This window comes from Rhinoraja longicauda, chromosome 14 (genome assembly GCF_053455715.1).
Source record: "Rhinoraja longicauda isolate Sanriku21f chromosome 14, sRhiLon1.1, whole genome shotgun sequence".
Classification (NCBI taxonomy): Eukaryota; Metazoa; Chordata; class Chondrichthyes; order Rajiformes; family Arhynchobatidae; genus Rhinoraja; species Rhinoraja longicauda.
Genome location: NC_135966.1, coordinates 528,519 through 672,697, shown reverse-complemented (window position 1 = coordinate 672,697; position 144,179 = coordinate 528,519). Strand labels below are relative to the sequence as shown.

The 144,179-nt window shown below is 48.7% G+C and overlaps 3 protein-coding genes and 1 non-coding gene across 5 annotated transcripts in view; 2 read left to right on the top strand and 2 right to left on the bottom strand.

Annotated features, from left to right (window-relative positions):
* Positions 1-46,555, top strand: part of LOC144599991 (glycine receptor subunit alphaZ1) — a 78,874-nt gene extending 32,319 nt beyond the window's left edge. For both annotated transcript variants that reach the window (XM_078411285.1, XM_078411287.1), the window contains exons 3-9: positions 1,319-1,386; positions 17,275-17,498; positions 22,429-22,511; positions 23,209-23,346; positions 30,737-30,951; positions 37,746-37,892; positions 45,133-46,555. In XM_078411285.1, coding sequence (XP_078267411.1) covers positions 1,319-1,386; positions 17,275-17,498; positions 22,429-22,511; positions 23,209-23,346; positions 30,737-30,951; positions 37,746-37,892; positions 45,133-45,417 — 1,160 coding nt within the window. In that variant the 3' untranslated portion in view covers positions 45,418-46,555. The remainder of the gene's footprint in view (positions 1-1,318; positions 1,387-17,274; positions 17,499-22,428; positions 22,512-23,208; positions 23,347-30,736; positions 30,952-37,745; positions 37,893-45,132) is intronic.
* A 15,938-nt stretch (positions 46,556-62,493) lies between these two features.
* Positions 62,494-89,606, top strand: cdc23 (CDC23 (cell division cycle 23, yeast, homolog)). The gene is made up of 16 exons (XM_078411283.1): positions 62,494-62,592; positions 66,202-66,274; positions 67,757-67,894; positions 69,495-69,537; positions 71,212-71,317; positions 72,547-72,679; positions 76,492-76,669; positions 78,764-78,861; positions 80,359-80,440; positions 80,724-80,877; positions 83,512-83,631; positions 84,316-84,391; positions 84,950-85,011; positions 85,210-85,288; positions 88,057-88,176; positions 88,867-89,606. Exons 1-16 carry the CDS (start codon positions 62,504-62,506, stop codon positions 89,029-89,031), a joined length of 1,716 nt encoding a protein of 571 aa, XP_078267409.1. The 5' UTR covers positions 62,494-62,503; the 3' UTR covers positions 89,032-89,606.
* Positions 89,607-90,422: 816 nt separating this feature from the next.
* On the bottom strand, positions 90,423-129,345 carry kif20a (kinesin family member 20A). The gene is made up of 18 exons (XM_078411282.1): positions 129,311-129,345; positions 126,481-126,739; positions 125,433-125,552; positions 119,884-120,022; positions 118,724-118,908; positions 115,355-115,466; positions 114,625-114,822; positions 113,963-114,074; positions 112,929-112,997; positions 111,572-111,715; positions 111,014-111,179; positions 110,308-110,475; positions 105,754-105,893; positions 104,760-104,913; positions 94,882-95,080; positions 92,059-92,150; positions 91,452-91,589; positions 90,423-90,809 (listed from the first exon to the last, which is right to left on the bottom strand). The coding sequence occupies exons 1-18, from the start codon at positions 129,343-129,345 to the stop codon at positions 90,489-90,491; spliced, it is 2,751 nt and encodes a 916-aa protein (XP_078267408.1). The 3' UTR covers positions 90,423-90,488.
* Positions 129,346-137,240: 7,895 nt separating this feature from the next.
* Positions 137,241-137,313, bottom strand: trnaa-agc (transfer RNA alanine (anticodon AGC)). Its single transcript has one exon. It is a non-coding gene; the product is annotated as a tRNA-Ala (tRNA).
* Between the last annotated feature and the right edge of the window lie 6,866 nt (positions 137,314-144,179).

Sequence of the window (144,179 nt, the reverse complement as noted above, 5' to 3'; positions counted from 1 at the left end):
AGATCACCCCTCAGTGACCTGAGCTCCAAGGAATAAAGTCCTAGCCTCCCCAACCTCTCCCTGTAGCTCACACCCTTTAGTCCTGCCCACCTCTCCCTGTAGCCCACACCCTCTAGTCCCAGCAACCTCTCCCTGTAGCTCACACCCTCTAGTCCCAGCAACCTCGCCCTGTAGCTCACACCCTCGAGCCCTGGCAACATCCTCATAAATCTTCTCTTCACTATGACCAGCTTAAATGCTAGATAATTTGATTATATGTTAGAAAAGAAATGTAATATGCTTCAGAAGATGTTTTGCTTAATCGGTGGGTCTTTATGTGTACGTAGAAGATACAGAGTCTGAAGAAGGGTCTCGACACAAAACGTCACCCATTCCTTCTCTCCAGAGATGCTGCCTGACCCGCTGAGTTACTCCAGCACTCTGTGAAACGTCACCTATCCATGTTCTCCACAGATGCTGCCTGACCCGCTGAGTTACTCCAGCACTCTGTGAAACGTCACCTATCCATGTTCTCCACAGATGCTGCCTGACCCACTGAGTTACTCCAGCACTCTGTGTCTATCTGGATAGCTCCAGTTGCAGTCCCTTCAGGCAAATCATATGATGTGGGTTGTCACCAAAAGTCTGAGATGGTTTAAAGAGGCTGGAAGTCACCTGCAAACCTGGTTGGATGGTAATCAATGACTGTGAACGGGCATCGAAGTGAATACTAACGGCTCACTAAATCACAACAGTTTGATCTGCAGCTGAGGCAGCTTTATGACAAATCGTTTGCCTCGAACATCACAAAGCTGTATTCAATAAGCTTGTAGTGTGGGTAGTGTCGCCAACTGTCCCGTATTAGCCGGGACATCCCGTATTTTGGCCTAGTTTAGTTTGTCTCATACGGGACCGCCCTTGTCCCGTATTAGTAGGGTTGCCAACTTCCTCACTCCCAAATACGGGACAAAGGGTGACGTCACCGCCCCGCGCCCCACGTGACCTCACCCAGCCAGTGCCCACGTGCTCCCGGCCCGGGCGGCCGCCATTGGTTGGATTGGTCTTTGTCAGGGACCTCCCCCTCGACCTTACCCCCATGGGTGACCCTACCAGGAGCACAGCTCCAGACGGCATCGCTCTCAGGATCTCAGGACCACACGAGCTTCTCCACCGCGACAAGGCTACAATCCACAGAGAAGAGTTAGGATGCATTGTGCTATGGTATATTACCTCTCTGTGTATATGTCTTAAGAATATCCGTGGGCCCCATTTACATCAGAGACTGAAATCTGGAGATGATGCGTTGATATTAACACATTGTCCTTCTCTTTGTTTGCAGGCCCGCCAGTTAATGTCACCTGCAACATATTTATCAACAGTTTTGGCTCAATAGCAGAGACCACAATGGTAAGTCATCTCTAAATCTTCACAGTAACTAACGATTAGTCTGTGACAACCCACGGTTTCTACAACATTGGTGCTAACTTTAGCTTTCAAGTACAGTGGTGTTTTGCAAAGCACAAGTTCATAAGCGATAGGAGCAGAATTAGTCCATTCGGTCCATCAAATCTACTCCGCCATTCAATCTTTCCATCTCAACCCCATTCTCCTGCCTTCTCCCCACAACCACTGACACCCGCACTAATCAAGAATCTATCTATCTCTGCCTTAAAAATACCCACTGACTTGTGGCCTCCACAGCCGTCTGTGGCAAAGAATCCCACAGATTCACCACCCTCTGACTAAAGAAATTCCTCCTCAAAGGAACGACCTTTAATTCTGAGGCTGTGCCCTCTGGTCCTAGACTCTCCCACTAGTGGAAACATCCTCTCCACACCCACTCTATCCAGGCCAATATTGTTATCGTTATTGGTATGAGAGGTAGGGTTTATTCATAAGACAAATGAAAAGATGCAGCTGATATGGGTTTATCTGCTGAGAAAATGAACTTTGGTCTTTCTTTGTTGCCCAGTTTTGTAATACAAATGCCAAATCAAGTCGGACGCAAAACTTGGGCGAAGGTACAGTACATTAAATCAACACTAATCTACACCTGAAATCATGCACAATGTCAGAGCAGTTTCCAGCAGCACCTCACCCATCGTAGCTCCACCACAGGGCCGCATGCCTGTAGCTCCACCACAGGGCCGCTCGTCTGTAGTTCCACCACAGGGCCGCATGTCTGTAGCTCCACCACAGGGCCGCACGTCTGTAGCTCCACCACAGGACCGCATGTCTGTAGCTCCACCACAGGGCCGCATGTCTGTAGCTCCACCACAGGGCCGCATGTCTGTAGCTCCACCACAGGGCTGCATGTCCGTAGCTCCACCACAGAGCTACATGTCTGTAACTCCACCACAGGGCTACACGCATGTAGCTCCACCACAGGGCTGCATGCCTGTAGCTCCACCACAGGGCTGCATGCCTGTAGCTCCACCACAGGGCTGCACGCCTGTAGCTCCACCATAGGGCTGCATGCCTGTAGCTCCACCACAGGGACGCATGTCTGTAGCTCCACCACACGGCTACACGCCTGTAGCTCCACCACAGGGACGCATGTCTGTAGCTCCACCACACGGCTACACGCCTGTAGCTCCACCACAGGGACGCATGTCTGTAGCTCCACCACAGGGACGCATGTCTGTAGCTCCACCACAGGGACGCATGTCTGTAGCTCCACCACAGGGCTGCACATCTGTAGCCCAAGATCAAGATTCAAGATTCAAGATTCAAGATCAATTTATTGTCACATGTACCAATTAAAGTCCAATGAAATTTGACTCAAATTTCACTGTACTTAATTGGTACATGTGACAATAAAATGATCTTGATCTTGAATCTTGATCCACTGAGTTACTCCAGCACTCTGTGAAACGTCACCTATCCATGTTCTCCACAGATGCTGCCTGACCCGCTGAGTTACTCCACCACTTTGTGCATCTTTTTGTAAACCAGCATCTTCAACTTTTTGTGTCTAAAATTTTAAAGTTCTGATCTTTCCGCTCGAAATGGTCATAAATTGAGTGTAATTAATGTACATCAGCTGTTGGTCAGTGGGTGTTTCTCATCTGGAACAGGAGTTTAAGTGAATTGTTAACTGAGTTGTGAGCATTTACAGCTATGAAGAATGAGCATGGTGAATGCCATGGCTCTTGTGTAATGATGCAGGATAAAAGATGGGTTGATAACAAGAGTTGATGTGAACCTCGATACCATACTTCACCCCACGATGCCTCACACCTGAAAGCTTGTTGCTAATTAATACGAGCGTCTGCCTCCTCTCTAACCACTCTGCTACAGTCCGTGAGGCTGCACGCATGTTTGGCAGAACTGGGCCTGTTCCATGGTTGGTGCAGGGGTGGGAAACGGTTTGTTCATTCAGAGGATGATCAAAGCAATTCAGCTTTCCATCCTGCAAATATTCCCTGCTGATCCCTGATGTGATGACCCTTGAAACCATGCTCCAGTGTTTCTGCTCTGCCCTTGGATGTAGAACCTGTAACGTCGGCTCTCAGGAGACATTCATGAACTTCCCAAAGGTTCAGTTTCGGGTTATGGTCAGATGTACCGAGGTGCAGTGAAAAGCTGTCACTGTGGAAGGCAGTGGAAGGCAGTGCTGTCACAGCTCCCCGCTCCCCCCTCTCCTCACAGCAAGAGGTCGCAGGGAAGGTGCAGTGGTAGAAGCCTCGCCTTCTGCTGCTTGGTGAGGCTGCAGCTAAGCTATGGGTGTGCAGAGTGGACATGAATGCAGATGGATGGGGGAGGGGGATCTCCTTGCCCTTCGCCCATCCTTGCTACCCCTCGGTCAACAACGGGATGTCAGATAATTGCCGTTGCTGGAGCTTAGTTCCATGGATTAGAGCTGGAGAACACTGAGGACCAGAGAGAAATAAGCAGCAGACTGACACAACGTGCTGGAGTAACTCAGCATCTCTGGAGGAACGGATTAACAGATGTTTTGGGTCTGAGCCCTTCATCAGACTGACATTTTGGGTCGGAACCTTTCTTCAGACTGTGCAGTTTGGTTTGAAGATTGTCCCGGAGATTTGTAGCAGGTATTGGCTTCTGCTGCTCCACCCCAACAACGACTGATCCAATGGTCAATGGTGTTTTGTTGTCGTCACATGTGATAGTCTTTTCCTCCATGCGTCTAGTCGAGTATTGCCCGAGCCAAGCACATCCCCCTTTAGCAAAGTGTACAGAAATAGTCCACTTAGAGTTGCCAACTGTCCCGTATTAGCCGGGACATCCCGTATTTTGGGCTAAATTAGTTTGTCCCGTACGGGACCGCCCTTGTCCCGTATTAGTAGGGTTGCCAACTTCCTCACTCCCAAATACGGGACAAAGGGTGACGTCACCGCCCCGCGCCCCACGTGACCTCACCCAGCCAGCGGCCACGTGCTCCCGCTCCACCAATGGCGGCCGCCCGGGCCGGGAGGCGGGTTGCGTAGCACGTGGCCGCTGGCTGGGTGAGGTCACGTGGGGCGCGGGGCGGTGACATCACCTTGTCCTGTGTTTGGGAGTGAGGAGGTTGGCAACCCTAAGTCCACTGGTCCCGCATACAAGAGGCACCATGCTGTGGATCCATTTTCCAAGTCCAGTCTGTGCTCTGGTTGTTGTGAGCGGTGCCCAATCCAGGCGAGCCCCAGGCTGCTGCTGGGCCTCCAGCCATCGCCTTCCTTGGTCGTGTGGATCGACCAGCGAGCCCACGACCCTCTCCTCTCCTCTCCTCTCCTCTCCTCTCCTCTCCTCTCCTCTCCTCTCCTCTCCTCTCCTCTCCTCTCCTCTCCTCTCCTCTCCTCTCCTCTCCTCTCCTCTCCCCTCCCCTCCCCTCCCCTCCCCTCCCCTCCCCTCCCCTTGCTGAGGGTGGATGGTGGGGTGTAGGAAGGAACTGCAGGTGCTGGTTTACACTGAGAGAAGGAATGGGTGATGTTTTGGGTGGAGACCCTTCTTCAGATGCTGTACGAACTGGGACAGCCGATCTCCATGTGTATGTGCTGTTCCCCGGATTTCACTGGCTCGAGTCTGCCGTTTCTGGGTCAGATGCTGCTGCAGAATGCTTTGCGTTTCATCTGGTTAATCCCGCTGTGTGATTAGATGATTATGCACAGCTTTTGATCTCTGTGTGTAACAGGAGATTGTGGGCATGAGGGCAATGTTGGCAGCTGGATAAAGAGCGATATCTCTGCTCAAAGTCCTTGTTGCTAAAGCTGCCTGGAGCACAGCGCACTGCGGGGAGCCTGGTGACAGGTCCTCTGGGCTTTGTCCGTCCTCCATCACCAAAACAATCTTCAAGGTTTCCAGCTCATTAATTAAGTTGTTTCTGCATCGTTTGGATGATGGCATTTAGCCAACAAATTTGGGATGAAAGTCAATAACCTTGCGTCAATTCTATTAACAGTTTGGCTTCAGATTGCCTGACTAATCCTGAAATGTGCAAGGAGCAAAAGACCCAGAGTGCTGGAGTAACTCAGCGGGTCAGGCAGCATCTGTGGAGAACATGGATAGGTGACGTTTTAGGTCAGAACACTTCCTCAGTGGATGTGATGGTGCTGGAGGGCCACAGATGGGTGATGGGAGGTTTGGGGTTGCAGGGAGGTCTCAGGTATAATGGGTGCAAGTTATGGAGCAGAGTGGGCAGTTAATGCTGCTCTAACCAGCAACGCCTACTTGCTGTGAATGAATTTTAAGTCTCCCAATCCAAAAATGTCACAGCTTCAGCATATTTTCTTTACATCTTTACATTATCCTGAACCTTCTGAACATTCATAATACTTCATGGCCACAAGACCCTTGCGTTTTGGGGTTATAAATTTGTTTTATACACATTTAATGTTTTCTAGTTAAACTGTGTGAGGCAGCCGATATAAGGTTTTATTAAAGCTCTCTGAAGCTTTAAATTCACATTTAACAAGCCTTCAGAGTCCCAACCAGATGAAAAATGGTTTTATCAGTATATAAATATTTTTTACAATTTCCATCTGACAAAGTGGCACATACAGCCAGTTGAAGGATCGTAATCTTGAAGTACGTTCAGGTTTATTGTGAAATGAATAAGTACTGGAGATACAGGTACAATGAGATGTTTTTCTTAGACTTTCAGAAAGCCTTTGCTAAGGTCCCACATAGGAGATTAGAGGGCAAAATTAGAGCACATGGTATTGGGGGTAGGGTACTGACATGGATAGAAAATTGGTTGGCAGACAGGAAACAAAGAGTGGGGATTAACGGGTCCCTTTCAGAATGGCAGGCAGTGACTAGTGGGGTGCCGCAAGGCTCGGTGCTGGGACCGCAGTGACTAGTGGGGTGCCGCAAGGCTCGGTACTGGGACCGCAGTGACTAGTGGGGTGCCGCAAGGCTCGGTACTGGGACCGCAGTGACTAGTGGGGTGCCGCAAGGCTCGGTACTGGGACCGCAGTGACTAGTGGGGTGCCGCAAGGCTCGGTACTGGGACCGCAGTGACTAGTGGGGTACCGCAAGGCTCGGTGCTGGGACCGCAGTGACTAGTGGGGTGCCGCAAGGCTCGGTGCTGGGACCGCAGTGACTAGTGGGGTGCCGCAAGGCTCGGTACTGGGACCGCAGTGACTAGTGGGGTGCCGCAAGGCTCGGTACTGGGACCGCAGCTATTTACAATATACATTAATGACTTGGATGAAGGGATTAAAAGTAACATTAGCAAATTTGCAGATGACACAAAGCTGGGTGGCAGTGTGAGCTGTGAGGAAGATGCTATGAGGATGCAGGGTGACTTGGACAGGTTGTGTGAGTGGACGAATGCATGGTAGATGCAGTTTAATGTGGATAAATGTGAGGTTACCCACTTTGGTGGCAAGAACAGGAAGGCAGATTATCTGAATGGTGTCAAGTTAGGAAAAGGGGAAGTACAAAGAGATCTGGGTGTCCTTGTTCATCAGTCACGGAAAGGAAGCATGCAGGTACAGCAGGCAGTGACGAAAGCCAATGGAATGTTGGCCTTCATAACAAGGGGAGTTGAGTATAGGAGCAAAGAGGTCCTTCTGCAGTTGTACCGGGCCCTAGTGAGACCGCACCTGGAGTACTGTGTGCAGTTTTGGTCTCCAAATTTGAGGAAGGATATTCTTGCTATTGAGGGCGTGCAGCGTAGGTTTACTAGGTTAATTCCCGGAATGGTGGGACTGTCATATGTTGAAAGACTGGAGCGACTAGGCTTGTATACACTGGAATTTAGGATGAGAGGGGATCATATTGAAACATATAAGATTATTAAGGGATTGGACACGCTAGAGGCAGGAAACATGTTCCCGATGTTGGGGGAGTCCAGAACCAAGGGCCACAGTTTAAGAATAAGGGGTAGGCCAATTTGAACTGAGATGAGGAAGACCTTTTTCACCCAAAGAGTTGTGAATCTGTGGAATTCTCTGCCTCAGAAGACAGTGGAGGCCAATTCTCTGGATGCTTTCAAGAGAGAGTTAGATAGAGCTCTTAAGGATAGCGGAGTCAAGGGGTATGGGGAGAAGGCAGGAACGGGGTACTGATTGAGAATGATCAGCCATGATCACATTGAATGGCGGTGCTGGCTCGAAGGGCTGAATGGCCTCCTCCTGCACCTATTGTCTATTGTTGTGCTGGCAAGTGCACCACAGGCACATGGGCTCACACAACACACAACACACACACACACAACACACAACACACAACACACAACACACAACACACAACACACAACACACAACACACAACACACAACACACAACACACAACACACAACACACACACACACACAACACACAACACACAACACACAACACACAACACACAACACACAACACACAACACACAACACACAACACACAAACTATACGTAACATTCACATAACATCACCACTTCTTCCACTGGTGGAAGGTTCAACAACGAGGGGACATAGATACAGGGTAAGGGGAGGGAGGTTTCGGGGGGATGTGAGAAAGAACTTTTTCACCCAGAGGGTGGTTGGAGTCTGGAACTCATTGCCTGGGGTGGTGGTGGAGGCGGGAACACTCACAACGTTTAAGAGGCATTTGGATGGGCACTTGAAATGCTACAACATTCAGGGCTACGGTCCAAATGTGGGAAAATGGGATTAAAATTAGACTGTGTTTGGTAACGGGCGGCGCGGACACGATGGGCCGAAGGGCCTCTTTCTGTGCTGTAGGACTCTGTGAAATGAATGACAGAATTCTAAAAAGAATGAAAACTGTACAAACAAAATAACAGAAAAAAGAAAGGACAGAGACTGTTGGCGAGGCAGCCACCCTGAGACAGAGAGCATGGTTACATTTGCCCATACTGACCAAGGTGCCCCATCTACACTCGTCCCACCTGCCCGCCCGTGTTTGGCCCATATCCTCTAACCCTTTCCTTTCCATGTACCCTGTCTAAATGTTTTTTAAACGTCGATGCTATCTATCTTCTTGAGGCATGGCTGGTGTCGATGCTTTTGAAGAATATAAGATGATGCAGACATCTGTACAATGCCTGCTCACATCTCCCCATCAGTGTGACCTCTGGCGTACTGTGGTTTGGATGGGTCACAATCTTCCCTCCACTAATTGAAGCTTGTTTTTGGATGCAGCTTTCAAAGGGAAATAATGAGACTGCAAGTTGTATGTGCCAGTAAAGATGAATATTAAAGAGGTAAAGCCGGTAACATCGAATGTGGATTGTTAGACGATGAATCATTCAATAAAAATCAGTCTGAAGAGGAGCCTCACCCATTCCTTCTCTCCTAGATGCTGCCTGACCCGCTGAGTTACTCCAGCATTTTGTGATACAATAACAATACCTTGCTGCGTGCAGTCAACACTGGTTATTACTGCGTGAACTAGTTACTCACGAGCAGCCAAAGCTGCATGAACCTTTTATATCTCACATTCCCCGCGTGTAATATGTTCATCATTTGTACTTTGTAATCTTGTACAGAGTTGGGTCGACAACAGTGTTTCCAGAAATGATTGATCAGCTGTGTAGGAAGGAAGTGCAGCTGGTGATTTACACTGAACGTAGACCAGCGATCCCCACACACAAACATTATCCTGCACACACAATTAGGAACAATTTACAATTAGGGACAATTTACAATTTTACCAAAGCCACTTAACCTACAAATCTGTACGTCTTTAGAGTGCAGGAGGAAACCGGAGCACCCAGAGAAAACCCACTCAGGTCACGGGTATAAACTCCCTTATGGACAGCACCCGTAGTCAGGATCGAACCCGGGTCTCTGGTGTTGTAACTCTACCGCTGTGCCACCATGTCACCCAGGTTGTAGTGCAGAGGGATCTAATTTAGGAGAGCAGGTACACAGTGTGTTGAAAGTGGTAACACATGCTATGAGGTTGCAGGGTGACTTGGACAGGTTGTATGAGTGGGCGGTTGCATGGCAGATACAGTTTAATGTGGATAAGTGTGAGGTTATCCACTTTGGTGGTAAGAATAGGAAGGCAGATTATTATCTGAATGGTGTCAAGTTAGGAAAAGGGGACGTACAACCCCTTGTATACACTGGAATTTAGGATGAGAGGGGATCTTATCGAAACGTATAAGATTATTAAGGGGTTGGACACGTTAGAGGCAGGAAACATGTTCCCAATGTTGGGGGAGTCCAGAACAAGGGGCCACAGTTTAAGAATAAGGGGTAGGCCATTTAGAACTGAGATGAGGAAAAACCTTTTCAGTCAGAGTTGTGAATCTGTGGGATTCTCTGCCTCAGAAGGCAGTGGAGGCCAATTCTCTGAATGCATTCAAGAGAGAGCTAGATAGAGCTCTTAAGGATAGCGTAGTCAGGGGGTATGGGGGGAAGGCAGGAACGGGGTACTGATTGAGAATGATCAGCCATGATCACATTGAAAGGCAGTGCTGGCTCGAAGGGCCGAAAGGCCTCCTCCTGCACCTATTATCTCTTATCTATTGTCTAGACACAAAATACTGGAGTAACTCAGCGGGTCAGGCAGCATCTCTGGAGAGAAGGAATGGGTGATGTTTCAGGTCAAGACCCTTCTTCAGACTGATTCAGACATATTCACAATTATTGATTAGCTGTCTGTTACCATCTGCTTGATCAGATAAGGATATTGACTGGTAACGGATATATGAAGATATTTTCATACATTGCTACACGATGCTTTATACTGATGTGTAACCACTGATGCAATCTAGGAATGTCATTAGTCAACTCTACACAGAACCCCCACCCCCCTTCAGCCATTTGATAACGGCCAGATGTAGTATAGCAAATACCTCTAATGAGAAACTGGAAGCCATTTGGCCCATCAGGTCTGTGCCAGCTCCCAGTGGAGCAATCCCCCCTCTCCCTACCCCCCTGTAACTGATACTCCCCCATTAATGCAACTGCCCTTCAATTGTTTCCACCGTTAACCTACACTGAGGGGCAATGGGGGATTCACTGAGGGGCAAAGGGGGGGATTCACTGAGGGGCAAAGGGGGGTTCACTGAGGGGCAAAGGGGGGTTCACTGAGAGGCAAAGGGGGGTTCACTGAGGGGCAAAGGGGGGGATTCACTGAGGGGCAAAGGGGGGTTCACTGAGGGGCAACGGGGGGTTCACTGAGGGGCAAAGGGGGATTCACTGAGGGGCAAAGGGGGTTCACTGAGGGGCAAAGGGGGGTTCACTGAGGGGCAAAGGGGGATTCACTGAGGGGCAAAGGGGGGTTCACTGAGGGGCAAAGGGGGGTTCACTGAGGGGCAAAGGGGGATTCACTGAGGGGCAAAGGGGGGTTCACTGAGGGGCAAAGGGGGATTCACTGAGGGGCAAAGGGGGTTCACTGAGGGGCAAAGGGGGGTTCACTGAGGGGCAAAGGGGGATTCACTGAGGGGCAAAGGGGGGTTCACTGAGGGGCAAAGGGGGGTTCACTGAGGGGCAAAGGGGGATTCACTGAGGGGCAAAGGGGGGTTCACTGAGGGGCAACGGGGGGTTCACTGAGGGGCAAAGGGGGATTCACTGAGGGGCAAAGGGGGGGATTCACTGAGGCGCAAAGGGGGGTTCACTGAGGGGCAAAGGGGATTCACTGAGGGGCAAAGGGGGGTTCACTGAGGGGCAAAGGGGGATTCACTGAGGGGCAAAGGGGGGTTCACTGAGGGGCAAAGGGGGGTTCACTGAGGGGCAAAGGGGGATTCACTGAGGGGCAAAGGGGGGGATTCACTGAGGCGCAAAGGGGGGGATTCACTGAGGGGCAAAGGGGGGTTCACTGAGGGGCAAAGGGGGGGATTCACTGAGGGGCAACGGGGATTCACTGAGGGGCAAAGGGGGGGATTCACTGAGGGGCAAAGGGGGATTCACTGAGGGGCAAAGGGGGGGGATTCACTGAGGGGCAAAGGGGGGGATTCACTGAGGGGCAACGGGGGGGAGTCACTGAGGGGCAAAGGGGGGGATTCACTGAGGGGCAAAGGGGGGTTCACTGAGGGGCAAAGGGGGATTCACTGAGGGGCAAAGGGGGGGGATTCACTGAGGGGCAAAGGGGGGGATTCACTGAGGGGCAAAGGGGGGTTCACTGAGGGGCAAAGGGGGATTCACTGAGGGGCAAAGGGGGGGATTCACTGAGGGGAAAAGGGGGGGATTCACTGAGGGGCAAAGGGGGATTCACTGAGGGGCAAAGGGGGGGATTCACTGAGGGGCAATGGGGGAGTCACTGAGGGGTGGAGGAAGATCTCTGGTCACTCACTGCCTGAGTGTAAACACTGCACACATCCCTGGTGAGGGTCAGACCCAGTGCCCTGGAGCTGGGAGACAGCAACACCAACTCCATGCCAACCTGCTCATTGCTGCTTCTCCACTCCATCTGACGTTACAGTTGGACACAGAGGAGTTGAAGATGCAAAAGGCTTGCACATCAGTGTGGACAGCGAGGGAAGGTGGCTGGGAAGCTTCAGCCTGCTGGACGATGCTCTGGGGGAAATGCAAGGGGGATTCAGCAGGTGAATAGCATGGCTCCATTGGAAACAGAGTGGGTTTAATCTGCTTGTTGAGTGAATAAGGAATGTGGTTTTCTGAGCGGTGAGATTGATGTTCAGAATAAGTGTGGGAGTGACACTATTCACTTCAATTCAGATACTTATTGTCACGTGTAGAACATAGAACATAAACACCAGGTGCAGGAGTAGGCCATTCGGCCCTTCGAGCCCAGCACCACCATTCAATATGATCATGGCTAATCATCCTAAATACAGGAAACTGAGGTAGAGTGAAAAGCTTGTTGAAGTAACCGTGAGAACTCACCAGTGCAAAGCTTCCTGAATGCCAAGGGGCAATGGTCCCACTGGAAACAGGTCAAAGCTTCCTGAATGCCAAGGGGCGATGGTCCCACTGGAAACAGGTCAAAGCTTCCTGAATGCCAAGGGGCGATGGTCCCGCTGGAAACAGGTCAAAGCTTCCTGAATGCCAAGGGGCGATGGTCCCACTGGAAACAGGTCAAAGCTTCCTGAATGCCAAGGGGCGATGGTCCCGCTGGAAACAGGTCAAAGCTTCCTGAATGCCAAGGGGCGATGGTCCCGCTGGAAACAGGTCCCGTTTTGCTTCAGGAAGGAACTTCCTTTTGCTCGACACAAAAGGAACTGCAGATCCCGGAATCTTGAGCAAAACACAAAGTGCTGGAGGAACTCAAGGAGTGAGGCAGCACCTGTGGAGGGGATTGAGCAACTAGATCTCCTCAACTTGCTCAAAAAGGCCCACTTCAAAACTTCATCACTACTCCACTCACTCCGACCTGCGCGAGATAAACACTTGTGAGGTGTTTGCGCAGTAAATCGACCAGGACCAGGACCAGGACCAGGACCAGGACCAGGACTCAGACTCAGAACCATGACCAGAACCTGGACCAGGACCAGGACCAGGACCAGACCCACAACCAGGACCAGGACCAGGACCAGGACCAGAACCTGGACCAGGACCAGGACCAGGACCAGACCCAGACCCACAACCAGGACCAGGGCCAGACCCAGGACCAGACCCAGGACCAGGACCAGGACCAGACCCAGACCCACAACCAGGACCAGGACCAGACCCAGGACCAGACCCAGGACCAGGACCAGGACTCAGACTCAGAACCATGACCAGGACCAGACCCAGAACCAGAAGCAGACCTAGACCCAGACCCAGGACCAGACCCAGACCCACAACCAGGACCAGGACCAGGACCAGGACCAGGACCAGACCCAGGACCAGACTCAGACTCAGAACCACGACCAGGACCAGACCCAGAACCAGACCTAGACCCAGACCCAGACCCAGGACCAGGACCAGAACCAGAACCAGACCCAGAGAGAATGGACAGATGACGTCTCAGGTCAAGAACCTTCTTCAGACTTTGGATTAAGTTGCTCCAGTACTTTGTGTTTTTAAACCAGCATCTGTAGTTCCTTGTTTCTCCGTCACCAAGGGCTGACAGTTTCAGTTGTTTGACTCATTCCTACGGCATTTAGGAAAGGTCCCAGCTCCATGATTGTATTTATTCTTGAGTATTTATTTCTAACTGAGAGTGATGAAACATTTTGACAGCAAACTGCCCCATACCACATAGACACAAAGACCAGACTTCAATAATAAGTCATCAATTAAAATTGCTCAGAACTGATCGTGTAATTAAAAATCAGAATTTGAATGAAATTTTAACTAACACATTCTGTACCGATGGGAAATAGGAAGTTAAAAGCTGTTGCATTTAATGCAGAAACATGTGAGGCATTGTGCTTAGAGAGGTCAGACTGGGGCAGGACCTACACAGTCAATGCCCACTCCCAGGGGAGTGCTGTAGAATACAGAGACACAGAGACAGGGACACAGGGACACAGGGACACAGAGACACAGGGACACAGGGACACAGGGACACAGGGACACAGAGACACAGAGACACAGGGACACAGGGACACAGGGACACAGGGACACAGGGACACAGAGACACAGAGACAGGGACACAGGGACACAGGGACACAGAGACACAGGGACACAGGGACACAGGGACACAGGGACACAGGGACACAGGGACACAGAGACACAGGGACACAGGGACACAGGGACACAGGGACACAGAGACACAGGGACACAGGGACACAGAGACACAGGGACACAGGGACACAGAGACACAGAGACACAGGGACACAGGGACACAGGGACACAGAGACACAGGGACACAGGGACACAGGGACACAGGGACACAGGGACACAGGGACACAGGGACACAGGGACACAGAGACACAGGGACACAGGGACACAGGGACACAGAGACACAGGGACACAGAGACACAGGGACACAGGGACACAGGGACACAGGGACACAGGGACACAGGGACACAGGGACACAGGGACACAGAGACACAGGGACACAGGGACACAGGGACACAGAGACACAGGGACACAGGGACACAGAGACACAGAGACACAGGGACACAGAGACACAGGGACACAGGGACACAGGGACACAGGGACACAGGGACACAGAGACACAGGGACACAGGGACACAGGGACACAGGGACACAGAGACACAGAGTGATAGAGTCACAGAGACACAGGGACACAGGGACACAGGGACACAGGGACACAGAGACACAGGGACACAGAGACACAGGGACACAGGGACACAGTGACACAGGGACACAGGGACACAGGGACACAGGGACACAGGGACACAGAGTGATAGAGTCACAGAGACACAGAGACACAGGGACACAGAGACACAGAGTGATAGAGTCACAGAGACACAGGGACACAGGGACACAGAGACACAGAGACACAGAGACACAGAGTGATAGAGTCACAGAGACACAGAGACACAGGGACACAGGGACACAGAGACACAGGGACACAGAGACACAGAGACACAGGGACACAGAGACACAGGGACACAGGGATACAGGGACACAGGGACACAGAGTGATAGAGTCACAGAGACACAGGGACACAGGGACACAGAGTGATAGAGTCACAGAGACACAGGGACACAGGGACACAGGGACACAGGGACACAGGGACACAGGGACACAGAGTGATAGAGACACAGAGACACAGGGACACAGAGTGATAGAGACACAGGGACACAGGGACACAGGGACACAGGGACACAGGGACACAGAGTGATAGAGTCACAGAGACACAGGGACACAGGGACACAGAGTGATAGAGTCACAGAGACACAGACACAGGGACGCAGGGACACAGGGACACAGGGACACAGGGACACAGGGACACAGGGACACAGGGACACAGGGACACAGGGACACAGGGACACAGGGACACAGAGACACAGGGACACTGAGACACAGAGATGCTCCCTGAAAGTGGTGATATTACAGCTGGTCAAGACGTTGGTAAGACCACATTTGGTTACTGATTACAGTTCTGGTTGCTCTGCTATTGGAAGGATGTCATGAAACTGGGAATGGTTCCAAACAGATTTACAAGGATGTGTACTAGGTCTGGGTGGTTTAAGTTAGGAGAGACTGGGTCCTTTTTTCCAGAACATACAAGGCTGATGAGAGACCTTCAAGAAGTTTGTAAAATCACGAGGGGAGTAGCCAGAGTAGGAGAGTCAAAAACTAAAGGGCATACGTTTAAGGTGAGAGGGGAAAGTTTTAAAAGGCAACCTTTCCACACAGAGGGTGAGGAGCATATTGAACAAGCTGTTAGAGAAGTGGTAGAGGTGGTACAATTATGGTATTAAAATAATTTAGACAGGTTCATGGATAGGAAAGATTTATACTTAGGACCGAATGCAGACAAATGAGCCTAGCTCAGTTAGGCAACCTGGTCAGCATGGACAGATTGGGCTGAATGGCCTGTTTCCGTGCTCTATGACTCTGTGACTATTTTGCATTAGATGATCTTGCGATGTGGTGAAGTTGTCTTAAACTCTTACATTGAGGATAGAATGGCGCTAATGTCTCCTGAGTAGAAATCTGTCTCTGGACTGTTCAAAGTTTACATCCGAGTCACCATGGTTGTTACTGCTGCCTTTCCTTCACCTTCTGCCAGTTAATTTAATTGAACTACATTTGGAGATCGAAATTCCACGCACGTAGTAATGATCAGGCATTGAGCTCCACCTGATACTTTCATTTAGGCCAGACTGTCATCCATGGAGGATGGTTCTTTACCCCAAGCCGGTTCCAACAGTAGAACTAGTGGAATACCCAAACCAGCAGTGTTCTTCCAGGTCAACTTTAAAACTACGGGCCATCAGTGCAGAAGAACAAGAGTTATTGAAATATCCAAACGGGAAATGGTTGGAATAAGGAATGAGAGAGAGTCACATGGCAGCACGGTGGTGCAGTGGGTAGAGCTGCTGCCTCACGGCGCCAGAGGCCCGGGTAAGATCCTGACTACGGGCGCTGTCTGTACGGAGTTTGTACGTTCTCCCCGTGACCTGCGTGGGTTTTCTCCAAGATCTCCGGTTTTCTCCCACACTCCAAAGAAGTACAGGTTTGTAAGGCAATTGGCTTCTATAAATTGTAAATTGTCCATAGCGTGTGTCTGGATAGTGTTAGTGTGCGGGGATCGCTGGCAGGTGTGGGCAGGTGTGGGCCAAAGGGCCTGTTTCCACGTTGTATCTCTAAAACTCAACTAAAGTAAGAAAAGGCTGTGCTGCACAGCAACAGCCCCTTCGGCCCTTCTTGCCCATGTTGACCGTTGGCATACTGGGCCAATCCCAGTTACTTGCATTTGGCCCATGTCCATCTAAACCCTTCCTGCCCATCGATCTCACCAAACATCTTTCAAATTCTGAACTCTGGGAAGGGATCACGGCTCATAATTCAGATGATTTTAAAAGGAAAGTGGATGAAAATGTGAGAGAAAATCGTAGGAAAAGATTGAAAAGCTCATTCTGCCACCAAAAGGCAATTTCTTTGGCAATTCCAAAACGCACATCCTTCCAAGAATAAACCTCCATTTCCACGCATATATTCACACATCATTAGTGTGTGAACTGAATGGGATTACCTATGGTCACGATGCCTTCCATTCATCACCATTCCACACATCTACATGGACCCAACAAGCAGTGGATATATATTGTATGTTGTCATGTTCATGTCACCGCCGAGATTGCTGTGCATCAGTTGTCTGTGTCATTTGTCAAGTGCCCTTTGTCTTGTACCTGCACACTGTGGACGGCTCGATTGTAATCATGTATGGTCTTTCCGCTGACTGGATGGTACGCAACAAAGGCTTCTATTGGACCAAGGTACACGTGACAATGATAAACTAAAGCTGGATGGTAGATTCTCACATCGCCGTGGGACCACTTTAAACAGATTCTCTTTCTCCCTGCAGGATTACCGGTTAAACATCTTCCTGCGACAGCAATGGAACGACCCGCGATTGGCCTACGGCGAGTTTCCCGATAACTCCTTGGATCTCGATCCATCCATGTTGGATTCGATTTGGAAACCAGACTTGTTCTTTGCCAATGAGAAAGGTGCTCATTTTCACGAAATCACGACAGACAACAAGTTGCTGCGGATTTTTAAAACTGGTAACGTCCTCTACAGTATCAGGTAAGCAGCAGTCACATGGAACTGGGTGAGGAAATCACTCGGGCTGGTAACTGAGTGGTGACCATAACTGAGTGGCGGTCAGAACATGGAACTCAGTGTGGGTAGAGTATTATCCAAATGTATAAGATTATTAAGGAGTTGGACACGTTAGAGGCAGGAAACATGTTCCCAATGTTGGGGGAGTCCAGAACCAGGGGCCACAGTTTAAGAATAAGGGGTAGGCAATTTAGAACGGAGATGAGGAAGAACTTTTTCAGTCAGAGAGTGATGAAGGTGTGGAATTCTCTGCCTCAGAAGGCAGTGGAGGCCAGTTCGTTGGATGCTTTCAAGAGAGAGCTGGATAGAGCTCTTAAGGATAGCGGAGTCAGGGGGTATGGGGAGAAGGCAGGAACGGGGTACTGATTGAGAATGATCAGCCATGATCACATTGAATGGCGGTGCTGGCTCGAAGGGCCGAATGGCCTCCTCCTGCACCTATTGTCTATTGTCTGTTGTCTATTGTAAGCAGGCAAGTATCGCTAAGCAAAGCATTGGAAATAGTAGCAGAGATGATCAAAAATACTCAGCTGGTCAGGCAGCATCTAGAAGAGAAACCGTGTCCATGTTTCAGGCTTTTAAGGGTCAAGAGATTTTAATGGTCATGTATTTCAGGACCGGTCAATGAAGTCCTTACTTGCTGCAACCTTTCAGGTACATATCAAATAAGTAGACAATGAACAATGATACAATAACCTATCAGTTGTGCCAGGTAACCTGATATCAGGTAAGCAGGTAACATAAATAACCAGGTAACACATATCAAATAAAGATACTATAAACAACAATGCAATAGACTGCCAGGTAACCGGGGCTTAACAGTGCAAACCAAAGTAGTGGTGCAGACTTATACAGAGTCTACAGCAGTTTGGTGTTGAGCTGGGATGTGGTTAGTGCTGTACAGGGTGGGTCAGGGTGGGTCAGAGCGCTGTACAGGGTGGGTCAGAGCGCTGTACAGGGTGGGTCAGAGAGTTGTACATGGTGGGTCAGAGAGTTGTACATGGTGGGTCAGAGCGCTGTACAGGGTGGGTCAGAGAGTTGTACACGGTGGGTCAGAGAGTTGTACACGGTGGGTCAGGGTGGGTCAGAGCGCTGTACAGGGTGGGTCAGAGCGCTGTACAGGGTGGGTCAGAGAGTTGTACATGGTGGGTCAGAGAGTTGTACACGGTGGGTCAGGGTGGGTCAGAGCGCTGTACAGGGTGGGTCAGGGTGGGTCAGAGCGCTGTACAGGGTGGGTCAGAGAGTTGTACATGGTGGGTCAGAGCGCTGTACAGGGTGGGTCAGAGAGTTGTACACGGTGGGTCAGAGAGTTGTACACGGTGGGTCAAGGTGGGTCAGAGCGCTGTACAGGGTGGGTCAAAGCGCTGTACAGGGTGGGTCAGAGAGTTGTACACGGTGGGTCAGAGAGTTGTACACGGTGGGTCAAGGTGGGTCAGAGCACTGTACATGGTGGGTCAGAGCGCTGTACAGGGTGGGTCAGAGAGTTGTACACGGTGGGTCAGGGAGTTGTACAGGGTGGGTCAGAGTGCTGTACAGGGTGGGTCAGAGCACTGTACACGGTGGGTCAGAGAGTTGTACACGGTGGGTCAGGGAGTTGTACAGGGTGGGTCAGAGAGTTGTACACGGTGGGTCAAGGTGGGTCAGAGCGCTGTACAGGGTGGGTCAGAGCGCTGTACAGGGTGGGTCAGAGCGCTGTACAGGGTGGGTCAGAGCACTGTACACGGTGGGTCAGAGAGTTGTACACGGTGGGTCAGGGAGTTGTACAGGGTGGGTCAGAGAGTTGTACACGGTGGGTCAAGGTGGGTCAGAGCGCTGTACAGGGTGGGTCAGAGCGCTGTACAGGGTGGGTCAGAGCGCTGTACAGGGTGGGTCAGAGCGCTGTACAGGGTGGGTCAGAGCGCTGTACAGGGTGGGTCAGAGCGCTGTACAGGGTGGGTCAGAGTGCTGTACAGGGTGGGTCAGAGCACTGTACATGGTGGGTCAGAGAGTTGTACAGGGTGGGTCAGAGAGTTGTACACGGTGGGTCAATAGACAATAGACAATAGACAATAGGTGCAGGAGTAGGCCATTCAGCCCTTCGAGCCAGCACCGCCATTCAATGCGATCATGGCTGATCACTCAATCAGTACCCCGTTCCTGCCTTCTCCCCATACCCCCTCACTCCGCTATCCTCAAGAGCTCTATCCAGCTCTCTCTTGAAAGCATCCAACGAACTGGCCTCCACTGCCTTCTGAGGCAGAGAATTCCACACCTTCACCACCCTCTGACTGAAAAAGTTCTTCCTCATCTCCATTCTAAATGGCCTACCCCTTATTCTCAAACTGTGGCCCCTTGTTCTGGACTCCCCTAACATTGGGAACATGTTATCTGCCTCTAATGTGTCCAATCCCCTAATTATCTTATATGTTTCAATAAGATCCCCCCTCATCCTTCTAAATTCCAGTGTATACAAGCCCAATCGCTCCAGCCTTTCAACATACAAGGTGGGTCAGAGCACTGTACATGGTGGGTCAGAGCACTGTACACGGTGGGTCAAGGTGGTTGTTGGGGAGAAGCTGTTCTTGAACCTGGAGGTCACGGTTCTCAGGCTCCTGATATCCATCGGCCTGGAACCGCACACACAACTGTGATTGGGAAGGTGCTACAGGACGACTAGGAACCATGGAGTGGCCAACTGTAGTTATTGGTTCAGGGTTACAGCCAGCTTCCCAATATACATCTGGCTTGTGTTTTAACCACCATGGGAATTCTTTGTTCCTTTGGCTTTGAGAGTGCTGCATTATAAGGATCAGTCTCTGACACAGTCAATGGCCAGTGCCAGGTCCAGATTACTCTGGAGGATGCACTTTGTCCCATTATTCCACAGCTGCTAATAGGAGTTAATCTCTTCCCTTGCATTAGCCCCAAGCGTGTTTCATTCACAACCTGCTGCCTGGGTGCATGTAAACCTGTTTACTATGGGTCCATTTACAATGTCCATTGTGAAGTCTGTGTTGACTGGTATCCCCTGCAGACGTTTAAGATGAAGATATAAATTCAGCGTGGCAAGCTATGAGCTGTAAATAAGTAAACCTTTTAGCCCTTCAATATTGAAACCAACCTGATAAGAGCACAGTGGCGCAGTAGTAGAGTTGCTGCCTCACAGCGCCAGACCCGGGTTCAATCCTGACTATGGGCACTGTCTGTGCGGAGTTTGCACGTTCTCCCCGTGACCCGCGTGGATTTTCTCCGAGATCTTCGGTTTCCTCCCACACTCCAAAGACGTACAGGATTGCAGGATAATTAGCTTGGTATAAATGTAAAATTGTCCCTAGTGTGTGTAGGATAGTGTTGATGTGCGGGGATCGCTGGTCGGCACGGACTCAATGGGCCGAAGGGCCTGTTTCCGTACTGTATCTCTAAACTAAACTAAGCACCTTGCATCTCAGACAAAGATACTGATCTGTGAGTGAGGTGGAGATACTTCCTTGGTGGGAGTGGTGACAGAGAGCGTTAGCTGATGTAATTTGCTGCAGAATTATTGTGAGGACCTGCCCTCTCCACACCTAGCTTTAGATTATAACATGAATTACCTGCAGAACATTGACCATAACTTTGTTGAATGAGAAGATCATCTATGACATTAATTACCAAATAACTGGAATTGATGGAAGATGTTGGGCTGGCAAATACACAAGTGGCAGAAACTGTGGAGACCAATTAATGAAACGGTGACTGGTTTTATTGGACGATATTTTTGCTCAGACGCCCCTGACCTGAGTTGTCAGGGAGGGTGAACAGCTGACTTTATACGACAGGAGGTCTGTTTATACATGATTGTTCTTGCAGGTCCCCATGTGACAGAATAAGTGGACAGGATTCACGTTCCTGATGGTCACCCACCCCACCACCTCATCTGATTGGCTTTCAGCCAATTAGCCTCAACGGGTTGGCCAAACCCATAGACTATCAAAGACAGTCACAGAGTGCTGGAGTAACTCAGCGGGTCAGGCTACATCCTTAGAGAATGTGGATGGGTGACGTTTTGAGTCAGGACCCTTCTTCAAACACGTTGAGTTACTTCAGCTGTTTGTGTCTATCTTTGGTATAAACCAGCATCTCCAGTTCCTTCCGATTACATCTTAGATCACCATGTTTGCTGAAGGAATCCTCAGTCACTGTTTAAATCACGAGTCATGTGGCATTCCCAGAGCTGGCATCACGTTTATAAATGATCACAGCTGAGGTGTGATTGCGTTCAGCGTGTGGAACCTGTGTCTGTACCAGGGGGTGGGGGAGCTGCAGCTTCAGTGACTGGTCATCCCAGGGAACGGCCACTGCGTGTCCACCCACAGAGCTATGCCCAGCCACTGGTCATCTGCAAAATATTGGTCAAAGGTTTTTAGCTTTCCTTCTATTCCACCCCCCTCCCCCTCCAAATGATGCAATGGGAAATTATTATGGTTGATTGCAGAAATGAACTCATCAATCTGTGAAGGGGTTGGTGGGAAGTGTGACAGGGCAGTGCCCCTAACAGCTGGCCCAAGTCAATCAGAGAGAGGGTTATATGGACAGTCCATGCAAGGTCATACCCCAAACTATCGCCAGCCAACCTGCCAAGTGATGATTTAATTAGATGAGATGAGTAATTTCCATCTCCCTGAGGTTCTGCTGTTCAACGTTATGGCTCAATGTTCTACTGTGTCAGCAGTATCACCAACCAGCCACCTTGTGTGAAGTGGTCTGTCTGCTGGCACTAAACACTTAAACTAGACGAGCTGATTCACTGTTGCCCTGTTTGGTTCCCTGAACCCGATGGGGAAGATTTTGTTTCAGATTTTATCGTTCCAGTCAAAGAGCGTTTAGCATTTGGACTTTGTGCAAAATGCTACAATATATTTCTGCTTCTTCTCAGGTTGACTCTGAGCCTTGCCTGCCCGATGGACTTGAAGAACTTTCCAATGGACGTTCAAACTTGCATCATGCAACTTGAAAGCTGTGAGTGTTCTCGATTTATCTTGTCGTTCTGCTGCCAACACAGCACAATGCTTGCTGATGTTAATCAAACCCCGACACTCCCAATATCAGAACACAATGTGCATGTATAATTCTGGTGGTCTTGCATGTGATCACATCCAGTGGACTCGAGCGTGTTGGAAGTGACTGCAGATTCTTATATGGGCCGATATGCACTGGAATTTACAAGGATGAGAGGGGATCTTACAGAAACATAAAATTCTTAAGAGATTGGACAGGCTCGATGCAGGAAAAATGTTCCCAATGTTGGGGGAGTCCAGAACCAGAATAAGAGGTCGGCCATTTAGGACTGAGATGAGGAAAAACATTTTTATCCAGAGTGTTGTGAATCTGTGGAATTCTCTGCCACAGAAGGCAGTGGAGGCCAATTCACTGGATGTATTCAAGAGAGAGTTAGATTTAGCTCTTCTGGCTAACGGAATCAAGGGACATGGGGAGAAAGCAGGAATGGGGTATTGATTGTGAATAATCAGCCATGATCACATTGAATGGCAGTGCTGGCACGAAGGGCCGAATGGCCTACTCCTGCACCTATTTTCCATGTTTCTATGCTGGTTTAGACCAAAGATAGACACAAGAAACTGGAGTAACTCAGCGGGTCAGACAGCATCTCTGAAGAAAAGGACTAGTGGGGTTACTCTGTGACTTTGTTTTTCAGTTGGCTACACGATGAACGATCTGATATTCGAGTGGGACATGTCTGCTGCTGTCCAGGTGGCCGATGGACTAACCTTGCCACAGTTTCTTCTTAAAGAGGAAAAGGATCTGCGGTACTGCACTAAGCACTACAACACAGGTCAGGCATGGACCCAGTGATGGTCATTATATGCACTAAGCACTACAACACAGGTCAGGCATGGACCCAGTAATGGTCATTATATGCACTAAGCACTACAACACAGGTCAGGCATGGACCCAGTAATGGTCATTATATGCACTAAGCACTACAACACAGGTCAGGCATGGACCCAGTGATGGTCATTATATGCACTAAGCACTACAACACAGGTCAGGCATGGACCCAGTAATGGTCATTATATGCACTAAGCACAACAACACAGGTCAGGCATGGACCCAGTAATGGTCATTATATGCACCAAGCACTACAACACAGGTCAGGCATGGACCCAGTGATGGTCATTATATGCACCAAGCACTACAACACAGGTCAGGCATGGACCCAGTGATGGTCATTATATGCACCAAGCACTACAACACAGGTCAGGCATGGACCCAGTAATGGTCATTATATGCACTAAGCACTACAACACAGGTCAGGCATGGACCCAGTAATGGTCATTATATGCACCAAGCACTACAACACAGGTCAGGCATGGACCCAGTAATGGTCATTATATGCACCAAGCACTACAACACAGGTCAGGCATGGACCCAGTGATGGTCATTATATGCACTAAGCACTACAACACAGGTCAGGCATGGACCCAGTAATGGTCATTATATGCACCAAGCACTACAACACAGGTCAGGCATGGACCCAGTAATGGTCATTATATGCACTAAGCACTACAACACAGGTCAGGCATGGACCCAGTGATGGTCATTATGTGCAAACCACTTCTCACGCACCATTGTTTCCAAGAGTTCCACTGTCACTGTGTTCCTCAGAGAAGGCTCTGTGTTGTGCTTCAGAATCGTGTCACCTTCACAGCAGGAGAGGGCAAACACTCAACCAATAACTCTACCCATTCACACTAACGTGTTGATGTTATTCTCTATAAAACTAGAGAATATTTATTTTTATACCACACTGAGTTACACCATTGTAACTTGCCCTTGGAGCGTGTCATAGAATGAACATCAACTACCTGCCTGTGTCTGTTACTCTATGTTGAGTGAAACATTCTCAACACATCATGTCATTCTCTATTTTGATATTTGTGTTGATGGAGAGATCATTTTATCTTTAAGTGATGTTTACACTTCTACAATTCCCACAGGCTCTGTAGTTTACAAATCAAGTTTCAAAGTCCCTCAGAAGGGACCTTTTAGTCAAAAATGATGTTAATTATGGGGTTTGAGAGAAAAGATAGATCAGCAGACACGATGGGCCGAATGGCCTCAGCTGCTCCTATGTCTTAAGATTATTTGGCATTCAGTGATAACACAGAACATAGAATAAGGAAGAGGTCAGCACAGGCCCTTCGGCCCATCAGGTCAGTGTCAATCGTGATGCCAAATTACATTAATCTCCTCTGCCAGCAAGTGATCCAATAGACAATAGGTGCAGGAGGAGGCCATTCGGCCCTTCGAGCCACATCCCACCATTCCCTGCATATCCATGTGCCGATCTAAGAGCCTTTTAAATGTTGTTGTGGTCCCTGCCTCCACCTCGATGTATGGCAGTGCATTCAACGCACCCACCACCATCTATGTAAAACATCACTTCCCCACAAATCTCCTTGAAATGTTTGCCCCTCTCATCTGAGAACTATGCCCTCTAGTCTTTGGCATTCTCACTTTGGGGAAAAGATTCTGACTGTCTATCCTGTCTATCTGATCTATACACTAAAACTCTTGTTTGTTTATGTGTTTGTTCCTGAACTACAGCCAAAGCGGTGCACGATAGCGCAACAATTCTAGACCCACCTTACTCACCGTCATCCCTTTGGTGCTAATGGAAGAAGTTTCATTGAAATTAGTGTTATATTTTTAGAGTTATTCACATTTTAAAGTTTAAATCTATCTCCTAGGGAGGGAGGGAGAGGGGGGAGGGGGGATAAGGGGGGTTGAGGGGGATGGAGTGGGGGGGAGAGGAAGGGGGAGGGGAGGGGGAGAGGAGGGGGAGAGGAGGGGAGGGAGGAGAGGGTGCTGCACCAATGCAGGAGAGGTTTGGGCCCAACGGGTCCACTTGGTCTGGTAGTTTTATAAACCTATCAGGTCTCCCCTCAGCCTCCAGGGTTCCAGAGAAATCAATCCAAGTCTGTCCACCCTCTCCCAGTAGTATTCTGGTAAACCTCCTCTGTACCTTATCCAAAGCTTCCACATCCTTCCTGTAATGGGCAACCAGAAACATAGAAACATAGAAACATAGAAACATAGACAACAGGTGCAGGAGGAGGCCATTCGAACCAGCACCACATTCATTGTGATCATGGCTGATCGTCCACAATCAATAACCCGTGCCTGCCTTCTCCCCATACACCTTGATTCCACTAGCCCCTAGAGCTCTATCCAATTCTCTCTTAAATCCATCCAGTGAATTGGCCTCCACTTCCCTCTGTGGCAGAGAATCCCACAAATTCACAACTCTCTGGGTGAAAAAGTTTCTTCTCGCCTCAGTTTTAAATGGCCTCCCCTTAGCTGTTTCGTTCCGTTTGCTGTTTGAACTCCCTGTGTGTATCTAACTCTCTCTTGAAAACATCACTACATTCGGAACTGCACACAATAATCCAAACGTATCAGGAGCATGTGTTGTATGCGTTAAAGTGATTTATTTGGAAATGATATAAGGATAACGTGTAATATTTGCTCTGTATGTGTGCATTTAAAGCTCATCCTTGTCATCTTGCATACATATGTTTTGAAACCTTCACCTTTAAGGGAATTGGAATTCTGTTAATTGCACATGAAAGGAGTCAGGAGTTATGGGGAGAAGGCAGGAGAATGGGGTTAGGAGGGAGAGGTAGATTGAATGGCAGAGTAGACTTGATGGGCCGAATGGCCTAATTCTGCTGCTATCACTTATGAACTGATGGAGACTGGTGTCACTGGTGAAAACACGTGAACAATCCAGGAGAGTATAACAGGCGGCAGGGTGGTGCAGCGGTAGAGTTGCTGCCTTACAGCGTTTATAAGGCCAGAGACCCGGGTTTGATCCTGACTACGGGCGCCGTCTGTACGGAGTTTGTACGTTCTCCCCGTGACCGCGCGGGTTTTCACAGAGATCTTCAGTTTCCTCCCACACTCCAAAGACATACAGGTTTATAGGTTAATTGGCTTGGTATCAATTTAAATTGTCCCTGGTGTGTGTAGGATAATGATAGTGTGCGGGGATCGCTGGTCGGTACGGACTCGGTGGGCCGAAGGGCCTGTTTCCGCGCTGTATCTCTGAACTAAACCATAGCTGCAACTCCAAAGACACACGAGCATCAGAAACCAAGAGTTACTACGTCAGGCGTCACTCTCTGTGTCAGTCAGAGTCTGAGTGTAGGGGCAATGTCGGCCATAGTTATCGCGTGATTCTTTAAACAACTGATGTTCCTTTGTTCTCTTGTTTCCATCTAGTGGTTCATAGAATGCAGAGTGTATCATTTAAAGATGAATAATCCATCTTATCACACCATCATGAGTATGTATACTAACTATCAAAGCTTCTCTTCATTTGGTGAAAGATCTGTTTTATATTCATGGTCAACGTTTTCTGTCAAATGATCTCGACACTGACGGCATTCTGATGCACAGAGGGTCAGGCATCACTAAACTAAACCCAGCAGCTGGAAGCAACAAGGGGAGAACACACACATTAGCCTGCATGAAATAAGGAACCCAGATATCAACCTCGCCCCAGGGCCCACACACAGGGGTACGGGCCCCAGTAGTCCACGCGCAGGGATACGGGCCCCAGTAGTCCACGCGCAGGGTCACGGGCCCCAGGGCCCACTCGCAGGGTTACAGGCCCCAGTGGTCCACTCACAGGGGTACGGGCCCCAGTAGTCCACACACAGGGGTACGGGCCCCAGTAGTCCACACACAGGGGTACGGGCCCCAGTAGTCCACACACAGGGGTACGGGCCCCAGTAGTCCACACACAGGGGTACGGGCCCCAGTAGTCCACTCACAGGGGTACGGGCCCCAGGGCCCACACACAGGGGTACGGGCCCCAGTGGTCCACTCACAGGGGTACGGGCCCCAGGGCCCACACACAGGGGTACGGGCCCCAGTAGTCCACTCACAGGGGTACGGGCCCCAGTGGTCCACGCGCAGGGTATAGGCCCCAGTAGTCCACGCGCAGGGTACGGGCCCCAGTGGTCCACACACAGGGATACGGGCCCCAGGGCCCACTCACAGGGGTACGGGCCCCAGTAGTCCACGCGCAGGGTCACGGGCCCCAGTAGTCCACGCGCAGGGGTACGGGCCCCAGGGCCCACTCGCAGGGGTAAGGGCCCCAGGGCCCACTCACAGGGGTACGGGCCCCAGGGCCCACACACAGGGGTAAGGGCCCCAGTAGTCCACGCGCAGGGTCACGGGCCCCAGGGCCCACACACAGGGGTACGGGCCCCAGTAGTCCACGCGCAGGGTTACGTTCACACCTGGACAGAGCTGCTCAGGAGCAACGAGTAGTCCGGCAACTGCCCAGCGAAAGATGCCCGAGCTGCTCCTCAAAACATCTGCCTTGTGGCCCCACGGCCCATCCCCATGACCCTGTCCCTGCCCCATGACCCTGTCCCTGCCCCATGACCCTGTCCCTGCCCCATGGCCCTGTCCCTGCCCCATGACCCTGTCCCTGCCCCTTGTTCCTGTCCCTGCCCCATGACCCTGTCCCTGTCCCTGCCCCTTGTCCCTGTCCCTGCCCCATGACCCTGTCCCTGCCCCATGACCCTGTCCCTGTCCCTGTCCCATGTCCCTGTCCCTGCCCCATGGCCCTGTCCCTGCCCCATGTCCCTGTCCCTTCGTCCCATGACCCTGTCCCTGCCCCATGGCCCTGTCCCTGCCCCATGGCCCTGTTCCTGTCCCTGCCCCATGGCCCTGTCCCTGCCCCATGGCCCTGTCCCTGCCCCATGGCCCTGTCCCTGCCCCATGGCCCTGTCCCTGCCCCATGGCCCTGTCCCTGCCCCATGACCCTGTCCCTGCCCCATGACCCTGTCCCTGCCCCATGGCCCTGTCCCTGCCCCATGGCCCTGTCCCTGCCCCATGGCCCTGTCCCTGCCCCATGACCCTGTCCCTGCCCCATGACCCTGTCCCTGTCCCTGCCCCTTGTCCCTGTCCCTGCCCCATGACCCTGTCCCTGCCCCATGACCCTGTCCCTGTCCCTGCCCCATGACCCTGTCCCTGCCCCATGACCCTGTCCCTGCCCCATGGCCCTGTCCCTGTCCCTGCCCCATGTCCCTGTCCCTTCGTCCCATGACCCTGTCCCTGCCCCATGGCCCTGTCCCTGCCCCATGGCCCTGTTCCTGTCCCTGCCCCATGGCCCTGTCCCTGCCCCATGGCCCTGTCCCTGCCCCATGGCCCTGTCCCTGCCCCATGGCCCTGTTCCTGTCCCTGCCCCATGGCCCTGTCCCTTCGTCCCATGACCCTGTCCCTGCCCCATGGCCCTGTTCCTGTCCCTGCCCCATGGCCCTGTCCCTGCCCCATGTCCCTGTCCCTGCCCCATGGCCCTGTCCCTGCCCCATGACCCTGTCCCTGCCCCATGGCCCTGTCCCTGCCCCATGGCCCTGTCCCTGCCCCATGGCCCTGTTCCTGTCCCTGCCCCATGACCCTGTCCCTGCCCCATGGCCCTGTTCCTGTCCCTGCCCCATGGCCCTGTCCCTGCCCCATGGCCCTGTTCCTGTCCCTGCCCCATGGCCCTGCCCCATGGCCCTGTCCCTTCGTCCCATGACCCTGTCCCTGCCCCATGGCCCTGTTCCTGTCCCTGCCCCATGTCCCTGTCCCTGCCCCATGGCCCTGTCCCTGCCCCATGTCCCTGCCCCATGTCCCTGCCCCATGACCCTGTCCCTGCCCCATGGCCCTGTCCCTGCCCCATGGCCCTGTCCCTGTCCCTGCCCCATGTCCCTGTCCCTGCCCCATGTCCCTGTCCCTGCCCCATGGCCCTGTCCCTGCCCCATGGCCCTGTCCCTGCCCCATGGCCCTGTCCCTGCCCCATGGCCCTGTCCCTGCCCCATGACCCTGTCCCTGCCCCATGTTCCTGTCCCTGCCCCATGGCCCTGTCCCTGCCCCATGGCCCTGTCCCTGTCCCTGCCCCATGTCCCTGTCCCTGCCCCATGGCCCTGTCCCTGCCCCATGTCCCTGTCCCTGCCCCATGTCCCTGTCCCTGCCCCATGTCCCTGTCCCTGTCCCTGCCCCATGGCCCTGTCCCTGCCCCATGGCCCTGTCCCTGCCCCATGTCCCTGTTCCTGCCCCATGTCCCTGTCCCTGCCCCATGTCCCTGTCCCTGTCCCTGCCCCATGGCCCTGTCCCTGCCCCATGGCCCTGTCCCTGCCCCATGGCCCTGTCCCTGCCCCATGGCCCTGTCCCTGCCCCATGGCCCTGTCCCTGCCCCATGGCCCTGTCCCTGCCCCATGGCCCTGTCCCTGCCCCATGCCCCTGTCCCTGCCCCATGGCCCTGTCCCTGCCCCATGTCCCTGTCCCTGCCCCATGTCCCTGTCCCTGTCCCTGCCCCATGGCCCTGTCCCTGCCCCATGGCCCTGTCCCTGCCCCATGGCCCTGTCCCTGCCCCATGGCCCTGTCCCTGCCCCATGGCCCTGTCCCGTCCCCATGTTCCTGTCCCTGCCCCATGGCCCTGTCCCTGCCCCATGACCCTGTCCCTGCCCCATGACCCTGTCCCTGTCCCTGCCCCATGTCCCTGTCCCTGCCCCATGCCCCTGTCCCTGCCCCATGCCCCTGTCCCTGCCCCATGGCCCTGTCCCTGCCCCATGACCCTGTCCCTGCCCCATGACCCTGTCCCTGTCCCTGCCCCATGTCCCTGTCCCTGCCCCATGTCCCTGTCCCTGCCCCATGTCCCTGTCCCTGCCCCATGGCCCTGTCCCTGCCCCATGCCCCTGTCCCTGCCCCATGTCCCTGTCCCTGTCCCTGCCCCATGACCCTGTCCCTGCCCCATGTCCCTGTCCCTGTCCCTGCCCCATGGCCCTGTCCCTGCCCCATGTCCCTGTCCCTGTCCCTGCCCCATGTCCCTGTCCCTGCCCCATGCCCCTGCCCCATGACCCTGCCCCTGTCCCTGCCCCATGTCCCTGTCCCTGCCCCACTGCACAGCTAGCCTGAGTTCTACTTTCTGCACCATCCCTTCCTGAACCTGCATCCTTGCCCTTCAGACGTTGACATCACACAACACCCTGCAACACACATACACCTCCTGACTCTCCCTTCTCATCCAATTGCTAATGATCTTGCCTCTCCAGTTCCCTGCCTGTGGAGAACAAGGGGAGTGTGTTTTGAAGGTGTTATGGACACAACTGACACTGCAGTAGCTGAGTGAGTCTCACTAACTCCACCATCTTCTGCCCCTCCAGGAATGTTCACCTGTATAGAGGCTCGTTTCCACCTGGAGAGACAGATGGGTTACTACCTAATCCAGATGTACATCCCGAGCCTGCTCATTGTGATCCTCTCCTGGGTCTCCTTCTGGATTAACATGGACGCAGCGCCGGCACGTGTTGGTCTGGGGATTACGACAGTGCTCACCATGACTACACAGAGCTCAGGGTCACGAGCGTCACTACCAAAGGTAACACCGCAGCTGAGGGGGGATAATGTCGAGCGCACCACTAAAAGCAGCAGCCAAAACCAAGCTATGTTACAATCTGTCTCAGTTACAACATTGCTGGTGCTGTACATGACAGCCGACTGGGTCATTAACCATCTTTCCAGAAATTAACCTGAGTTTCAGAAGGAATCGAACCGACTTTGTAAGTGAGGAAAGACACAAAATGTCGGAGTAACTCAGCGGGTCAGGCAGCATCTCTGGAGAGAAGGAATGGGTGACGTTTCTGGTCGAGACCCTTCTTCAGACTGATGAAGTCTGATGTTACAAAGGTTAAGGAAACTGAAGTGAGCAGTTCCCAGATATGGGCATGGGGAACGTGAGGCGTGCTTCATGTGGACACAGGGACGTGGGGCGTGCTTCATGTGGACACTCAATGCAAGGCAGCCAGAGTGGGGCGTGCTTCACGAGGCACGGGGAACGTGGGCCGGGCTTCATGTGGGCACAGGGAACATGGGGCGTGCTTCACATGGGCACTCATTGCAAGGCAGCCAGAGTGGGGCGTGCTTCATGTAGACCACTCATTGCAAGGCAGTCAGAGTGGGGCGTGCTTCACATGGGCACTCATTGCAAGGCAGCCAGAGTGGGGCGTGCTTCATGTAGACCACTCATTGCAAGGCAGTCAGAGTGGGGCGTGCTTCATGTAGACCACTCATTGCAAGGCAGCCACAGCTGTTACCTGCTCATTTCATCGACTTTGGTGCCAACAATGACTACAGCAGAGATTAGTAGACAAGCCCAGGTGAACGTGGAACTACCTGACCCTCTGACAGGGAATCTGACCCAGGGCACAATGAAGCATTTCACGGTGTTGGAGATGGAGTGGGCTCCAAGGATGTCTGATGCTTCTTATGATCTTGATGGAGGACCTGTGTGGCCATCTCCATTCTCACCTCAAACACCAACCTACCTCCATGAAGGAGCTGCACCATTGGGACTGGTGGACAGAGCTCGACTGTATCCTTGTACAGTTCCTGCTACTGGAAGTCTCACAGCCACATCTCACCTTCACACACTGCCACATGTTCAGCCATGCCAGCCTGGTGCCTGTAATCATGACCCACCTCTCTACACCTCAGCCTCTCTCTGGCAATGGGCACATTGGGCAGTGGTGACAAACTACAGCGGCTGGTCCCAACCCCTCCCCACGAGGGCACATCTCTCCTGCAGCTCTCAGCTGGTGGAAGTAGTGTTGCACTGGACGTATCTCCAACACAGATACATCTCACTCTACTCCTTCCTCTGTCCCTACCATCCACCCGTGTAACCCACACATTACACTGCATTACTAGTATAACCTGCCCGTTACACAGCATTACTAGCATAACCTGCCCGTTACACAGCATTACTAGCATAACCTGCCCGTTACACAGCATTACAATAGACAATAGGTGCAGGAGGAGGCCATTCGGCCCTTCGAGCCAACACCGCCATTCAATGTGATCATGGCTGATCATTCTCAATCAGTACCCCGTTCCCGCCTTCTCCCCATACCCCCTGACTCCGTTATCCTTAAGAGCTCTATCCAGCTCTCTCTTGAATGCATTCAGGGAATTGGCCTCCACTGGCTTCTGAGGCAGAGAATTCCACAGATTCACAACTCTCTGACTGAAAAAGTTTTTCCTCATCTCAGTTCCAAATGGCCTACCCCTTATTCTTAAGTATATGCTAGTAATGCTGTGTTACACAGCATTACTAGCATAACCTGCCCATTACACAGCATTACTAGTATAACCTGCCTGTTCCACAGCATTTCTAGTTAGTGGTTACTAGCATCTCGGGAGAGAAGGAATGGGTGACGTTTCGGGTCGAGACCCTTCTTCAGAACCTTGAGAGTCAACCTAGTTCCGTGTGGTCGGAGTGTTCTGTACCGGACACCTGTAGAACTTGATGGAGTCCTGAACTCATTGGACTCCTGGCTTCTCCCCATGCCCTCTGACCGGTGGATTCATGCTGAATTTCCTCAAGCTTCTGAGGTGTGGAGGCATTGATGGGCTTTCCGTGCGATTGTATGGAAGTGTGGGGTTGAGGACAGATGTTCGGCGATGTGTACGCCAGGAGTTTGAAGCCATCGACTCTCTCCACCACCGTCCATCATTGGAGAGGTTCGTGGGTCCCCAGCTGTCCCGTCTGGAGTCAACACTCAGAGTGAGATTGTTGCTCTGATAAGCACAAGATGCTAGTGTCACTCACCGGGACAAGCAGCATCTCTGGACAGAAGCAATGGGATCTGGGACCGTTCAATACGATTATTGATCTCCTTCTGTACTCTGCCTCTCAATTGGCCATTCTCCATGCAACAGCACCTTCATCACGCTGGGTCACACGGTGAGGGGACGGACATCACACTGGGTCATACGGTGAGGGGAGGGTCATCACACTGGGTCACACGGTGAGGGGAGGGTCATCACACTGGGTCACACGGTGAGGGGAGGGTCATCACACTGGGTCACACGGTGAGGGGAGGGTCATCACACTGGGTCTCACGGTGAGGGGACGGATATCACACTGGGTCACACGGTGAGGGCACGGAGGGACATCAAACTGGGTCACACGGTGAGGGGACGGACAACACATTGGGTCACACGGTGAGGGGACGGACATCACACTGGGTCACACGGTGAGGGGATGGACAACACACTGGGTCACACGGTGAGGGGACGGAGGGACAACACACTGGGTCACACGGTGAGGGGAGGGACAACACACTGGGTCACACGGTGAGGGGACGGAGTGACATCACACTGGGTCACACGGTGAGGGGAGGGACAACACACTGGTCCAGTAGCCCATCGTCCAGCCATCGCGTTGCACTGCTGGGGTCTGGAGATGGGCAGAGCAAGATATCTGGTGAGGTGGTAGGTTCCTCAGAGCCAGACACCACAGTCCGTCCACAATGTTTATTGCTGCCCTTACCAACACCCAACACCATGAGTCACACGGTGAGGTGCACCATGGTCCTCAGATGCTGGTCTGCAGCAGATACTTGGCCTTCCCCTCGTAATGGTGTCTCCACCAAAGCAATCGCATCTACACATCTACTCTCCCAATCTCATGGCATCGTTTCGGTACATCAATCATGTAGTTGGTCAGCGATGGCAAATTGGATGAAAGCTGCACACATACTCTCCTTGTTTGCCATATCTACATCTCCCTCTTACCCTCCCTCCCTCCTCCCTCCCTCTCTCTCACTCCCCCTCCCTCCCTCCCTCCCCTCCCTCCCTCCCCTCCCTCCCTCCCCCCTCCCCCCCTCTCTCCCCTCTCTCCCCCCTCTCCCTCTCCCTCTCCCTCTCCCTCTCCCTCTCCCTCTCCCTCTCCCTCTCCCTCTCCCTCTCCCTCTCCCTCTCCCCTCTCCCCCCCTCCCCCCCTCTCCCCCCTCTCCCCCCTCTCCCCTCTCTCCCCTCTCTCCCCTCTCTCCCCTCCCCCTCCCCCTCCCCCCCCCCCTCTCCCCCTCCCCCTCCCCCTCCCCCTCCCCCCCTCTCTCTCCCCCTACCCCCTGGATGAATGCAGTATACTTATGTTTTCTTTGTTGGCCATATGTTTGTCTGAAAGCCCGTGGTCCTCTGTGGTGGTCGAGTGGCAAATGGTAGAGCAGTGTCAGACACTTCTTCTTGTGTTTGAGGCAGCAGATGTTATTGAAGCTGCTTCTGCTTCTGCCGTCTCTGTTTGTTGTGGTTGGCCTGACTGAGGTCAGTGCACAGGGCTCACCACAAGGAGGTCGACAATGTGACCCAGGTCCAGTGGCTGCTGCCACACACAGGCACTGAGCAGAGTATGGTTCCACACAGTAGGTGGATGTTGAGGGGTGTCCTGGTAAACGTTAGAGATAGATAAAGCCCAGCAAATGATGTGCCACTGAGAACTGTGGAGAGACTACTCGGCAGAAGCTCGTGTTCTCAGCCAAAAGCAGACACCACTGCAAATACTCAGCAAGTTAGAGTGCACGTCATTGTTTCAGACTGAGACCCTTCTTCAGAACTGAGATGGAGATAAATGTGGTTAATGGTCATGTAACAGGGAACAAAACAATGACCTTTCTCGCTTTACAGGCTCAGTAATGCAAGAACACACAGATACATTTACAACGGGTGATACCGGGTAACCAGACTATGACAGTGCAACTAAAGACCCAGTGCACCCTGTACAAAGGCCATGGTACATCATGCCTGGGGTTAGTGTGTCGTGTCCCAGAGCCTGATGTTGATGGGCAGGAGTTGTTCTTGAAGCTGGAGCTCAGGGTTCTCAGGCTGCTGATGGCACCCATCGCTGAGATGTAAAGGTTGATATACCTGTAGTAGCCGGACTGAACCGTGCTTGTAGCAGAGTTCCAGGGTGATGATGAAACATCTCCCTGGGATGGAGACACCAAGTCGATGATCTGCTCAACGTGACCTCCACCAGTTGTAAACCAGAAATCCCCGTGCACCAAGGAACCTGTCTGTGTCCGAGTCTGTAACAAGCTGGCCATTCACAGGAATTAACCCAATAAAAGCATCACTCTGGTGCTTAATCAAACACCAGGTGTGGAAACACTGTAGCATGAAGCCAGCAGTGGATTACAGCTGAGTTAACACTGCACCCAGCCTAACACCCCTGCCCACACCCAGCCTAACACCCCTGCCCACACCCAGCCTAACACCCCTGCCCACACCCAGCCTAACACCCCTGCCCACACCCAGCCTAACACCCCTGCCCACACCCAGCCTAACACCCCTGCCCACACCCAGCCTAACACCCCTGCCCACACCCAGCCTAACACCCCTGCCCACACCCAGGGAATCCCACCCAAGGCCAAGCGAGACCAACCACTCCATGATATTTTAAACAAAATCACCGCGTAGAACAAAATCAAAATTATTGGGTCTCGGAGATCATATATAAGACAGGCATTGTTGAGGGTCCATAGCCAGGTGGGATGTCCACACACAGGGGGCCTGTCTCACGGAGGGTCCATAGCCAGGTGGGATGTCCACACATGGGGGGCTGACCCCACCTCAGGGAATGGACCCTACCACACCAGTGGTCGGTACAACTACAGACATGCCGTGGGCTTCTGGTTACCAGGGACAAGTAACTCAATGAGCTGGTGAATGGAAGCTGCCACAGAGCACTCCGTGATGTGGGTAACGCAGACGGAACATGCGTTCATGTAAAACGGAAGCCATTACATTGCCTGTGGAAGAAAGTAGATTTGTGATGACAATGAAAGGAACCAAATGGAGATTGAAAGGAGATGTGAGGGGGTGGTACTATAGTCAATAGACAATAGACGCAGGAGGAGGCCATTCGGCCCTTCGAGCCTGTACGCACCGCCATTCAATGTGATCATGGCTGATCATTCTCAATCAGTACCCCGTTCCTGCCTTCTCCCCATACCTCCTGACTCCGCTATCCTTAAGAGCTCTATGCAGCTGTACTGTTATACAGAAGGTGGTGCAGGCAGACACAGAGTGGTGGTCTTAAACATCTCTATGTCTCTACCTCCACCTCCACAAGCAGGTGCTGCCAGGCAGATACATAGAGGTGTTTAAGAGACGTTCAGATGGGCATATGGAAGTGCCGGGAGAGGAGGGATATGGATCACATGCAGACAGAGACCAGTTTAACGGTGTCAGGTTGGGCACGGACATTGTGGGCCGAAGGGCCTGTTCCTGTGCTGTACTGTTCTATGTTCTATAACAAAACGGTGCGGTGGATTTGCACACTGGATACTAATCTACTCTGAAGGGTAAATCAGTACATTAGCTGGAGGCCACAGAGATTTGTTCAGCCCCAGAACCACTCTGGTGGATGGAGAAAAGCTCCAGGGAGAAAGATAACACAACTCATGGGTTTAGTTTAAATCACGGGTAATTGAATTTATGCTCTGGGAAAGCTGGACTGAAGGACTCGAGTAAATCATGTGGGTGGAGAAAGTCAACAATTCTTGCCTGACAAGGAGTAGCAACACAAACAACGGGACAAACATAATAATGTCCTGATTAGAAACTCCAAGATCCTTTATCCTACGGGTAATATATGTGTAGAGTGGACCGCCACAGTTAATTGAAACATCAAAAAGAGTTTGATTCTGATCTGTGGAGACAGGAATTAGAAATGTTTAGATGTAAGAGTTGTTGGTTCAAGGGGCAGGGAAGTGGTTGCAGGGAATGGGAGCAGAGCCCACAATGCTGGAGGAACTCAGCAGGTCAGGCACGCACCGTCTGTGAGGGGAATGGACCGATGGTGTTTGGCACTGACTGTGTGTGGAGTGACGGGATAAACATTAGACCTGGCCACGGTTTACACATAGAAACCGTCTCTGGCCCAACCTCCTGTTTTAATGCTCAGTCCCTGTGAGACCCTCATCAACAACCAGTATTTGCTGTTATCACAAAATGCTGGTGTAACTCAGCAGGTCAGGCAGTATCTCTTCTCCTGTTGCACTCCCAGTATTTGCTGCATCTTTTGGTCTTTATTGTCCCCTTTGCTACTTTCCCATCACTTCAATATTTCCTAATTGAATCAAACCAATTGCCTTTTCATTTCTGTAGGAAAATAACTGCAGATGCTGGTACAAATCGAAGGTATTTATTCACAAAATGCTGGAGTAACTCAGCAGGTCAGGCAGCATCTCAGGAGAAAAGGAATGGCCTTTTCATTTCTGCTCCTTCCATCTCTAGTTCTTGGGAGACGGAGGTGCCCCGACCACATGTGTAATGAATGTGTAGTTACGATGCTGCGGAGGTGTGAATAATAACTGTCTTTCCCTACCTCAGGTGTCCTATGTAAAAGCCATTGACATCTGGATGGCTGTCTGCTTACTCTTTGTCTTCTCTGCACTCTTGGAATACGCAGCTGTTAACTTTGTATCTCGTCAACATAAAGAGCTGCTGAAATTCCGCCGCCGAAGGCGTCTACACAAGGTAGGGTCTAGAGAGAGAAGGTCAAAGACCCATCCCCCTGCACATGTGACCCCCCTCTGGGCAACTAGCCCGGCATAGACACACAGGGTCTCTGGTCTGAAACAAGGCACACTGGAGATCAGAAACAAATATATATATTCATGAGGTGTGGCATCTTTAAGGTGCCACTGATCATTTTAATGCAACGCCTTGCCAAGGAGGAGATAACAACTTAGGTGATCAGAAGCTCGATCCAGGATATGGGGGTTAACAAGCCTCGGTGTGCATGAAGGAAGGGCAGTGAAGGCTAGCATCAGTGGGCTGAAGGGAATGGGACACAAACACACAATAACACAAAGAAGGCAGCCTGGTTAATCTGTTAAATGTTAGAGAAGGTCATGGAGACAGAAAACCAGACTTGGAAACAGCCCAACAACTGTTACAAGAAAAGTGCTACTCTCCACAGACTGGCCACTGTCCCAGAGACATGCCCTAACACCACTGTCCCAGAGACATGCCCTAACACCACTGTCCCAGAGACATGCCCTAACCCCACTGTCACAGAGACATGCCCTAACCCCACTGTCCCAGAGACATGCCCTAACTCCACTGTCCCAGAGACATGCCCTAACTCCACTGTCCCAGAGACATGCCCTAACCCCACTGTCCCAGAGACATGCCCTAACCCCACTGTCCCAGAGACATGCCCTACCCCACTGTCCCAGAGACATGCCCTAACCCCACTGTCCCAGAGACATGCCCTAACTCCACTGTCCCAGAGACATGCCCTAACCCCACTGTCCCAGAGACATGCCCTAACCCCACTGTCCCAGAGACATGCCCTACGCCACTGTCCCAGAGACATGCCCTAACCCCACTGTCCCAGAGACATGCCCTAACCCCACTGTCCCAGAGACATGCCCTAATCCCACTGTCCCAGAGACATGCCCTAACCCCACTGTCCCAGAGACATGCCCTAACCCCACTGTCCCAGAGACATGCCCTAACCCCACTGTCACAGAGACATGCCCTAACCCCACTGTCCCAGAGACATGCCCTAACTCCACTGTCCCAGAGACATGCCCTAACTCCACTGTCCCAGAGACATGCCCTAACCCCACTGTCCCAGAGACATGCCCTAACCCCACTATCCCAGAGACATGCCCTACCCCACTGTCCCAGAGACATGCCCTAACCCCACTGTCCCAGAGACATGCCCTAACCCCACTGTCCCAGAGACATGCCCTAACCCCACTGCCCCAGAGACATGCCCTAACTCCACTGTCCCAGAGACATGCCCTAACCCCACTGTCCCAGAGACATGCCCTACCCCACTGTCCCAGAGACATGCCCTAACCCCACTGTCCCAGAGACATGCCCTAACCCCACTGTCCCAGAGACATGCCCTACCCCACTGTTACAGAGACATGCCCAACATCACTGTCCCAGAGACATGCCCTAACATTATCAACTTTAGTGGCAGGTTATCTCCGGTACTGGACATCTTGAGGTAATTTAGCCCCCATTTCCAGACATTATGGAAAACAAAGCAAGTCCAGTTGCCCCTGGGGTCCTGGAGTCATAATCCTGAGTCATAGATTCCTGAGTCATAGAGTGATACAGTGTGGAAACAGGCCCTTCGGCCCAACTTGCCCACACCGGCCAACATGTCCCAGCTACACTAGTCCCACCTGCCCACACCGGCCAACATGCCCCATCTACACTAGTCCCACCTGCCCACACCGGCCAACATGTCCCAGCTACACTAGTCCCACCTGCCCACACCGACCAACATGTCCCAGCTACACTAGTCCCACCTGCCCACACCGGCCAACATGCCCCAGCTACACTAGTCCCACCTGCCTGCAAGGTTCAATGGAAGTTGTGTTTCTTGGAGTTTCTTGGAGTCAGTGTTCATATCATCCCAACAATAGTCCCAAATATCCCAGTGGACCCCATGGTAGAGACCAATGATGTGCCCTTCACCAGGTCCGTGTACGCCACACTGTCCCACAGAGACGAGAGGTTTAGTTCACAGGTCCATGTACACAGGTCTGCATACACAGGTCCAGGTACACAGGCCACGTACACCACACAGCCACACAGGGGAGTCACTATGTGAGGTGCACGATTTGTCCACTGTGGAGAATGGGTTGATTGTAGACAAAGAGCAGCAAATAGGAAACTCAACAAATGTTGAACAGACTGGTGCCCCTCAATGGCATAGGAGCATTACAACGAGCTCCACTTGGGTCAGCTGCATGGTTCATTCGTCCATCCCTGTGACGTTGCCTGAGGTTTTCTCTGTCAGTCTGGAAGAGGGAGAGGCCAGTAAATCAGGTGTAGTTCATTCTGTTTCTCATGTACGCTGATATCCCTCGGTGGCCAGCTGGTTACAAACAATCTTTGATATCCCTCGGTGGCCAGCTGGTTACAAACAATCTTTGATATCCCTCGGTGGCCAGCTGGTTACAAACAATCTTTGATATCCCTCGGTGGCCAGCTGGTTACAAACAATCTTTGATATCCCTCGGTGGCCAGCTGGTTACAAACAATCTTTGTAACAGACGGAATTATCTGCACGATTTGTGGGATGATCATCACACATCATGTGTCAGCGAGGCCAGCAACAGGTCCATCGTGGCAGCACAATGCGCACATACATGACGGGACAGTGTGCACATACGTGACAATGTGCACATACGTGACGGGACAATGTGCACATACGTGACAGGACAATGTGCACATACATGATGTACAATGTACACATACGTGACAGGACAGTGTACACATACGTGATGTGCAATGTACACATACGTGACAGGACAATGTACACATATGTGACGTACAATGTACACATACATGATGGGACAATGTACACATATGTGACAGGGCAATGCACACACACATGATGTATAATGTACACATACACGACATATAATGTACACATACACGACATATAATGTACACATACGTGATGGGACAATGTACACATACGTGAAGGGACAATGTACACATACATGACATATAATGTACACATATGTGACTGGACAGGGCACACACACATGGTGAGACAATGTACAGATACATGGTGAGATAGTGTACATTGTGACAGGACACAGTACACATATGTGACAGGACAGTGCACAGGTATGTTTGTGCTTTCCCTACCACAGGCAGAGGCACGCGTGTTCATTGTACAATCATGCCCCCTTGGTGCCTGGTGCTTTGCATGTCGTGTACGCATGAAATGTCTTTGCCACGGCTGGCTGTCACCGACCCACATGCAGTGATACGTCACGGTGAACACAAACACGTCTAGCCCGGGTGTACGTGTTTGTGTAACGTGTTTCCTTGCCTGTAGCAAGTCATCATGCCAGGGGCACGGGGCATTTCCACAGTTTGTACACACACGGACTCCACTCCTTGGCCACATCGTCAACGGGTAGATCCATGTCTTGTTCTTAATGTTTCCTCACGGGTCAGGCAGCATCTCTGGAGAACATGGATAGTGACATTTCAGGACAAGACCCTTCTTCAGACTGAAACGTCACCTATCCATGTTCTCCACAGATGCTGCCTGACCCGCTGAGTTACTCCAGCACTCTGTGTCTGGATTTGTAAAGCAGCATCTGCAGTTCCTTGTGTGTACTTCCCCTTTGCACAGAGAGCTGACACTTGGTGTACAATAGTCCAGCACACAATGCGTGGGCTTCTTTAGTTTGATGCTTATTCTGCTCCATCGCCTGTACCCATTATTGATGTCCTGTACACTCTGTATAATCACTGCTTCTAGACATTATTTACAGCACAGCCAGGGTAGTTTACTTGTCACCTCTGTTCAGCATTGTTGTTCCAATATTTATTCAACATCACTGCTGTCTCTGCTCAGTTGTCTCGACAATCGGTGAAAGAGCCGGTACATATTTGTGCTGTGATTGAGGTGTAAATCGATGGTGAAATATTACCTGGTACACACCTTGTAGATGATACCTGCCTTCGCGATTGGCTGAGCACAAATAACACTGTACAGGTAGCAGCAATGGAGAGGGGGAACAGAACCAGGTGTGACCAGGTGTTCTTAAGAGGGACCTCCCTCACCTGTGACCAGGTGCTCCACAAAGGGACCTCCCACACCTGTGACCAAGTATTCTTCAGAGGGACCTCCCTCACCTGTGACCAGGTGCTCCACAAACGGAGCTCCCTCACCTGAGACCAGGTGTTCTTCAGAGGGACCTCTCTCACCTGTGACCAGGTGGTCCTGACAGACATCGCTCACCTGTGACCAGGTGTTCCATGTAGTATCCAATGACCCTGTGAGACAGTTAACGTGAGCACACGCCACATAGCCGCTGTGAGGCCAGCGTGTGCATGGAACCTGCTCCACCTTGTCCAGAGGGTGGGCTGTAGCAGGTGCTCATTGAGGACTTGTTTAATGCACAAACTGTACAGTGCAGAGTTGAACCACACTCCCAGCTCTCCCACTGCGTGTGGACTGTGCTTCTGACAACTTTGCTTGGCCTACCTGTGCACAGTTAGTGGTGTTTGATTGGCAGCAGCATTCCAGCGTGCATTCAATCCCACGGTTTGTACAGGGTGATTATGTATGTCGCTGCACTCTGTAATTCCATCTTGTTGCCGATATCTCTGCTGCCTGTTACAATTCATAAACCGCTCCTCCGGCACCTCAACAATCTGTGCAAACCGTTGGTGCAGATTGTTCTCAATATTTCTCTGTGAACAAGTTACTGTGAAATATTTCTGCTGCTTTTGCCCGCTGTTGTTCCTGCTTCTGCTCAGTGCGTTTGTGACCGGCACTCCATACTCCAATGCTTGTTGCCACAGCTTGTCCAATCAATACCTCCTCTACCCACCAACAGTATTGATCAGGTCCACCCGTTGGTGCCCGCTGCCTCTGCACACGGCTGTGTTTGCTGCAAACTATTCGGTATTTACACCACCGGCCTCAGTGTACCATCAGTTAGTGCGCTGTAATGATGTCGCTGGGGCTGATGCTGATCCGCTGTTTATGTTGCCTGTGTTTACACACTGTGACTGTGTACTGTGTGTTTACACAGTGACTGTGTACTGTGTGTTTACACAGTGACTGTGTACTCTGTGTACTGTGTGTACTGTGTGTTTACACACTGTGACTGTGTACTGTGTGTACTGTGTGTACTGTGTGTACTGTGTACTGTGTGTTTACACACTGTGACTCTGTACTGTGTGTTTACACACTGTGACTGTGTACTGTGTGTACTGTGTGTACTGTGTGTACTGTGTGCTGTGTGTTTACACACTGTGACTCTGTACTGTGTGTTTACACAGTGACTGTGTACTCTGTGTACTCTGTGTACTGTGTGTTTACACACTGTGACTGTGTACTGTGTGCTGTGTGTTTACACAGTGTGGGACTGAGCCTCTCATGATTATCCAGTGTTTACACACTGAGACCGCTCTGCCCATCTATCTGTAGCTCTCCAGGTGTGGGGATGGTTTGGGGGATGAGCATATATTAATATGACCCGTTGCCATGGGTTTGCGGCGTTAATCTCACGGGCTGGCTTGGTTTCTCCACCTGTTGTGTCCGGCCGGTCCTGGTGCTCGGTGCCTATCCACGGCCCAGCACATTACAGCTGCCCCGTGTGTGGCTGGTGTAGGTGATGGCAGAGCCTGCCCCCCACCCCCACCCCCCTGGTGGACTCAGTGTGTTTACTGTTGTCCCTCCCCTTCTCCATGTACCCCCTCCCCCTCCCCCTCCCCGCACACTCCCTCCCACACTCTCCCCCCCCGCACACTCCCCCCCCCCGCACACTCCCCCCCCCCCACACTCCCCCCCCACTCTCCCCCCCCCACTCTCCCCCCCCCCACTCTCCCCCCCCCCACTCTCCCCCCCCCCACTCTCCCCCCCCCCACTCTCCCCCCCCCACACTCTCCCCCCCCACACTCTCACCCCCCCCACACTCTCACCCCCCCCACACTCTCCCCCCCCCACACTCTCCCCCCCCACACTCCCCCCCACACTCCCCCCCCCCCACACTCTCAATAGACAATAGACAATAGGTGCAGGAGTAGGCCATTCAGCCCTTCGAGCCAGCACCACTGCGATCATGGCTGATCACTCTCAATCAGTACCCCGTTCCTGCCTTCTCCCCATACCCCCAACCTCTCCCCCCCCACACTCTCCCCCCCACACTCTCCCCCCCCACACTCTCCCCCCCCACACTCTCCCCCCCACACTCTCCCCCCCACACTCTCCCCCCCACACTCTCCCCCCTGACCCTTCACTCCCTCCCACACTCTCCCCCCCACACTCTTCCCCCCCACACTCTCCCCCCCACATTCTCCCCCCCCACACTCTCCCCCCTGACCCTTCACTCCCTCCCACACTCTCCCCCCCACACTCTTCCCCCCCACACTCCCCCCCTCGCACTCTCCCCCCCACACTCCCCCCCCCGCACTCTCCCCCCCACACTCTCCCCCCCCCACACTCTCCCCCCCCCACACTCTTCCCCCCCACACTCTCCCCCCCACACTCCCCCCTCGCACTCTCCCCCCCACACTCCCCCCCCCCCCCCCCCGCACTCTCCCCCCCACACTCTCCCCCCGTGCCCCCTCTACACTAGTTCCCCGTGGCCACCTTTGGCCCGTGTCCCTGTAACCCTCCCTGCTCATGGACCGTCCCAATGTCTTCTAAATGTTGTTATAGTTTCTGTCTCAACCACCTCGTCTGGTATTGGGGGTCACACGGTCACATGACCCTTGGTGTGGGGGTCACACGGTCACATGACCCTTGGTGTGGGTGTCACACGGTCACATGACCCCTGGTGTGGGGGTCACATGGTCACTGTCACTGTGGTGTGTGTTCCCCCCCCCCCCCAGGTTGGCGTTAACCTCTTGTGGTGTGTGTTGCCCCCCCTGTCCCTGGGTTGGCGTTAACCCCTTGTGGTGTGTGTCGTCCCCCCCCCCCAGGTTGGCGTTAACCTCTTGTGGTGTGTGTTGCCCCCCCCCCCCCAGGTTGGCGTTAACCCCTTGTGGTGTGTGTTGGCCCCCCTGTCCCTGGGTTGGCATTAACCGCTTGTGGTGTGTGTTCCCCCCCCTGTCCCTGGGTTGGTGTTAACCCTTGTGGTGTGTGTTGCCCCCCCCCGGTTGCCGTTAACCCCTTGTGGTGTGTGTTGCCCCCCCCCCCCAGGTTGGCGTTAACCCCTTGTGGTGTGTGTTGCCCCCTTCGTTGCCGTTAACCCTGTGGTGTGTGTTGCAGGAGAATGAGGTGGTGGAGGGCCATTTCAGCTTCACTGCCTACAGCATGGGCCCTGCCTGCCTGCAGGCCAAGGATGGAGTGGCCATCAAGGGGAATAACAACACGTCAAAGTCCAACTCTCCACCGGCCAAATCCTCAGACGAGATGAGGAAACTTTTCATCCACCGAGCAAAAAGGATTGACACGGTCTCACGAGTGGCTTTCCCACTGGTCTTCCTGATTTTTAATATTTTCTACTGGGTGATCTACAAGATCGTGAGGAGTGAAGACATCCACAACGACTAGTGCTGGGAGAGCAGGCACTCCATTGCCAGCACAGGCACCCAGGGGCAATGCAGGGATGGATGGGAATGTGGCAATATGTACAGGAAAGAAATCCATGGCCGGTCAGACTGAAGGGAGGGGTCCCATAGAACCCCAGGGCAGGTGCATTACACAGGACAAGATCGTCAGAAATCTTTCATATCAAATATATTATATATAAAAGGTTCATCACACCCCTCCATGTGATCTGTATAAAATCTGAACAAACGGAATGTCTATAAAATATAATAAACCTATGTGCTTGGTCTAAAATATTCCTCTTAAAGTCACACCATCTTTTATAATTCTGTCTTGTTCCCAGCGTAACATTCCCTATAATAGTCCACATCCTTCAGGCGTTTGGTGTCCGGTTTCAATCCCATTACTGCAGAACTCTCTCGATCTGAAGAGTTTCATTTTAAACTTTGTGATTACTCAGTGGCGCCACCCTAGTACTTCTACGCCACTGCAGAGTGGCACGAGAGTAACGCCTCCAGTGTTGACTCGCACAGGAAAGTTTAAACGTCTACAATTTTAGATTCGTGAATAAACGAAGGCAAGTGCTTACATTTCGGTGGCACCATTCATGCCCTCTGGGATATACCCACCCCCTGAATTCCAGTTGCTGCCCGCTCATCACTGTTGCGAGGGTTCCAGTCCAAAGCGAATGGGCATCGTTGAACCGAGCTGAACCTGCCTCGTTAGTGATGCAGCAGGTTGGCATTTAATTAGTTTGGCAATAAAACACAAACTGATTTCAATAATTGATGAATTGGGAAGGTGGAGATTATTATCCCAAAGGCGACTGACTGAACAATGTTTCATTTGTTTCCAAGACATCGTTGGTCAAACCCTAGGAATTTATTTGCTAGTCAATTATTGTTGATGTAATATAAGTAATGGTCATTCCTTATTTAACTAACGTAATAGATTGATCTGATTTCAAGACATCAGTATTATTTGCACATCAATTCTAATCAACAATAAGCATGTTTCTGTCATCACCGGTTCTGGGACATTTTATTGATCTAACATCAACCCATTAAGATTAACTTTAGTTCTTGATAATGTCTGATCAAGAGTTTAGATAACTAAATGAGACTCTAGGTTCAAAAGAAAACTGGCATTTTGCCAAAAAAAATGGCCATGCAGTAATCTATTGCATTAAATTCATGGTCAGAGTTTCCAGGCTTGGAATTTGGAATTAAGATTTCTGGTAGCTCTTGGATTCATTTCATTGTGATTGATGGACAACCGTGATATTAAAAATCAATCATAGGACAACACGGAAACCTATTAACTTCAAGTCAGGGTTACAAATGTTGGTGGAACTTGAGCAGGCATCTGTGCAAAGTTTGACAAAGTTTATTGCAGGCCTTCCACTCCAGAGGTGTAAGGTTCATGGACTGGGAGCAGTGACACGACCAACAGGAGATAGAAAAGCACAAAGCTCCTTCAGTGGGACAGGGCAGACAGGCACATGGTCAGAATGGGACAGGCAGGTGAGTGGATGCCAATAATTAGTTGTGCCAAATGTATAGAATGCAAACCAAGGGAACTGTTGAAAGGAATAATGAAGAACTGGTGTAACCTTAATTAATCATTTCACATTTTCTTAGCTGAAAGCCACCAGCATGGACTGGAGTGATTTGCATCTGGCAGATCTGTTTCACTTATATACAGTAATAAGTCCTGGACATTATTACACTGATGTAATTTTTGCATGAATATTTGACAAACAGAATATGAGATATTTTTGGCTTGTATAATTGAAATAGTAATCTGCCCATTGCTAATTTGTTGTTTTTGAAGAGAATGTATAATTTAGGCAATCTCTGTATATAAAGATATATTTATGAACTCTGAACCTATCCAAATTAAACATTTTCAGAACTATTGCTGTTTTGGAGTGAGTGTTCACCATTGGGATGCTGTTGATTGCATGTTTCATTCAAGATTGTTGACGAAACTCAGCACCATAAAGTTACCGAACCAGCCTTGTTTTTAAGACATGTTAATTGGACAGCAGAGTGTTGTTAATTAATCAATCTCCTTGCCTCACACGGATGCCAAGTTCAAGCAGAGATTTCCAAGTTTTTGTTTTCCTGTGTCCCACTTCAAGTAATCCTTAACTCTGCTCTCCTTTCCCATTCTTTGCACAAACCATAAGCATCAAGTTAAAGCTAATTATGTTTACAACTGCGTTGTCCTTCCTCGCAGCTTGTCAACAACCCCTTCCAGCCCACAGCCTCAGCCGGGCCCTGTGCTGCAGAGTCGCTGTCAAGGGAGTGGACAATCGCCGTAGCTTCAGATCTACACTCTGGGACCACAATCAATACTTTCAGCCAAAAGTGGTCAGGTCCAGCTCTGCATTAAAAAGTGTGAATCTCCAGAAGGCTGGGGCGCTTGGCACCATCAAACTGTCAGCATGGGAAAGTTGGGCCGAATGGCCTGTTTCCATGCTGTATGGCAGATGCAGTATAATGCAGATAAATGTGAGGTTATCCACTTTGGCGGCAAAAACAAGGAGGCGGATTATTATCTCAATGGTGTCAGGTTAGGTAAGGGGGAAGTGCAATGAGACCTGGGTGTCCTTGTACACCAGTCACTGAAAGTTGGCGTGCAGGTACAGCAGGCAGTGAAGAAAGCCAATGGCATGTTGGCCTTCATAACGAGAGGATTTGAGTACAGGAGTAAAGATGTTCTGCAGTTGTATATCGCCCTGGTGAGACCACATCTGGAGTATTGTGTACAGTTTTGGTCTCCTAATTTGAGGAAGGACATCCTTGTAATTGAGGCAGTGCAGCGTAGGTTCACGAGATTGATCCCTGGGATGGCGGGACTGTCATATGAGGAAAGATTGAAAAGACTAGGCTTGTATTCACTGGAGTTTCGAAGGATGAGAGGGGATCTTATAGAGACGTATAAAATTATAAAAGGACTGGACAAGCTAGATGCAGGAAAAATGTTCCCAATGTTGGGGGAGTCCAGAACCAGGGGCCACACAGTCTTAGAATAAAGGGGAGGGCATTTTAAACTGAGGTGAGAAGGAACTTTTTCACCCAGAGAGTTGTGAATTTGTGGAATTCTCTGCCACAGAGGGCAGTGGAGGCCAAATCACTGGATGAATTTAAGAGAGATTTTTAGATTTTTTTTAGATTTAGAGATACAGCGCGGAAACAGGCCCTTCGGCCCACCGAGTCCGCACCGACCAGCGATCCCCGCACATTAACACTATCCTACCCACACTAAGGACAATTTTTACATTTACCCAGTCAATTAACCTACATACCTGTACGTCTTTGGAGTGTAGGAGGAAACCGAAGATCTCGAAGAAAACCCACGGGGTGAACGTACAAACTCCATACAGACGGCGCCCGTAGTCAGGATCGAACCTGAGTCTCCGGCGCTGCATTCGCTGTAAGGCAGCAACTACCGCTGCGCCACCGTGCCACCCAGGGGCAGGAGAGTTAGATAGAGCTCTCGGGGCTAGCGGAATCAAGGGATATGGGGAGAAGGCAGGCACGGGTTACTGATTGTGGATGATTAGCCATGATCACAATGAATGCGGTGCTGGCTCGAAGGGCAAATGGCCTCCTCCTGCCCCTTAATTTCTATATTTCTATTTTTCTATGACACCATGACTCTATCTGAGTGCAGTATGGGTTAACAGCTGTGAGTCTGCAGGAGGGAAGGATGGCTAGATGGGAAGAATGGGCAGATGCTGCCTGACCCGCTGAGTTACTCCAGCACTCTGTGAAACGTCACCTATCCATGTTCTCCACAGATGCTGCCTGACCTGCTGAGTTACTCCAGCACTCTGTGAAACGTCACCTATCCATGTTCTCCACAGATGCTGCCTGACCCGCTGAGTTACTCCAGCACTCTGTGTTTATTTCCCCTTTGTTACTTTGGGATGGTGATAATTGTTGATTTAGTTAGCGGGATGCACGTTGGGCTGAAGGGCCTGTTTCCCACTGCATCACTCTATGGCTCTATGACAAGGACACTGATAATGGTGATGAACTGTCGGTTGTTTCTCTGCTGGAGACCTGGACTATCGTACCGTGACCCAAATACCCTGTGACAGCTTCAAACCAGGTACAAAGCACCCACAACATCGCTGCCTGACTGGAGAACATTGACCTCCAACAGCAGAGAGAGCACACATGTCATGAACCAGCCTTCTTCACAGGGAAGCCCAGACAAAGAGGTGATTGGAGATGTTGATCTGGGGGGCCCTGAGATTCATGGCCACCATGGGCTTGCAGTGGATGAAATGGCCTGTGGTCTGGCCAGCAGTCTCACTCACCAACACCTCCTGCCCCATTCCTCACCCAGACACCTCCACAGATACGTCAGATACTACAGAGGTGGGGCAACAAGATACAATTACTATGTTTAAGAGATAATTAAACAGACACAGTAAACTGATGACAATTTATCCGTGTCTTTACTTTTATTTATAATGAATGATCTCTTGCGCTCCACTTTGCTGCTGTGACATTGTAAATTTCCCCGGTGTGGGACGAATAAAGGAATATATTATTATTATTAGACACACAGGGCAAAGAAGGACATGGTAATAATGCAGCTCGCCCTTAACACTTACCCCTCTCTCTCTCTCTCTCTCTCTCTCTTTTTTTTTCCTTCTTTTTTTTCTTTCTTTTTTTCTTTTTTTTTCTTTTCAAAGACTTTATTCAGCACAAACACATGATACATCACATCAAAACCACATTCATTGGTTACAAAACATCAAGTAATCATTATAATACAACGTTGCCTTCATTATTTACAATGCTCTCAACCCCCCGCGGTGACCAGCGTTCACGGAAGACCTCCAGCGTCCCCGTGGTCACCGCGTGTTCCCTCTTTAGGGACACACGCGCACGGACGTAGGCCCGGAAAAGGGGAAGGCAGCCGATTCTGGCAAGACCATCGACCGCCCGTTGCCTGGACCCACGAATGGCCATCTTGGCCAGGCCCAGGAGCGGCCATCTTGGCCAGGCCCAAGAGCAAACCAACAGGGAGGTCCCACCCCCCCGAACGACCCTCCCCACTCCCTACCTTGTGTCCAAACACTAGAATCGTAGGACTAAAGTGTAACCAAAAGTTGAGGAACAACCCCTTCAGATATTGGTACAGGGGCAGTAACCTCTCACACTCCATATACACGTGGAACACGGTCTCTTCCTCACCGCAGAAAATACAGGCGGCCGACGAGCCCGTGAACCGACTCAACAGTTTATTACACACCACCGCTCTGTGCAACACTCTCCACCCCAGGTCCCCGATGTAAAGGGGAACGACTCCCTTGTAGAGAGACCCCCACTGAGGACCGTCCCCGCCTTCAGGTGGTAACGCAGACCGCCAAGATGTGTCAGGACGGTAGACAAAGACAAGGAGGTGTAGAATGTGCAGGAGCATTCTGTACAGTGTGCGTCTCTTCGCATCACGAAACAGCACGCTGGGCATCTGGGAAAGGCGGCTCAAGTTGTGCGGAGCCGGCGCCCGAGAAAACTTCCGGAGCGTAGGCCCGATGAGCAAATCTGACGGAGCAGGGGTAAGCTCAGTCAGAACCACTCTAGGCACACGCCTCTCCTCGACACCCGCCATGACAGGGTGAGGACCAGCCACTCCCGCAGCCACAACGTCCCCCTCCCTTTGTGGAGCAACACGTCGGCTGAAAACAACCAAATTCCTCACTCTAAGCACGTCACGATAGAAACTAGGCAGACCCCGTAAGGCGGGTCGACTGATACCCGCCACCGGGAGCCGTGAAACCCCCCGTAGGCAACAACCCCGACGGAAAAAATACGTGGCCAGAGCGTGCCACCTGGGGGGGTTCTCCGTATACATATACCTCCGCAGAGTCCTGAGACGGAGAGCCGCCACCTGGGTACACACGCATACCAAGGACTGGCCGCCCTCCTCTAACGGGAGACTCAGGACCGCTGCGGAAACCCAATGCTTCCTATTTCCCCAGAAGAAGTCCACCAGTTTCTGTAAAGTAGTTGCAAAGATGGAGGGCGGGACAAGAGTAGCCAGCCGGTACCACAACATGGGTAAATGTAAAAATTGTTCCTAGTGTGTGTAGGATAGTGTTAATAGTGTTAGTGTGCGGGGATCGCTGGGCGGCGCGGACTTGGTGGGCCGAAAAGGCCTGTTTCCGCGCTGTATATATATGATATGATATGATATGATATGGAGGCCACCAGCTGGTTTATGACCAGCACCCTCCCCTGAAAGGAAAGGACTCCAAGCAGGCCTGACCAGCGCCCCAGCCGGGCCACGACTTTCATCTCCAGCTCCTGCCAGTTCGCCGGCCAAGCATCCTCAGTGGGACTCAGGTACACCCCCAGATGGAGGAGGTGCATGGTGCTCCACGCATACAACGCCATCTCCTCCGGCAGGGAGTCTACCTGCCACTGACCCACTAATAGTCCAGAACATTTACTCCAGTTAATCCTGGCAGATGATGCAGCCGAGAAAATCTTCTGGCAGTCACGCATCCTCCGCAGGTCACCAGGGTCAGTGAATGTAAGGAGCACATCATCGGCATAAGCTGAAAGAACCACTTCCACCCCCGGACCTGGTAGAGCCAGGCCTGTCAACCTCCTCCTCCGAAGACACAGGAATGGCTCTACACAGACCGAGTACAACTGACCAGACATGGGGCACCCCTGACGAACCCCCCTCCCAAAATGAATGGGAGCCAACAACACACCATTAACCTTCACAAGGCACTCCACTGCAGCGTACAAGAGCCGGACCCTGGCTACAAAATGCGGTCCAAATCCGAACGCTTGCAGCGTCCCGAAGAGGTAGTCGTGATCTACCCTGTCAAAAGCCTTCTCCTGATCAAGAGACAGAAAGGCAGCTGACTGACCAGTGCCCTGAGATAGATGAATCAGGTACCTAACCAGGTGGATGTTATCCTGAATGGACCGACCAGGGACTGTATAGGACTGGTCAGGGTGAATCAGTTGAGACAGCACAGAGCCCAGGCGATTTGCCATCGCCCGTGCAAAGACTTTGTACTCTGTACAGAGGAGAGAGACTGGGCGCCAGTTCTTCCACAGGCGGAGTTCGCCCTTCTTGGGTAGCAGGACAACGACTGCCCTGCGCCACGAGAGGGGCATCTCCCCGGTCGCCAGGCTCTCCCCCAGAACCTTCATGTAGTCACCCCCCAGGACATCCCAGAAGGCTCTAACAAATTCTACCGTCAACCCATCCAGCCCAGGGGACTTGCCCCTCCTGAGCTGGTACAGGGCACGTGTCAACTCCTCCAATGATAAGGAGTCATCCAGAAGATCGGACACTTCCCTATCTACAGTCGGTAGACCCTCCCACAGGACCCGCTGAGCCTCCCCGCTGCAACCATCTGCGGAGAACAGGGTCCCATAAAAGGACCGGACTAAAGCACTGATCCCCTCTGGATCTGTGACAGAAGAGCCATCATCCGCGAGCAGCTCTACGAGCTGTTTGCGGGCTCCTCGCCCTTTCTCCAGAGAGAGAAAGAAAGGTGACGCTCGGTCCAAATCGTGCAGCATTTGGACCCGCGACCTCACGTAAGCACCTCGGGACCGCTCAAGCAGCAGGTTCCTCAAGGCTTCCTTCATCCCCTGAAACTCTCCCCATTCACAGGAGTCCTCACCAATCCGACCCAGGCCAGACTCCGCCTCTGATAGCTCCCTCTCGAGCCTCTCAACCGCTGAGTCCCGCCTTCCGGTCGACCCCCACGTATATTCCTTGCAAAAGAGACGGATGTGAGCTTTCCCCACATCCCACCACTGCCTAAGGGAAGAAAAGCTCCCCTGCCTCTCTCTCCACTTCACCCAACCCCGTCTGAATGACTCCCGGAAACACCGATCCTCCAGCAGCCTGTTATTGAAATGCCAGTAAGCAGATCCAGCCCGTGTGCGCCCCGGATTAAAGTCCACACGCACCAGACAGTGGTCCGAGCACGGCACCAGCCGCATTGAGGCCGCTGAGACACGGGAGACAAACGCACCGGAGACGTACATGCGATCAATGCGGGAACCGCCCCCCTCAGACCTCCGCAAGAAAGCGTTTGGGTCAGGGTGAAGGTTCCGCCATGCATCCACTAGCTCAAAGGAATCAATCAAGCCTCTCAGTTTCTTTGCTACAGCAGGGGCACACTGAATACCAGAACGATCTCGCACCTCAAGTGTGCAGTTGAAATCTCTCCCCAGAAAGACGCACTCTCCGTTATCAATAGTGCTCAACAGAGCAGTCACCTCCTGAAGTAGGCAGGCCTGCATCGTGCCACCTCTGGGGGCGTACACGTTAACAAAATGCAACGGCATGCCATCCAGGCTCACGGCCAGATAGAGCAAACGACCTGGCACAACTTCCTGCACCTTCAGGATCTCTGGCTGAAAAGTCAGGGCCAACAGAAAAGCCACCCCACTCGAATTTGTGCTGAGGTGGCTCATGTAAACCCCCCCCTTCCCACTCCAGTCGCCAGGTGGGTTCGTCACTGACAACAGTGTGCGTCTCTTGCAGAAAACACACTGCATATTTCCCCTCTCTAAGGACTGATAAATGCTGAAATCTACGAAAGCTCGCTCTACTACCATTTAAATTTAATGTAGCTACTGTGAATGTGCAAACACACTAGAATTGTTTCCTCACATTCCTCGTGGACTCAGAAACTTTCACCCTGAGGAAACCTAAGAATTCCCCAAACTGAAGCCTCTCAGACCCAGGAAGATCACTACCCTTTTGCTGCCAAGGATATTATCAAGATCCTTAATAAATCCTGGCAACCCACTCACACCTGGAGCAGCAGCCTCCTCTGCACAACGCTCAAGGCCAGTGTCAGAGTTCGTGGGACTACAGCTTGCTGAGAGCTCACTCACCCCACTGCACAGGCCGAGCCCATCACTCTCCCCCTCCTCCGGCATGACACCACCCCCAGAATCAATGCCGAGGGAGGGTCCCGATACCTCTGACAGCAACAAGCTGTCTGGTGAAAGGCCAGGCTCCTGCACTCTCTCATCACCCCCCACGTCTGGGCCTGGGGAAGAAAAAACAAGAGGCACCCCCAGGGTCCCGGGTACGCAGGCACCCACAAGATCCAAAGGAGGGTCACAACCCATAACCGCCACGCCCCCCACAGCACCCAGAGATTCCGCACCACTGGCAGCACCCAGAGAGTCTCCACCCTCCACCACCTCACCAACACCCACTGAAAGGGCTGGTGTTTTTGGAGTCTCCCCTACTACCTCAACCGGTGAGACATCACACCCCTCATCACCTCCACTGGCTCTAATAAGGAGCACAGACTGGAACATTTGATATCCCGATCCTCCCCCCTCAGGCTGACTCTGCTCATCCCCCATCCCAGGGGACACATTTCCAGGGGAGCCAGTCCCATCAACTGGCGTGCCAACACCCTCAGAAGGCCTCTGAAATGAGGGGACCTCCTCCGACCCAGAGGACACACTCCCAGGGGCACCAACCCCACTACCTGATGAGATAACTCCCTCGGAAGGCCCCTGAGACGAGGGGACGGCCACCAACCCAGAGGACACAGTTTCAGGGGAGTCGATCCCAGTAACTGATCTGGTAGCACCTGCGGAAGGTCCCTGAACCAGAGGCCCATCCTCCGGCCCATAAGTCACCGGTTCGTGCTCACCGACCTCGTCAGGGGTGGAAGGTCTCGAAATATCCATCCCCCTTAATTTGGGCCCACGATCCTGCTCTTCCTCGCCAAGCGCACGCCTTCTTTTTGTCCCGGTGACATGCGGAGGTACGGTGACCTCCATAAAGGAAGAGTCGTCTGCCTCCACACCACCCGCTGCCCCCTTTCTACTCCCATGTTTTCCCCCTCCTGCCCCCTTCCGGTTCACCTCAGCTCCTTGCTGAGCCACACCAGGTGTGTCCTGGACCTCACTGGGCCCAATAGGCACCCACCCCTTGGGTGGTCTCAGGTCTAGGCAAGGGCCCATCCGCTTGTGATTGACTCCCTTGGAGGGGCTTATTCTTCTTCTTATTCTTATTCTTCCCCTTCTGCTTCTCCCAACCTTCCTCCCCCCCTTCGCCCTTCCCCTGTGCCTAGCCATCGACCACCTCCACATGTTCAGGGCGTAGGTGGCAGGGGCCCTCACTGCTCCGGGTCACCAAGGCAGAACTTGCAGCCTCTGATGGTTTGGAAGTGCCATCCCGGGTCACCAAGGCAGTACTTGCAGCCTCTGATGGGTTGGCAGTGCCATCCCGGGTCACCAAGGCAGAACTTGCAGCCTCTGATGGTTTGGAAGTGCCATCCCGGGTCACCAAGGCAGTACTTGCAGCCTCTGATGGGTTGGCAGTGCCGTCCCGGGTCACCAAGGCAGTACTTACAGCCCCTGATGGGTTGGCAGTGCCAACCCGGGTCACCGAGGCGGAGCTAGCAGCCCCAGCCGAGTCAGCAGTTCCACCCCGGGCCACCGAGGCATGGAGGGCCGCCCCGGATGGGCCAGCACTGCATTCCTGGGCCCCTGCGTTAGAATTTCTAGCAGCGGCCCGGCTCTTAGGACACTCTCTACGGAGATGTCCAAACTCTTTGCACGCATGACACTGTGCCTCTCCCCAGCTCCAATACACACGATTGGAGAGACCCTTATGCTCCACAACGAAGCTCCCCTCAGCACCCAACCCCGCTTCCACCTTCATAAACACGCGCCTCTTGTAGCTCAAGACCCCTTTCCCATACGGGTCATTCCCGGGGTGCATAAGCCTAGTAAGCTTAGACCGCACCTCCCCAATCTTCACCAAGTGTGGAAGGAGTTTTGCATCCCGGAGAAACGTGGGACAATTCCGCAGGAGAACCGGTTTCACATTGGACACCCACGGTTCCACCTGTAGATGGACCCCCTCCACCGTGAGTCCCTTCTCCAACACTTGGGCCACATCCTCCCGGGACTTTAGTATCAACTGAACCTTCCCTCCTGCACTCTCCTTCCCTCCTGCATCCCTCTTGAACAGATCGTGCAAGCCCTTTGCAATTGTAGTCCTGCTCCACACGAACCCGGTTTGAACCGAGATCCCGTAAATATCCCAGTCCAAGTCAACATGAGGCTCATCCTTAAGTGGCCTCGAAGCCGCTGTCGAAGCCACCACTGCGTAACTCTGAACCTTAGGCCGAGCCCCCGCCATCTTGACAGTGGCACACCCCAGCTCCAGAGACAGCAGCACCTCAGCTCAAAAGCGATCCTCAGAGACAGTCACAGTCTGGATAAGCAGCAGAAGCTGTTTCCTCCAGCCGAAGAAAGGAAAGTCCCCAAGCTCAACTCCACAGTCCAGAGCAGCTTTTGGAAGGCTCTTCAAAGCCCTGATGGAAGCAAAAGGTACCCTCTTCACATTAAGCCCAGGCAACTGCACTGTGCAAAATGGTATTGGGGCAGAGAGTCAGTGCTATAAATGTCAAAGACACCGAAATCATTCCTACCCACGATCTCCAGGCACTCTTGGCAATCCGCCAGCCACGGCCGCTCCCACCGCGGTGCAGAGGAACTCAGGAATTCCACACGAAATGGAGAAATCCTTAAACAAAGGAAAGTTTCCGCAGTCCGACGTTTGGTCAAACTATGAAATCTCACTGCAACTGTTCCTCCTCCTTCGACAAGAACCTTGAAAGGTTGCTTCAAAACTTCTCACACAATCTCTCTCTCTCTCTCTCTCTCTCTCTCTCTCTCTCTCTCTCTCTCTCTCTCTCTCTCTCTCTCTCTCTCTCTCTCTCTCTCTCTCTCTCTCTCTCTCTCTCCCTCTCCCTCTCTCTCTCTATCCCTCCCTCTCTCTCTCCCTCCCTCTCTCTCTCTCTCTCCCTCCCACCCTCTCCCTCACTCCCTCTCTCTCTCACTCCCTCTCTCCCTCGAAGGCAAGAGGGAAAGATAGATCAGCTGTGATTGAATGGTAGAGTAAACTTGATGGGCCAAATGGCCTCATTCTGTTCCTACAAGAAAAGATGACTGTGACTCACACCAGCCACATACACAGGGCACAAGAGATGAGTTTTGTCTGCATGTCACGCCACAGTGTCTGACACTCTCATGGCTTCTGTGGATGTCAGTGTTCTGCAAAACCTGACACAACCATGGGCAACATTTTATTGTGTAGAGGCAAGAAACTGCAGATGTTGGAATCATGAGCAAAACACAAAGTGCTGGAGGAACTCAGCGGGTCAGGCAGCATCTGTGGAGGGAGTGGACAGATGCTGTTTTGTGTCAGAATCTTCTTACTCTGATGAAGACTCTTGATCCAAAATGCCGTCTGTCCATTTCCCCAACAGATGTCGAAGAAGGGTCTCGACCCGAAGCATCACCCTTTCCTTCCATCCACAGATGCTGCCTGACCCGCTGAGTTACTCCAGCACTCTGAGAAACGTCACCTATCCATGTTCTCCACAGATGCTGCCTGACCCACTGAGTTACTCTGCCACTTTGTGTTTTAATCAAAATAATGTGTTTGTCAACAAAGTACTTATCATGACTGGAAGAAAGGTTGGTCATTATGAGTTTGTTGAATGCAACAGCCTCTTAGATTCACACTGATTGAAAGCGTTGTTGTTTAATGCTTTTGTCTCGCTCTCTGGGCTGCAAGGTCAGTCACTCAGTCCATTGTACGAGGGTAACCAGGTACCAGAGAAGAAGAGTCTCGACCCGAAACGTCACCCATTCCTTCTATCCAGAGATGCTGCCTGTCCCGCTGAGTTACTCCAGCATCTTGTCTACCTTCAGGGTAACATCTACAGCAGTGCACAGTAAATGACTCACCAACAGAATAGCAATTTTGTGAAATTCCCCCTGAGACAAGAGCAAACAATGTTACTGAATATTATTTTCACAACGATAAAAAATAACCGTGGCAACTGGAGTTTGTGAAATGACTGAGAGATGGGAGAATACAAAGATGATTGGATCCAATTCAGAGACACATTCTTGCCACAAATCCAGCTGACCAGTTTCACTTGGACCAATCAGAACTTTTCAAGTGCCACCATTTAAAGTCAATAACATTCGGCGATGTTTTACAAAGTTCATGGCATTTTCAGTGCAGTGGGAATGGATCCGACTTCATCTTACAGGCTTGAGGAGGGGCCTAAGAGCCATCAAGCATCACAGAGTCACACAGTGTGGCAACAGGCCCTTCGACCCAACCTGCCCACACTGACCAACATGTCCCAGCTACACGAGTCCCACCTGCCTGCGTTTGACCCATATCCCTCTGAACCTGTCCTATCCATGTACCTGTCCAAATGTCTCTTAAACGTTGGGATAGTCCCTGACTCAACTACCTCCTCCGGCAGCTCGTTCCATTCACCCACCACCTTTTGTGTAAAAAAGTTACCCCTCAGATTCCTTTGAAATCTTTCCCTCCTTACCTAAACAAATGTCCTCTGGTTCTCGATTCCCCTACTCTGGGAAAAAGACTCTGTGCATCTACCCGATCTATTCCTGGGGTAAATGGCCTGACTTTACTACATGTTAACGATGCCAACATGGACACCACCATCACCAGGAAACATAACATGATGCAGGCACTCGAGTAACATGTGTGTCAGTAGCTGGGAAAGCAGCACGACAGAGCAGATGGATTACACCCCTGCAAACTCCCTGCTCACACACAGTGACAAATGGTCGGCCCCCTCTCACCACTCCACCTGCGTCAGCACACCAGCCTGCTATTCTTGCACGCTCCCAGATCAGTGACACACTTTCCACATCCCCCAGGATTAGGTTTAATACACAAGGACAATGCTCAACACATACATCATTGCAGACTCTACTGAAGATAGTTTGCAAGGAGCCAACAGAATAAATCCTCAGGAATCAGGACATTCGGGATGTCAACCCAAAGAAAGTAAGGCAGCTGCCTTACGCTCGGTCACAGGACAATCTCTGCACAGAGGCACGTCTGTCCACACACATTACAGGCAGCTCCTGATATCTGCCATGTATCCACAGGTAATGAATGTTGCTTTAATTCTGATGCCCTTGAAGCATTGTATGACCTGATCAAAGTCATCGAGGACAGCAGGAGACACTAACAGTCATTCACATCACGTGTATCCACATCATGTGTATCTACGTCACGTATATCCACATCACGTATATCTACATCACGTGTATCCACATCACGTGTATCCACGATCACGTATATCCACATCACGTGTATCCACATCATGTGTATCCATGTCACATATCCACATCACGTGTATCTACGTCACCAGTGTATCCATGTCACGTGTATCCAAATCACGTGTATCCATGTCACCAGCAGTCTAACGTGGTCTACCAATGTAGATGGGGCATGTTTGTCGGCATGGTCATGTTGGGTTGATGGGCAAGTTGGGTTGATGGACTGTTCTGTGCTCTATGACTCTATCCAAGGTGGAAGAGGCCGGGTGAATGGCCAGGGTGACAGACATCCTTGACGATACGTACAGCCTTCCTGATGCCACGCTCGGTGGTGATGGACTGGGTGGGAGGAAGTGCCAAGCTAGTGATGGATGCATCATTGCCTTGTGTACTGGTCATGTGAACAAGCAATGTCATTGCACCCTGGTGTGTGTGATAACAAATTAGCTGGAATCTGAATCTCTTTGCATAAATATTTTCTAGACACCAGGACCGTGGACACCAGGACTGGAGACACCAGGACTGGAGACACCAGGACCGGCGACACTAGGACTGTAGACACCAGGACCGTAGACACCAGGACTGGAGACACCAGGACTGGAGACACCAGGACTGGAGACACCAGGACCATGGACACCAGGACTGGAGACAACAGGACTGGAGACACCAGGACTGGAGACACCAGGACTGGAGACACCAGGACTGGAGACACCAGGACCATGGACACCAGGACTGGAGACAACAGGACTGGAGACACCAGGACTGGAGACACCAGGACTGGAGACACCAGGACCGGCGACACCAGGACCGTAGACACACTTAGCCCAGTGTTGCTGTGGTGTGCCAGTGTTGCTGTGGTGTGCCAGTGTTGCTGTGGTGTGCCAGTGTTGCCGTGGTGTGCCAGTGTTGCCGTGGTGTGCCAGTGTTGCTGTGGTGTGCCAGTGTTGCTGTGGTGTGCCAGTGTTGCTGTGGTGTGCCAGTGAGCCATGTAATTCCTACTCTATCACAATCAACTCTGGGTTAAAAGAAAGATTAATTCATTAATAATGTCAGGAAGTGTCTTGAAGAGAGGCGGCAGTGAAATATCCTCACCAATGACTGGGCCTTAAGGTTGTCCTCTCAGCGAGCCTCTGATCACACACTCACTCCCACGACAGCCAAGCGCGTTACTTGAAACCAGAGTCCAGACCAGTTCTGTAAGATTCTTCTCCACGTTGTTTAATTTTAAAAGGCACTCAGTGTTGGAGAAATTCAGTGGGTCCACCAGCATCTGTGAGTCTGAAGAAGGGTCCCAACCCTCGCCCATCCATGTTCTCAGAGATGCTGCCTGACTTGCTATTGAGGGCGTGCAGCGTAGGTTCACTAGGTTAATTCCCGGAGTGGTGGGACTGTCATATGTTGAAAGACTGGAATGACTAGGCTTGTATACACTGGAATTTAGAAGGATGAGAGGGGATCTTATACGATTATTAAGGGGTTATTAAGATTATTAAGGGGTTGGACACGTTAGAGGCAGGAAACATGTTCCCGATGTTGGGGGAGTCCAGAACCAAGGGCCACAGTTTAAGAATAAGGGGTAGACCATTTAGAACTGAGATGAGGAAAAACTTTTTCAGTCAGAGAGTTGTGAATCTGTGGAATTCTCTGCCTCAGAAGGCAGTGGAGGCCAATTCTCTGAATGCATTCAAGAGAGAGCTGGATAGAGCTCTTAAGGATAGCGGAGTCAGGGGGTATGGGGAGAAGGCAGGAACGGGGTACTGATTGAGAATGATCAGCCATGATCACATTGAATGGCGGTGCGTACAGGCTCGAAGGGCCGAATGGCCTCCTCCTGCACCTATAGGTCTATTGTCCCTATCTCTCTTCCCATCCTTTATATCCATGTACCTGTCCAAGTGTATTTTTAATGTTGCTAAATGTTGCAGGTACAAACCTGCAGGGAAGGTCCGTCAGACCCTTTTAGTCTGAAGGAGGGTCCCAACCTGAAACCCCGCCCATCCCGTCCCGTCCCGTCCCGTCCCGTCCCGGTCCCATCCCGTCCCGTCCCGGTCCCGTCCCATCCCGTCCCGTCCCGTCCCGGTCCCATCCCATCCCGTCCCGGTCCCATCCCGTCCCGTCCCGGTCCCATCCCATCCCGTCCCGGTCCCATCCCGTCCCGTCCCGGTCCCATCCCATCCCGTCCCGTCCCGTCCCGGTCCCATCCCATCCCGTCCCGGTCCCATCCCGTCCCGTCCCGGTCCCATCCCATCCCATCCCGTCCCGGTCCCATCCCGTCCCGTCCCGGTCCCATCCCGTCCCGTCCCGGTCCCATCCCATCCCGTCCCGTCCCGTCCCGGTCCCGTCCCGGTCCCATCCCATCCCATCCCGTCCCGGTCCCGTCCCGTCCCGGTCCCGTCCCGGTCCCATCCCGTCCCGGTCCCGTCCCGGTCCCGTCCCGGTCCCATCCCATCCCGCCCCGGTCCCGTCCCGGTCCCGTCCCGTCCCGTCCACAGATGCTGCCTGGCCCGCTTAGTTCCTCCAGCACTAAGAGCTTTTGCTCAAGATTCCAGCACCTGCAGTTCCTTGAGTGCCCGGGCTGGTGGACGGGCTCGCTCTGCCACCCAGTGGAGGGAACTGGTCCTGCACCTGAAGCTGCACAGGCGTTCTGGGAACACTGGGAACAGCTGCCTGCACAGCGTTACACGGTGAGTGTGCAAGGCGGTACACGGCGAGTGTGCAAGGCAGTGCACGGCGAGATGCGCGGCTTTGCCCGGTGGGTGGCGCTGTCGATTACCCAGGCGCCCCGGGCCGGCGCCGCAGGCTGTGATTGGCGGGCGGGCGGGAGGGGCGGGGCCGGGATGTGATTGGCGGGCTGGCGGGAGGGGCGGGGCCGGGATGTGATTGGCGGGCTGGCGGGAGGGGCGGGGCAGGGGCTGGGCGGCAAGATGGCGGCGGGGCTGCGAGAGGTGAAGCGCGGGCTGGTGGCGGTTGGCGGCCTGTGTCGCGAGCGCGGCCTGGCGCACAGCGCCCGCTGGTGAGACCCGCACACCCCCCCGTCACCCCCCCCGCACACACTCACCCCCCGACACACCGCACCCCCCCGACACACTCACCCCCCCCGTCACCCATCACCCCCCCCCACACACTCACCCCCACACACTCACCCCCCCCGACACACTCACCCCCCCCCCCCCCCCGTCACCCATCACCCCCCCCCCACACACTCACCCCCACACACACCCCCCCGACACACTCACCCCCACACACTCACCCCCACACACTCACCCCCACACACTCACCCCCACACACACCCCCCCGACACACTCACCCCCACACACTCACCCCCACACACTCACCCCCACACACTCACCCCCACACACTCACCCCCACACACTCACCCCCACACACTCACCCCCACACACTCACCCCCACACACTCACCCCCACACACTCACCCCCACACACTCACCCCCACACACTCACCCCCACACACTCACCCCCACACACTCACCCCCACACACTCACCCCCACACACACCCCGCACACCCCCACACACTCACCCCCCGTCACCCCCCCGTCACACCGCACACCCCCACACACTCACCCCCACACACTCACCCCCCGTCACCCCCCCGTCACACCGCACACCCCCACACACTCACCCCCACACACTCACCCCCACACACTCACCCCCACACACTCACCCCCACACACTCACCCCCACACACTCACCCCCACACACTCACCCCCACACACTCACCCCCCCACACACACTCACCCCCACACACTCACCCCCGCACACTCACCCCCACACACTCACCCCCACACACTCACCCCCCCACACACACTCACCCCCCTCGCACCCCCACACACTCACCCCCACACACTCACCCCCACACACTCACCCCCACACACTCACCCCCACACACTCACCCCCACACACTCACCCCCACACACACACTCACCCCCACACACTCACCCCCACACACACCCCCCCACACACACTCACCCCCACACACACACCCCCACACACTCACCCCCACACACTCACCCCCACACACTCACCCCCCCACACACACTCACCCCCACACACTCACCCCCACACACACCCCCCCACACACACTCACCCCCACACACTCACCCCCACACACTCACCCCCACACACTCACCCCCACACACACACCCCCACACACTCACCCCCACACACACACCCCCACACACTCACCCCCACACACACACCCCCACACACTCACCCCCACACACACACCCCCACACACTCACCCCCACACACACCCCCCCACACACACTCACCCCCCTCGCACCCCGCACACTCACCCCCACACACTCACCCCCACACACACACCCCCACACACTCACCCCCACACACTCACCCCCCTCGCACCCCGCACACTCACCCCCACACACTCACCCCCACACACACACCCCCACACACTCACCCCCACACACTCACCCCCACACACTCACCCCCACACACTCACCCCCCTCGCACCCCGCACACTCACCCCCCGTCACCCCCCCGACACACCGCACACCCCCACACACTCACCCCCACACACTCACCCCCCTCGCACCCCGCACACCCCCACACACTCACCCCCACACACTCACCCCCACACACTCACCCCCACACACTCACCCCCACACACACACTCACCCCCACACACTCACCCCCACACACACCCCCCCACACACACTCACCCCCACACACACACCCCCACACACTCACCCCCACACACTCACCCCCACACACTCACCCCCCCACACACACTCACCCCCACACACTCACCCCCACACACACCCCCCCACACACACTCACCCCCACACACACACCCCCACACACTCACCCCCACACACTCACCCCCACACACTCACCCCCACACACACACCCCCACACACTCACCCCCACACACACACCCCCACACACTCACCCCCACACACACACCCCCACACACTCACCCCCACACACACACCCCCACACACTCACCCCCACACACACCCCCCCACACACACTCACCCCCCTCGCACCCCGCACACTCACCCCCACACACTCACCCCCACACACACACCCCCACACACTCACCCCCACACACTCACCCCCCTCGCACCCCGCACACTCACCCCCACACACTCACCCCCACACACACACCCCCACACACTCACCCCCACACACTCACCCCCACACACTCACCCCCACACACTCACCCCCCTCGCACCCCGCACACTCACCCCCCGTCACCCCCCCGACACACCGCACACCCCCACACACTCACCCCCACACACTCACCCCCCTCGCACCCCGCACACCCCCACACACTCACCCCCACACACTCACCCCCACACACTCACCCCCACACACTCACCCCCCTCGCACCCCGCACACCCCCACACACTCACCCCCACACACACTCACCCCCACACACACTCACCCCCCTCGCACCCCGCACACCCCCACACACTCACCCCCACACACACTCACCCCCACACACACTCACCCCCCTCGCACCCCGCACACCCCCACACACTCACCCCCACACACACTCACCCCCCTCGCACCCCGCACACCCCCACACACTCACCCCCACACACACTCACCCCCCTCGCACCCCGCACACCCCCACACACTCACCCCCACACACACTCACCCCCACACACACTCACCCCCCTCGCACCCCGCACACCCCCACACACTCACCCCCACACACACTCACCCCCCTCGCACCCCGCACACCCCCACACACTCACCCCCACACACACTCACCCCCACACACACTCACCCCCCTCGCACCCCGCACACCCCCACACACTCACCCCCACACACACTCACCCCCACACACACTCACCGCCCTCGCACCCCGCACACCCCCACACACTCACCCCCACACACACTCACCCCCCTCGCACCCCGCACACCCCCACACACTCACCCCCACACACTCACCCCCACACACTCACCCCCACACACTCACCCCCACACACTCACCCCCACACACTCACCCCCACACACACTCACCCCCCTCGCACCCCGCACACCCCCACACACTCACCCCCACACACTCACCCCCACACACTCACCCCCACACACTCACCCCCACACACTCACCCCCACACACTCACCCCCACACACTCACCCCCACACACACACCCCCACACACTCACCCCCACACACACACCCCCACACACTCACCCCCACACACTCACCCCCCTCGCACCCCGCACACCCCCACACACTCACCCCCACACACTCACCCCCACACACTCACCCCCACACACTCACCCCCACCCCCTCGCACCCCCACACACTCACCCCCCTCGCACCCCGCACCTCCCACACACTCACCCCCCTCGCACCCCCACACACTCACCCCCACACACTCACCCCCGCACACTCACCCTCACCACCCGCACTCCCTCACATCCCCGTCACCCCCACACACTCACCACACACTCACCCCCCTCGCACCTCGCACACTCACCCCCACACACTCACCCCCGCATCCCAGCCCCCCTGCACCCCTCACACCCCCCCCCCCCTACACCCGCACCCGGGGAAATGTATTGTATTTGTTTGCTCTCCATGGTGTTGCAAACTGTGGGCCTGACGCATTCTGATGTCGTTCAACCAGGGCTTCTGAGCTGGCCTTCTCGTTGGATCCTCTCCCTAAGGACGAGCTGCCTCCTGTCCCTCCGTTAACTGAGGTACGGCCATCATTTAAAAACAAATACACAGATTGAATTTCTAAAATAAATGAAGCATCTTGGCAAGTACTTGAATTGCCAAAGCACTGAAGTCAGTGGGCCGACTACTTAATCCAGGTCGACAGATTGATTTCATTTAGACAGGAAAATCACGTTTTACATGGAACAAAGTGTGTAGTGATGTATTTCAGTACGATTTACACTGGTTTATTCACAAAATGCTGGAGTAACTCAGCAGGTCAGGCAGCATCTCGGGAGAGAAGGAATGGGTGACGTTTCGGGTCGAGACCCTTCTTCAGACTGATGTCGGGGGTGGGACAAAGGAAGGATATAGGTGGAGACAGGAAGATAGAGGGAGCTCTGGGAAGGAGGAGGGGAAGGGAGGGACAGAGGAGCTATCTGAAGTTGGAGAAGTCGACGTTCATACCACCGGGCTGCAAACTGCCCAGGCGAAATATGAGGTGCTGCTCCTCCAATTTCCGGCGGGCCTCACTATGGCACTGGAGGAGGCCCATGACAGAGAGGTCAGACTGGGAATGGGAGGGGGAGTTAAAGTGCTGGGCCACCGGGAGATCAGTTGCGTTAATGCGGACCGAGCGCAGGTGTTCAGCGAAGCGATCGCCGAGCCTGCGCTTGGTTTCGCCGATATAGATCAGTTGACATCTAGAGCAGCGGATGCAATAGATGAGGTTGGAGGAGGTGCAGGTGAACCTCTGTCTCACCTGGAAAGAATGTTTGGGTCCTTTGATGGAGTTGAGGGGGGAGGTAAAGGGACAGGTGTTGCATCTCGTGCGGTTGCAAGGGAAAGTGCCCGGGGTTAGGGTGGTTTGGGTAGGAAGGGACGAGTGGACCAGGGAGTTGCGGAGGGAACGGTCTCTGCGGAACGCAGAGAGGGGAGGGGATGGGAAGATATGGCCAGTGGTGGGGTCCTGTTGTAGGTGACGGAAATGTTGGTGGATGATATGTTGGATCCGCTGGCTGGTGGGGTGGAAGGTGAGAACGAGGGGGATCCTGTCCTTGTTGCGAGTGGGGGGATGGGGAGCAAGAGCGGAGCTGCGGGATGTAGAAGAGACCCTAGTGAGAGCTTCATCTATAATGGAGGAGGGGAAGCCCCGTTTTCTGAAAAACGAGGACATCTCGGAAGCCCTAGTCTGAAACACCTCATCCCGGGCGCAGATGCGGCGTAGACGGAGGAATTGGGAGTAGGGGATAGACTTTTTGCAGGGGACCGGGTGGGAAGAAGTGTAGTCCAGATAGCTGTGCGAGTCGGTGGGCTTGTAATAAATGTCCGTCACTAGTTTTTCTCCTTTACGATTTACACTGGTCTGTCTTGGAGCAAGAGTGAGATTAAAATCGCTGTTTAATTTATTGTTTGCATTGACAAGATGCTGTATTCAGTTCAGGATGAGAGGTGTGTCTGTGATCTCTCATAGCTTTGTGTTTCTGTTTGGTGTAACTCTCATCAATTCTTCTTGTACTTAGGAAGACCTTGCCGATCTGGACGCCTACACTTTGGCCAAGTCGTACTTTGATTTGAAGGAGTATGACCGTGCAGCGTACTTCCTCAAGGGCTGTCAAAGCCAGAAGGCTTACTTCCTCTACATGTACTCCAGATATCTGGTGAGGTGCACTCGCAGTGTTGCTGCAAGCCTGTGCTGACTGCACGGACCTTTTTTGAGGAGTAGATTGATGGGCCGCATGCTCCTAATTCTGCTCCGACAACATGAACAAAGTTACTTTTCTCACAGGTTTTTCAAAATTAAAGGTTTTTAATAGCTACATTTCTATATTGTTACTGCAAGCTGAAACTGCTAGAGGCGCTAAGTTGTTTAATCGAGTATCGTTGCACGTGTGAGTGGAAGCAATTGCTTGTTCATGTCAGTGGCCATCACAGTGACACTGACAGTGTAATGGCAAATCTCCAACTTTTCCAGTGTCTTCTTTACCAGTTGCGATTATGCGGTAGGGTAGGAATGGTATTACGCAGACCCAATAGAACAGATCTTCCAGTTGTTATTAGACAGAGTGCTGGAGTAACTCAGCGGGTCAGGCAGCATCGCTGGAGAAAAGGAATGGGTGATGTTTCTTCAGACTGAAGAAGGGTCTCGACCTGAAATGTCACCCATTCCTTCTCTTCCAGAGATGCCGCCTGACCCGCCGAGTTACTCCAGCATTTTGTGTCTACCTTCGATTTAAACCAGCATCTGCAGTTTTCTTTTCTTCCAGTCGTTATTTCCAGTTTAGTTGGTTGTTTATTGAGGTAGTTGTACAAACAAAAAGATGAACGTACCAGATTTTCCTAATTCTGCATGCAAGTTGTAGCTGGTTGCTCTGTCGCTGGTCTGGTGAGAACTGTGTGCCCTCTCGCTGCCTGTGCCTCCCTTTCTTGTCACCTACGCTGTATGGTTCTCTATTATGTTTTCTATCAAACTTGCTTTACACTGCAGCTGTGATGTCCAATTAAGATGACTTCTGGTTACAAAATCAAAGAGAGTTTAGTCTAACAGCTAATAATGGTCCACCTGAATTTATTTAATGAAATCTGCAGTTACAAAACACGAACAATGATCATCCAAACCACACTCAACATGGATCCTGAAATATTGAGCCTTGTGATATGTTCTCTTGGAATATTTGCTGATTGACAAGCTCAGTTAACGGCATATCTCAGCAAAATAATATGATATGCCAACAATAAACATAAATGGCTCCTACAGACAGTGTTCTCTAGAGACCATGGTGGGTGTCTGATCATAAGGTCATAAGTCATAGGAGCAGAATTAGGCCATTCAGCCCATCAAGTCTACTCCGCCATTTAATCATGGTTGATCTATCTCTCCTAACCCCATTCTCCTGCCTTCTCCCCATAACCCCTGGCACCCATACCAATCCCGTCTGAGAGGGTTTACATGGAAACGGGGTTTTTATAGGCGGTTTATCCCGACAGCTATTTTACTGCTGTCATTTTCCAAAGTAAGGTTTAAGTGGCTCCCTTGCTCCAGAATGGAAATCTTGTTATAACCAATTGGCTCGGTGTAATACAAATACTGTTCCCTAATTCACCACCTGTGCTACATCCCATTAGCATTATGGAAACGCGTTGTAGAAGAACTATCCGTCTGTGCAATGTAAATGTTAACCCAACTATCGTTTCTGTCACTTTGTACCTGGGATTCCAGGCTCTGAACACAAGAGAATAAGTGTACTTTCTTTGTTCTAGTCTGGAGAAAAGAAGAAAGACGATGAAACCGTGGACAGTTTAGGTAAAATAAAACTAATGAGAATAATTAAGTTGTGTTTTTTTTTGTTTGTATTGATGATGTGAGAGGCCCAAGGGTTTCCTGTTGAATGTATATTTTTGTGACGTTTTCTGCTGCTCGCCTGAAACGGATGTATTTCTGTAGGTAGACACAGTGTTGGAGTAACTCAGCAGGACAGGCACCATCTCTGGGGAGAAGGAATGGGTGACGTTTCGGGTCGAGACCCTTCTTCGGACTGAAACGTCACCCGTTCCTTCTCTCCAGATATGCTACCTGTCCCGCTGAGTTACTCCAGCATTTTGTGCCTATCTTCGGTTTAAACCAGCATCTGCTGTTCCTTGCTACACGTATTTCTGTAGACAGGCCACAGAAGGCAGTGGAGGCCAATTCACTGAATGTTTTCAGGAGAGAGTTAAGGGCCTGTCCCACTTAGGCAATTTTTTAGGCGACTGCCGGCGATTGTCAAAGTCGTAGCAGATCGCCGAAATTTTCTTTTACCCTGCGACAATGCCGAGTCAGGTCGATACAAGTTACTTTTTTTGTGAAACTAGCACCTGGCTAAGAGATTACACCGTCTTCGGAAACATCGCGAAATTCCCACGCTTATCAATGCTTCTCCGGCGTCCTAATTTTCGCTGAAATCTCTGACAAGTCTGTAACTACTTGAGAGTTTTGAAATATAACATCTTGCCCGGGTTACTTGAAAACCAAGCTTCACAGTAACAAGGCATAAACTGGAATGACTTCCAGTTTACTAATAACAGTATTGAAATTTAATTTTAAACGTGGTTAAATGGATTTTTGTGCGAGTGTGGGCATTCTATGAAAATGTACGGGAGATGCATATCTGGTTTCTGGGTTGCATATCTGGGTTGGGAGCCTACTTTAAACGTAATCGCTGATGGCCATAAACATCACGATTCCCACGCTCACCTGACCGTCAAACTGTCGCCTCCAATCTACCTGTCAAATGTCCTGATGGTAAATAAATTGGTTCAACACAAGTATTTTATGGTATCTTCAAATGACTTTACTTAATTTAATATTACGTGTTTCTAAATGCATCTGCGACAACTTAGCAAACCTGGGGACAGCATGTGACAGCGCCCGCAATAAGCAACGATACCTGGTGACAAGCCAGCTGTCGCCGAGAAATTTCAATCCAGTTAATTTCTCAGCGACACCTGACTCGCCGAGATCCATTACGATTCTTTGAAGACTCCTCACGATCATGCCCGCGACACCCCGACAAACTGTCGGCAACAGCCTAGTCGCTGGCAGTCGCCTTAAAATCGCCTAAGTGGGACAGGCCCTTTAGATTTACCTCTTAGGACTAACGGAATCAAGGGATATGGGGGAAAAACAGGAACGGGGTACTGATTTAAGATGATCAGCCATGATCATATTGAATGGCGGTGCTGGCCCGATGCGCCAAATGGCCTCCTCCTGCACCTATATTTCTCTGTTTCTAAGGACAGGGCCAGGGAACTTCTCACTGGCTTCTATCCCTGTCTCGTTGAATGAGTTAGCGGAACCACCAGAGCACTTCAAATGATCATTGTGGGGTGGGAATGTATCAATGTAGCTGGCTGGGGACATGTAAACAGCAGCACTATGAGTCCACTGGATCAGAGCGGTATCGGAGTCCAGACCCGAGTCTTTTGTCTCTGCTTGCAGGCCCTTTGGAGAAAGGACAAGTGAAGAACGAGTCTCTGAGGGAACTGCGAGTGGAGCTGAGCAAAAAGCACAAAGCCCGGGAACTGGATGGGTTTGGACTTTACCTGTAGGTACTCATGCATGTCTACTGTTACATTATCCTGTGGACTCTCCACTTCAGTTAGTGTTTGACCAAAAGCGAATGGGATCACGCTGTGGACACACCCAGATCTCAGCACTCCTCTATTGCTCCATGAGTTTTGCTTTGTAATTGGTTAGTGATTGAGAGGAATAGATCGGGTAGATGCACAGGGTCTCTTGCCCAGAGTAGGGGAATCGAGGACCAGAGGACATAGGTTTAAGGTAAAGGGGAAAAGATTTAATAGCAATCTGAGGGATAACTTTTACACACAAAGGGTGGTGGGTGAATGGAACAAGCTGCCAGAGGAGGTAGTTGAGGCAGGGACTATCCCATTGTTTAAGAAACAGTTAGACAGGTACATGGATAGGACAGGTTTAGAGGGATATGGAACAAACACGGGCAGGTGGGACTCATGTAGCTGGGACATGTTGACTGGTGTGAGCAAGTTGGGCCTGTTTCCACACTGTATCACTCTGACTGCCCGAGGACTAGTAGTGTGTGTGTAGAAACCATGCCATTGTGAAATGGTATTTTATTAATATCTTAAGACATAAACCAAATCATGGAGTATTTTATGTTTATCTGCTCAGTGGAATTTCCCAAAACAATGAGATGGTTTTTAAAGTTAGGACTGAAATAGTTTGCATACTAGCTGAAGTGATGGCCCCTTTAGTTGTGCGCTCCCACTAGAAACAGGCGTTTGGGACCTGGCAGGGGGTTGGTTGTAAGAGCCACAGGGTGGGTCGCTGATGCTGAGGGCTGAGTTATGAGGAAGGACCAAAGGGAAATGTTATTTTCATCTTTGAATGGAGGCGATTGAAAGGTGCCACTGCAGATCTGTACAAGTTGGGCAGATACATCTAAACAGTTGAGCATAGATGTGAACAAGGAGCCCGAGTAGATGGAAAGGAAACAAACTCAACAATTATGTTATATTTCTTCAAACTAAGAAGAATCATGAACATGATTCTTGGTTGGGAAGTGGTGGGGAAAATCTGAAATAATCATGGAAGTAAAGATGCCACAACCAGGATCAGTAAAGATTGGTTGAAAAACTCCACACTATCATCTCTTGTAGATAATAACGTAAATGATTTATCTGGTAACTAGGTGCCTGTGCTCTTTGTAATAAATTGTTCATGTAGACTGCTATGCAAGTATAGATTGGTGTGACTGTCATACACAATGAATCGCAGTTAGGATTTGTACATTAGGTATGGAGTAGTCCTACGAAAGCTTGACCTGATCAAAGAGGCCATTGATGTGTTTGTGGAGGCCACCCACAGCCTACCACTGCATTGGGGAGCCTGGCTCGAACTCTGCAACCTCATCACTGACAAGGAGATGGTGAGTCCGTCTGCTTTGCTTTGTGTGGTGAACCTGTCATCTATACACTAAAACTCTCGATTGTTTGTTTGTATGTTCCTGAACTACAGCCAAAACGGTGCATGATAACGTGCCAATTTTAGGCCCACCTTACTCACCGTCGTCCCTTTGGAAGCGATTTCATTAAAATTAGTGTTATATTTTTTTAAGTTAGTCCCATTTTAAAGCTTAAATCTATCTCTGAGGAAGGGAGGAGGAGGAGGGGGATAAGGGGGGCTGAGGGGGATCGAGTGGGGGGAGGGGGAGTGGAGGGAGGGAGGGGGGGAAGAAGGAAGAGGGGAGCAGGAGGGAGGGGGGGGAGAGGGGAGTGGGGGAGGAGAGGGAGGAGAGGGTGCTGCACCAATGCAGGAGAGGTTTGGGCCCAGCGGGTCCACTTGACCTAGTTGAAAATATAACAATAGACAATAGGTGCAGGAGTAGGCCATTCAACCCTTCGAGCCAGCACCGCCATTCAATGCGATCATGGCTGATCACTCTCAATCAGTACCCCGTTCCTGCCTTCTCCCCATACCCCCTCACTCCGCTATCCTTAAGAGCTCTATCCAGCTCTCTCTTGAAAGCATCCAACGAACTGGCCTCCACTGCCTTCTGAGGCAGAGAATTCCACACCTTCACCACTCTCTGACTGAAAAAGTTCTTCCTCATCTCCGTTCTAAATGGCCTACCCCTTATTCTTAAACTGTGGCCCCTTGTTCTGGACTCCCCCAACATTGGGAACATGTTTCCTGCCTCTAATGTGTCCAATCCCCTAATTATCTTATATGTTTCAATAAGATCCCCCCTCATCCTTCTAAATTCCAGTGTATACAAGCCCAATTGCTCCAGCCTTTCAACATACGACAGTCCCGCCATTCCGGGAATTAACCTAGTGAACCTACGCTGCACGCCCTCCATAGCAAGAATATCCTTCCTCAAATTTGGAGACCAAAACTGCACACAGTACTCCAGGTGCGGTCTCACCAGGGCCCGGTACAACTGTAGAAGGACCTCTTTGCTCCTATACTCAACTCCTCTTGTTACGAAGGCCAACATTCCATTGGCTTTCTTCACTGCCTGCTGTACCTGCATGCTTCCTTTCATTGACTGATGCACTAGGACACCCAGATCTCGTTGAACTCCCCCTCCTCCTAACTTGACACCATTCAGATAATAATCTGCCTTTCTATGCTTACTTCCAAAGTGAATAACCTCACACTTATCTACATTAAACTGCATCTGCCATGTATCCGCCCACTCACACAACCTGTCCAAGTCACCCTGCAGCCTTATTGCATCTTCCTCACAATTCACACAACCCCCCAGCTTAGTATCATCTGCAAATTTGCTAATGGTACTTTTAATCCCTTCGTCTAAGTCATTAATGTATATCGTAAATAGCTGGGGTCCCAGCACCGAACCTTGCGGTACCCCACTGGTCACTGCCTGCCATTCCAAAAGGGACCCATTTATCCCCACTCTTTGCTTTCTGTCTGTCAACCAATTTTCTATCCATGTCAGTACCCTACCCCCAATACCATGTGCCCTAATTTTGCCCACTAATCTCCTATGTGGGACCTTGTCGAAGGCTTTCTGAAAGTCGAGGTACACCACATCCACTGACTCTCCCCTGTCAATTTTCCTAGTTACATCCTCAAAAAATTCCAGTAGATTTGTCAAGCATGATTTCCCCTACGTAAATCCATGCTGACTCGGAATGATCCTGTTACCGCTATCCAAATGCTCAGCAATTTCGTCTTTTATAATTGACTCCAGCATCTTCCCCACCACTGATGTCAGACTAACCGGTCTATAATTACCCGTTTTCTCTCTCCCTCCTTTCTTAAAAAGTGGGATAACATTTGCTATCCTCCAATCCACAGGAACTGATCCTGAATCTATAGAACATTGAAAAATGATCTCCAATGCTTCCACTATTTCTAGAGCCACCTCCTTAAGTACCCTGGGATGCAGACCATCAGGCCCTGGGGATTTATCAGCCTTCAGTCCCATCAGTCTACCCAAAACAATTTCCTGCCTAATGTGGATTTCCTTCAGTTCCTCCATCACCCTAGGTTCTCCGGCCCCTAGAACATTTGGGAGATTGTGTGTATTTTCCTCAGTGAAGACAGATCCAAAGTAACGGTTTAACTCGTCTGCCATTTCTTTGTTCCCCATAATAAATTCCCCTGCTTCTGTCTTCAAGGGACCCACATTTGCCTTGACTATTTTTTTCCTCTTCACGTACGTAAAAAAACTTTTGCTATCCTCCTTTATATTATTGGCTAGTTTACCCTCGTACCTCATCTTTTCTCCCCGTATTGCCTTTTTAGTTAACTTTTGTTGCTCTTTAAAAGAGTCCCAATCCTCTGTCTTCCCACTCTTCTTTGCTATGTTATACTTCCTCTCCTTAATTTTTATGCTGTCCCTCACTTCCCTTGTCAGCCACAGGTGTCTCTTACTCCCCTTAGAGTCTTTCCACCTCTTTGGAATAAATTGATCCTGCAACCTCTGCATTATTCCCAGGAATACCTGCCATTGCTGTTCTACCGTCTTCCCTGCTAGGGCCTCCTTCCAGTCAATTTTGGCCAGCTCCTGCCTCATGCCTCTGTAATCCCCTTTGCTATACTGTAATACTGACACTTCCGATTTTCCCTTCTGCCTTTCCATTTGCAGAGTAAAACTTATCATGTTGTGATCACTGCCTCCTAATGGCTCTTTTACCTCTAGTCCCCTTATCAGATCAGGATCATTACACAACACTAAATCCAGAATTGCCTTCTCCCTGGTAGGCTCCAGTACAAGCTGTTCTAAGAATCCATCTCGAAGGCACTCTACAAACTCTCTTTCCTGGGGTCCATTTCCAACCTGATTTTCCCAGTCTACCTGCATGTTGAAATCTCCCATAACCACCGTAGCATTACATTTTTGACATGCCAATTTTATCTCCTGATTCAACTTGCACCCTATGTCGAGGCTACTGTTTGGGGGCCTATAGATAACTCCCATTAAGGTCTTTTTACCCTTACAATTTCTCATTTCTATCCATACTGATTCAACATCTCCTGATTCTATGTCACCCCTTGCAAGGGAATGAATATCATTCCTTACCATCAGAGCAACCCCACCCCCTCTGCCCACCTGTCTGTCTTTTCTATACGTTGTGTACCCTGAATATTCAGTTCCCAGCCCTGGTCCTCTTGTAGCCAATTCTCAGTGATCCCTACAACATCATAACGTTTCTCTTCAAGACGAAATTTAGCATATAAAATGCAAGCTTTAGATTGGGAGTTCGGTTTAGTAATAAATGAATCATAACCTCATGTTGGCGATCTAAACTTCAATAAAACTTCAGCGTGTTGCATGATCGTATCCTTAATGCAGTCTGGGTAAGCAGAGACGTTGGGCCGAAGGGCCTGTTTCCATGCTCTGACAATGACCTCTGAACTGTGTACAGACGAAAGGGGCAGGACTCCAGCTGTTGATTAGGATGGAACATCTGTCTCCAATCTGGACAGGTACATGGATAGGAAAGGTTTAGGGGAATATGGGCCAAACGCAGGCAGACAGGTCTAGTGTAGATGGGGCACCTTGGTCGGTATGGGCAAGCTGGGCTGAAGGGACTGTTTCTGTGCAGTATGACTGTGGTTCTATTAGGTGTTCACTACCCTGAGAAAAGGCAGAGAAGTTTTGTTTTTTTTCCCCCATGATGTATTTGTTAAACCAAAGTTCTGGTTGCAGAACTTTGTGCTGATCAATATTTCTATTACCAGCCCTCCTCCACTTTACTCCCTCAGCTCAAGCCCATGGTTCTGCCCAGTACGTGGATGAAAGAATTCTTCCTGGCTCACATTTACACAGAGCTGCAGTTAATTGAAGAGGCTCTTCAGAAATACCAAAACCTGATTGATGCTGGGTTTTCCAAAAGCACCTACATCATCTCACAAATAGCAGTGGCGTATCACAATGTCAGAGGTCAGTAGCAGCATGGGCTTAGTTATTTTGTTTATGTATTGTAAGTTCAATTGCCATGGCCTTCATTTTAGATTAATATTTTTTAAACTTATTTTTTAGCTTCTATTTCTTGCAGTTAACCTTATATAGAAGTTAATGGTACATCGATCTAACTTAGCTACCACCAGAATTCTTCCCCTTTTTTGATAGGACATTTTGTAATTAATAAGATCTGATGCAAGCTTTGTAGATTCCATAAATGGGAATTCTGCTAACCTAGTTTTGGCAGGAGATTGATCTTTACCAATGCAGGGTGCCAGGAAATGTTCTCACATCAGTAAACGGTGTCCCACTTGTGCGGCATAGCAGCACTTATGTTGTCGGTGGCCTCTGAGATATTGATGAGGGTTTGCAAACACCACATTCCCCCTCCCCAATGTTCTTTAGTGATGTTGCTCTGGCAACATCTACACACATCTGCAGCAGCATGTTTGAAGAGACTCAGAACTCCAGAGTGATTGATTATGACCACATGACAGGGCTGGCAGCAGCTTGTTGTTGGAGAATCCCATCAGCCTGTGTCTTTTCTTACAAATCCAGCACTTTCAGCTGCCGATCCAGCTCTCTGTGATTCTGCACAATGTGTATGGCGCATTCTTTGAAAGAGGTTGATCCTTGCATTCCCTTCAGAATGTTTTGGCCAATGTTTTATTTGTGACTGGTCCTTCAGCCATCTACTGATGGGAACAGTTTCCTCCCTTTACCTGTTAAAGAGAAGCCCAGGACTGGCTTTGCTATGAATTAATCACCTGCCTAAAGAGGAAGGGAGAGTGTTCACACTTTCACTCCATTTGGTGATATCGGTGCAGATTGTGTTTTCAAACTTATTCCCTGATTCTGATCAGAACAGTGTCACTGAAATTTGATTAAATGGTTGAAGATGGATTTATCATAATTTTAAAATTATTAGAGCAATTTAAAATATACAGTTTATGTGCTTTGAAGAAAGGGGCCATTTTATTTCTCAACAAATTAACATAATCCGTTCAAAGTTTTAAACTGTCCTTGTTAGTTGCCTTGCATCCAGCGGACCAACACACACACAGTCCCAGTCTGGCAATTCCCAGCCCAGGCATGCCTGCTTCAAACATGAGTTTGTTAAAACTAGTGCAGACTGTCTTGGGTCAAATAAAACTCCCAAGTGCAAACTCGGGTTGGGTCAAATAAAACTTGTGCTTAAAGTTCCTTCAATGACATGCCAGTTTTTTTGCCATGTTGTGTGCACAAAATAACATCCAAAAGTAAGTTGAAGCTCCAGCCAAAGTTCCCTGATATGGAAACAAATAAAACCACAGGTGCTGGAATCCAAAACAAACGCAGAAACGGTGGAAGAACTCGGTCAGCCAGTCAGCTTCTGTGGAAAGTGGAATCAGTTGAGGAAGGGTCCCTGACCTGAAACATGAAGCCATTTTCCTTTCTGCTGGTACTGCTGGACTAGCTGGGGTTTTCCAGCAGTTCTGTTTTTGTTAGTTTCCTGATTAATTGGTTTTCTTTTACAAGAGAGAAAACTAGACCTTGCCCAACAAACACTCAGCCTTGAATTGAAATGTGTCTTGTTAGATAAGTGTTGTTCATTGAGGCTTGGTGTGGGCGAGGAGCTCCTAATGCTACATGTTGTCATTTGCAAATACATTACTGGGTCTGTGACCCACAACTGGGAGGTGGTGGTCACTTATAAAGCATATCATCAAATACCCCAGTATTATTCTTTGGGTAAAGCATATCATCAGGCAACAAGTACCCCACTATTATTCTTTGGATAAAGCATATCGTCAGGCAACAAGTACCCCAGTATTATTCTTTGGGTATGTTTTAAACTTTTGTTTGAATTAAATTTGTAATTGGGATGATATAACCATTTTAAAATTTAATTTGATTTATGAAATCACCTTGACCATGAGAGTGTTGTTGCAGAGCAGAATAGATCCAACGCCCTGCCCCGTGTTTGTTTGTGAAGTGTTATTTTGGTGTATCATGTTCCATTGTGGATATGTAATGGCCACATATGTTCAGGAAATGTTGATTGTTCTTTGTTTCTTTTTCTGCCATCCTTAGACATTGATAGAGCTTTAACTCTTTTCAATGAGTTACGGAATCAAGATCCGTATAGAATAGAGAACATGGACACTTTATCCAATCTCCTGTATGTTCGGGTAAGGCTCATTATACAGATCACTGCAGATGAAGTCACGTTTGTTTCTCACTCACCCAATTCTTTGATCCGTGCACCATATTTTGGAAACAGTTACATTATCACGGACTTATTACGCCGGTACAAAGCATGTGGCCAATGAAGGGGAGACCAACAGATGACCATCAGTGAGATTCCTGAGCAGTCTGCAATTTAAACAGGACCTTTAAAATTCTGCAATTATTAGGTTAATTTTTGTGAGTTTAGTGAAATGTGACAATTTTTTTTAAATGACGTCGTGGAATTGTCATAGAGTACAGAAACAGGCCTTTGGCCCTCATTGGCTGTGCCAACCAAGATGCCCCATCTAAGCTAGTCTCACCTGCCCACATTTGGACCAAATCCCTCTTAAGCCTATCCTCACCAGCTACCTGTTCAAATGTCTTTTAAATGTTAGAGTATCCACCTTGACTACCTTCACGAACAGTTCGTTCCAAACACCCACCACTCTCTGTGTGCAAAAGGTGCCCCTCAGGTTCCCCCTCTCATCTTAAATCTATGCCCTCTAGTTCTTGATTCCCCAACGATGAGTAAATAATCTCTGCATTTACTGTAACTATTCCTCTCATGATTTTATGCACCTCTATAATAGCCTCCTATATGATTTTATGCACCTCTATAATAGCCTCCTATATGATTTTATGCACCTCTATAATAGCCTCCTATATGATTTTATGCACCTCTATAATAGCCTCCTATATGATTTTATGCACCTCTATAATAGCCTCCTATATGATTTTATGCACCTCTATAATAGCCTCCTATATGATTTTATGCACCTCTATAATAGCCTCCTATATGATTTTATGCACCTCTATAATAGCCTCCTATATGATTTTATGCACCTCTATAATAGCCTCCTATATGATTTTATGCACCTCTATAATAGCCTCCTATATGATTTTATGCACCTATATAATAGCACCCTATATGATTGTATGCACCCTATATAATAGCACCCTATATGATTGTATGCACCCTATATAATAGCACCCTATATGCCAGATTCCTCCTCCACACAAAGTCCTAGCCTGTCCAGCTTCTTCCTTCAACTTAGTTCCTAGATTACAAGCAACATCCTTGCAAATCTCTGCACTTTTTCGAGCTTCCAGTTAACACATACTGTGATATAAAGGAGCACTGTTCATTACTCCACTGGGTAACAGGCATGCTCTGGTGATTCTGTCTTATCTTTTGTTTTCTGACTAGATTTGCACCTTAAAGGCAAATTGTATGGTCTGTTGAAAGTTGTCATTTTCCCAGAACATCAGATTGATCCCTTTAATTAATGTTTTAACATGGACTTATGCTGACTGCTTATGGTCTTCTCAGGTTGTATTTGTGCTAAAAGGTCTTGACTTGAAGTAAATTTGATTAATGCATCAGTAAATTTTAAAAATCGGTTGGTCATTGTATGTGAGTTACAGAAAAGTTTGTTCCCATTTTGCTGTTGCAACAGAACATGAAGCCTGAGCTGAGCTACCTGGCTCACAACCTGTGTGAGATCGACAAATACCGAGTGGAAACCTGCTGTGTGATCGGTGAGTTCCTCTCCAGCCAGACACTCATTGCTCGATCATTTGATCAACAACCAACACTAACTTGCTTTATTACTGACTCTTTCACCCTCTTGTTTTGTTGAGACTAGTGACCTAACGAGTTTGTCCAGTCTTGCATTGGTGCTTTGGTCTGTGCCTGTCTGCAGCTCATTATCCTGCAAGGACCTGCTCCACATTAAGTGTGGCTGGCTCGTGGCCTGCCTTTGGGTCTACTGTGTGAAGCCGCCATATTGGCATTGTGATCAAATGGTCTTTCTGTTCTCAGGCAATTACTACAGTTTAAGGTCTCAACACGAGAAAGCAGCCTTGTACTTCCAACGAGCACTGAAGCTGAATCCTCGATACCTTGGTGCCTGGACTCTGATGGGTCACGAGTACATGGAGATGAAGAACATTTCAGCCGCTATTCAAGCCTACAGGTACCTTGCAGTTCTCTGTTCAAATCATGCTCTCTTTAACTTTGTAAAAGGGACACAAAGTACGTTCACGGAATTAGGGATATTTTTCCTCAGTTAGTGGGATAGATTTGACCACATGTGGTCTATGTTGATGCAACATTTTACCTTATAGTTCATTACAAGTTGTAAATGTGTAAATTAGGAATGTGCTGCCTCGCCAACAGTCTGTCTTTCCTTTCCTTTGTGTTTAAATAGTATGTGTACAAATTTAGGAAAATAACTGCAGATGCTGGTACAAATTGAAGGTATCACAAAATGCTGGAGTAATTCAGCAGGTCAGGCAGCATCTTTTGGAGAGAAGGAATGGGTGACGTTTCGGGTCGATACCCTTCTTCAGACTGATGTCAGGGGGGCGGGACAAAGGAAGGATATAGGTGGAGACAGGAAGATAGAGGGAGAACTGGGAAGGGGGAGGGGAAGAGAGGGACAGAGGAGAAGTCAATGTTCATACCGTTGGGTTGTAAGCTGCCCAGGCGAAATATGAGGTGCTGTTCCTCCAATTTCCGGTGGGCCTCACTATGGCACTGGAGGAGGCCCATGACAGAAAGGTCAGACTGGGAATGGGAGGGGGAGTTGAAGTGCTCAGCCACCGGGAGATCAGGTTGGTTAAGGCAGACTGAGCGAAGGTGTTGAACGAAACGATCGCCGAGCCTGCGTTTGGTGTCGCCGATGTAGAGAAGTTGACACCTAGAGCAGTGGATACAATAGATGAGGTTGGAGGAGGTGCAGGTGAACCTCTGCCTCACCTGGAAAGATTGTTTGGGTCCTTGGATGGAGTTGAGGGGGGAGGTAAAGGGACAGGTGTTGCATCTCCTGCGGTTGCAGGGGAAAGTGCCCGGGGAGGGGGTGGTTTGGGTAGGAAGGGATGAGTGGACCAGGGAATTACGGAGGGAACGGTCTCTGCAGAACGCAGAAAGGGGAGGGGATGGGAAGATGTGAACTTCTACTACAAACCCACTGACTCGCACAGCTATCTGGACTACACTTCTTCCCACCTGGTCTCCTGCAAAAAGTCTATCCCCTACTCCCAATTCCTCCGGCTACGCTGCATCTGCGCCCGGGATGAGGTGTTTCACACTAGGGCATCAGAGATGTCCTCATTCTTCAGGAAACGGGGCTTCCCCTCTCCCATTATAGATGAGGCTCTCACTAGGGCATCCTCTATATCCCGCAGCTCCGCTCTTGCTCCCCCTCCCCCCATTCGTAACAAGGGCAGAATCCCCCTCGTTCTCACCTTCCACCCCACCAGCCAGCGTATTCAACAAATCATCATCCAACATTTCCACCTCCAACGGGACCCCACCACTGGCCACATCTTCCCATCTCCTCCCCTTTCTGCGTTCCGCAGAGACCGTTCCCTCCGTAACTCCCTGGTCCACTCATCCCTTCCTACCCAAACCACCCCCTCCCCGGGCACTTTCCCCTGCAACCGCAGGAGATGCAACACCTGTCCCTTTACCTCCCCCTCAACTCCATCCAAGGTCCCAAACAGTCTTTCCAGGTGAGGCAGAGGTTCACCTGCACTTCCTCCAACCTCATCAATTGTATCCACTGCTCTAGATGTCAACTTCTCTACATCGGCGAGACCAAACGCAGGCTCGGCGATCGTTTCGCTCAACACCCTCGCTCAGTCCGCCTTAACCAACCTGATCTCCGGTGGCTGAGCACTTCAACTCCCCCTCCCACTCCCAGTCTGACCTTTCTGTCATGGGCCTCCTCCAGTGCCACAGTGAAGCCCAACTGAAATTGGAGGAACAGCACCTCATATTTCGCCTGGGCAGCTTGCAGCCCATCGGTATGAACATTGACTTCTTCAACTTTAGATAGTTCCTCTGTCCCTCTCTTCCCCTCCCCCTTCCCAGTTCTCCCTCTATCTTCCTGTCTCCACCTATATCCTTTCTTTGTCCTGCCCCCCTGACATTAGTCTGAAGTGTCTCGACCCGAAACATCACCCATTCCCTCTCTCCTAGATGCTGCCTGATCTTCTGAATTACTCCAGCATTTTGTGATACCTTCGATGTGTTAAATGTATGTTTTTAGTGTTCTTTAGCTTGTTTTATGTGGGGGGGGGGAGTTGGGGGAAACTTTTTCTGATCTCTTACCTCGACGGAGATGAGGATTTTTTCCCCGTATCGTATCTCCTTCCGCACTGCGGCCTAACATCGAGGAGTTGGCGGCCTTTGCTGGAGACCAACTTTTGAGAGCTCCACCGCGGAGCCTGCGTTCCCTTTGCCAGGGATCGACCTTGGAGCTCCAACCGTGGGTGCTTGTAGACTTAACGTCAGAGCCCGCGGTCTCTAGTCAGAGACCGACTTCGGGAACTGCAAACAGCGGGAGGTTCGACCGCCGGCTGTGGGGGCTTTGATCGCCCCAACCGATGGTTCGACTGCCCCGACCACGGGAGAATAAAGAGGAAGCAGACTGGACTTTGTTGCCTTCCATTCACAGTGAGGAATGTGGGGAATCCGCTGTGGTGGATGTTTATGTTAACTTTTATGTATTTGTGTGTATTGTTGGGGTTTTTTCGTATGGTAATTCTCATACCACCACCTTAATTGCCACATAAAAGATCTTTGCACCCTTGTGTTTTTGCAGACATGCCATTGAGGTGAACAAAAGAGATTACAGGGCTTGGTACGGACTGGGGCAGACCTATGAAATCCTCAAGATGCCCTTTTACTGTTTATATTATTACAGACGAGCTCATCAGCTGAGGTGAGGTGACACAGATGATGCACCAGCTCATAGCTTGCTCCATTTGATGTCCAATGTATTCACTGTTACTGATTTGTCTGCAAGATTCTGTGATTGATTTCTGAATTAGACCTCTGCAAAAGGTAGAATTATGCATTTCAATCTTTTTATCGAAGGATTTAATGTTGGATCTTAATTTTGTTAAATATCCTTAAGCTTATTACTTTTAAAGAGAACTTGTCGTTCAAGTTTTAAAAGAAAAATTGTCCCTGAAAGCAACTGTGTACTGTTCCATTTGAAGGCACAATGACTTTAAAATGAAACAAACTGCAGCCTGATGAGTTTAGAAACCATTTCAGTTTATTTAATATACACACGAACAGTAAGTAGCTACAGAGCCGGTGCTGAATAAGGGTCAGAGGAAGTAATTGAGGCCGCATCTCAAACAACATTTAATCCATTTAGACTGGTGCGTGGATGGGAGAGACTAAGAGAGGTATGGACCAAACGTGAACAAGTGTGATAAACGTACTTGGAGCATCTTGGTCGGCATGGACAAGTTGGACTGTAGCACTCTGAGTCGAATACTGACCCTCTGTTAAATTGATTAGGCCCAGCTTAATTCTACATGTAGAATGTTGTCCCCACAGTTAAAGCCCGATGTCTCCAACTTGCCTCCATTACATTTACTGACTTTCCCTACAGACCCAACGATTCCCGTATGCTCATTGCTTTGGGTGAATGTTATGAAAAGCTGAGCCAGCTAGCAGAAGCCAAGAAGGTAATTGCCAGGATTTTATTCAGAACTTAAAATATTTATTGTAACGCCCAGTAATATTGGAATATTGTAGCATGAGAAAAGCAAGACCTGTTAAGAAAGGCCCTTAATCTGTTATAATGAAGTAAAAATGTACTGCAGATGTTGAGTTGTACCAAAGATAGACACAAAATGCTGGAGTAACTCAGACAGGCAGCATCTCTGGAGAACATAGATGACGTTTTGGGTCAGAAGTCTTTGTCAGACGTAATCTATCCTCCATCTGTTAGGGGATCAAGTAAAATACTTTTACTTTTTGCCAAAATTGTGTATTGAAAGTGATCAGTATTCAAAATCAGTGTTCACAATCAAAAATGTTCTCTTAACTGGGTATCATTCATGATTGGTTACTCCTAGTTGAAACGGGAGTCCAGTCATTGGCTCACTCCCTCCGTTCAGTGCTGGAAGCTAGATGATTATCGTTATTCTGGTGGAGGAATGTGTGTCACTGTGAGGCTTTAACTAGCTCTTAAGCATCACCTAAAATTAAACTAATTATTTACTTCTGTTTATAATTGCCAGTGTTACTGGAGGGCTTTTTCTGTTGGTGATGTGGAGAAAATGGCTTTGGTGAAACTAGCAAAGTAAGTACCAGTTGGTGGAGAGCCTGGGATTGTGAAAGGTGTGTGTTAGTTTCAGTTTCCTAATCAACTGCCTAAGGCCAATGTAAACTAAAGAGCTCACTGCAGAGTATTCTGCCATCGTGGGGTTCACTTGCTGTAGACGGCGATGATCTGTGTTCCTGTCGACAATTATCAACATTTCCTTGCATTACGTTGCAGAATTCATGAACAGATGGGTGAATCGGATCAAGCAGCTCAGTGCTACATCAAATATGTGCAAGACATCTGTGACTGTGGGGTAAGTTGCTTCTGTGAGGTTTGCTGGGCTGGCAGACCCAAATCAACAATAATTACAGTGAATGTGTGGCCTTCCATCCAGGGTGCGTATTACAATACTAGCACCGTTCTAAAAACATGAAATGACAATCAGAGCTACCATCTTAGTTTAAGATTCAAATGTAGGAAGGACCCAGGCATGTGCATTTTCCGCGTTTCCACGGATTTCCGGGTTTTTAAAATCCATTTTCCACGCTTTTTGCATGATTTCCATGTTTTTCACTTTGCCAAATTATCAGAGAAATCGGATCGAAAAAAAGCAAGAAAAAATAAACGTTGTATAGACTTGTAATGAACACAAGGGTTTTCTAGGGGTTCCGCGAGAAATCCTCCGCGCCCTGGAAGTCTCCCCGAAAATGTGCCACCTAGGCTGGGCAAGGCAGCCAATATCGACCTCATCGGAACTTCCATGGCCAATTTGTCAATTCGGTCGCTAGGGGCTCCGTGAGAAATCCCTCCCACGTGCCCTGAAAGTCTCTCTGAAAATGTGGCACCCAGGCTGGGCAAGGCAGCCAATCTCAACCTCATGGCCGATCGGTGGGTTGAATTTGCAACCTGCGGCTGGGGTTCTGGAACTCCAGCCCAGCTGGAGCCAGCACATCTATTCTCACAGCCGACTTCCTTGGCCGGCTGGATAAACCAGCAAGGCTCTGGAACCAAGAGTGCCAGAAAATCAGTGGTGGAACTGTAATGAGTAAATGAAGTGCAGGATTATATAACTAAATTAATTAAGACAGGGTTAAAATATAAAACTTTGATTTAAACCAGTATCTGCAGTTCTTTCCTACACATAAATCATTGGTAGTTGGGAGAAGGTAGCAATAAAGCAAACAGTTTAGTTTAGAGATACAGCATAGAAACAGGCCCTTGGGTCCGCGCCGAACAGCGAGCCCCACTATCGTGGATCAACACCATCCTACACCCACTGGGGACAATTTACATTTATGCATTCACTGTAAGGCAGCAACTCTACCACTGTGCAGATAAAATCTAGTCAGAGACAGTAAGACTAGTTGGAGAACTAGGAAAGGGGAGGGGATGGAGAGAAAGGGAAAGCAAGGGTTACTGGAGGTGCATTTGTTGAGGGCGTGGATCTGGCGTTGAATGAAGTACAGTTGGGGTCCATTGCAGGTCTGGGTGTGTGAGGCCCGGAACAAGTATAGATTCCACCTGCCTTAGGTGGGTCAGCGTAAAGTGACACTGCGTTTGAATGAAAGGAAGTTTCCCCAGTCCTCCTTTTAACCCAGTAGCTAATTCTGAGGCCAGGGCCTTTTTACATTTCTGATTACTCCCTGGGGGTGGCTCAATGGCAGAGTTGCTGCTTTATGGTGCCAGAGATTCAGCTTCGATGCTGACCTCAGGTGCTGTCTGCACATTCTCCCTGTGACTGTGGGTTTTTTCCAGGTGCTCTGGTTGCTTCCCACATTCCAAAGATGTGCAGGTTTGTAGGTGAATTGGCTTCTGTAAAATGTCCCTGGAGTGCAGGATAGAACTAGTGTGCTGGTCAGTGTGGTCTCAGTGGGAATGTTTTCACACTATTTCTAAATTAACCTAATCTACACTAAGGCATGGTGTTGTGTGTAAGATTGGGTGGTGAGAGAGCCTTGGGATTCATAGCAAGGCTTCCACAAGAAGTATCAATAGACAATAGGTGCAGGAGTAGGCCATTCAGCCCTTCGAGCCAGCACCGCCATTCAATGCGATCATGGCTGATCACTCTCAATCAGTACCCCGTTCCTGCCTTCTCCCCATACCCCCTCACTCCGCTATCCTTAAGAGCTCTATCCAGCTCTCTCTTGAAAGCATCCAACGAACTGGCCTCCACTGCCTTCTGAGGCAGAGAATTCCACACCTTCACCACCCTCTGACTGAAAAAGTTCTTCCTCATCTCCGTTCTAAATGGCCTACCCCTTATTCTCAAACTGTGGCCCCTTGTTCTGGACTCCCCCAACATTGGGAACATGTTATCTGCCTCTAATGTGTCCAATCCCCTAATTATCTTATATGTTTCAATAAGATCCCCCCTCATCCTTCTAAATTCCAGTGTATACAAGCCCAATCGCTCCAGCCTTTCAACATACGACAGTCCCACCATTCCGGGAATTAACCTAGTGAACCTACGCTGCACGCCCTCCATAGCAAGAATATCCTTCCTCAAATTTGGAGACCAAAACTGCACACAGTACTCCAGGTGCGGTCTCACCAGGGCCCGGTACAACTGTAGAAGGACCTCTTTGCTCCTATACTCAACTCCTCTTGTTACGAAGGCCAACATTCCATTGGCTTTCTTCGCTGCCTGCTGTACCTGCATGCTTCCTTTCATTGACTGATGCACTAGGACACCCAGATCTCGTTGAACTCCCCCTCCTCCTAACTTGACACCATTCAGATAATAATCTGCCTTTCTATGCTTACTTCCAAAGTGAATAACCTCACACTTATCTACATTAAACTGCCGTATTTATCTTGTGTGCTGGCATACAAGTTGTCTGGTGACCTGACCAGCGGCCAGAGTAAAGCTGAGCTGTGGTGGGTGAGAATACACCAAGCTGATCACCACTGTGTAGTGTAAAATATTCTTGCATTTACTGTGTAAAGTTTGGGATGAGGTAACCAACTTAAAACTTCAAGTACATATGTGCTCCAAAGTTAAGGGTATTGTTGGATCTTGCAGTTGTGAATAAATCATGTCTTTGAGAGTTTCTCATTAATTTCTGTTTATACCTCTAGGAAATTCTGGAGCATCATGAAATGAGCACTGCATTCCGTGCCCTAGCGCAGTACTACTTCAAATGTAAACGGTGGGACGAGTCATCAGTCTGTGCGCAGAAGTGTTGCGATTACAATGATGTAAGTCTCACCACCCCCTCTTTAAAGCTAGAGGTGGATGAAATCTCTGGGCTGGCTGACTAGTCGAGGGAAACAGTAGAGAGCTTCTATATCACAAAACCTTGTTGCACCAGGTAGACATACCTGGGTTACAAACACCAGACTTGTAGTCACCATTCATTCATACAGAGGAGTTCCCTTCCTCTAATAGGACCTACCTATGAACAGCAGAACCAATCTCCCCTTTTCAGTCTTTGCTTTCAATGCCATTCATTACAGTATGGTGGGGGGGGGGGTAGATTGCCTGGGAGTGGCATGCATTGCACTGCAAGGCCATCTTCCTGTTGCTTTTTAAATTTGGTGAAAGGATACAAGTGGTAATGCCATTGTGTGATCAAGAGCAAGTATCCTAAATTTATGACCACCATCAGGACTTGCTGCAGAAGTTAGAGACACTTGCTGTGAGATTCCCTTTGAGAGTACCAACACTCATGCCTCCAAGACCCAGGCCTGAGAGGCAGTGAGTAACCTACAGTATGTAGGCAGAGCTTCTGCTGCTTTGACCTCTGCAGACCAGGCATATTCTGCTGTTCGAGACATTCTTGCTTTTTTAACACCAGAAAAGAGTGCAAGCTTGTCAGTTTTGTATGAGCTGATTTTCACTTTCAGGTTACTGCAGCCTATTCTAAAGCAGTTTCTGATCTGTTCCAGACACGAGAGGAAGGGAAAGCTCTGCTCAGACAGATTTCACAGCTACGGAACCAGGGGGAAGCATCACCAACAACTGTACCTGCTGAATCAAGGACATTTGTCCCTGGCATCACCACCCCCTCTGCAAAAGTACCCCCACTCAATCTTTCCTCCATCACACCGTAGCACTACAGTGGAGGCACGACTATCACAATCTGCGTTTGGAATAAATTTACACTGTTCTACTTGATATTTCCTCGCTTCAGCAAGAATTTCAGACTTTGTATGGGAAATGAAAGATGTTTATCTTTTTAATGAGAACATTTCTATCAAACCTCCACAGATTTGGGACTGTGGCACAGTTTGATCTGCCAGCAATAAGTGGTGGCACTTTGAACATAAAGCTTTAACGCCAAAAGAGTAATGCAGAAATGTATGGTGCTATAAATTAATGCACAAGGACACTGGAAGAAACATCTAAAAGACTCCTGCTCTTTGTAGCAACTTTCTTGTAAAATGCAACCTCCATTAAAATATCAACAGAACAGGGAAGAGTTACTTTCTGCTTGTCAAGTGAAAGTAAATCTACTTTAACACCTCACAGATCATAGTTAGATCTCGTAGCATTGTAAACGTGATAAGCTAGAAAGTAAATTCCAGTTAAATCATTGCATGGTCATTATCTGGCTGGCTGCACACATTAATATCATTCAGAACATGGAGAATTAATTTATAAAGTATTGGAGTTTTATTAAACAATTGTAATATTCCTTATTTCACATGCTGATGCAGGAGTGATTTCATAAGTTATACCAACTGTAGTGTGAAATACAAGTCTGCTGGTCCTCATTTTACAAATGATTCTTGAATCTCAACTAACCAAAGTCTACATTATATATTTTAGTAGTTTGTGTTCATATTGAAGTTAAATCTTCATTTCACTATATTGTAAACAGCAATAATATTGCAAAGAACAAGATCTGCAGCCATTACAACAGCATTATCCACTAAAAGTGACCACCACATGAACTTGCAATAGCAAGTTGCATTCATGTGGATTATTAAACAATCAATTTGTTCTTCAGCAACGTGTAAGGCACTAGCAACTAGAAAAAGTGAAAGCAAAGGAGAGTTTACAATTTTTGGTGCAAAATATTTTCCTTCAGCTAAATATCTGAAGTTCTTTGGAGTATAGAGGAAGCACGTGACTTAAACTTAGCTTAATGCAAATTATTAGTAACAGGTTAACCGTCCTTTTCTTCAGCTTTTCCACATGCAGATGTTCTGCACAACAACAATCGGATCAGCAGCAGTGAAATTCCAAATCCTGTTTTTCTCCCAAAACTAATCAGTGGCAAGATAGAATCTCCGCCTACTTGCCCTACACTAAATCCCCTATAAACTGATGCTCGTTATGTAAAATACTGGCCAGGCAGAGCAGCTGCATGAATTCATCAGCCAGCAAACAAAGTACGAAGGAACCCACAATATCTCATATATCAGATACATTTATAGAACACACCTTTACCATCTTAACTGTCATATTGCCATGGCAAGACATTCTTACTGTAGTTTATTGGACCTAATTTCCAAATAGAATGTAGTCTTTAGGAAAAAGTCTAAAAGCCAATGAACGGTGCCTCCTAATAGTTGACCTGGAACCTGGTTTCCAGCCGCTGCAGCGGCTTGTCGAGCCGTGCGCGGGACCGCAGGATGTAGTTGGACGGGGTGTTGCCGCGTTGCTGATGGGCGTGCCGCGTTGGGGTCAGCAGGCCGGTGAGGAAGGGTCGCTTCTCGCGGGGCGGCTGGTTTTCAGCGTTCCCTGCACAGTGTCGCTTGTGGCGGCCGGGAGCATCCTGCAGCTGCCGCACTGCGTGATACTGCTCCGCAATGCACGCATTCTTACGTTTCATGTCCAGCTTCAGCACGATCATCACTTTCTGCAGCTCTGCCAATGTTTGATCCTGCCAGAAACAGATTTCAGTGTAAATATTGTTCCACAGTAAGAGCAACCCGTCCTGCTTCAATGTGGGACTTCAGCTGCTCTTGCCCAGACTCATGAACGGGCAGCTTACTCATTTAACCCAAACCGCTAAAAATGCATCTTGCAGCCTCAGCCCAAGAACATGCTGCGTTGTGCCCCACGGCAGCACGGCTGGCAACAACCGTATCACTCGACTTAATACAAAGCAACAGATACTCCAATTTAGATAGATTCTGTTCTGATTTAATTCAACTTTAGGCAGATTACCAGTTAAAGGTAAAATAATTGTTACAGTAACATGCATGTTGATATACAATAGATGGGCTTAATTATGATGGCTTTAACAGCCAAATGACCATGTCAAGAGAATAATTAGTGTTATATATATATATGACTTGCTAGACCAAGCACATTGACTTCAAGAGTGGACCATGCATCCAGATTTCTTCACTATATCCATGGGGTGCCACTCAATTACTTTTATATTTTAGATAACCAATGACCAAAGGCAGTGTTTGCAAACATCATACTATTTGACAACAGATACTAAGGTGAATCTTTCCACGTAGCAGCAAGTGAAAGTTTTGCAACTGCTGTTGCTGGTATGGACTTTTCAACACACCTGCTTTGACATTAGATCTTGACACTTGGCCAGCGTATGGCGTAGTTTCTCTGCCTCAGTGTTATGGCAACATGCTCTCTCAGATGTCTGCAGTTCCTGTTCTATTTTCTGCAGCTCCTTCTGCAAGGCCTTTGCATGCTGAAAATCAGACGTTATGAAGATCAGTGCAAATTAGTAAAAGGATTCTCCAAATGCTTTCGAAGAGAAAAACTGAGCTAACATTAAAAATCAACCATCTAGGAACCGCCTCATTCGTGGTTTCAATAATTTAATCCTGTACTACTTAGACAATAGACAGAAGTAGGCCATTCAGCCCTTCGAGCCAGCACCACCATTCAATGTGATCATGGCTGATCATTCTCAATCAGTACCCCGTTCCTGCCTTCTCCCCATACCCCATGACTCCGCTATCCTTAAGAGGTCCTTGTCCTTATTCACAAGTAAAGCAGTTGAGCCAGGCTCCCTTCCACAACTTAGATGGTATTACAATGCTTCACTGGGGCCACAAAGCAGCTATATGTGGAAATCAAATACTTCCATGCAGTCCACCAACCACAAAAACGTTGGGGAGCCCAGTATGGTCATCAGATCAAGCAGCACGACTCACCCTCTGTCCAGCTTCCAGTTTTAGATCTGCATTAATTGTGAGATGTTTCATTCCAGCAGGAGGCTCCACCATCTCTTTGTATCGCTTCAGTTCTGTAACAGCAGCCAAGACAGTTTGTCACAAAAATCGACCATGCAAATCTTTAGTCTAAACTAAGCAAGAATCACATTTCAAAGGTGTTGGTGACATCAGTCCTCAAGATATGCAATCAGACAGTGCAATTTTTTAACAAGAGGCTATTTTTTTTACCCAATTAAAAAAGGGGGGGTTGATAGACTGCATTAAGAAACAGATTTCCCCAAATCAATTCTGATTCAATGACTGCGGTCGGTGCCTACACTTTCAGCAATGACTGCGGTGCAATGACTGCGGTGCCTACACTTTCAGTAATGACTGCGGTGACATGACTGCGGTGCAATGACTGCAGTGCAATGACTGCGGTGCCTACACTTTCAGTAATGACTGCGGTGCAATGACTGCGGTGCCTACACTTTCAGCAATGACTGCGGTGCAATGACTGCGGTGACTGCGGTGCAATGACTGCGGTGCCTACACTTTCAGCAATGACTGCGGTGACTGCGGTGCAATGACTGCGGTGCCTACACTTTCAGCAATGACTGCGGTGCCTACACTTTCAGTAATGACTGCGGTGCCTACACTTTCAGCAATGACTGCGGTGCCTACACTTTCAGCAATGACTGCGGTGCCTACACTTTCAGCAATGACTGCGGTGCCTACACTTTCAGCAATGACTGCGGTGCCTACACTTTCAGTAAAAAATGCGAACCGTCATTCTTCATAATGCAATTTCTCAAATCGTAAATGCAAACTTCAAAGTGTGATTTTCAGACATGCGAGTGAGGTCCAAAAAAAGAGGAAAAGAGCTGAGCACTTGTGCGAGGCGTACAACGGGATCAGAAAATTGGACAATTTACACACAAAATTACCAGTTTCAAGCCTCTTTTAGTGCATTTCACAGTAAAAACAGACATTACAAAATAATGTGAATATGTTACTGTATACTAATAACATTTAAGTAAATTCGCACATTAATTGATAATCAGCCCAAAAAGGTGGTAATTGGGTTTTTTGCTGTGTTTTATATTTTAATCCTGTCTTAATTAATTTAGTTATATAATCTTGCACTTAAATTTAATTAAATTTAACTCATTACAGTTCCACCACTGATTTTCTGGCACTCTTGGTTCCAGAGCTTTGCTGGTTTATCCAGCAGGCCAAGGAAGCCGGCTATGGGGATAGATGTGCTGCTGGTTCCAGCTGGGCTGGAGTTCCACAGCCCCGGCCGCAGGTTGCAAATTCAACCCACCAATCGGCCATGGAAGTCCCGATGAGGTCGAGATTGGCTGCCTTGCCCAGCCTAGGTGCCACATTTTCGGAGAGACTTCCAGAACGCGGGGGGATTTCTCGCGGAACCCCTAGTGACCTCTAGTGGAACCCTAGTTTTCATTACAAGTCTATATTTTATTTTAATTTTTAATTTTCCCTATTCGATTTCTCCGTTTATTTGGCAACGTGAAAAATGCGGAAACTATGCAAAAAGCGCAGAAAATTGATTTTTAAAACCCGGAAATCCGTGGAAAATTCACGTGCCTGGATTTTTATCTAGATATGTAACACCAGTATACATTTTAATAAAAGGTTTGCGTAAGAGAGATGTTGGATACTAGTAGTGAATTAATTTTTAATAAGCAAACTTGAATTTTATTATGTACATTGTTACTTTAATATGTACTAATAGGGAGAAAGTTGAGGCACATCAATGAAACCAGATGATATTATGGCAAGATTTAATGCAACCAGTATCACAATCGTTCTGCACGCGATGCTCAACCTTTGTGGAGGCACACAAATGACTAGCGTTTCATTTAATAAAATCTTAGAATTAAGCGTCTAATATTGTGCCTAAAAGCTCTGAGCAAGTGCGAATTTATGTTTAAATTATTTTTTAAACTCTTTCCCTTAAATATGTGCAAAGTAATTTACCCAGTGCGTTACGCAGGAAATCACAGCTGCAGACTTCACTGGATGGTGGTCCCCCTGAAGTGTCCTGACTGGTTTAGGAGAATGTTGACTTCCTGTGGCTGCTCACTAGTATAGCCCTGATGGCTCTACTGTCATATTCGTCTTTCACAGTGGGCGAACCTTCTATCGGTGTGCCACTGCACGGTAGCGCAGCGGTAGAGTTGCTGCTTTACAGCGAATGCAGCGCCGGAGACTCAGGTTCGATCCTGACTACGGGTGCTGCACTGTAAGGAGTTTGTACGTTCTCCCCGTGACCTGCGTGGGTTTTCTCCGAGATCTTCGGTTTCCTCCCACACTCCAAAGACGTACAGGTATGTAGGTTAATTGGCTGGGTAAATGTAAAAATTGTCCCTTGTGGGTGTAGGATAGTGTTAATGTACGGGGATCGCTGGGCGGCACGGACTTGGTGGGCCGAAAAGGCCTGTTTCCGGCTGTATATATATGATATGATATGATGATAACTCTTCTCAACAAGGACATTTTATGGTTCTCTTCTGAGACGGTTTGAAACCATGTCATTTTAAAAATCTTGTCTTGAACAAGATATCCCTTTCTTGGGGTGCTGTAACATTCCAAAGTCTGACCAGATTCAGTGACGGTGTTTAACAAAGTCTGAGCATGAATTGGAGTCACTCGACTCAGTTTGTCAATCGTTTTCAACTTGTATTTTGAAGAACAGGAATGCTCAGAGCAGAGCTGATGACCATGAAACAATCTCTCAACATCTCCCTCTCTCTGTGAAGGTGAGCAAGCATTGCTCTAGACCAAGTGCACACTCACCCTCTGCACCCAATGCTGCCTCCGCTTTGCTCTGCTCCAGCTCAGCTCTCGTATTCGCCAGCTCCAGTTGAACAGCGTGCAGCTCTCTCCGGAGGCCCAGACTGGACAAACGAGCAGATTGCCTTGTCGGCCGGACAACAGACTTCCGCTCCGCCTTCAGTTGCTGAATAGTTGCCTCCAGTTCACAGATTTTCACTGACTTGGGGTGAATGAATTTTAAAAACCGTAACCATCCAAGTGCATTTGTAATGCTCGACTACGTGATCTTTAGATGAATATCGATGGCATGTTGGAAGCAGGAGTAGACCAGTCAGCCCCTCAAGATCTAGGTCTTTTAAGATCACAGCTGACCCAATTACAAGTCAATTCAGAATTCTTTACCCGTGTAACCTTTCATTATCTTGCTTATCAATATTTGTTTTACCTCTGCCCTGAAAACATTCAAATATTCCACTTAGAGTCATAGAGTGATACAGTGCAGAAACAGGCCTTTCAGCCCAACTCGCCCACACTGGCCAACAACGTCCCAGCTAAACTAGTCCTACCTGCCTGCGCTTGGTCCATATCCCTCCAAACCTGTCCTATCCATGTACCTGTTCAACTGTCTCTTAAACGATGGGATAGTCCCTGCCTCAACTACCTCCTCTGGCAGCTTGTTCCATACACCCACCACCCTTTGTGTGAAAAACTTTTCCCACAGATTCCTATTAAATCTTTTCCCCTTCACATTGAACTTGTCCTCAGGTCCTCGATTCCCCGACTCTGGGCAAAAGTCTGTGCATCCACACAATCTATTCTCCTCATAGACAATAGGTGCAGGAGGAGGCCATTCGGCCCTTCGAGCCAGCACCGCCATTCAATGTGATCATGGCTGATCATTGTCAATCAGTACCCCGTTCCTGCCTTCTCCCTATACCCCCTGACTCCGCTATCCTTAAGAGCTCTATCTAGCTCTCTCATGATTTTGTACACCTCTATAAGATCTCCCCTCATCCTCCTGCGCTCCATGGAATGGAGACCCAGCCCGCTCAACCTCTTGCTGGGTGTTCACCATCCCCTCTGACCTCCCCCTTTCTGATATGGAACGGTCTGTCCTCAGCAGAGGCCTCACCTTTGTTCCCCTCCGCCCCCACATCAACGAGTTCCGGGTCCGCCACGATGTGCAGCTCTTCTTGCGTCGCCTCCACGCCTTTTTCTATGGAAAGGAGTCCTCACCACCCAGTGATGACCCCTTCTCCCGTCTCCAGCGGCCCCCTCCTCTTGGACTCCCCCAGATGACATTCTACCTTCTTTAGACCGTTTCATTTCCAACTGACAGGACATCAACCGCCTCAATTTTCCACTCCCCCCCACCCACTCTAACCTCTCCCCCCCTGAACATAGTACAGCCCCCCACCCACTCTAACCTCCCCCCCTGAACATAGTACAGCCCCCCACCCACTCTAACCTCTCCCCCCCTGAACATAGTACAGCCCTCCACCCACTCTAACCTCCCCCCCCCTGAACATAGTACAGCCCCCCACCCACTCTAACCTCCCCCCCCGAACGTACAGTACAGCCCCCCACTCACTAACCTCTCCCCCCTGAACATAGTACAGCCCCCCACCCACTCTAACCTCTCCCCCCTGAACATAGTACAGCCCCCCACCCACTCTAACCTCCCCCCTGAACATGGTACAGCCCCCCACTCACTCTAACCTCTCCCCCCTGAACGTACAGTACAGCCCCCCACTCACTCTAACCTCCCCCCCCTGAACGTACAGCCCTCCACTCACTCTAACCTCCCCCCCCCCTGAACGTACAGTACAGCCCCCCACTCACTCTAACCTCCCCCCTGAACGTACAGTACAGCCCCCCACTCACTCTAACCTCTCCCCCCTGAACGTACAGTACAGCCCTCCACTCACTCTAACCTCTCCCCCCTGAACGTACAGTACAGCCCTCCACTCACTCTAACCTCTCCCCCCTGAACGTACAGTACAGCCCCCCACCCACTCTAACCTCTCCCCCCTGAACGTACAGTACAGCCCTCCACTCACTCTGCAGCAACCCCGACTTGATAATCAAACTTGCCGACAAGGGAGGGGCCGTGGTAGTCTGGCGCGCTGACCGTTACTGGACTGAGGTCAGACGAGAACTCTAAGACACCTCCTACTTATCCTTGGACCATGACCCCACAGATGAGCACCAGGCATTAATCTCATACACCATTTCTGATTTTATTACTTCCGGCTCTCTGCCCTCTAAAGCCTCCAACCTTATCATTCCCCAGCCCCACACGGCCCGATTTTATCTTCTCCCCAAAATCCACAAACAGAACTGTCCTGGCAGACCCATTGTTTCTGCTTGTTCATGTCCCACCTAATTAATTTCCACATACCTTGACTCCATCCTATCCCCACTGGTCCAATCCCACCCTACCATGTCCAAGACACCTCAAACGACTTCTGTTTTCCAGGCCCCACTCCCTCATCTTCACCATGGATGTCCAGTCACTCAACACCTCCATCCCCCACCAGGGAGGTCTTGAAGCCCTCCCTTGCTTCCTCAACCGCAGAACCAGCCAATTTCCATCTACTAACATTCTCCTCCGCCTAGCAGAGCTGGTCCTCGTTCTCAACAACTTCTCCTTTGACTCCTCCCACTTCCTCCAAATCCAAGGCGTAACTATGGGCACTCGCATGGGCCCTAGCTACGTCTGCCTCTTTGTAAGGTATGTCAAACAATCACTGTTCCAGGCGTACACTGGCCCTATCCCGGAACTCTACCTCCTCTACATTGACGACTGCATTGGTGCTACCTCTTGCACCCCTCTTCAACTCACTGACTTCATCAACTTCACCACCAATTTCCATCCTGCACTCAAATTCACTTGGACCATCTCTGACATCTCCCTACCGTTTCTAGATCTCACCGTCTCTATCACAGGAAACAGACTATTGACCAACATCTACTACAAACCTACTGACTTCCATAGCGGTCTACACTACACTTCTTCCCACCCTGCTTCCTGTAAAAACTATCCCCATACTCCCAATTTCACCGTCTACGCAGCATCTGCGCCCAGGATGAGGTTTTCCATGCCAAGGCATCAGAGATGTCCTCATTCTTTAGGAAACGGGGGTTCCCCTCTTCCATTATAGATGAGGCTCTCACTGGGATCTCCTCTATATCCCGCAGCTCCACTCTTGCCCCCCCCCCCCCCCCGTTCGTAACAAGGATTGAGTACCCCTTGTCCTCACCTTCCACCCCATCAGCCGTCGCATACAGCATCTAATCCTCCGACACTTTCACCACCTCCAACGGGATCCCACTACTGGCCACACCTTCCCATTTCCATCCTTTACTGCAGAGACCGTTCCCTCCAAAACTCTCTGGTCAACTCGTCCCACCCAAACCACCCCCTCCCCAGGTACTTTCCCCAGCATCCGCAGGAGATGCAACACCTGTCACTTTACCCCCCCCCCCCTCTCTCGACTCCATCCAAGGACCCAAACAATCTTTCCAGGTGAAGCAGAGCTTCACTTGCACCTCCTCCAACCTCATCTACTGTATCCGCTGTTCCAGATGTCAACTTCTCTACATCAGCGAGACCAAACGCTGAACACCTCCGCTCAGTCCGTATTAACTTACCTGATCTCCTAGTGGCTCAGCACTTCAACTCCCCCTCCCATTCCCAATCTGACCTTTGTCCTGGGCCTCCTCCATTGTCAGAGTGAGGCCCAGCACAAATTGGAGGAACAGCACCTCATATTTTGTTTGGTAGTTTATACCCCAGCGGTATGAACATTGACTGACTTCAAATAGCCGTTGCTTTCCCTCTCTATCCCCTCCCCAGTTATGCCACCAGTCCTACTGTCTCCGACTATATTCTATCTTTGTCCCACCCACTCCCCTCACATCAGTCTGAAGGGTATCGACCCGAGACGTCACCCGTTCCTTCTCTCCAGAGATGCTGCCTGTCCCATTGAGTTACTCCAGCATTTTGTGTCTACCTTCTACTCAAAATATTCCTAGAGCTCACACCCTCTAGTCCTGGCAACATCCTCGTAAATCTTTTCTGAACCCTTTCAAGCTTTACAAGATCTTTCCTCTAACATGATGCACAGGACTGAACACAATATTCTAAATGCGGTCTCACCAACGTCTAAAATAACTACAACATGACCTCCCAACTTCTATACTCAATACTCTGACTGATGAAGACCAAAGTGCCAAAAGCCTTTTTGACCACCTTATCCACCTTCACGGAATCATGCACCTGCACTCCTAAGGTATCACAAAATGTTGGAGTAACTCAGCAGGTCAGACAGCATCTAGGAGAGAGGGAATGGGTGATGTTTTAGGTTGAGACCCTTCTTCAGACTGGTGTCAGGGGGGTAGGACAAAGAAAGGATATAGGTGGAGACAGGAAGACAGTGGGAGAACTGGGAAGGGGGGGAAAAGAGAGGGACAGAGGAACTATCTAAAGTTGGAGAAGTCAATGTTCATACCGCTGGGCTGCAAGCTGCCCCAGCGAAATATGAGGTCAGACTGGGAGTGGGAGGGGGAGTTGAAGTGCTCAGCCACCGGGAGATCAGGTTGGTTTAGGCGGACTGAGCGAAGGTGTTGAGCGAAACGATCGCCGAGCTTGCGTTTGTTCTCGCCGATGTAGAGAAATTGACATCTGGAGCAGCGGATGCAATAGATGAGGTTGGAGGAGGTGCAGGTGAACCTCTGTCTCACCTGGAAAGACTGTTTGGGTTCTTGGATGGAGTTGAGGGGGCCGGTAAAGGGACATGTGTTGCATCTCCTGCGGTTGCAGGGGAAAGTGCCCAGGGGTGGGGTGGTTTGGGTAGAAAGGGACGAGTGGACCAGGGAGTTACGGAGGGAACGGTCTCTGCGGAACGCAGAAAGGGGAGAAGGGAATATGTGGCCAGTAGTGGGGTCCCGTTGGAGGTGGAAATGTTGGCGGATGATTTGTTGGATATGCTGGCTGATGAGGTGGAAGGTGAGAACGAGGGGGATTCTGTCCTTGTTACGAATGGGGGGAGGGGGAGCAAGAGCGGAGCTGCGGGATATAGAGGATGCCCTAGTGAGAGCCTCATCTGTAATGGGAATGGGGAAGCCCTGTTTCCTGAAGAATGAGGACATCTCTGATGCCCTAGTGTAGAACACCTCATCCCGGGCACAGATGCGGGCTTAGACGGAGGATTTGGGAGTAGGGTATAGACTTTTTGCAGGAGTCAGGGTGGGAAGAAGTGTAGTCCAGATAGCTGTGGGAGTCAGTGGGCTTGTAGAGATGTCAGTCACTAGTCTGCCTCCTGTGATGGAGATGGTGATGTCCAGAAACAGTAGGGAGAGGTCAGAGATGGTCCAAGTATATTTAAGAGCAGGATGGAAATTGGTGGTGAAATGTATGAAGTCAGTGAGTTCTGCATGGGTACAAGAGGTAGCACCAATGCAGTCGTCAATGTAGTGGAGGTAGAGTTCGGGGATGGGGCCGGTGTACGTCTGGAGACAAAGAGGCAGGCATAGCCTGGGCCCATGCGAGTCCCCATAGCTACGCCTCTGGTTTGGAGGAAGGCATTCGACAAGGTTCCGCATGGTAGGAGTCAAAGGAGAAGTTGTTAAGTTTTCCTACACTACCTGTACTCCCAAGATCCTTCTGCTCTACAACACTACCCAGAGGCCTACCATTTACTGTGTAGGTCCTGCCCTTGTTCGACGTACCAAAATGCAACACCTCACACATCTCTGACAATAGACAATAGGTGCAGGAGGCCATTCAGCCCTTCAAGCAAGCACCGCCATTCAATGTGATCATGGCTGATCATTCTCAATCAGTACCCCGTTCCTGCCTTCGCCCCACACCCCCTGACTTCGCTATCCTTAAGAGCTCTATCTAGCTCTGTATTAAATTCCATCCACCATTCCTCTGCCCACCTGGCCAATCGATCCAGATCCTGTTGCAATCGTTCACAACCATCTTCACTATCTGCAAAACCACTAACTTTTGTATCTTGCCCTGTATGTTCTCATCCAAATCATTGATGTAGATGACAAACAGTAACAGGCCCAGCACTGAACCCTGAGACACACCACTAGTCACAGGCCTCCAGTCCGAGAAGCAACCTTCTACCATCACCCTCTGCTTCCTTCCATGGAGCCAATTTGCTGTCCATTCAGCTATCTCTCCTTGGATCCCATGCGATTTAACCTTCCAGAGTAGCCTACCATGCAGAACCTTGTCGAATGCCTTACTGAAATCTATGTATACAATAGACAATAGGTGCAGGAGGAGGCCATTCGGCCTTTCGAACCAGCACCGCCATTCAATGTGATCATGGCTGATCATTCTCAATCAGTACCCCGTTCCTGCCTTCTCCCCATACCCCCTTCCCTTGTTTCTATTACATTTTATTTGTAAATAATCCAGTTTCATATTTTGTCAATAGACAATAGGTGCAGGAGTAGGCCATTCGGCCCTTCGAGCCAGCACCGCCATTCAATGTGATCATGGCTGATCATTCGACAGCTCTGCCCTCAACCTTTTTGGTCACATCTTCAAAAAACTCAGATTAGTGAGACACGACCTCCCACATACAAAACCATGCTGACAATCCCTAATCAGCCCTTGCCCATCCTAATGCCTATATAACCTATCCCTCAGAATACTCTCTAGTAACTTACCAACTACAGATGTTAAGCTCACCGGCCTATAGTTCCCAACATTTTCCCTGCAGACCTTCTTGCAAAGTGGTATAACATTTGCCACCCTCCAGTCTTCCAAAACCTCTCCTGTATCTAAGGACGATTCATAAAGATACGCTCCGTATAGAGATATGCTCCAATCTTCATCAACGGGAACAGTGTGGAGAGAGTGTCCAGCTTCAGGTTTCTGGGCACTCACATTTCGTGGGACCTCACATGGTCCACTAACACTGCTGCGCTGGTCAAGAAGGCACAGCAACGGCTGTTCTACCCAAGAACACTGAAAAAGTCTGGTCTGCCCCAACAGCTGCTGATGACCTTCTACCGCTGCACCATAGAGAGCATCCTAACGCATGGCATCCCTGTGTGGTACCTCAGCTGCACGGAGGCAGAGAGGAGAGCTCTTCAGCGGGTAGTCCATAGAGCTCAGAAGACTATCGGAACACAGCTACCAGCCTTGGAGGACATCTACAACACACGATGCCTCAGAAAAGCCACCAGCATTCACAAAGACTCCTCACACCCCTGCAATAGTCTGTTCGAAATTCCACCATCGGGCAGACGCTACAAGGCCTTCTACGCCCGCACCTCCAGACTCAGGAACAGCTTCATCCCCAGGGCCATAGCTGCTATGAACCGGTCCTGCTGAGCCAGATGGTCACATTGCACAGTGAACCGGCACAGACCTACTTGAACTTTATACTGTCTTAAAACTGTTTCTAATTTGTTTCACTGGGTTGTATAAATTTATACTGATTAGCTAATTAATTTATTGCATTATATGGAAGGCACATTCCCAATCTCGTTGTACCCTGTACAATGACAATAAAGATATATTGTATTGTAAATTTCAACCAGGGCTCCCGCAATTTCCTCTCTAGTTTCCCACAATGTCCTTGGATATATCAGATCAGGGCCTGGAGATTTGTCTACCTTCAAACACGACAGTACCTTCAGTACTTCTTCAATAGTAACACTGACTGCTCTCAAGACACTTCCATTGACTGCCCCAATTTCCTCCGTCCTACTGTCTTTCTCCTCGGTAAATAGAGGAGAAATACTCATTTAGGACCTTGCCCATCTCCTGTGGCTCCACACAGAGGTGACCGCTTTGATTCCTGAGAGGTCCCACTCTCTCTAGTTACCCTTTTCCCCCTTATGGAACTATAAAAATCTTTTGGGATTGTCCTTAATGCTACCCGCCAGAGCTATCCCCTGGCCCCTTTTTGCCCTTCTGATTTCCTTTTTTAGTTTACTCCTTAGTTACTGAAACTCCTCCAGGGATGTACTTGATCCCAGCTGCCTATATCTGTCCCATGCATCCTTCTTGTTTTTGACTAACGTTTCAATTTCCCTCGTCTGCCAAGCTTCCTTACGTTTGCCTGCTTTGCCCTTCACTCTAACGGGGACGCACACATCCCGAGCTTTCTTCAGTACACTTTTAAAAACATCCCACTTGGCCGATGTTCCTTTCCCCTCAAATAACCTGCTCCGGTCAACTTGAGCGAGACCTTCTCTCATACCCTCAAAGTTGGCCTTACCCCACTTGAGCATTTTAACACGTAGACCCTCTCCGTCCCGATCCATAACTATCTTAAACCTAATCGAACGGTGGTCACTGGTCCCAAAAGGCTCCTCCACACACACTTCATTAGCTTGCCCTTCCCAATTTCCTAATACTAGATCCAGCGTTGCCCTCCCATGTGTGGGGGCCTCCACACACTGCTGAAGAAAACTCTCCTGAACACTTTTGTGGACTTGCACCCCATCTAAATCCTTCACGCTATGATTTTCCCAGTCTATATTGGGAAAGTTAAAATCCCCTACAACAGCCGTATTTGACCTGCAACTGTCTGCAATCTCCCGGCACATTTTTTACCTCTAATTCCTGTTGACTATTCGGGGGTCTGTAGTACACCCCCAACAAGGTGATCATCTCTCTCTTGTTCCTCAGCTCCACCCATTTAGCCTCACGAGACAAACCGTCTGTAATGTCATCTTTGAACACAGCCGTGACGTCCTCCTTAACCAACAATGCAACCCCCCCCCCCTCCTCTTTACCCCTAACCACTGTCTCACCTGAAGCACCTATACCCCAGAACATTGAGCTGCCAGTCCTGCCCCTCCCTTAACCAGGTTTCAATCATGGCTACAACGTCCCAGTCGCTCGTACCACTCCATGCCCTCAGCTCATCTGCCTTACCCGTCAGGCCCCTTGCATTAAAACAAGTGCAGTTTAAACCAACCCTCCTTCCTTGTTCTCTGCCTTTCACCTGCCTATTCTGTCCACTAACCTTTCCCACACCATCCTCCATACCAACTTCTAGCCTCTCAGATGCCTCTGTCCTGCACGAGATCCCACCCCCTTTCCAATCTAGTCCTTAAGGGGCAACGCAACCTCTAATTTTCACAATGACCCTGCTTCCAGACATTCTGACAAAAGGAAACATTCTCTGCATGTCCACCCCATCAGGACCCCAAGAATGTTGTGTTTCATTCAAGTCCCGTTCTCAGTCTTAAGCTCCAGCAGATACAAACCTAGCTTATCCAACCATTCTTTGAGGCAACTCACCCCTTCAAGGTTTGGTTCAGTAAACCTGCTCTGAACTGCTTCCAATGCAGCAGAATTTCTCAAATAAGGAAACCAATACCACACATTATCGAGTTGCTGCCTCGCCAATGCCCCCTGTAATTGAACGCGACCTTCCCAACTTTTGTTTAGCTATCCAAATACACAAACGAATATGGATGCAAGTTGAAATTCCATCAGACAACCTGCGGGGTTTTCATTTAAACCCACTGGGTTGTTGAGAGACTATTTTGTCCGTCCTGCAACTGCAGATCCACAGCTAGCTATATGGTCAGCATGTCTGCCCAGCTTCCAGTCAGTTCCAGGCCAAAGAGGAATGTGTGGGAGGGAAAACAAAAAGCACCGAGACTTTAGTGATTGACTGAGTCAGTCATTCCATAAATTCAGCAATCACTGGAGAGCCTACTTGCTTGTACTTGAGTTTCTCTGCAGGTTTCTTACATTAACACTCACATTCCTTTTAACTGACAGTTGCACTCAATTATTGTTTTTCTCGACACTCGTTCGTTCCTCCACATCCCAAAGTGGTTTCCAATACTTCTAGGATTATTGGAGACATTGATTAATATAATTAATTTAAAAGAATATTTCTTACCAATGCTTTACCATCACACATTTCATCATCAGATTCAGAATCTTCCTCATCAGCAGAAGATTGCTGATAATAGAATTTCACATACTCTTGGTAATTTTTCATCTTAGCTTCAAAGGCATCTTCCAGACTTTCTTTTTGTTCCTCAAGTTGCTCTCTGCGAAGTTGAGAAAGAAAGAGATTAAATTTCACTCTTGTCTCAAAGATACATTTTTTCCTGCCTAGAAAATGGAATATAAATTGAATCCTTCAGAATGTGTGCTTAAAGTCAGGATACAAAGCATTTAATACATATTGTTTTTAGAAAATGCTTAAAGTGGTGATTAAAGTGTATTTTGTTTGAAAGCAGGCTTAACCCAAAGGACAAAATGGTCAAGGAATTACCTACAGGAAATTAACAGTGCAGTTTTTGTAAAAAATATTCGGGTACTAATTGTCCGAGGTCTAACAAAATGACCATCTGAACTACTTCCAGTAATGAGGCTGGCAAAATACATGCAAACACAAATTGGTTACAGCCACATTGTACACGTATTCACCACGGGACTGGTAAAATAATGGTGGTTTATACTTCAGTGCAGTAATGAGTAATATTGCAATAAGGCCATTTCTGGCTGGTGTGTTGGACACTTTGTCAAAAGCAAGGTTCATGTGTCACAGCCAAAATTCATTCTTCAGCTATCACCATGATCCAATTGCTGATCACAGAAACTTGCTGCTGCGAGAGGATGGGGCACAATTCAACGATCGTTAGCAGTTAAGCACTACGCAAGAGTTAACACATGCCAAAAGTCCTAAAAATTAGAACGCACAGCAGCAATTAATTGTTTTTATCTTAACACTGCGGAACTTAATAAAATCTGAGGGCAATAATAAGTTTAGTTTTGTCCAGTAAAACATACATAACTAAACCAAACTTTACCGATATTGTAATAACTCCACTTAAACGATGAGCAACCATGTCACACTTTATCACAACACATGTGGCAACACATACCTCCAGTGTGTCTCCATCACATTGTATTGCTCCGTCATCTCACTGACAACACTTTCCCTGATCTCACTCTCCATCAACAGCTTCTCCCGCGTTTCCTTAATCAGGTTCTGCTGCAGGCATTCAATAATTTTCTGTAATGACTAACAGGTAAATGCATGGTCATTGACAAAAACTGAAACCATATATGTTTTTGGCAGAACTGTTGACATTAATCAAGACCCCGTTGTTTAACAACACATCCACAAATTGATTTAGAGATCCATTTCAGCTTCCATGGAAATTTCACGAGTAACACAGACTCTAATAGATTGTTAAAATATATATTATTTTAATTAAAAAAAGCACAGGGCTGGATATTCCTGTCAAAATAATATCACCGCTAAGTAGATTTCCAAATGAATTCTGGGCACAGCAACTTTCGTGGGAGCAGTAGACCGGGGGTAAATATTAACGATTGCCAACTTGATCATTGCTGAACCCACCTCTCCACTACATGCCAGAGTTGCTGCATCGGCACAGTGATTATAATCTCCATCCCCCACCTAACAGTGATTTATAATCTCCATCCCCCACCTAACAGTGATTATAATCTCCATCCCCCACCTAACAGTGATTATAATCTCCATCCCCCACCCAACAGTGATTATAATCTCCATCCCCCACCTAACAGTGATTATAATCTCCATCCCCCACCTAACAGTGATTATAATCTCCATCCCCCACCCAACAGTGATTATAATCTCCATCCCCCACCTAACAGTGATTATAATCTCCATCCCCCACCTAACAGTGATTATAATCTCCATCCCCCACCCAACAGTGATTATAATCTCCATCCCCCACCTAACAGTGATTATAATCTCCATCCCCCACCCAAGTGATTATAATCTCCATCCCCCACCTAACAGTGATTATAATCTCCATCCCCCACCTAACAGTGATTATAATCTCCATCCCCCACCTAACAGTGATTATAATCTCCATCCCCCACCCAACAGTGATTATAATCTCCATCCCCCACCTAACAGTGATTATAATCTCCATCCCCCACCTAACAGTGATTATAATCTCCATCCCCCACCCAACAGTGATTATAATCTCCATCCCCCACCCAACAGTGATTATAATCTCCATCCCCCACCCAACAGTGATTATAATCTCCATCCCCCACCTAACAGTGATTATAATCTCCATCCCCCACCTAACAGTGATTATAATCTCCATCCCCCACCTAACAGTGATTATAATCTCCATCTGCCATCGGGTGCCGCATCTTGTCATCTCAGTTACCCTCTCAGCGAAACAATAATTATGGCCAAACATCCCCTCTGGCATAGACAACTATTACAAATGTGAATTTATTCAGGTATTGCAATTTAATTAGCTCCATTTTTCCTTTAAGAAACAAGGTATTTTCTTTCCTGCAGTTAATTTCACTGCTTTCTTCAGGCTGCTAACTGCACAATCCTTCAACAAGATTAGCGATGTTCAACTGCTTGGCCTGTGATGCCTGGTTTCGCTGCAGAAACAGGAGCAACACGGATGGTACAAAGCTGGGTTCTGGCCAGAGTGGTGAGGTTAAATAGGCTGGGCCTACATTCAGAGTTCAGTACAATGAGAGCTGATACCCAATCAAGGACAAGCAGTAGAAGCTGTTACTGACGATTGCCCATTCTAACGTCTGCTTATGAGGTTTGATGCTCTTACACCATGCAAACAAAAGGTGCAAGTCTATTTTATATAACTGCCTTTGCAAGTTTTGCAGTAGCAACATTTACATTTTGCGAGTAAACAAAGTACCGGAGAAACTCAGCGAGACAGGCAGCATCTGTGGAGGGAATGGAATGGATGGGCAATTTAGCAATATTGATTAACTTGCATGTCAATAGACAATAGGTGCAGGAGTAGGCCATTCAGCCCTTCGAGCCAGCACCGCCATTCAATGCGATCATGGCTGATCACTCTCAATCAGTACCCCGTTCCTGCCTTCTCCCCATACCCCCTCACTCCGCTATCCTTAAGAGCTCTATCCAGCTCTCTCTTGAAAGCATCCAACGAACTGGCCTCCACTGCCTTCTGAGGCAGAGAATTCCACACCTTCACCACTCTCTGACTGAAAAAGTTCTTCCTCATCTCCGTTCTAAATGGCCTACCCCTTATTCTTAAACTGTGGCCCCTTGTTCTGGACTCCCCCAACATTGGGAACATGTTTCCTGCCTCTAATGTGTCCAATCCCCTAATTATCTTATATGTTTCAATAAGATCCCCCCTCATCCTTCTAAATTCCAGTGTATACAAGCCCAATCGCTCCAGCCTTTCAACATACGACAGTCCCGCCATTCCGGGAATTAACCTAGTGAACCTACGCTGCACGCCCTCAATAGCAAGAATATCCTTCCTCAAATTTGGAGACCAAAACTGCACACAGTACTCCAGGTGCAGTCTCACCAGGGCCCGGTACAACTGTAGAAGGACCTCTTTGCTCTTATACTCAACTCCTCTTGTTATGAAGGCCAACATTCCATTGGCTTTCTTCACTGCCTGCTGTACCTGCATGCTTCCTTTCAGTGACTGATGCACTAGGACACCCAGATCTCGTTGAACATCCCCTCTTCCTAACTTGACACCATTCAGATAATAATCTGCCTTTCTACTCTTACTTCCAAAGTGAATAACCTCACACTTATCTACATTAAACTGCATCTGCCATGTATCCGCCCACTCACACAACCTGTCCAAGTCACCCTGCAGCCTTATTGCATCTTCCTCACAATTCACACTACCCCCCAGCTTAGTATCATCTCCATAATTTGCTAATGGTACTTTTAATCTCTTCATCTAAGTCATTAATGTATATCGTAAATAGCTGGGGCCCCAGCACCGAACCTTGCGGTACCCTACTGGTCACTGCCTGCCATTCCGAAAGGGACCCATTTATCCCCACTCTTTGCTTTCTGTCTGTCAACCAATTTTCTATACATGTCAGTACTCTACCCCCAATACCATGTGCTCTAATTTTGCCCACCAATCTCCTATGTGGGACCTTGTCGAAGGCTTTCTGAAAGTCGAGGTACACCACATCCACTGACTCTCCCCTGTCAATTTTCCTAGTTACATCCTCAAAAAATTCCAATAGATTTGTCAAGCATGATTTCCCCTTCGTAAATCCATGCTGACTCGGAATGATCCTGTTACTGCTATCCAAATGCTCAGCAATTTCGTCTTTTATAATTGACTCCAGCATCTTCCCCACCACTGATGTCAAACTAACTGATCTATCATTACCCGTTTTCTCTCTCCCTCCTTTCTTAAAAAGTGGGATAACATTTGCTATCCTCCAATCCACAGGAACTGATCCTGAATCTATAGAACATTGAAAAATGATCTCCAATGCTTCCACTATTTCTAGAGCCACCTCCTTAAGTACCCTGGGATGCAGACCATCAGGCCCTGGGGATTTATCAGCCTTCAGTCCCATCAGTCTACCCAAAACAATTTCCTGCCTAATGTGGATTTCCTTCAGTTCCTCCATCACCCTAGGTTCTCCGGCCCCTAGAACATTTGGGAGATTGTGTGTATCTTCCTCAGTGAAGACAGATCCAAAGTAACGGTTTAACTCGTCTGCCATTTCTTTGTTCCCCATAATAAATTCCCCTGCTTCTGTCTTCAAGGGACCCACATTTGCCTTGACTATTTTTTACCTCTTCACGTACCTAAAAAAACTTTTGCTATCCTCCTTTATATTATTGGCTAGTTTACCCTCGTACCTCATCTTTTCTCCCCCTATTGCCTTTTTAGTTAACTTTTGTTGCTCTTTAAAAGAGTCCCAATCCTCTGTCTTCCCACTCTTCTTTGCTGTTATACTTCCTCTCCTTAATTTTTATGCTGTCCTTGACTTCCCTTGTCAGCCACAGGTGTCTCTTACTCCCCTTAGAGTCTTTCCGCCTCTTTGGGATAAATTGATCCTGCAACCTCTGCATTATTCCCAGGAATACCTGCCATTGCTGTTCTACCGTCTTCCCTGCTAGGGCCTCCTTCCAGTCAATTTTGGCCAGCTCCTGCCTCATGCCTCTGTAATCCCCTTTGCTATACTGTAATACTGACTCTTCCGATTTTCCCTTCTGCCTTTCCATTTGCAGAGTAAAACTTATCATGTTTTGATCACTGCCTCCTAATGGCTCTTTTACCTCTAGTCCCCTTATCAGATCAGGATCATTACACAACACTAAATCCAGAATTGCCTTCTCCCTGGTAGGCTCCAGTACAAGCTGTTCTAAGAATCCATCTCGAAGGCACTCTACAAACTCTCTTTCCTGGGGTCCATTTCCAACCTAATTTTCCCAGTCTACCTGCATGTTGAAATCTCCCATAACCACCGTAGCATTACATTTGTGACACGCCAATTTTATCTCCTGATTCAACTTGTCAAGTACTCTTTTTACATTCTTCACTATCCAAACACGAAGCACACAGACAGATAAACAGTCCAAGTGGAGGTTTGACAGCCACCCAAGGCTAATAAATGAGCAGAACATCAGTGTACAGTAAACCCACCTCTTTGTCCAGTGTACTGATGTCAGGGTCATCCTCATTATCACTCTCTTGCTCGTCACATTCCTCCTCTTCCACTGGCTCCTGGGCATTGCAGCTATGCCATCCATCATGCTCTCTGAGAAGTGTTCGGATAGAAGGAAACAGCTTCATTGAAGGCTCCTGTATCAGCTACAATGGCAAAACAGATAATAAAATATATCCTATTAAACTGGCCTGATGCAGTAAATAACAGCAGCAAATTGAATCACAGCTCACACCATCTCTTACACTTTGCTTTCTAGTAATTAAATCAGAGAACATCACACGCAGCCGACTAAACACTTTCCCCCCCTCTCAATTAACACGGCAAAAAGGCAAATAAAAATAAAACACAGACTGACACTGAGAAAAGAACTACATGTTAATATCTTACAGTGAAAGTTAATTGAGGATGAATATTCAGCAGGACATCGAACGAGAGGGTATTGTATCCCAAGTGAGTGAGTTTCAGATGTGATTTTCTGCTTACATCTCTACACCAAAGTCACAAACTTCTGACTCAGCTGAAGAATACTACCAAATAATTTAGAACTTACACACATGGTGACTTATGTATCTCAATTTCAAAAGCAAATCCAAAGGCAATATGTAACTGTTGCAGATGGGAATGGCCAGGTAGGTTGGAATGTTTATCACCTGTCCATTATGATAGCTGTGGACTGCTCACCTGGCTGGCAATAGCTGAGAATTTCATCACTTGTAATGTTTCGTCATATGTGGAGGCACACTGATTGATGTTCACAATCATGCAAGATTTCCCATGGTTGGAGAAAAACCCTTGGAATATGCGAGTCAATTTACTGTCCCGGAAAGGCACCACATTGGGCTTTGATCTGGAAATACAACAAAGAAAATTCAGGAACCTGGTCATTGCGGGGAGAAGAGAGTCACTCCAGGTGAAGTGCCAAGGGACTCTCGAGCTGGTTGCACAGTGACCATCTTTTTACGATATTTCTTTCACGGTGCCCAGTATCCAAATCCCCAGAACCTATCAGAAACAATAGGCCATAATTTAGTTATTATCAAGGGAACCAACAGGCTTATTTTCTTCCAATATGTTGTTCTATGTAGCTATAGATTGTTCACCGACAGTTTGTACTTCATTTGGCCCAAAAGCAACTGCACAGAAACGCTGCACCAGTGGTTGGTCATCAGTAAGGAGGTGGGGAAAAAGACAGGGATTATTAAATACTCAACTGTTTTAAAGAGCTAATGATGTGCATACTTAATCTGCTGGTTCTGCCGCAAGGCACTGATGCACCTGCCGAGGGTGTGCAGGGACGTGTTGATGTTCGTTGCCTCCTTCATCCTTTCACCACACTTCTGTTCTTTGCATCGTTCAGATCCAGCCAGGTCACACAATGTTAGTCTGAAGAAAGAAAAGGAATGAACCTGTGTTCTGGCAAATTCTTAAATTACAGCAGGCAATTCTTATGCCTCTAGCTGGCAGCACTCGAGGATAGTAACAACAATTGCAGACTGCTCCCCTAGCTGATTTAACACGCGGACTGTCAAAGAACAATTCTCTAAACAGATTTGCCACCTGAACATTTTTATTTTAAGATTCATTTAAGTGCTGGCAAGCTCATGCATATTATTGCATCATGGCATTTATCAAAATTTACTTTAAATTCTTTGGCATTGCAGACTTCATTCTTGGAAAGCCTATAACATTCATGCGCTTACCACAACCAGAAGAACTGCAAATGAATACTGCCTGTTTTGTTAAGAGTTCTGCGTTCGCAACAAGCTAGGATGCGAGTTGATTGCATTTGCAGCAGGGCGAGTATAATACTATTGGATGTATCATTCATGAGTGTTAACCAAGTATGCCACCTCTAGAGGGCTCGAGGGGCAGGGGGTGCTTATTGACCAGTTCATCCTCAAACAACACAAAACAACTATGTTAGGACTCAAGTCAAAAGTTACATCAATGCAGATTCATTCATTCCTTTACAAATCTTGTTCGTTTGCAACGTGGCCACGGAACAATTTTCGTACGATGCCTTCCTAGACTGACAGCTTCCATTGTACAGATGTCCATGTAAGCTCGATACAGTGCGAGGCAGGCACAGCGGCACGAGGCAGCAGGCACGTCGGCACGAGGCAGGCACGGCGCAGCACGAGGCAGGCACGGCGCAGAACGCATGGTGGCATTGTAGCACCTCACTTTATGCCACATGTACACTGGAGCCAAAATATTCCATCCCCAAAGTCCAATCAGTTACTTCCAAATTGTTCAGTGTTTGATGCTTTTAACACAATGCATGACTTTAAGAATGGATAGGAAAGAACTGCAGGTGATGGTTTAAATTGAAGATAGACAAAATGTGGGAGTAACTCAGCGGGTCAGGCAGCATCTCTGGAGAGAAGGAATGGGTGATGTTTCGGGTCGAGACCCTTCTTCAGACTCTAAGCTGGGGATTGTTTTGTCACATACAGTGGTCTAATTTCCATATTCTCCCTCCACCATGCTTTATTTAACACTAAGCAATGGTTCCTACTCCGATAGATACTAGTGGCATTCTGCACATCAGACATTTTGAAAGGCAAGAAAGATGATGACAATGATCAACACTCACTCGCTTGTTTGCAGCACAGATTTCCAATCTTCGGCCACGTGGATGATGCGAATAGAGAAGATGCTGTGACTACAGAGCAAGGAAAAAAATCAGTAGGAAAAAGAATTTCAGTTCTGTCCTGCAGTGAAATCCATGGTCCACCATGATACAATTGTGTATATAAACTCCAAATTTTAAATAGCAACAATCCTTCATCTTACGATTACCAATCCTCATTCTTGAGGAAAATAAATGTATTTCCTTTAAAAACATGATTGGATTTAAAGAGATTGATGCACAAAATGGAAAAGATCTGAACTGTGGCTAATTTTGGAAAAGTAAAAAATCACAAGTTATATACAGCTCGTACGAATGACTCATATAATAAAATAAAACCTGCCAGAGGCTGGGTAAATGGAGAGCAATAGACTTAATCCTTAAGGATCATTAGCTGTGGATGTTTAGTTATAGGAAAGTCATCCTTTGTGCTTGGAGGTTTTTTTTTAGATTTTAGAGATACAGCACGGAAACAGGCCCTTCGGCCCACCGGGTCCGCGCCGCCCAGCGATCCCCGCACATTAACACTATCCTACACTGTCCTATTGACTGGGTAAATGTAAAAATTGCCCCTAGTGTGTGTAGGATAGTGTTAATGTGCGGGGATCGCTGGGCGGCGTTGACTCGGTTGGCCGAAGGGCCTGTTTCTGCGCTGTATCTCTAAATCTACATCTAAAATCTACACACACTAGGGACAATTTTTACATTTGCCCAGCCAATTAACCTACATACCTGTACGTCTTTGGAGTGTGGGAGGAAACCGAAGATCTCGGAGAAAACCCACGCAGGTCACGGGGAGAACGTACAAACTCCGTACAGACGGCGCCCGTAGTCAGGATCGAACCCGAGCCTCCGGCGTTGCATTCGCTATAAGGCAGCAACTCTACCGCTGCGCCACCGTGCCACAGTTTGTCATGCTGTAGTCTAGGCTTTCTAGCCCAGCCACATTAACCATGTCTAATGCAATAGAAGGCAAAGCCCCAAATAAACACACTCACCTCCTACTGGAATTCTGGTTCACGTGTGTGCTGGCTATGCTTTGGTTTTTACGACCAACTTTAAGAATTTTCCAGGCTTCTTCTGCATCACCCACATTGATCCAGGTCAGATCTGAAACAAAATTAAAAACGGAATAAAAAACTTCCAACTTCCAACATCAACAACAGACAAAATCTTCGACAAGTGATGATATGTAGAGGGGTATATTGTCAAGAGTGGGGTTTGGCTGCTACATCAATTTTAAGCTGTTTGGCTTAATTTTTACAGTTAGCTCCTGGAAGTCAAATGATCATTCTAACATTAAACTTGCACAATATAAATAATCTGAACAGCTTTGAGTTACGTTTAAAGGTATTTTTCCCAAGAATAGTAAAGATTTCAGAAACATTTCCCAATTTTCCATGCAGGACATGCAAGCAGAATGGGCTCTATAGTCACTTGTCCCGTGATGATAGGGACCCCTGTAGAGTTGGCTCTGTCCGTTTCAGTGAAGTGAAGTCTAAAGCTCCAGGAGACACAAGCCTGCTTATTCCCAATTTACAACAGCCTTGGCTTTCATTTTAATAAGTGCATAATTTCCATTTTTAAATGTTTAAAAAGATACAAAGGTACTTTCTTCTAAAAGTACAAACACAAGCCTTATGGACAAGAGGGCAAGTACCTTTAACATAAGTGTTTCCATTTTTATCCTCACACAGTTTCAGGGTCTGTCGCTTGCAGTTGGCAGTGGGAGCAGTGCCCAGCAAGTCGTAGGCAAGCTCGTTGTAAATTTCAAAGAAGGCGACCCAGATGGAATAGTGGAATTGTTCCTCCTGCTGGAGGACAACTGTATCCTGATCAGCCCAACGGGACGAAGCCTCTGCAGAGCAACAGATGGAGACAAGAAAACAAGTGAAAATGGTCAGCAATGGAGTCAAAGGATGGCTGAATTGCTCACAGCCGTGAACAAGCAAGTTCAACCATGTCGACAGTGTAAGCAGTAACAAAACTATTCCCCAAACTACATCAATTTAAGCCTCTAGAATGATAAGCAAAGAGTCTGTGTAGGAAGAAACTGTGGATGCTGTTTAAACCGAAGATAGACACAAAAAGCTGGAGTAACGCAGCAGGTCAGACAGCATCTCTGAAGAAAATAGGTGACGTTTCGGGTCAAGATCCAAACAAAGAGTCTATCTTTAAAAAATAAACTTGTAAACATATAGGTATCACAAAACAGGGGTCCACTTCAAAAATGTACTCACTGAATGTTGTGCTTTGGCATGTTCCATGAAAGTTAAAAGTACTGGATAACAGCACACTCTTACAGAGCTCTGTACGAGCAGACTGCTTGTGACTGTTGTACAAGGCAAATCAGAAAACTTGCAAGAGAAGGGAAGATGACAAGAGCTTACCTTCTAAGTTACTGACGGATGACATGCTCCCAATGCCACTATCAGTATCGCAGCTGAGACCCTCCCTCAGTCTATATTCGGTTTTCATTCTCATTGGTGTTTGCAGTTCCTCCTAAATGAAATGAAAAATTGCAGAGCAAGATTAGCAACAAAGTTAGAACTAAACCTGAAAAGAACTTTCCAACGCAAGTAAATTAGTGTAGAAAAGAGCTTAGACTTTTACCCCACCCCAGGAAAACTCACATTGGAAACCAAAAACAGAGTGCAATATATGAGGAACCGAGAGAACAAAGCAGCAAGAGAGTGTTCATTTTCATCAATACATCATTTATCATTCAGAACCTCGGGTGCTAGAACAGGCAGTTGGACTTCTACTTGACCATTAAGAAATGTTTCAGATGATTAGCATGTTACTTGCCATGCCAGACATTTTACTTTCTCTCTTTAAAGGGAAAACCTGAAGCACACTGCACAATGACTCTGTAATGATCACAAGATGTTCAACATTCAGTATTTTATTAAAAGCAACATTAATATACTTTCCCAATTCCTAGGCTCCCCTTTACAAAAGTTAGAGCGAAAACCAAGAATCGCAAACTCTTCAGACATAATCATTTGAATGCCGATCAGCTCAAACAATTTTTCAAACAGAAAAAGACGGGTTAACATCTGCTCGCTGTCTCAAGCCCAGTAGTAATGGGCAGCAAGGTAGATTACAAGAATAAGATGTATATTGGACATAATATACAAATCCAATGTACACCAGGGCCTTACATTCTGAAAACAGTGTGACACCATGGAAGACCTGACGCAGTCGGCAGCACTTGATGAGTTTGACAAATGAGTAGGCTTATTGGACTCAAAGCAACATTGTGAATCGAACAACTAGAAGGTCGCATCTTAAACGTTAAAAGTTAACTAAAAAGGCAATACGGGGAGAAAAGATGAGGTACGAGGGTAAACTAGCCAATAATATAAAGGAGGATAGCAAAAGTTTTTTTAGGTACGTGAAGAGGAAAAAAATAGTCAAGGCAAATGTGGGTCCCTTGAAGACAGAAGCAGGGGAATTTATTATGGGGAACAAAGAAATGGCAGACGAGTTAAACCGTTACTTTGGATCTGTCTTCACTGAGGAAGATACACACAATCTCCCAAATGTTCTAGGGGCCGGAGAACCTAGGGTGATGGAGGAACTGAAGGAAATCCACATTAGGCAGGAAATTGTTTTGGGTAGACTGATGGGACTGAAGGCTGATAAATCCCCAGGGCCTGATGGTCTGCATCCCAGGGTACTTAAGGAGGTGGCTCTAGAAATAGTGGAAGCATTGGAGATCATTTTTCAATGTTCTATAGATTCAGGATCAGTTCCTGTGGATTGGAGGATAGCAAATGTTATCCCACTTTTTAAGAAAGGAGGGAGAGAGAAAACGGGTAATTATAGATCAGTTAGTCTGACATCAGTGGTGGGGAAGATGCTGGAGTCAATTATAAAAGACGAAATTGCTGAGCATTTGGATAGCAGTAACAGGATCATTCCGAGTCAACATGGATTTACGAAGGGGAAATCATGCTTGACAAATCTACTGGAATTTTTTGAGGATGTAACTAGGAAAATTGACAGGGGAGAGTCAGTGGATGTGGTGTACCTTGACTTTCAGAAAGCCTTCGACAAGGTCCCACATAGGAGATTAGTGGGCAAAATTAGAGCACATGGTATTGGGGGTAGGGTACTGACATGGATAGAAAATTGGTTGACAGACAGAAAGCAAAGAGTGGGGATAAATGGGTCCCTTTCGGAATGGCAGGCAGTGACCAGTGGGGTACCGCAAGGTTCGGTGCTGGGGCCCCAGCTATTTACGATATACATTAATGACTTGGATGAAGGGATTAAAAGTACCATTAGCAAATTTGCAGATGATACTAAGCTGGGGTGTAGTGTGAATTGTGTGGAAGATGCAATAAGGCTGCAGGGTGACTTGGACAGGTTGTGTGAGTGGGCGGATACATGGCAGATGCAGTTTAATGTACAACTGGACTTTACATCCCGGTGCGGCTTGGCCGCTGGACTTTACATCCCGGTGCGGCTCGGCTGCGGGACTTAACATCGCCCGGTGCGGCTCGGCCGCGGGGCTTAACATCGCCCGGTGCAGCTCGGCTGCGGGGCTTTTCATCGCTGGTGCGGCTCGGCTGCGGACTTGACATCGCCCGGTGCGGCTCGAACACGGGACTTAGCTGCGCAAGGCTTGGTCGCGGGCCTTTCATCGCCCGGTTCGGCCGCGAGACGTTTCAGCGCCCGGTGCGGGGACTGTGCGGGTCGGTCGGGGACGAGCTGTCTGTCCGTGGGCGTGGGGAAGAGAGTGGAAGTTTTGTTGCCTCCATCACAGTGAGGGGGTGTTTGGAGTCACTGTGATGGACTTTTGTGTTGGGGTTATGTGTCTTGTGTTCTTTTTTTTTTTCTATGACTGCTATGTAGTTTCGTTCGGTACTTCGGTACCGAACGACAAATAAAGCTCTGTTATACCTGTTATAAGTGTGAGGTTATTCACTTTGGAAGTAAGAATAGAAAGGCAGATTATTATCTGAATGGTGTCAAGTTAGGAGGAGGGGGAGTTCAACGAGATCTGGGTGTCCTAGTGCATCAGTCAATGTAAGGAAGCATGCAGGTACAGCAGGCAGTGAAGAAAGCCACTGGAATGTTGGCCTTCATAACAAGAGGAGTTGAGTATAGGAGCAAAGAGGTCCTTCTACAGTTGTACCGGGCCCTGGTGAGACCGCACCTAGAGTACTGTGCGCAGTTTTGGTCTCCAAATTTGAGGAAGGATATTCTTGCTATGGAGGGCGTGCAGCGTAGGTTCACTAGGTTAATTCCCGGAATGGCGGGACTGTCGTATGTTGAAAGGCTGGAGCAATTGGGCTTGTATACACTGGAATTTAGGATGAGGGGGGATCTTATTGAAACATATAAGATAATTAGGGGATTGCACACATTAGAGGCAGGAAACATGTTCCCAATGTTGGGGGAGTCCAGAACAAGGGGCCACAGTTTAAGAATAAGGGGTAGGCCATTTAGAACGGAGATGAGGAAGAACTTTTTCAGTCAGAGTGGTGAAGGTGTGGAATTCTCTGCCTCAGAAGGCAGTGGAGGCCAGTTCGTTGGATGCTTTCAAGAGAGAGCTGGATAGAGCTCTTAAGGATAGCGGAGTGAGGGGGTATGGGGAGAAGGCAGGAACGGGGTACTGATTGAGAGTGATCAGCCATGATCGCATTGAATGGCGGTGCTGGCTCGAAGGGCTGAATGGCCTACTCCTGCACCTATTGTCTATTGTCTATAAACACAGAGTCGGCAGAAAATAAAAGCTTAAAACTGACCTCTCTGACAATGCCCAGTAATGCAAGTTTCTTCAGCTCCTCTTGCCTCACCATCTTGTTATCCAACTTGATTACATCATTACACAGGTTAGGCTTTAGGTCCATCCTGGGATATAGTTTTCCGTGGACACTATTGAAAATTACAGCCAGAGATCGTGGCAAGATCCCACTGTCCTGCCTGGTACCTACAAATGAAGTGGAATTCAAAGTGCAGAAATGTACAGAAATGTACAGCGTAGATGCAAGCAAGCCATTTCAGCCAACCTCATCCAAGCGAATGGTATGTTGGCATTCATAGCAAGAGGATTTGAGTTTAGGAGCAGGGAGGTTCTGCTGCAGTTGTACAGGGCCTTGGTGAGACCGCACCTGGAGTATTGTGTGCAGTTTTGGTCTCCTAACCTGAGGAAAGACGTTCTTGCCTTAGAGGGAGTACAGAGAAGGTTCACCAGATTGATCCCTGGGATGGCGGGACTTACATATGAGGAAAGACTAGATAGACTGGGCTTGTACTCGCTGGAATTTAGAAGACTGAGGGGGGATCTTATAGAAACATATAAAATTCTTAAGGGGTTGGAGAGGCTAAATGCGGGAAGATTGTTCCCAATGTTGGGGAAGTCCAGAAACAGGGGCCACAGCTTAAGGATAAGGGGGAAGTCTTTTAGGACCGAGATGAGAAAACATTTCTTCACACAGAGTTGTGAGTCTGTGGAATTCTCTGCCACACAAGGTAGTTGAGGCCAGTTCATTGGCTATATTTAAGAGGGAGTTAGATGTGGCCCTTTTTGCTAAAGGGATCAGGGGGTATGGAGAGAAGGCAGGTACAGGCTACTGAGCTGAATGATCAGCCATGATCATATTGAATGGCGGTGCAGGCTCAAAGGGCCGAATGGCCTACTCCTGCACCTATTTTCTATGTTTCTATGCCAACAATAATGTTAAACTAGGCTAACCGACTTTCCCGTGTCAATCCCTTGTTGTTTTTTCTATTCAACTACCCGTCCAAACCACTTTTAAACATTGTCATTGTATCTGCCTCCACCTCCTGTTCTGGCATCACATTCCAGATATACACCACCCCCTTGCACAATATCCAGAGAACCCTTGTATGTTGACCCAGTATAATTCCATTTACATTACAACAGACAATATATGTATTTTACCTTGAACGGTGTAGGTTTTTCCGGAGTTTGATACACCGTAGGTATAAACCAAGCAGCTTTGCCCTTCCAGGGCTTCTTTTACCAGGTTCTTCATGACAACATTAAAAAACAATTTTTGGGTTGTCTCAGGATCAAATATCTGAAAAAATAAACAAAATAGATTATTTGTGGGTTTATGTTGAAATGATTAATTGGTTTTATTTTAATACATTACACCGGACCGTTTATCAATCAAAATCAACTAACTGCTGGAAATCAAATAAAAACAGAAAATGCTGGAAAAGATTCAGCAGTCAGGCTGCACCAGTGCAGAGGAAAAGAATATCAGGACTCTTCAGAACTGAGAATGGCATGTGGGTGACTTTCCTCACCTCATCACATTAATTAGCTACTTGACCAATCCTAATATCAATGCAATGCATCTACCGGTCCTCCCCAGGTTAGGGCAGTGTTCCCTTCCCAAGACCTGTTCGAGTATGTAACTAGTAGAGTGGATAAGGGAGAACCAGTCGATGTGTTATATCTGGACTTTCAGAAGGCCTTCGACAAGGTCCCACATAGGAGATTGGGGTACAAACTTAAAGCACACGGTATTGGGGGTTCAGTGTTGAGGTGGATAGAGAATTGGTTGGCGGACAGGAAGCAAAGAGTAGGAATAAACGGGTCCTTTTCGGAACGGCAGGCAGTGACTAGTGGGGTACCGCAAGGCTCAGTGCTGGGACCCCAGTTATTTACAATATATATTGATGATTTGGACGAGGGAATTGAATGCAATATCTCTAAGTTTGCGGATGACACGAAGCTGGGTGGCAGTGTTAGCTGCGAGGAGGATGCTAGGAGGCTGCAGAGTGACTTGGATAGATTAGGAGTGGGCAAATGCATGGCAGATGCAATATAATGTGGATAAATGTGAGGTTATCCACTTTGGCGGCAAGAACAGGAAAGCAGAGTATTACCTGAATGGTGGCCAATTAGGAAAAGGGGAGATGCTACGTGACCTGGGTGTCATGGTGCACCAGTCATTGAAAGCAAGCGTGCAGGTGCAGCAGGCAGTGAAGAAAGCGAATGGTATGTTGGCTTTCATAGCAAGAGGATTTGAGTATAGGAGCAGGGAGGTTCTGCTGCAGTTGTACAGGGCCTTGGTGAGACCGCACCTGGAGTATTGTGTGCAGTTTTGGTCTCCTAATCTGAGGAAAGACATTCTTGCCTTAGAGGGAGTACAGAGAAGGTTCACCAGATTGATCCCTGGAATGGCAGGACTTTCATATGAAGAAAGACTGGATAGACTAGGCTTATACTCGCTGGAATTTAGAAGACTGAGGGGGGATCTTATAGAAACATATAAAATTCTTAAGGGGTTGGAGAGGCTAGATGCGGGAAGATTGTTCCCAATGTTGGGGAAGTCCAGAACCAGGGGCCACAGCTTAAGGATAAGGGGGAAGTCTTTTAGGACCGAGATGAGAAAACATTTCTTCACACAGAGTGGTGAGTCTGTGGAATTCTCTGCCACAGAAGGTAGTTGAGGCCAGTTCATTGGTTTATATTTAAGAGGGAGTTAGATGTGGCCCTTGTGGCTAAAGGGATCAGGGGGTATGGAGAGAAGGCAGGTACAGGTTACTGAGCTGGATGATCAGCCATGATCATATTGAATGGCGGTGCAGGCTCGAAGGGCCGAATGGCATACTCCTGCACCTATTTTCTATGTTTCTATAACTTGAACGGCTCGCCAGTCGGAAAACCAGCCACAAGCAGAGCTTCTACAGAGCAGAGGATGTCTGCACCTGCTCCCTGTCCCACTGAGTTACTGCAGCATCTGCAGCCCCATGGCAGCTCCCTGTCCCACTGAGTTACTCCAGCATCTGCAGCCCCATGGCAGCTCCCTGTCCCAGAGTTACTCCAGCATCTGCAGCCCCATGGCAGCTCCCTGTCCCAGAGTTACTCCAGCATCTGCAGCCCCATGGCAGCTCCCTGTCCCACTGAGTTACTCCAGCATCTGCAGCCCCATGGCAGCTCCCTGTCCCACTGAGTTACTCCAGCATCTGCAGCCCCATGTCCCACTGAGTTACTCCAGCATCTGCAGCCCCATGGCAGCTCCCTGTCCCAGTTACTCCAGCATCTGCAGCCCCATGGCAGCTTCCTGTCCCAGTTACTCCAGCATCTGCAGCCCCATGGCAGCTCCCTGTCCCAGAGTTACTCCAGCATCTGCAGCCCCATGGCAGCTCCCTGTCCCCTGTCCAGCATCTGCAGCCCCATGGCAGCTCCCTGTCCCACTGAGTTACTCCAGTATCTGCAGCCCCATGGCAGCCGGAAAATCCACCTCACCGTTCTCGCAAACATTTATATATACAGTGTACACAAGTCGGGCATGACAACCTGGGGAGGACCTGTACCAGGAACGCAGAAAACAAACTAGGTCAATCTGGTCCTTTTACATTTGACAATCCTTTTGGCTCCTAAATAAATGTTCAATTACATCAAATAAGAAAAATTATATGCTTGTAATAACAGTCAGAATAACATGAATTTAAAGTAAAATTGAAATTAAAAATTCTGTTGAATATTAACAATTTGGACGAGGGAATTAAATGTGACAACTCTAACTTTGCGGATGACACAAAGCTGGATGGCAGTGTGAGCTGCGGTGAAGATGCTATGAGGCCGCAGGGTGACATGGATAGGTTGGGTGAGTGGGCAGATGCAGTGTAATGCGGATAAATGTGAGGTTATCCACTTTGGTGGCAAGAACAGGAAGGCAGATTAATATCTGAATGGTGTCAAATTAGGAAAAGGGGAGGTGCAACAAGACCTGGGTGTGCTTGTCCATCAGTCACTGAAAGTAAGCATGCAGGTACAGCAGGCAGTGAAGAAAGCTAATGGCATGTTGGCCTTCATTGCGAGAGGATTTGAGTTTAGGAGCAAGGAGGTCCAACTGCAGTTGTACAGGGCTCTGGTGAGACCGCACCTGGAGTATTATGTGCAATTTTGGTCTAATTTGTGGAAGGATATTATTGCTATTGAGGGAGTGCAGCGTAGTTCACCAGGTTAATTCCTGGGATGGTGCGACTGACATATGATGAAAGAATGGGTCGACTGGTATTCACTGGAATTTAGGATGAGAGGGGATCTTATACAAACATATAAAATTCTTAAAAGGATTGGACAGGCGAGATGCAGGAAAAATTCTCCCGATGTTGGGGGAGTCCAGAACAATAGACAATAGACAAGGGGTCACAGTTTAAGAATAAGGGGTTGGCCATTTAGGACTGAGATGAGGAAAAACGTCTTCACCCAGAGAGTTGTAAATCTGTGGAATTCCCTGCCACAGAAGGCAGTGGAGGCCAATTCATTAGAGGTTTTCAAGAGTTAAATTTAGCTATTTGGGCTAGTGGAATCAAGGGATATGGAGAAAAAAAAACAGGAAGGGGGTACTGATTTAAATGATCAGCCATGATCATATTGAATGCCAGTGCTAGCTCGAAGGGCCGGATGGCCTACTCCTGCACCTATTTTTCTATGTTTCTATCTTACAAGAATAAAAATGTGACATTTGAACACATGGTATTCCAAGTTAAAATGTTTTCAAGTTGGAAATCACTGAAGGAAGCCAGAATGTATATTTCTGTAGTCCTGGCCAGAGATGAAAAAAAGTTGCAAGAGGAACCTATTCACTGCTCCTTAATAATGGAAAAGGGGCGTGGCTGTGTTCTGCAGCTGCGGCTCACCGGCAGTCTCTCTGTCTTTTTTTTGTTTTTTGTCTATTGTCATCGTTTAATGTGCGTTTTGTTCTATTTTTAACTCTGTGTATGTGGGGGGGTGGGGGAAACCTTTTTTTCTAATCTCTTCCTCACCGGAGATGCGACCTTTACCGTGTCGTATCTCCGTTCGTGCTACGGCCTAACACCGTGGAGTCGGCGGCCTCCAGCTGGGATCGACCTTGAAGACTCCGGTCGCAGGGCCTGGACTTACCATCTCGGAGGCTTTGGCCGTGGGCCCTGCATCGGGAGCTCGCAGGTCCCTGGCTGGCGACCAGTTTTTGGGAGCTCCAGCCGTAGCAGCTTCGACCGCCCCGAAGCGCAAGGTACGATCGACCCGCTCGCAGGCCCTTCATCGCCCTGCGTGGCCCGGCCGCAGCACTTTCCATCGCCCGGTGGGGGCTCAGGACTTTCATCGGCCTGCTCGGCTCGGCCCTGGGACTTTCCATCGCCCAGTGGGGGCTCAGGACTTTCATCGGCCTGCTCGGCTCGGCCCTGGGACTTTCCATCGCCCGGTGGGGGCTTCAAAAAGTTGGGAGCCTCGATCACCTCGTGGCACCACGGGAGAAGAATGAGGAGGAGATAAGACTTTTCTTTGCCTTCCATCACAGTGAGGGTGTGCCTGGAACAATCACTGTGATGGCTGTTTGTGTAAAGATTGTATCTGTGTGTCCTGTGCTTTTTGTTGTCTACTGCCGGACCCTGACGTGAGAGGACGCTGGCGTTGTTTATTCGCCGCTTTTCCGTTAGGATAGTTTGTCTGTTTGTTTTTATGTTATGATTGTTTATGTAAAGCGCTTTGAGCACCTGATAAGGCGCTATATAAAATAAATGTTTATTATTATTATTATTATTAAAAGCAAATGTCAAATGTATTCTGAGTAAATTGGAGATTCTCTAACAAGGTCAGCATATCAAGCAAAACATTAAGGTTTCAATGTCAGTTTACTGTCACATGTACCAATTAAGGTACAAGTGAAATAACTGACAATAAAGAATTAACATATTCACATTTTCCTCCTGACTAGTGGGTAGCACTGCCACTTTTAATGTTATTGTCCTTTTCAGTTAAAAGAGGTAAGTGTGCATTAAAAGCAAGTGGGTCTGTAGGATGGAAAAGAACCCAACAATTAAAGTTATTACAAAATGCTGCAGTAACTCAGCGGGTCAGGCAGCATCTCAAGACAGAAGGAATGGGTGACGTTTCAGGTCGAAACCCTTCTTCAGACTGATGTCAGGGGAGGGGGCGGGACAAAGAAAGAATGTAGGAGACAGGAAGACAGTGGGAGAACTGGGAAGGGGAGAAGAATGAGAGGGACAGAGGAGCTGTCTGAAGTTAGAGAAGTCAATGTTCATACCGCTGGGGTGTAAGCTGCCCAAACGAAATATGAGATGCTGTTCGTCCAATTTGCGGTGGGCCTCACTATGACAATGAAGGAGGGCCATGACAGAAAGGTCAGACTGGGAGTGGGAGGAGGCATTCAAGTGCTGAGCCACCGGGAGATCAGGCAGGTTAAGGCGGATCAGGCAGGTTAAGGTGTTGAGCGAAGCGATCGCCGGGCCTGTGTTGGGGCTCGCCGATGTAGAGAAGTTGACATCTGGAACAGCGGATACAATAGATGAGGTTAGAGGAGGTGCAGGACATCTGGAATAGCGGATTACTATTTGCACCAGCATCCGCAGTTATTTTCCTACATAAAAATTAAAGTTATGTCCTGAGAATTCTAAGTGCTAGTCTCACTTTGATGAGTTTGGTCTAACCAAACTATTTATCAGATAAATCTATTTATCTCAAACCTGCGAGAAGGTGAATTTGTGCATGGCCTGACCAATCCCCCGCTCACTGCTCTTCATAGCGAACGAAGCCTTAGGAGCTCGCAGCACAAGTTTTTCCGAGTTCTCAATCAGAACACAATCCTGGGGAGAATTCAGAAAAAAACACAAATGAGCAGCTGTTTCCAGAATTTAAACCTGTAACTATTAAAACATTCCATTAGATGACCCATTCCTGATATTTCATTATTTCAACACCACAGATTTCAACACAGCAAATCGGATAAACAGGATAGAAGGAAGAATTACTTCAGTTTTATCTGGGTTTCTTTGGACAATCTTTGCTGATGTGGTTCAATATTCTGGTGAATGGATTTGAGTCTACGAAGTAACAAGAATGTAAACAGAATGAAATACCATTAAGTATTGCCTCAGGAAATTCCTCGTATGTTGCAAAACATACGTGGCTAATAAATGATTATGATCGTTCGCACAGCTGAGAAGGTTGTTGGCTGCAACCTTCCCCCATTGATGAACTGTACACTGTAAGGGCCAGGAATCGAGCGGGCAAGATCATCTCTGACCCATCTCACCCTGGCCACAAACGCTTCGAAGCACTTCCCTCTGGAAGGCGACTCCAGACTGTCAAAGCAGCCACAGCCAGACATAAAAACAGCTTTTTTTCCACGAGTGATAGTTCTACTCAATAACCAAAGTCTGTAGTTTCTTCTTTGCTCTGGTTTATTTTCACCCACATGTTTAGAACGTAATGTTGTATCCTTATTGTTTTGATGTGGTTACGCTTTATTCTTAATTGTTAACTGTATGCGTTGTCATTTGTGAGCGGAGCACCAGGGCACATTCCTTGTATATGCATACTTGGCCAATAAACGTATTCATTCATTATGATGATTATGAAAGCAACCAACATAATCAAGCACCATTTACACCTATTTTTCTCCACTTCTATCGATCAGAAGGAACATCAGTTTAACATTTTATTCAATGAAAAATACATTGTTCAATTAAGAAGAAAAAATATTAAAACAGGCTCAGCCAATCTGCCACCGACCTGCGATTCTCCTTTCTCCAGCTCTGCTTCTGTGAAAGGTCTAACCCGGAGGTAAACCTTAATTCTGTCTTCTTGAGAAGTCCCCGAATGAGAACCACCTTGCACATTGTTTGCAGGCGAGATGACAGAAAGGTCTGGTAACAACTGCTTTTTCACGTCACCACTCACTGTGGTCGATTCCCAAATGGCCGCCTCCTCTTCGTCAGAGTAGATATTTGGAGAAATTATTACTGCAGCCATTTCCATCCAGTTGTAGTTCCTGCATATACAAATTGTTTTATTATAATTAATGAATTAGCATATTTCATATCACTAATTACTAGGGTTTATAGCAACTGCAACAGTATTACAAAGATTAAATTTAGCCATTAACGGCCAAGCAGCTCAGCTTCATAGTTCGCGACCATCAGGCCTAGAAAGACAAGGAGTACAAAGTGGTTACAAATGATTTGCCCTTTGGGTGAGTATTAAATCATCTATGATAAAGAAATACAGCTTTAAATCAACCAAAGCCCTGTCACTAAATCTTAAAGCTACCCGTGTTAAATTCAGCCATATGGAAAAAATGATCAAGCTTTTGCATTCACAACCTTGAATTGAAACCAGAAAGGTGCTCTTTGGCTGTTCTGTATTCTAGTCAGAGCTGGCTCTTCAACTGAAGTCAATGACAATTTTTAATCCAGTGAATAAAATAAGTAGTATAAGAAAATAACTGCAGATGCTGGTACAAATCGATTTATTCACAAAATGCTGGAGTAACTCAGCAGGTCAGGCAGCATCTCGGGAGAGAAGGAATGGGTGACGTTTCGGGTCGAGACCCTTCTTCTTCTGAAGAAGGGTCTCGACCCGAAACGTCACCCATTCCTTCTCTCCCGAGATGCTGCCTGACCTGCTGAGTTACTCCAGCATTTTGTGAATAAATAAAATAAGTAGACTTGCAGTGCATAGAATTAATGTTACAGTGTGGTCACATTTGTATCAGTGTGCATGTACAAAATCCAAAATAGAATTTTGATTAAAACAGACATGCTTTTTAGTGTCCTGTCTAGGAAACAAGGAGCACATACATTACATGAGCAACGAAGATGGAGTGGAACAGACGGATTATGTCCCTCACTGTGACGTTGAATGCAGTAAGTGACTATACTCAGAGGAGAACAAGTCAAATAATTCCCAATTCATAGCAACTAATGTGCAAATTGAAACCAATAGAATTGTTCAGCAATGTGATAATAAATAAAGCCTAGAACATTTGAATCATGTCAAAAATGACTCAAAAATACTACAGCCAGCATATAATGTCATTGTTCACGGAGTGTGTGGACAAACATGGAGCAAAGAGATGGCTGCCTCAGATTCCTGGCTGAGGCTCGTGTAGTCCTGGCTATCATAGAGCATGCCTCATTCCTCCATAAAGACACTGCTGCAATGATCTTGGTGACCTTGTATGTGTAGCAGAATTTTGTGCAAGTTCCATCGAGTTAGTGCTGCGTGCATTTGATGTCTCTGAACACAAGTGAGATGCTTGTGTCAACAGATTATGCACACAGAAATACCTGGAACAAATGTTGGCTCTCAAGTCCTCTACCCTGACATGAAAATATTCCACAAGATTACAGATTTCGGCACTCCAATCCAGGACCATTTTTACACTGTCACACACAGCTCTGCTCAACACTCCAGGCTGAGTGAACTCAATTTAAACCAACATCATTAAATCACAAACATTCCTTTCCTTACATTGAAGCTAGGTGACTGACATCAGCAGAATAATTTGCAAAAATGCAATGTGAAATTTAAAGTTGTTGCCTGTTATAACTGAATCTGCATTATTTGCAAGCTCTTCTAACGGACTCATTGAATTTAAGTGGGCTATAGAAGGTACCCATTTGCCAGTGTTCAAACCGGTAATAATCTTTCAAAACACTGTACTAACCCACGTATGTATCCCCCCAGCTACTCCAGGTACTAAATACAGTGACTTCACATCCAAAAAGGCATTCAAGTGAAGACAATTATAACTTTCTGATGAACCTAATCAAATGTAAACCCTAGGCCTTAAATTGAACCATTGAATAATCTCATCAGATTTTGTTCCACAGATTTTGTTCGGCTTCTGGATTATTACATTTTATCAATAAACTACTCAAGGCAATGAAAAGCACACAAGCAAACACAAGTGAACATTCACAAATGACAATTTTCACATGCAATTAAGAATAAATGCAGTGAAATATGAATTAAAAATTGAATCTCTTATTAGCCATTGCCCCATAACATTTAGAGTTCCATTTGCATATTAGGTTTGTTATTACTAATTTTCTTCAGTCATGGAACTTGCATGAAAGGTTACTGTACTTGTTTCAAAGCAACACAATACATTTAAAAATGCAACCTTTAGTTAAAAATCCTATAACTGTGCCGCCTACGTGGAGTTTGCACATTCTGTGATCATACGGGTTTCCTCCCACTGCCCAAAGCTGCGTGGCTTGGTGGATTCATTGGAAATCTCACCTAATGTGTTGGTTAAAGAAAACCTGGAATACTCCAAACCTTGAGGTTGGTGGCCTTTAGGAAAGGATAGTAGATAAATACAGCCGAGATATATAACTGGGGTAAAATTCAATTAGAAATCCAATGGCATAGAGGGTGACCCTTTGCGTCCCTGCTTTACATCTCCAGCTTAATGCCACCTTCAAGCACGTCATCTGTAACTCTGCAGGACTTGTCGCTTCAATAGGGCTACTACTGACCACAAACTCAAACAGACCAGCAAACATATTCACTGGCACAGGGGTAATTTACAGGGGCCAGTAGTTAACTAACTTACCAACCACACCTGGAGTCCAATGAAATACTCTCCATTTGCCCGTTTAAAGGCTGTTCCAACAACTCAAGCAGCACAGCACCACCCCGAACAAACCAGTCAACTTGTTTGGAATCTCATTCACTATTGTAACCATTAATTCCTTACATAATCAGTGCTCAGAGGCTGCAGTGTGCACCATCTAAAAAATGCACAGCACATAGGCTCTAATAGCCAATACCCAAACTCACTACCACCAACAGCAATGGCTGCAAGCACGAATGGAAACCACATTTGTAGGTTCTCTTCCAGGCTGCACAGCATCCTGATTCGGAAATATCTCACCAGTACTTCCCTGTTGCTGGGACCAAATCCTAGAATTCCCTGCCCACCTTCACAGCAACAGCTCACCAATACCTTACTCAGAAAAAAAATATTGAATGATAAAGCATGGAAAAAGGCCCTGCACCTCAACAAGCCTACACTGACCATCGAAAAGCTGTCGTCATTAGTTCTATGTTATCCAAAGATACTAGAGGAACAAGATGGACCACTCCGTTGAAATCGCCTATACTGAAGTGTAGTATGCAAAGGAGCAATTTTAGTAAACAAAACCCACCGTTCGTTATGCCTCTCGCAGCGTAATCAGTGTTTTGGGGGAAAAGTACGTGTGATGATACCATTAAAATGCAGAATATATCTCATCTATCAATTCACAGATTTTTGTTATTTTTCTTTTTTAAAGTTTCTGCAAGTTTCTGCCTACTAAAATGGCGTCATGACATACTACGGTTTTTAGGGTCGAGTGGTCTATCTTGTTCCTCTAGTATCTTTGATGTTATCCTACTACCACGTCCACTATCTACACACCAGCGGCAATTTACAGATGTTTAAAATTTACAAACCTACACGGGCTTATGACATGGGAGGAAATCAGAGTATCTGGAGGAAACCCATGTGAAAAGGAGAACGTTCAAACACCACACAACCAGCACCCCAGGTCATGATCAAATCCTGGTCTCTAGCACAGTGAAGCAACACCTCTAGCAGCTGCACCACTGTGCTGCCCCTTTAGGGGTGGGTAATTAAAGGACTTTTGTGGACCAAAGTAACATCATTATTGCTAACAAACACTAATTTGCTTCACCTTCTGCGCTGCTGGATTCCATTTCTCCACACAGCAACATGAAAGACACAGCAAGAAAATACCAAATTCTACAACAAAAATCACAGAACAATATATGATCTCAAACTGCACATATGCTGGAAATGCTCACAAGAAATATTGTCCAACTGTTCATTACAAATGGACCAGGGTGGCCCCGGACATGTGGAAATAAAATCACCTTTATACAATCGAGCTTCATTGAAGTCAAGAATGTTGTAAAATGCATGTCATGAAACAGAGCTATCTGGTAAAATCACTAATTCAACTTTTCTATAAAAGCAGACTATTATGTTGGCAGGAATCTTGTAAAATGTGCTTTGCTCCAGTTAACAGTCAATTTTACAAAACAATCAATAGCAGAAAGACACCTCACTGATAAGATTCACTTACCAGGAAATATCAGACACGATGCCTACAATCATCCACCCAATTAAAATTTATTTATAAAATCCACAATCCGAATAATCAACACTGGCGCCTGTATCTTTGAAAGTACTGCCGAGAAGCAGGATGCTCACATTTAAGTGGATCCTGTTATAGCTTTCCACCTTCTTCCCTTGTGGTGGCCTCTGTCAAATTGCTTCCACATTGCCTGCTGTGAAAGATCTAGGTTTACTAGGTTAATTCCCGGAATGGCGGGACTGTCCTATGTTGAAAGACTGGAGCGACTAGGCTTGCATACACTGGAATTTAGAAGGATGAGAGGGGATCTTATCGAAACATAAGATTATTAAGGGGTTGGACACGTTAGAGGCAGGAGACAGGTTCCCAATGTTGGGGGAGTCCAGAACCAGGGACCACAGTTTAAGAGTAAGGGGTAGGCCATTTAGAATGGAGATGAGGAAAAACTTTTTCAGTCAGAGAGTTGTAAATCTGTGGAATTCTCTGCCTCAGAAGGCAGTGGAGGCCAATTCTCTGAATGCATTCAAGAGAGAGCTTGATAGAGCTCTTAAGGATAGCGGAGTCAGGGGGTATGGGGAGAAGGCAGGAACGGGATACTGGTTGAGAATAATCAGCCATGATCACATTGAATGGTGGTGCTGGCACGAAGGGCCGAATGGCCAACTCTTGCACCTATTGTCTATTATCTCTTCCAGAGGAATTAGTGGTTACGGATTTGAAAGCCTCTCCAATAATATGAAAAACAATCATACAAGCACAGAACCCCTCCAATTGTCAAGCATGTTAAACTATGGTAGTGCACAAGTTATCAAGAGATCAGTGTGCCTAAAATGCACCATATAAGCTTGAAAATTCCAATTCACAATTCAAAAAATTGCAAATAAAAAGCAAATGTTCTACAAATTGGCAAATATCCCGTAGAAAGCCTTTACCCAGCTCTGCTCATACGCCTTCAGACCAGAAAATACTCGGTTAATATTTCATTTCTCCTTTTAGTGGGCCAACAAACTTCAAAATACACCAAGAGATTCAACACAGCTGATCATCCAAGCTAACTAACTACATGCAGTGGGACAGATTCCTAATCCACTTCCCAGAGGAAAAGTTAAAAAATCCATGCAATAAGGCATTGTAATAAAATTGGGCTGCAGCAACTCTGGCTTGATCGCGATGTTCAACGTTGCACAATCTTCCCATGGCTGTCCAGGTTACCGAGTGCTACCAATCCTTCCTTCCTCAACATTGCCAGATAGGAAGTTTCCAGAAACGATGGAAGCAGGTTCTCCAGCCTAACTTGTACAGGCTGACCAAGATGCCCATCTAATCTAGTCCCATTTGCATACATTTGGCCCATATTGCTCCAAACCTTTCGGATCCACGTACCTAATAAACCTAACTGAACAGAACCTGTCCTTCCTTTGTCCCACCCCCCTGACATCAGTCTGAAGAAGGGTCTCGACCCGAAACATCACCCATTCCTTCTCTCCTGAGATGCTGCCTGACCTGCTGAGTTACTCCAGCATTTTGTGAATAAATACCTTCGATTTGTACCGGCATCCGCAGTTATTTTCTTATAGAACCTGTCCAAGTATCTTTTAAATGTTGTTTTGTAACTCCCTCAACGACCTCATTCTACAATCCACGATTGTGATAAAGTTGCCCCCCAATCTCCTATTTAAATCTTGCCCCTTTCACCTAAAACCAACATCCTCTACCCTGGGGGGAAAAAAAGACTATGCATTCACGTTGTCTATTCCCCTCATAATTAACATCACTAGAATATTACCACTCAGATTCCTGCACCACAACAAATAAACAACAAGCCTTCCCAACCTCTCCCTATAGATTTGACATTGAGTTCTGGCAACATCCTCATAAATCTTCTCTGCACTCTGCAGCTTAATGACACAATTTGTGTAGCAGGGTGACCAAAACAGAACACAATAATCCAAGTGTGGCCTCACCAATACCTTACACTACTGCAACATAACATCCCAACTTCTATTCTCAATACCCTGAGTGATGAAGAAAGACTTCTTGACCACCTTATTTACTCATGATGCCACTTTCAAGGAACTATGTAACTGCACTCTTATATCCCTCTGCTCCACAACACTCACCAGGGCCCTGTGAAGGTTCTACCCTGGTTAGACTGCTCAAAATATAACACCTGAAAAGATTAAATAGGAATCTGAGGGGTAACCTTTTCACACAAAGGGTGGTGGGTGTATGGAACAAGCTGCCCGAGGAGGAAAGTTGAGGCTGCGACAATCCCAACGTTTAAGAAACGGTTAGACAGGTACACGGATAGGACAGGTTTAGAGGGATGTGGATCAAAAGCAGTCAGGTGGGACTAGTGTAGCTGGGACATGTTGGCCGATGCGGGCAAGTTGGGCCGAAGGGCCTGTTTCAACGATTATCACCCTTTGACTCTATGACCTTGCACGTATCTGCATTAAACATTCACCAATCGTCAGCCCGCTTGTCCAACTCGTCACCATCCTGGTGTGATTTTTCACAACTATTTTCACAGTTCACCCACCCCCACCACCACACACTTTAGTGCCGGTGGGGGCCCGGGTGTTGAGGGAGGGGGCGGGTGCCAGTGGGGCCCGGGTGTTGGCCCGTAAAAACGTGCCCGTCCACGCACCGTGTCCCTGTGGCACCAACCCCGCACCGTGTCCCATCCCCACACCGTGTACCTGTGGCGCCAACCCCGCACCGTGTCCCATCCCCACACCGTGTACCTGTGGCGCCGTGTGTCCCGGTCTGTGGTCCCGCACCGTCCCTGTATGTGGTCCTGTCCTGTCCCTGTGGTCACGTGCCCCTGTGTCGCCGCCGCCCTCGCGCTCCAACGACTCCCCGTTTTCAAACACCGCGCTGCTCCTGAAACCCGCCAATCACCGGCCGCTCTGCCGCTGACCTCACTCGCGTGCATGCGCATTGCCGGGTGCGCCGCGGAAAGGGCGGGCGCCATGTTGATGAGGGCGCGTTGACCTCACCTGCCCGCCCTCCTCCCCAGATAGACACAGAGTGCTGGAGTAACTCAGTGGGTCAGGCAGCATCTGTGGAGAACATGGATAGGTGACGTTTTGGGTCGCGACCCTTCTTCAGACAGAGGGAGAGGGAGGGTGTACAGTGTGAAAACGAGACACCAAAGGAGATGTGAATCAATGAAAATGTAGAATAGATCATTGTTAGCTTGGAGAAGGAGACAACGAAGCATAGCCTAGGAAGGAACTGCAGATGCTGGTTTGCACAGAACAAAAACACAAAATGTTGGAGTAACTCAGCGGGTCAGGCAGCATCTGTGGAGAACATGGATAGGTGACGTTTCACAGAGTGCTGGAGTAACTCAGCGGGTCAGGCAGCATCTGTGGAGAAAAGGAATGGGTGACATTTCGGGTCAAGACCCTTCTTCAGATTGAGAGCGTGGAGAGCGTGGAGAGAGGGAGACTAAAGATATGAAAAGACACAAATAACACTTGTTGATTAGTATGGGTGTCAGGGATTATGGGGAGAAGGCAGGAGAATGAGATTGAGATAGATAGATCAGCCATGATTGAATGTCAGAGTAGACGATGGACTGAGTGACCTCATTCTGCACCTAGAATTTATGAATGTGTGAACCCTACTCATCCTGCTTTCCAGCATTGGGCCCTAGCCATCCATGTCATGTTAGAACTGCTGACTTAAAATTCTTAATAATAATAAATTTTATTTGTCATATGTAGGTTGGCACAGGGTCAACGGTACAATGAAATGTATTTGACAAGACAACGGGTCACCTCAGCAGTAATATTCCAAGGATAAATAAGATTTTTAAAATTACATTAGTAAGGTAAAAAGACAATATTAAAAATAAGTAAAAAGACAATATTAAAAATAATCAACATATATGATTTCAAAGAAAACAACTGCAGATGCTGGTACAAATTGAAGGTATTTATTTCACAAAATGCTGGAGTAACTCAGCGGGGCAGGCAGCATCTCAGGAGAGAAGGAATGGGTGACGTTTTGGGTTGAGACCCTTCTTCAGTCTGAAGAAGGAATGGGTGACGTTTTGGGTTGAAACCCTCCTTCAGTCTGAAGAAGGGTCTCGACCCGAAACGTCACCCATTCCTTCTCTCCTGAGATGCTGTCTGACCTGCTGAGTTACTCCAGCATTTTGTGAAATATATGATTTGAAATGTGTTTATGAGTTCAGAAGCCTGATGGCTTGATGGTAGAAACTGTTCTTAAGTCTGGTGGTACACGCAGCCATACTCCTGTATCGCCTGCCTGACGGTAACAAGGAGAACAGCCTGCGTGCTGGGTGGCTGTGGTCCTTGATGATGCTGCGTGCATTCCGCAGGCACCGCCGGTAGAAAATGTCCTGAATGGCCGGGAGACAGTTGCCAGTGATGTGCTGTGCCGTCTTCACCACTCCCTGTAGTGATTTGTGGCTGTGGGCAGAACAGTTCCCGTACCAGACTGTAATGCAGCCCGTCAGCAGGCTCTTGATGATGCATCTGTAGAACTTTGCGAGGATGTTGGCGTTCATGCCAAACTTCCTCAGTCTTCTCAGGAAAAAGAGCCGCTGGTGGGCCTTCTTTGTTATTGTGGCCGTGTGCAGTGTCCAGGAAAGGTCCTCAGTGATGTGCACACCGAGGAACTTAAAGCTGCTGACCCTTTCAACCTCAGCATCGATGTGGATGGGGAGGTGTCCACTCCCCCATTGTCTCCTATGGTCCACGATCATCTCTTTAGTTTTGCTGACATTGAGAGAGAGGTTATTTTCCTGGCACCAGCTGTTTAGTGCCTTTACCTCCTCTCTGTAGGCCGTCTCATTGTTGTCTGTGATGAGGCCCAATGGTCGTGTCATCAGCAAACTTTAGGATGCTGTCTGAGCTGTGCTTAGCAGTACAGTCGTGCGTGAACAGTGAGTACAGGAGAGGACTGAGCACACAGCCCTGTGGTGTGCCTGTGTTGAGGATCAGTGAGGAAGAGGTGTGGCTGCCAATTCTCACCACCTGGGGCCTGCCCGTCAGGAAATCGAATATCCATCCGCAGATGGAGGTCTCCAGTCCAAGATCAAGGAGCTTGGGGACGGGTTTTGAGGGAATAATAGTGTTGAATGCCGAGCTGCAGTCAATAAAGAGCATTCTCGCATATGTATTTCCTTTGACAAGGTGGGGGAGCGCAGTATGTATTGCCATGGCGATGGCATCATCTGTGGCCCTGTTTGATCTATATGCAAACTGAAGAGGGTCCAAGGTATCAGGGAGAGAGGAGCAGATGCGAGATTTAACTAGTCGCTCGAAGCTCTTCATGATGACTGATGTCAGTGCGACAGGACGGTAGTCATTTAAACAGGAGGTTACTGGTTTCTTTGGAACAGGAACGATGATGGATGCTTTGAAAGAGGTGGGAACCACAGACTGACTCAGAGAGAGGTTGAAGATGTTGGTGAACACCTCTGCCAGTTGATCAGCACACGCTCTGTGGGCCCACCCTGGAATACCATCCGGCCCTGGAGCTTTGCGGTCGTTGACCTTTTTGAAGGACCGCCTCACGTCTGCTGTTTGTAAGGACAGTGTGGTAGTCCCCCTGCACACCTGTGGACTCATGGTGGGCGCTGTGTTGTCTGCATCGAACCGGACGTAAAAGGTGTTAAGCTCGTCCAAGAGCGATGCGGAAGGCTGAACAGTGCTCCTGTTTTTCCCCTTTGTAGTCTGTGATGCAGCGTAATCCACTCCACATGCGTCTGGAGTCCGAGCTGTAGTAGTTAGATTCCACTTTGTTTCTGTGGTCTATCTTGGCTTTCCTGATGGACTTCCGGAGGTCACATCTGGCTACCTTGTAGGCGTTGAGGTCTTATTGAATGTTGTGAGCATGGTCGCCTACAAACCCTCTCAGGAAAGATGTTCCCGATGTTGGGGGAGTCCAGAACCCAGGGTCACAGTTTAAGAATAAGGGGTAGGCCCTTTAGGACTGAGATGAGGAAAAACTTTCACCCAGAAAGTTGTGAATCTGTGGAATTCTCTGCCACAGAAGGCAGTGGGAGCCGATTCACTGGATGCATTGAAAAGAGAGTTAGGGCTAGTGGAATCAAGGGGTATGGGGAGAAGGCAGGAATGGGGTACTGATTGTGGATGATCAGCCATTATCATATTGAATGGTGGTGCTGGCTCACTGCACACACTGACTGCTGTAATAAACCTTTACAAATATGCCTTACGGCTAAGATAGACACAAACAGCTGGAGTATCTTTAGTGGGTCAGGCAGCATCTGTGAAGAAAAGGTCACTCAGACCTTCTTCATGCGGCTAACAACTCCAGCTCATAATTTAACCTCCACACAAGTAACACTGTTAAAATAAGAGGTTGAGAAAAAAAATCGCCTGGAGAATGCGGGCATCGATCCCGCTACCTCTCGCATGCTAAGCGAGCGCTCTACCATCTGAGCTAATTCCCCACCGGCGGGGATTCTCTCCGTGACCGACTTTGGAGCTGTCGCGTGCCAGTGAGCGTCCCTTGTGGTCACTCTGATTGGTGAGCCGTCCTGTCACTCAGGAGAGAGGCGAGACAGGATTGGTGGAGGTCGGGTAGCAACAGGTGACGCTGCGGAAGGCGGGCCACACGGAGTGAAGGCGGGAAAGCGCGGGCTGCGGCGGTTCCACGGACCACGAATGGAATCAGGGTCCGCGTCATGGCCGCACATTGCCTCAGGCTCAGCTCAGCGGCCGCCGTTACTGCAGCACTCCGTGTCGTTTAGACCGACCCCCAGCCCTGTCGGAGGTAACATAGAAAATAGGTGCAGGAGGAGGCCATTCGGCCCTTCGAGCCTGTACGCACCACCATTCATTGTGATCATGGCTGATCATCCACAATCTAACCCGTGCCTGCCTTCTCCCCATACCCCTTGATTCCACTAGCCCCTAGAGCTCTATCTAACTCTCTCTTAAATCCATCCAGTGAATTGGCCTCCACTGCCCTCTGTGGCAGAGAATCCCACACATTCACAACTCTCTGGGTGAAAAAGTTTTTTCTCACCTCAGTTTTAAATGGCCTCCCCTTTATTCTAAGACTGTGGCCCCTGCTCTGGACTCGCCCAACATTGGGAACATGTTTCCTGCATCTAGCTTGTCCAGTCCTTTTATAATTTTATACGGCTATAAGATCCCCTCTCATCCTTCTAAACTCCGGTGAATACAAGCCCAGTCTTTCCAATCTTTCCTCATACGACAGTCCCGCCATCCCAGGGATTAACCTTGTGAACCTACGCTGCACTGCCTCAATAGCAAGGATGTCCTTCCTCACATTAGGAGACCAAAACTATACACAATACTCCAGATGTGGTCTCACCAGGGCGATATACAACTGCAGAAGGACCTCTTTGCTCCTGTACTCAAATCCTGTCGTTATGAAGGCCAACATGCCATTAGCTTTCTTCACTGCCTGCTGTACCTGCATGCTTACTTTCAGTGACTGGTGTACAAGGAAACCCAGGTCTCGCTGCACTTCCCCTTTACCTAATCTGACACCATTGAGATAATAATCTGCCTCCTTAATTTTGCCGCTAAAGTGGATAACCTCATATTTATCTACATTATACCGCATCTGCCATGTATCTGCCCACTCACTCAACCTGTCCAAGTCACCCTGCAACCTCTAAACATCCTCTTCACAGTTCACACTGCCACCCAGCTTTGTGTCATCTGCAAACTTGCTAGTGTTACTTCTAATTCCATCAATAGACAATAGGTGCAGGAGGAGGCCATTCGGCCCTTCGAGCCAGCACCGCCATTCAATGTGATCATGGCTGATCATTCTCAATCAGTACCCCGTTCCTGCCTTCTCCCCATACCCCCTGACTCTGCTATCCTTAAGAGCTGTATCTAGCTCAAACATCATCCAAATCATTGATATATATTGTAAATAGTTGCGGCCCCAGCACCGAGTCTTGCGGCACTCCACTCTCCACTGCCTGCCATTCTGAAAAGGACCCATTTATTCCTACTCTTTGCTTCCTGTCTGCCAACCAATTCTCTATCCATGTCAATACCCTACCCCCAATTCCATGTGCTCTAATTTTGCTCACCAACCACCCATGTGGGACCTTATCAAAGGCTTTCTGAAAGTCTAGATACACTACATCCACTAGCACTCCTTCATCCATTTTACTTATCATATCCTCAAAAAATTCCAGAAGATTAGTCAACCATTTAGGATTTCCCTTTCATAAATCCATGCTGACTTGGACCAATCCATTTACCGCTATCCAAATGCGCCGTTATTACCTCTTTGATAATTGACTCCAGCATCATCCCCACCACCGATGTCAGGCTAACTGGTCTATAATTCCCCGTTTTCTCTCTCTCGCTCCTTTCTTGAAAAGGGATAAAAGTTAGCTACCCTCCAATCCACAGGAACTGTTGCTGAACCTCTTGAACATTGGAAAATGATCACCAATGCGTCTATGATTTCTTGAGTCACCCCCTGGGATGCAGACAATCAGGCCCTGGGGATTTATCAGCCTTCAGTCCCATCAGTCTACCCAATACTATTTCTCGCCTAATGCAAATTTCTTTCAGTTCCTCTGTCTCCCTTGATCCTCTGTCCACTAGTACATCTGGGAGATTGTTTGTGCATTCCTTAGTGAAGACTGATCCGAAGTACCTGTTCAACTCTTCCGCCATTTCCTTGTTACCCAAAATAATTTCACCTGTTTCTGCCTTCAAGGGACCCACATTTGTCTTTACTAATCTTTTTCTCTTAACATACTTAAAGAAGCTTTTACTGTCCTCCTTTATATTCTTGGCCAGCTTCGCTTCGAGCCTCATCATTTCAGCCCGTATTGTCCTTTTTGCTATCTTCTGTTGTCCTTTCAAAGTTGCCCACTCCTCAGGCTTCCCGCTACTCTTTGCTATCTTATACTTCTTTTCTTTTAGTTTTATTCCATCTCTCACTTCCCTTGTCAGCCACGGTTGCTTCTTACTCCCCTTAGAATCTTTCTTCCTCTTTGGAATGAAATGATCCTGCATCTTCGGCCCAAAGGTTCCTGCCATTGCTGTTCCACTGTCATTCCTGCTAGGATCCCTTTCCATTCGACCTTGGCCAACTCCTCTCTCATGCCTTCATAGTCCCCTTTGTTCAACTGCAACACTGACATTCCTGGTTTAACCTTCTCCCTCTCAAATTGCAGATTAAAACTAATATTACGGCCACTATCTCCAAGCGGTTCCTTTACCTTGTGTTCCCTTATTAAATCTGATTCATTGGTCAACACTAAATCCAGAATTGCCTTCTCTCTGGTAGGCTCCAGTACAAGCTGCTCTGAGAATCCATCTCTACAAACTCCCTTTCTTGGGGTCCAGAACCAACCTGATTTTCCCAGTCTACCTGCATATTGAAACCCCCCATAACCACAGTGGCATTTCCTTTGTTACATGCCAATTTTAACTCCTGCTGCAACTTACACCCTATATCCAGGCGACTGTTTAGGGGTCTGTGGATAACTCCCATTAGTGTCTTCTTACCTTTACAATTCCTCAACTCTATCCACAGTGACTCTACATCGTCAGTCCCAATGTCTCCCCTCGCAAGGGACTGAATTCCATCCCTCACCAACAGAGCTACCCCACCTCCTCTGCCCACCTACTTGTCCTTTCTATAGGACATATAACCCTGAATATTCAGTTCCCAGTCCTGATCCTTCTGCAGCCATGTCTCTGTAATCCTCACAATGTCATACCTACCAATCTCTAACTGAGCCTCAAGCTCATCCACTTTACTTCTTATACTTCGTGCATTCATATATAGTACTTTTAATCCTTTGCTCATCTCAGCTTCCATATCAATTCCTATTACACTTGGCCATTCTCTCTTATTGCTTTGTGAGCTTTCTGTCCCATTAATTCTGGGGTGTTTCTTAATTATTCCTATACTCTCTTTCCCTTTAACTCCATCCTTGTCTATCCCATTTGAAAGACCCCCCCCCCACTATTTAGTTTAAAACCACCCATGTAGCAATTTCAAATCTGCCTGCCAGAATGCTGGTCCCCCGCCTGTTGAGGTGCAACCCATCCCTTTTGTACTATCCACCATTACCCCAAAACAGATCCCAGTGGTCTAAGAATCTAAATCCCTGCCCCTGACACCAGCTCCTCAGCCACACATTCAGGTGCCGTATCTCCCTGTTCCTGCCCTCACCAGCACAAGGAACTGGAAGGAAACCGGACATAACCAGCCTGGTGGTCCTACTTTTTAGCCTTCTTCCGAGCTCTCTAAAGTCATGCTGCAGAATCTCTTTCCTCTTCTTCCCGACGTCGTTTGTGCCGACATGTACTACCACTTCCGGCTGCTCACCTTCACCCTTGAGGGTGCACTGCAATCAGTCCGTGATGTCCTGGATCCTGGCACCAGGGAGGCAACACACCATTCTTGAATCCCGCTTGTTGCCGCAGAACCCCTGTCCGTACCTCTCACGATTGAATCCCTTACTACCACGGCTCTGCCTGACGTCGGTCTCTTCGACTTTGGTTCAGCGCCACGTTTTGCCTCGCAGACTTGTTCGCAGCTCAGACTTGCGGCGTCTTCTGTCCCGGCAGCTTCCAAGAGGGCGAACCTGTTTTCAAGAGATACAACCCCCGGGTAGGCAGACATGCACATGGTGGTGACTTGGGGGCGGTATCACCGACCCTTGCATGGCCTCACTAACCTGAGGTCTCAGACCAACTCCCGGCCCAGTGTTTGTAGGCCTCGTTGTCACCTTCCCCTCAGCCAACAATGAACCATTCTACATTTCCTTATGTGTAACAAAGAACTTCAGATGCTGGTTTAAATCGAAGGTAGACACAAAATGCTGGAGTAACTCAGCGGGTCAGGCAGCATCTCGGGAGAGAAGGAATGGGTAACGTTTCGGGTCGAGACTCTTGGAAGGACACAAAAAGGGTTGAGACCTTTAGAAGGGTCTCGACTCGAAACGTCACCTATTCCTTCTGTCCAGAGATGCTGCCTGACCCGCTGAGTTACTCCAGCATTTTGTGTCCACCTACATTTCCTTATCATCATCTGCTTTCATCTCTCATTTTCACACCTTACTCATCCATACCTAGACTCCCTCTCCCCTGACTCTCAGTCTGAAGAAGGGCCTTGACTCCCGCTGATTACTCCAGCATTTTGTATCTCTCTGAGGCAAGGTGTTGACCAGACCTTACACCTAAAGTTAGAGGGAGAAGGCAGGAGAGTGTGGTGGAGAGGGAAAGATAGATCAGCCACAATTCAATGATGGAATAGACTGAATGGCCTAATTCTGCTCCTATGTCTTATGATCTTATGAACACCAGTCCACCATCAGTTTCATATTTACATAATTACTATACATGAGTCCCAGCTCTCCTGCTCTGAGAGCTACATGTCGTCTTCTTCGCATTCCTCTGCTATTAAACCTTGCCAGGCTGGCAGTTCCTGAATATCTGAAAAGGGAAAGACCTCAAGGTAGGATTGCAGTGAGGGCAGTATAATCAACTTTTCTTATACTTCTATACTTAAGTATGAGTGTGCCTATGTATAGTAAAACTCACTGAACTAAATGCAAAAATATATATTTCACTTCACCTAGGTACATGACAATAAAGTATCATTAAATCATTGAGATGATTGGAGAAAATTGAGCAGAGGGGTATGAAGTCGTATAAAGAGGAAGGTGGGTGAAGAATACTCATGAGGAAAGGACAGTTTTTTTCTGATTCTAATCCCATCATTGGCCAGTGTTGGCCTCTAAATGTCGTTGGCAAGTAGACAATAGACAATAGACAATAGGTGCAGGAGTAGGCCATTCAGCCCTTCGAGCCAGCACCGCCATTCAATGCGATCATGGCTGATCACTATCAATCAGTACCCCGTTCCTGCCTTCTCCCCATACCCCCTCACTCCGCTATCCTTAAGAGCTCTATCCAGCTCTCTCTTGAAAGCATCCAACGAACTGGCCTCCACTGCCTTCTGAGGCAGAGAATTCCACACCTTCACCACCCTCTGACTGAAAAAGTTCTTCCTCATCTCCGTTCTAAATGGCCTACCCCTTATTCTCAAACTGTGGCCCCTTGTTCTGGACTCCCCCAACATTGGGAACATGTTATCTGCCTCTAATGTGTCCAATCCCCTAATTATCTTATATGTTTCAATAAGATCCCCCCTCATCCTTCTAAATTCCAGTGTATACAAGCCCAATCGCTCCAGCCTTTCAACATACGACAGTCCCGCCATTCCGGGAATTAATCTAGTGAACCTACGCTGCACGCCCTCCATAGCAAGAATATCCTTCCTCAAATTTGGAGACCAAAACTGCACACAGTACTCCAGGTGCGGTCTCACCAGGGCCCGGTACAACTGTAGAAGGACCTCTTTGCTCCTAGTAGGATTAAGAAGAATTCTAAAATAAATTTATATGAATATTAGGAGCAATAATATAACTGGGAAAGGGTAGGTGCACTTAAGGACAAAAAATGGGATTTGTATGGGGATTTGTAGGATGTAGGTCCTCAATGAGATGCCAGAAGACTGGAGAATACCCAATGATGTTCCTTTGTCTAAGGGGAAGGCAAGGAATAAGCCAGGAATTATAGGCCGGTGAGCCTTATATCGGTGGTAGGGACATTATTGCCAAAGATTTTTAGGATCAGGAATGTCACATATGGAAAAGCATGGAATTATTAGGAATAGTCAGCATGGTTTTGTTGAAAGGAGGTCAATCTTACAAATTTACTAGAATTGACAAAACTGATTGATGATGTTAGGGCTGTGGATACTTTCTACATGAACTTTATTAAAACATTTGACAAAGACCCTCATGTTAGGTTGGGCCAAAAGATTAAGTTGCATGGGATCCGTGGTGAGCTGGTAAATTGGATCCAGGATTCATTTGGCCATAGAAAAAGGAGTAATGGTCAAGAGATGTTCTATTGGGAAGAAGGTACAGGAGCCTGAACAGCTTCTTCCCAGCAACCATCAGACTCTTGAACACTACACAACACTAACGTCAGTAACTATGATCTTCTATGAACATTGTTTTGATGCACTACGGACATTGGTTTTGCACTATTATTGTTACTTGATATTACTGATTATTAAGTTACTGTATTACAGATTATTATATTGCATTATTGTTGTGTTATAGTGTGCTATTGTATTAATGGGGCCTGCAACGCTGTAACAATAAGATTTCATTGTTCCATTGCCAGTGCAACTGACAATTAAACACTCTTCACTCTAAAATTAGAGTTCAGATATTCAGGAGGATGATCAGCAAAGTGGAGCATAAGTCTTGCTTGGTGTTTGCAA

Coding starts and splice junctions, on each gene's coding strand:
- cdc23 (XM_078411283.1), top strand. CDS start 62,504: ATGGCGGCGGGGCTGCGAGAGGTGAAGCGCGGGCTGGTGGCGGTTGGC. Junction 62,593..66,201: donor CTGGCGCACAGCGCCCGCTG/GTGAGACCCGCA, acceptor TCGTTCAACCAG/GGCTTCTGAGCTGGCCTTCT. Junction 80,441..80,723: donor GGAAACCTGCTGTGTGATCG/GTGAGTTCCTCT, acceptor TTCTGTTCTCAG/GCAATTACTACAGTTTAAGG.
- kif20a (XM_078411282.1), bottom strand. CDS start 129,345: ATGGAGAGTATTTCATTGGACTCCAGGTGTGGTTG. Junction 125,553..126,480: donor TGGAGAAAGGAGAATCGCAG/GTCGGTGGCAGA, acceptor AATTCTCCCCAG/GATTGTGTTCTGATTGAGAA. Junction 95,081..104,759: donor TGTGTGATGGTAAAGCATTG/GTAAGAAATATT, acceptor ATTCACCCCAAG/TCAGTGAAAATCTGTGAACT.